This window comes from Apus apus, chromosome 3, assembly GCF_020740795.1.
Source record: "Apus apus isolate bApuApu2 chromosome 3, bApuApu2.pri.cur, whole genome shotgun sequence".
In the NCBI taxonomy this organism is placed as follows: Eukaryota; Metazoa; Chordata; class Aves; order Apodiformes; family Apodidae; genus Apus; species Apus apus.
In genome coordinates this window covers 67,703,820-67,809,101 of record NC_067284.1, presented here as the reverse complement: position 1 = coordinate 67,809,101, position 105,282 = coordinate 67,703,820, and the positions used below count along the sequence as shown (strand labels likewise).

Genomic DNA, 105,282 nt, shown 5'->3' with positions numbered 1-105,282 from the left:
TACAAAGCAAAAGCAACAGGGTTGTTTGTTTTAATATAGATGGTCAAAGTGGTTCATAATTCCCCTCCTCCCTATTCTTCCCACCCTGAGTTTACGTCCCATACCACACCACACCAGCACCTAAGGCTGAAGTAGCTCTTGAAAAGGTTGCTTCAGAAATGCAGTGCTTGGTCTCTGCTGCTCCCTTTGTGTGTAACCTCATTCATGCACTATGCCCTTACTCCCTACCACCTCACCTGAGGCAGGCACAATATTGGCCCTGCTGGACATGTTTTAAGAGCCATCAGTGTAAGATACTGAACATAAACTGTTGGCTGAACACCACCTGTTCTTGCATCCAAATTTATTCTTCTGCAGAAGAGTGTCAGTGAGCTAGCTGACTTGACCCTTCAGCTAATGAGGCCTTTGAGACATTGACACAGGACCTGGGGGAGCAGCAAGAAAGGTAACTGCAAGTGCCTGGCAGGCTTGTAACCTTATCCTGCCCTCACCTGCTTGGACAAAGGAGACCTGTACACTGCCTCCCTGCCTACAGCTAGTGCTGCTCTTTTGTTTTTCTTATTACAGTGAATTAGTGCTCCCTTGTTTATGGCAGTGTTTGGGCAAAGCACTGCCTTGAGTTGCTCTGAAAAATGAGCTGAGAGTAGTAAATTTTGTTCCAAAATGCTTCTTTAAGAGGCAAAGAAAAAAAGGGGTTGTTGTGTGGTAGTTTTTCTATGCTTGCTACCATATTAATACCCTGTTAGTAGAGGATGGAAGAAGCAAAATCTGACTTGGCATGCTCCTTCACTTGCAACAAAGCCTGCAGAGCAAACACACAGTGGTGCACTGCTGCCCTGTGGCCTCCACAAGTCTGAGTTAGGCATCTAGAGTAACAAGGGACTTATAAGGAAGAAAAAGAGGACACCACCACTGCACCATTAATTAGCACACATTCTCTAAGTAACAGAGAATCGCATTTAAATACCAGGCTGATGAAAGACTATTTTTCACTACTTCAGCACAGACTGGGGAGAAAAGGGATGAGCAACAGCCTGAGACTGACTTTGAAATCTATGCCCAGGTATTGGGTTGCTTGACTTTACCTGAAGTTGGACTGATGAGGAACAGATGTTTGGTTTTCATCTCACCTTGCTGTAGTACTCCTGCCTGCACCACCTCCTAGTAAAGCTCCAGCTGAACCCAAAAGCAGGTGGTTGCAAAGGATGTACACAATATGTTATTTGAAGTATTTTTTTTAATATTACAGTCACTATACTTTAAAAATTACACATAATAGAATTCCAGTGTATTTAGTTTTAACACATATTTGCAGAGGGGAGGCCAGACTGTTTTGTTGAGTGCTTTACCATCCACTAAACAGTCAAGGAAGTAGCTGCATTACAATAGCAGATGCAGGTCATGGCTCATGCAGATGTTAAATGGTCTCCTGTTCTGAGAAGCATTTAAAATCCATCCCTTTTTTTTAGAGCTGTTTAGAACAATTACAGTGTTGACTTTCTGAACATGACTGAATTCTCTCCTTCTCCCTTGGTCCCCTCATATTGAGGTAAGCTTGTTAAATTTGGAATAGAAAAGCATGAGTTTGTTAGACCTGTCCTAGTAGTTAGCTCCTTTCTGAAGTTCGAAGGCCACTTCACTAGGCTGGTCCTCCAGCCATAATTTTTCCAGAAGGAAACATACCTGGCTTGCATCTTTAACTGTTGATTGAAGTTTATTCCAGTTATTTTCTATTCCTTATGTTATGAACAGTTAAAAGGCAGTCTTAGTCTCAGTTTATGTGGTTCATTACTTGGCTCCTCCTCTTCAGATGTCTCTTTCGGATTTTGATCATCCACTTAACACTTAACTTAGCAAAGTCTGCTGCCTTAAACAAAGCCAAAAAGATACCACAAAGAAGAGCAATCATGTTCCAGGGATTTGCTGTGATAATCTGAAAGAGATTAAAAATATTATTCCCCTCCTCTGGCTCAGTGTATATTACACCTATTAAATAACAAACAATTCCATTTTTCAAACTCAAGTGTTTAGCAGCCTATTCCTTTACACTGCAGAGGTGGCCTGCAGTGCCTTCTCCACACATCTGCCTCACACCATGGTTTTCTGATTCCTGCTGTGAGGAAGAAGACACACCCTACTAGCTGCTCAACTCCTTTTAGACTATTTCACATTACTGGACTGTTTAAAACTTTACAGACAGATACACTTAAAATGCTAATTTTAATATTAGTGATGACAATTTACTATATTATTTGAAGGTTTACAAACATAAGCAATCACACTAAAGAAGACAGAAGAAGCAACTACTGCAAAGCTCTGACAAGACGGCCTTGTAATGCTATACACCAGCTTTTGATAGTGGCAATTGTTTCAGCAGACCTACAGCAGCTGCTTTGTGTTTCTATTTTTAACTAAATTTGTTTCAAGAGTAAAGTTTATTTATAGTTTGCAATTCTCCTCGCACCTTTAGGCACAAGGATGATTTCTAGGATCTCAGAGGAAGCAAGCAGAGCTCAACTTAGGCAGCAATAAAGCACACAGCTGTGGGACTCTCCACAGAGTCCAACTCCTGGCAGTCAGCATGAGCACAGCATCACTAGGTCATTACCTGCGTCCAAGGTCTCAAACAGGCTTTCTGTATTTGTTAATTCTTCTGAAAGCAGCAGTGCTGGCTGCCAGTGCTGGTGAACTATGACCTCTTCAGCAAGAGGAAACAAGCATCCCCCAGTCTACTGGACCAAGGGCACCTTTCAGCTCAAAGACAGCAGAGGTGTGAACCCCACCTAGCAGAGAGTAGCAAGAGGTGCCAGGAATAGGACTGGGCTCTTGAGGCCAAGGAGGTTCCTGCACTGAGGAGAGTGCCTGGCCCCAGCACAGACAAGACCAGGAGTGCACAAGACCAGCTACCAACTCGGCCCCACAGAGTCTTCATACACACCCTGGTTTTGGGCAAGAAAACAAGAATGCTGTGGATTTTGCGGGCGATGACCTTTGTTTATCAGGTAGGGCCACTTTAAATGCACAATTTTAAACAGACTGTCCTTGCACACTTGCCATTTTACACTCTTCTGGGGAAGGCTATCTTACTTTTTCCCCTCAAACACTAGGAAAACAAGACCTAGCTCACGTGCTCAAAGCACATGTACCCATGGCAAACATCTGCACACCTTCTAAGCACTCTGGTGACTGATCATGGTCTTGTCTGGCATATCATATGACTCTGGTTGCAGTATATTGAGATAAATTTTAAAAAGCTTTTTGTGCATTTGAACACAGTACCAAATTCTATTCTCATAACAGATAAAAAATATACCAAGTTACCATTATTCTAATTTAAGCTGAGGTTTATTGCTTGTCAATTAATAAAGTAATCAAATTGGTTTATCCAAGTATACTTATTTAAGCAAAAAATTCAGACCTGACCTGAAGCTACACTTTGCTAGAACAGAGGGGATGTGATTTTTCTTAGCTGTGTGGACCTTCAGCTGCAAACAGAATGCTTAGTGTCACCAACAGAAAGGTATCACATGGTCTTGACCTCTGAACATTCATTACTGGATCTAAGGAAGAACCTAGACTGAAATTTCAGAAGTAACCTCACTCTTCTGCTGAATTTCTGGTTGGAGTGAGGTAACAGAGGCACGAACACACACACAACATGCAAACCACAAGCATGTACAGTCAGACAATTAAAAAGGGACTAGTGTTACTCACATCTTGAACCGTCTGTATAAAAGGATCTTTCCATTCAAATACCACAAAAAACAGCTGGTCACCTCTTGGTTTAGTTCTCTGGTCAATATAGTTAACCACACTAGTCTGGAGAGAGGGGGAAAAAAAAGTGCAGGTTACTTTCTTCACTGGTGTAATGAGTCTCCTCTGAAACTGAAAAGGCTTCCAAGAAGGTGAAAACAGCAGATACTGCTTAAGGACTTCCACTTCAGCCTTCCTTTCCATGGAACAATAGGCTCCCAGAACACGGAAAGAGCCATTTCCTCCATCTGTCTCATGTTCATATTCTTAATAAAACACCACAATGCCATTTTTACACTAGTAGCCAGGGCCCTGATTTTATTATATAGTTTTTCCCAATCGGGGGCGGGGGGGGGGGGGAATTTCATTTGCGAAATTAATTTACTTGGGGTAATACAGCATTTGGAAGGTTCTCATGAATTAATGCAAAATTACTTTCATTTACCAAGACAACTACACGGTGGTGGCAGGAAGATGTTTTTTTAAAATATATAAACAGTTGTGGAATAAACTAGAGAATGCTGTCCATTTGAGATTGATGGTCAGTGCTAGAGAGGTTTAGCACAATTCCAGCAGGGAACAGTTTAGGATTCCAGATGGATATTACAGCCACATGAAATCAAAGCCTTAAGAACCACAATCAGGAAAGTACTAAGGCATCAGGCCTGCTCCCTTTTCCAGCCCCCAAAGGCTTATTTCCATCTTGGTGTGTGCACACAGGTGTACTGCTGCTCTTCCTATGGCAGTTTAGTACTGTACTGGAGGTAATGAATCCAGCAGTACTGTGACTTCATTTCTGGGTTGTGACAGGAACTATAGGTATAAAAAAATTGATTCAGGTAAGAGGGATAACCTAGTAGAAAAACCTCCTGTCTACCATGGCTTAGTTTCTCCACACACCCTGCCCTGGCCAGATTTTTAGGCGGTAAACATAGAGAAGGAGGAGCTAGAACAATGTGACTATCCAGAGCATATGAGAGCTTCAGCACCTCGTGTTTTCTGGTCACATTTGCTGCATGCTTACCCTATACTTCTATAGCTCCTTTAATTACTGCAGTGTACCAGCATCCCAACTACACTCACTCAAGAAAACTGCACACCAGGAAACAAACAGTACACAAAGCTAAATTAAGGCAATGGAAAAGGAAAAAAAGACAAAGTAATGACTACTGGGCTAGTTAGCATGCTGACTGTGCTATTTGGCTTAGTATTTGTATCCATCTTTCTGGTATGCTGTCTCCCAATTTTAGATCTGAAAGGCTAATGGACTTCCTTATGCAATTTAAGCAGATGATGTACTGTCAAACAAAACAAGTACAATTTATGTCTGAGCTATTTCAGCTTCTACTGTATTACTGACAGGGATGTGAAACCCAAAATTCACATTTTTACTATTTCCTAGGTTTTTGTTTTATTTTCAAAACATCCCCCTCAGAAAAAAAACACACCCAAAAAAACCCCAACACAGTGTTTACCTACCCAAATGATCAAGAGTCCATAACTGCTGGACAACATGAATGTTTTTTTTATAGTCACAAAAAGTTCTGCTTGATTCTGTTTGAATCAGCTTTTCTCTTCCACTTTGCAACAGGTTAGACTTGGGCACACAAAGGAGGACCCTCAAAAATCCTACACTTGTTAAGTACCAAATGGCAAGTGACACAGAGCTGCAGGTGATGAAGGACAGACAACTGCTGTTAGCGCTTATGTGGCAACAGCTGATGACTGATGCATCCTTTCATCTTCTCTGAACTAGGGCATTAGTTTAGGACTTGCAAGTCTCCAGTGGAGGAGGGTACCCATCTCAGTCCCAGCTCTGATCTTCTGTTAAGGCTTTGCCACATAAGGCCCCAACTGTGAGAATTAAATAGGAGAACTTAAGATTCTGCTTCATTCCAATCTCCACAAAGTACTCTTTCCAAGTGTACCACAGACGAACAGACAGTATTTTCTTTGCAACACATGCTGTCTGAAAAGGACTGCCCTTAAAATTCTCATTTCTCATCACTAATGAGACACTTTTTCCCCATCCAACACTAGAAGCAAAATAGCAAACTCAAAACACAATTAGTCTCCTGTCCATTAGTATGCACAGAACAGGAATGAAAGTCAGACTCCTTTAATGTCTAGTTAAGTTTGCATGTTCCACCTGCATATTTTCTCGTTTTAAATGATGCAACAGGTTAAGTTATTCAAGTGTTTCTAAGGATAAAAATCCCAAACCCAAACAAAGAGCAGACTGGAGAATGCTACAAAGGATACAAGGCCTCTTCATCCTAACATCAGCCCTTCAGGCAACCTAAACAATACCTCTTTCCAGTACTACCTATTATTTAGACAATTCCTTTGGCAATAGTTCCCCACCTTGAACAGGGATAGCTGGTGTTGATATTCCTGTGTCAGTCTATTCAGGGCCTGATCTTAGACCACTGCTGTCACTTCTGACACATTCCTTGAATGGCCTGGATTTTCTGGCCTCCCTGTCAAGGGATGTTTCTCTGAGATGTGTCACTAGCCATATCAACAGCCACACACAAAGACATTAGTCTTTCACAAACCCCCTCCATGTAACAAAAGAATAACTGTACGGACAAAACTGCTCAGTGGCAAGTAAATGGTATAATGGATGCAATCAAACAAAAAACAAGCTCCTGATGTTTCACTTCACCACCCAAGCCACCCATCCTTCTTCCAACTCATATTGCTATTTGTCCCAAGAACTGGTTCTGTTGGCCCGTTACCATTAAAACCATGGCTGTAACTAGTTCTTAATAAATTAAGAAGTCTCACAAAACTCTTCCTGAGGATTTATAAAAAGTATTATTATTATTTTTACCTCTTGTTTGAATTCAACAGTTTCGCTGCCATCTTCTTCTTTTGTTTTCACCAAAGACATCCTGACCCAAGTCCGAAAGCCTCCAGAAAACTTCCAGCTGGAGTATGAACTTTCACACTCCTTCATGAATTCTGCTTTTTCTGGACTAAAGGAAAAAGACCATTACTTTACTGACCAAACTCAAGAGTGGTATCTGAGCACTGTAGGCAGGAGAATGTCAACCCTTCAGGCACTTCAAAATGTGTTCTCAATTCCTTTTATATTTTAACTGCTAAAATTCAGCATACCTGAAACACTGTGAGTAGTGATATTTTGATTAATGGTAGCACTTGCACTCCTGTGTTCTTAACCATAGAAGACTTACCTGGTGCCCTACCACCCTGGAGTTCTGCCTGTCCCTAGGGATTGTTCTGCCTTATAGGGGAACTTCGTTCTGCTCATCTGTCACCTCTGCAACAGAAAGGAGCAGAGCCAGGACCCCAGGAGACCACTCACCATAATGCTAGGAAGCAAGATGTGAAAGGAACAGCCTAGAGACAGGGCAGGCTGCTTCGCCCATTTCTGGGATGCAAATAAATTGGTTGCAATGCAAACATACTTAAAATGCTTTGAAATGTACACTTAGCGTATTCCTATTGTTTTCCTATCCTTTGATGTAAGGCTCCCATCTACAATAACATGGCTGCTTTCCCGATATGCAATCACAGATATTTTAGCCCCAGAACGGCAGGACTGCTTTATGTCTTTTCTTTAATACTGTGACAGTAAGCAGTTTTAAGTCTTCCAGTGCCCCTCACACTGCAATTGGTAAAGAGGCAGCTTTAAGGCATATCTGGTCTTCATTCTGTCTCTATCAACTGCACAGGACTCAATGCATTAACCAGGCTATTTACTTGGAGCTTGCTTGTGCTGTGATTTTAGCTACTTTCATGTCATCTTTGAAATAAACCTGGCCCTGCAGCTGCTTTTCAATGTTTCATTTGAGATGAAGGGGTAAACCACTGTGATGAGTCATGAATCATTAAAGCACAGACTGCTATTTTCATTAGAGACAGATTTCAGGTTGCAGAGATACATCAGGGTATGCTGGTCCTCGAGACAAGGGAAAGGGTTTTGACTCAGACTGAGTCCACCTTCCTATGTGAAGGAAAAGAGTAGACTTTGCTTATATGGCAGAGAGGGCACGGCTAGATCTTTTGGGAGATTAAGATCTTTTAGTCTATCAAAGAAAGATGCAAAGAAGTGTGGAACAAAGATGCAAAGAAATGTGGGAGAAAAGCAGAGTTGAAGAAGTACGCTCTTCTCCCAAAGAACTGACCAGTCAGAAAGATTTGTCCTGTACTGGGTGGATTTGCACTTTTCCTGTCTTTTTCCTTAGTTTTCTAGAACTGGGGGTCTTTCCTGCAAACCAAGATGTCTTGTCTAGAAGACAGCAAGAACATCAACTGATAAAAAGATCATACTGATGGCTACTCTGTACTACACTTCCTGCTCAGGCTTAATAAATGAACATGCACACATTCATAGGAAGGCAAGAGCTAGCAAAGCCATTGCTCTCAAGCCAGGTCTCAGGGGATATGCTCAAACACAGAACTCCACTGTGCATACAAACAGAAACGAGAAGCATTTCTGGAAAGAAAAACTTTGCTATCCATCAAGACAGATGATATTCCAAGAGTGCTTTAGCAGGTTAAGAATATCTTTATGGATTTGTGACATGATCGGCTAGTTCAGTTAGGATGTTAGTTAGGATGGCAGTGCACCTCTCTAACCCTCACAAGGAAGACATGAGCAAAGCATCAGAACAAAGCCCGCTGCCTGACATTTCCTCACCATACATACCAATGACATAAGAAGACCTAATCTGACAATGATTTCTCCCCCTTTGGTGAGTCCAGCAGCAGCTGATGGGATAGTAAGAAAGAGCATGGTGCTTTGCCGCTCAGAGGAACATACATAATAGCCCTTTGCCAGCCACTCATATGCCTAATGCATGACTAAATACAGCATCCTAGAAAAGCTTTCCAAACCAACATGGAAAATTGAGGTAGGAAGTTATGACACAGAGCTGAATATTACAGCCACAACTTACATGGTAAGCACACAGCAGTAGTATACTTGGCCTTCAACAGTAATTCTAAGCTTGCAAAAGATTAATAATATCTTAGGAGAAACTGTGGAGAAGCGATCAGAGAAGGCATCTCCTTGTGTGTGCCCATAATCCAGACCCCTGCTGCAGTGTCAGGAAAAAAAAAAAGCAGGGCTGGGGCGGTGGGTTAGGGAGCAAAGAGGCACAAGATTTGCACAAATGACAGCAGAGAGCAAATAACACAGCTTGCAAAACACAACTAAGTGAACCGACAGGCAACTGATTTTATTCTGAAGAACAATTGTCCAGGCTGTTTCTTTTAATTCCCTCTTCACACCAGAAACAGACACCCTGCAAAGGCTGCACTTCATTTTTTTCTGTTCAGTACATTCTTCTATCTATTCCACTGGAATTCCTGGAACACTCTGCACCAGGGTCTCCCAAGGTATGAATGGTACCTCAAGATCATGCAAAAATTCCTAGATCACAGCAAAGAAATGCAAGAGGCCACTGTCTCAGGTAAACTACAAAAGCCCTGGTCTCCTCTCAGCCAATCCTCTCTGGTAACCACTGACAGTTCAAACAACTACCAGGGAGCCCACTGCCTAAGCACAAACTGATCAATGTCAGACCACAAGATTGTATTTTTACCAACTCTGGGAGTTTCTAACCTAGTTCTGGGCTGGGCTCTAGCTTTGCTGTGGATGCTTTCAACATGGATCTCTATGGATCAACCCACAAGAGTCAGCTTAGGACATGCCACCAGCAGATTCCAATGCAAAAGCAAGACCTAAAACCACAGATGGGTTAAACCCAGTTGTGTTTAATGCTTTTGCTTTGCCCTAGACTAAGAAACTCTCAGACAAACAGCTATGGGAGCTAATAAAGGGTCAGGTGGCATGGTACCAAAAGTCTAGGCCCTTCTATGTTATAATTTATTTCTCTGTATGCAGGAATCCAGACCAGAGATGTGAACATGGAGCTCTGTTTAGACCCTCAAATAATCTCTGACTTGTTCAGACTGGTATTCATGATCTCACATGACCGTAAATTATTTTACATACTATGCTAACAATGGTTTGTAAGCAATGTGTTCAGAGGATTTTCTTCTTAAACCCATGTATTATAGTAATGACAGTTCAAGAAAAGAACTTGTATTTTTAGCTATGCTTTGGTACTTTGCAAGGGTTTCATTATTTCTTTCCCTCCAATTAATATGGTACAGACAGCAGCTGCCACTGTCTTAAAAGAAAAAAAGAAAAAAGCCAGTGGCAGTATCCCTTCAACTCACAGGCCAACAATACCACACAATTCAGCAGTGTTTTGTGAAGACCAGAACAAAACGAGCAGGCACTGCCAGTTTCATGTAGTCTGTTGATCCAATTTTAACAGAAGAACTGCAGAGAATAAAACCCTTGACAGAAACAACTGGACCTTCCTTGAGTCCTCACCACTTGCTATGCCTCAAAAAGCTCTTAAAGACCAGTCTCTAGATGCCATTTTTATAATTGCCTATGGCTGATGCTTGCAGCAGATTTCACTAATATGATTACTGCTATATAATGCAAAAGTGAGCTGCACATACTGTCTACACAGAAACTGTGGTACAGATACAGAAGGACTCTTCTCACCAATTTCAAGGGGTTTTGGATTGTGATTTAAGATGATGGAATACCCTAGACATGTATTTTACAGAAGTCTGCCTGCCCAGTCCAGCCTAAGCTGTTTGCAGCCATGGCAAAACACTGTAAAGGTAATTATGGTATCTCATGAGTTTGAGCATATCTCTCAGCCTCTTGGTTAACATTTTACATTAATTTCTGGATGCAGTGCTAACAATATGCTCTCATAACTAGTAAGTGAGACTCTTTGTCAGGAAAGGTAATCAACAGCATTCAGTAACTGCAGTTTTTAGAGGCTGTGTGGAAGGACAAAATGTGCACTGTCAAAACACAACAGTTTCTATGGATATCTTCGTCCAGACTTCCCATCAACTAAATTTAGCACCTGCTGATGAACTGGAAATAATTTCTATTTTCTCTTCTGCTGCGAGTGGGACAGAACGAGTACATCCACATATGCATGTGGTTTCACAAGCCCATCATAGTCAGGAGAAAACATAAACTTTCAATCTACCCTGAGTTCATGCCCTGGGACACCAGGGAAGCAATACTCAATACTGGGCAAGCCGAACCATAAAATTTGTCCCAAGCTTTGGAGGATGCTATACAAGAGACACTACTGGCCTCTTGCACACAACTGGTTCTCTTACCTTATTTCATCTAGACACGCAGATCATTTACTACTAAGTTTAAAGGCCTACATAGCTTTGCCAATTTTACTGTTATCTGGGTTAGTTAAAAACCAGTTCTAACTCATACTCCTACCACCACAAACAGGCACAAAGGATGCTTCCCTAAAGAGACATGACCGCTTCCTACATTTTTACTTTGTTCCAAACATAACCCAGACTCAGCGTTCACTCTCCCAGGCTTTGGTTCTGGTGCCTTCCAACACCAATACAAGGCAGCTTCTCTAGGAGCAAAGGGACACTTCTCCATCTCTTCAGTAATCGATTCTGCCATCTAACCAGTTTGATCTAGCAAACCTGGAGGCAGGAGGTTGCAATCCAGGTTACTCCCAGGCGACTTACAGGTGACTCTTACTGATTCATCTACAGTGGCACAAACCAGCCCTGAAGCCAGGACCCTTGCAATACTGCTTACTGCTGTTTTGCACATCTAACCTGCCTTTGCACAACGTGTGGCACAAGTGTTGGGGACTGCAGCGTAGAGACGTGCAGCTCGCTTGCAGAAACACTACCAACTTCAGTAAGGACAGATGTATTTTAATTTGGAAAGAAACAGCTCTTTTAAATGGCTTATCTGAGCACAGCAATGTGGCTTACGAGACTTGAGTGTGCATAGACTGAGCTGTGTCTCAGTAAAGTTGGCTCATTCTGCAAATAGCCAAGAACCACATGCAACAGAACAATGCCTTCTGCTCTCTGTTGTTGTGTTTTCACAAGGGGTGGTCTCAGACAGTGCTTGTGTCTTGCAGTATAGAAAGAGATGTGCACCTTGCTGGAATCAGTCCCGCTGTACATACTGCTAACTGCAGCAAAAGCCACAAAAACTGAGAAAAAAAACCACAGAAGGACCTCCCACATCATTACTCATAACTAGTATTTTCTCACACAAGTATCAGTGTCTAAAATATGTGGAACATTAGCACTTTATGAGATGTTTCAGTACAGTTACAGAAAGTACTTAATGAACTTCAGATCTCTCCTTCACTGAAGTAGAAATGATCTGTAAAAAGCAAATTCAGAGAATTGGTCTTCGGCCACCCAGCGATACGGTGCCTGAATAATTCCAGTCTTTGCTCAGTCTGAAAAGGACCAGTAGTATTATGTCTAAGGCTCCAAGAATGCTTTGTTACAATAAAACGTTACTTCTCTTCCCCTCCCTCACCTAATTTCGTTCTGCATACGACCTTTATCCCCTGTCCCTTTGTCACTGAGCATCTGACTTTTATCAAATTAAGGCTTTCTATTAAGTCTCACTGTGACTAATCACTCTTGTCTAGTTTTTAATCTGGATCGGAGAGAACAGAACTTGAATTTAAATTAAAGCAAAAATTAAAGAGTTACGTGTGTAATTTATTCTCACAAAGTGGGAAAATGGTGAGGCTTTCAAGAAAGTTCAAGTCAGGATTAATTCCACTCCTATTAAAATTAGAAGGTTGATCAGTAACCCTAATGACACCAAGGTAAAATGATTATGAAGCAGTTTTGAAAATCCCACCTATAAAATTACATCATTCTGTAAAATCTTGCATAAAGGAAGTAATACAAAGAAGTATAGTTAATCTTTCCACGAAATCACAACAAATCAATCTAGGGAGCTGATCTAAATGCTTAAGAAAAACAAAAAAGAAGGTAGAGAAGCCTTAGTGTTCTCAGCGCACTTCCTGAGCACACTGCCCAGGACAGCACACTTCCTGATCACCCACAGTAGCAGACAGCTGTATCCAGCACACACTTCAAACTTTTAGATAGTGCAGCCACAAATGGCTGAAACATAGCTGAAGGGCAGTTTTTGTCACTGAAGAAGTCCTCAATTAATTTTCTAGAAGGTAAGATTAGTAACCTAAGACATAAAAGAGCATCAATATAACCCAAACCTTAAAAAAAAAAAAAAAATTACAATGAGAACAGAAAAAAGCCTGTCTGAATTTTACTAAAAGAGCTCTGCTTTCACTAGTAGTGTCATAGCAAGCTCAGGCTCATCCTTTTACATACCTGTTGATGAACTCTTGGAAAGAAGAAAACAGAAGGTAGTCAATGGCACTAAAATCTTGGTCTGTTCCATTTAAATGAAACTGCAAAAACACCAGTTCCTTTTTCTTCACATCACGAGGGCCTTGAACAACCAAAGCATATTTCTGTAAGCAAACAGAGATAGTGAGAGTAGCAGAGGAACCCTCATTCCCTGTTCATGAATTTGCCATATATCACAAAGACTCTATAAAAGTCTAATACACACAGAGATCTTCTAGACTGCTACTAAATATACGTCCATCGAAATATCTAACAAAAATGGCAACTGAATCCCTCCTTTTAGTTTAAAAATGAAGCTTTTACATCAAGATTCATTGTGCTTTCTAAGAAATCTGCTGTAATTCTATCACAGTCCTTTGCATTCATGTGGAATTACCAGTCAAGGCCCTGCAATCTGCCTTCGGCAGAAGGTCAGGCAAAACTGTTTTGAGCAAGTCCAAAAAAAATACTATCAGGCAGAATACAACCTAAAGTAACGCAGGTATTTTATCTAACAGCAAGCTGCTGCTTCCAAAAGGACTCAGCCAACTTGAACAGGGCTCTACATGGTTCAGAGATCTCTGCCTCAGTGCCTCTCCATTCAACTGCCAGGACTAGAGCCTACTGGCTCAGCAAGCTTCTACACAAATCTACCACACAGCATAAAAAGCAAGTTCTTACTTTGTTAAGGCATCCAAGAAGAGCACATTAGTGGCAGAAAGTAAACTAAACTTGCACCTAGAATATTACTCTCAAATATACTAAGGAATTGCTTCCTAGAAAGAAATTAATACTAAACAAAAGGCAAAAGATGAAGAGGAAAAAAGCTGACCAAACCAGTACGTAAAGAGTTTGTTCACATTTAGCTTCCTTAAAAACAATCTGAGCAATCACTCCAGATACAAATTACCATATTTAATACCTTATTTTTTGAACATTTATTTCTACAGAGGCTAGATTCCCTAATTTTTAAGGCTCATTTAAGAAGGAGTATCACTCAGTATTCCCATCTTATTGGCTGACAGCTTTTCAGTGTAACAAAACACTTGGTGCCCAGTTAAGATTTTTCCCAGTGTGGCAAAAATAGTATTTAATTCCCAGCAAATATACAACACAAGAAAAGCTATCCTACATTAATGGAATAAATGCTACTGTTTTCAATCAAAGCTACTTTTACTACATCAAGGAGTATGCTTGCCCTTTCATTTGGGAGAAGAATGAAGCAAGAGTTTCCTTCTGAAAAATGACTTATTTCGTCCCATTCAGATTTTCATGCTGCACACACCCACATGACAGCTCATCATCCATAACACATACACACACTGACTGGGGTCTCTTACATTTCTGAAAATAAAAGGACAGATGGCTTGAAAAAAAACAGAAGCAAGGATTTTTTGCAGCATTAAGTAAATATTTTTACTTTCAAATACCGTTATGAGCAAAGCCCCCACTGAATAAGCCTTGTTCTATTATATTATTACCATAGATTGATTAGTAAAAGGATCTGTGTAGTTGATTCTCTGAGTGATGCATTCAATGTCTCCTGGCTGACCTGGATTTATCAGAGGTGGAATGTGATCATAGTAATGATGCTTGCAGCTAAGCAGCTGAGCCTTGCCCGGGTAAAAGGCAATACCTGTTTTGGGAGAAAAAAACATTGAAGAGAGCTGATTTATTTTGCAAGTACACAGATTTTCTCTCTGTGATTTAACCCCACAGGATACTGAGCTATCCTCAAGACCCAGTAAAGCAATCAAATTAAACCACATGCTTCAGCATTTTTCTGGAGCAGGACAACAGTGCCAGCTGCATCAGGACAGAACCTCCATGATGTGTTGAAAAATAATCAGGGCTCATGTTCTGCTAGCACAATTCAAGGTTCACAAAGTCAGTGAGCTTCCTTAGTCTTTCCAGAAGCCAGCAGTGAATACATCAGTCCCTCTGGCCCCAAACTAAATGAATGTGTGAGTTAGGAAGACTACTGAATTTGAACAGGATGGTAGTGCTTCAGTATGTATATGTTTTCAGATATTATCATTTAATATGTCGAATTTTAATTTGAAATATTGTATGTACTACCCATGACAGATCAAAGATCACTGGCTGATCTAATGAAAGGAAAAGACACTCCTCAGAACATCCAACATCTTCTGTTCACTGAATGCAATGTCACAATAAAAATCAGAGCCATCTAACAAGTACTAACTATTACCATCCCTTATTACTTATATCACTAGGTAGGCAGGCTACTACTTCACCTGTATGGAAATTCATATATACCATAAATCTATGGTCTCAGACCAACAGCATGCGTTAAAAAAAACCCTCAGTCACCTCAGCTGTAGAGGTCTAGCAAATTAAAGGCCCAAAATCCCATTATGCCACACATGCCATGTAGTATTAGAAACAGGCTTGTCTGAAGATCATCTAGACCAACTACTAAAAAAAGCACAATTTCAGTTATTAGATATAAGTAACTCACACAACTGAAATGACCTGTCTGCCAAAACATGAGACATCAAAGGAGATAACATAGATCAGTCTAAAAATACTTTATCCCTCTATTCAGTGCTCCACACTTGCAACTTGCCATCTCATCACTTAGACCAAGCAATGAAGTAATTTAGGTTCCCTGATCTGGCAGGGATCCCTGTAAATACCCGTTTGGTTTTATATACATGTTGCTCTGCATCTTTAAATAACATTTTCTGCCTGTTACTGTACAAAAAGCTTACATGAAAAAAAAATAAAAATTAAAAAAAAGGAGTTGGGGAAAGCCTGCTCTTACAGTCAGATCCATTTGGTCCAAATGCAAGGACCTACTTTCAGAGCTGAGCCTAGCTGACCACACTGAAAAACAACTGCAGGAATATGGCAACAACTTGAAAAAGCTTTCAGTCACAATTACTGGAGTGGCTATTACCAAAATGTGGTAACACTTCAAACACAAGCACTATTTTTAAATTGGAAATTGACCTATGACTGTTCGAGATGCATTTGCTACCACAGCTCTATTTATGAACGGTTACTGGATAATTAAAAAAATAATAATGATAGAACTCACTAATAAAAAATTCTTCTGTGGTGTAATCCTTCCTGCAAACTGAAACACAGTCTTCTGATGCCACACTGCATTTTTATGACAACTTGTTCCCTGCAGTCATATCACATTTTCATTGCCTACTAATGTAATTCCAAGTTGTAAACAATGCAGAACAGAAACAGAAAGTGGCGTCATGGTTATTTTGTGGTTGGTTTGAGAAATTCACCTTCTTTACTGACAATAGCATCTCACTGTCCAGTGTACCATTGACATCCTGATACACATCTTATGTGCTACTCTGTTACATGATAGTTTTTGGAATATGTCCGTAAGGAATTTTCTTCTCTCCCTATAAGAGGACTCATTCTAGAGTATGAAAACACTCATCTACCAAATGCTGCACGATGCTTACTTAGCTGTCCTTCATGTTACTGGCATGAAAACCCCCAAAATATCCCCAAAATTTTTCCAACAATATTAACATTTCCATGGAAAGTTAACATTCATTAGAAAAGAGGAAGTGAAAGACTTAATAGCATTATAATCTCTCTGGGCCCTGGAAAATCAACACCAACAATGTAAAACAACTCAAGCTAAATGTGATCAGCAACTTAACCCATTTTGTTTGTTACTGGTCTTACCAGGTGCATCGTACAAGGACACTTCCTTGTAAGAGACAGACATGACTGGGTGCTTGAGCTTCTCCCTGAAGTCACTGATGGTTTGGTACACAAGGAACACAGCTACAGCCATGAGCAGCAGATAAATAAACAGGAGAATTACTGAAAAAACATTCTTTAGGCAGGTCTTGCTGAAACGCAAAGAAGGGGCAGTGGTACCCAGTTCACTATCTGGAACCAAACAGAATATGGATTAGGACTTTAAAATACAGATATTTGGGCTGAATTTATGTAGTTTTCATTCAAAAATCAATCACTTGAGAGGAAAGTAAGCATCAAACTCAGCTTGATTTAAAAAAAACAAAACACAACTATTGCTGGTTTTAGTGATCAGTCAGACAGCTGCTTCCTTCTCAAGCATGAAGCATAATCATCCAGAGATTGTGGCTCTTTTTCACGTGTTGAATTTGGCACTCTGCTTGAGGACACGGCTGGCAGGAAACGACATTTATTTTCAAGTACAACTCAGAAACAAAGTTTGAAGTTTGTAAGAAAAAAAAGTCTGTTGATGGTCAATCTTTCCTTCTGGAAAAAACAACTCCTTTCCCCCCCTCCCAGTCTGAAGTGATTCTTACAGACTCAGCATATGCACTGGCTGAGAGATGCAATATTCAAATGCTCTTACACAGCTATGACCATTGCATCTCCACCACAGAAGTTAGTAGCTATTGGGTACCCTCTCATTTTTGGATTCTAGTTCACAACTCCTTGTGCATAGTACATAAAGTTTCACAAAGGGATTCTTCCAATTACAGCTGTAAAAAGACTGACCCTATCTCTTACAGTCTGCTTGCCTTCAAAGCTTATTCTGTGAAGATCACATTTGCCTCACCTGTACACAGACACTGTCTTTCCCATATGCTTTGCATTCGCCATTTCTTTTGGCAATACTTGTAAGGGAAAACTTAATGTACTCGAGTTACACGACATGTTTTAATCATGAACAATATATAGCTGGAGATGCAAAAGGAGCATTAAAACTCAACACGTGAAAGGAGATAAGCTGGCACACTTGAAGCTGCCTTTTCTGTATGGTGTGACTTAATGAGTCAGGCCCTCCAGGCCTTGCCTTTCAATTATAAAAGCACAGTTTGGTGTTTGTTCCTTACCACAGCACACACTAGCCTTTTAGTAAATCCTACTGAACAGATAACCTCTTACAGAAGTCCGTGGCCACATACGTGTTCCCAAGTGCATTGCCAGAAGACAGCAGCCAAGGGAATTAGGGCATCAATATGAATAAACTTGCACTATTGAAACAAATACATCTTCAACAGCTGCAAAGCTTTCATAGAATCATAGAATATGCTGAGTTGGAAGGGACCCAGCAGGATCAACAAGTCCAACTCCTGTCCCTGTGTAGGGCACCCCTAGAATCACACCATGTGCCTGAGAGCATCATTCAAATGCTTCTTGAACTCAGGCAGGCTTGCTGCTGTGACCACTTCCCTGGGAAGCTTGTTCCAGTGCCACACACAGAAGCAGCTTACCAGGCACCTAAAATTGGGAATTTCTGGGTCAATAGTTCTCACCTGGTAAAATAACAGAGCTGTCATCTTCATGAACTTCCATCTCTCCTTCTCTCTCATCTGTTGGGTTTTCCAATACTCGCTCCACATCTTCACTCAGCTGTGTAGTTAAAACAGTGGTTCAATTTCCAAACATGCTCTCAACTTGCAATTGCTGGAATTTCTATGGTACAAATAAAAGAGGCTCCAACTAACCAAACACACAAAAGCATGCCCCCAGTGCAAGAGCACTCAACTTCTCTTCTACTTGTTCACCAAACAACAGTCATATCTATGTAGACTTACAACTAAAAATTAAGTGACTTGCATGCTGCACAAAGAAAAAGGCAGCACATTAAATTTAACCTACTTCTACCCTGCTGCTTCAACAATAACATCACCTTTTATTTCAAGATCAAAGTGATTGTTTCCCTGGCCGCTTCAGTTCACTTTAAACCCCCAATTAGGGCAATGGCCTCTGAAATACACAGGAACTTCATTCTGTCACTCAAGAATGTATTTTTAGGCATAAAGAAACCACAACACAGACCAGCAAAAAGAGCATTAGCCCTTCATAATAGAGAGGTGCATAAAGACTGATTTGCATTTTGGCAGGTATTAGGGCAAGTAACGCAAATGCAGTCTCAGGCACACAGGTAGGTGGGTCATCACACAACAACAGTCAAACATCCCTACAATTCTGGTACTTATTTGAGCTTACTGTACATATTATTATATACTAGTCATTATGCAACTAATTAATCTTTCAGTGTTTTTTTAAAACAGCAACAGAGACCAGATGTTCTCTTGTTTTGCTATTCAGAGCTCTGGGCCCAAACTGCCAAAACACTTCTGTCAGTCAGAAGCTTGTCACATCAGGTAGGCATCACAAGACATTGTGAAGCATTAGACTTTATGTATCTATAGAAATTTATGGATATGTATATATATATATAAGAATCTCCTGTATGCTTGCCAAATTTCTTCTATGGCCAGGAACAATATACAAATTACAGCTAGACAAAGCAGGGTATAAGCTTACAGCCTATCATGTTGCACAGTAACTGTCCAAACTAAACACTCAGCATCACCTACCTAACTAGGTAAGGGAGATTAGCTTTGTTCATATTTCAAGGAAAATGAGTGCAGAGTTAATGCAACAGCCATACCAAATGCTATTAAACTTTACACCCCCAACTTACTCAACAGTAATGTGCATGTATCCATAAGGAAGTGCTTTTCTTTCACCCAACTTTAATTCACTATTGAAATTATCATCATTATACCATTAACAGATCATCATTTGCACTTATTAGGAAAGAGTCCACTCATTTTACATCTTCAAAGTCTGACGTAAAGTCTCCATCACCTCCTGCCATATTTCTGTATTCATTTCCACCATACTAAGCAAGTTAAAAGCAGTTACCCACTTGTTTCTAAATGCTTGAACATAAACAAAGCATTATTTCCTATGGTGTGAGGCATGGAGTGAACAGGTAACTAATAGGCTAAATTCAGCTCATTTGCAGGAGACTTACAAGGGTCAAACCAAAGATACTTTTTTCAATTATCTTCATAAAATATGGGAAAAGTAACTCTCTGCCCTTCTTGTTCTATTTGTTTACCTGACCCAAAATAAGCTAACACAAGAAGAATATTCACTGAACCTCTCGTACTGCTTAAACCAAATCAGCTAAGATGCCAGTTCAAACTATACTCATACAAATTCCTTATACCAGAGTTGATCCTAAAGGTCTAGTAAGTTACCAAGCCATTGCAGTTTCTCAGCTCACTCCCACACCTCCCTGATTCAACCAAGGTTCCTCAAGTACAGGTACTTCATTGACTGAGGTTATGTAGGGTAAGCGAATTCTGTTCCTGACAGCAAGGACATCTCAACACAAGTTTAAACAAGAACACAACGTGCGCCATTTCTTATTCACTCAAGAGGCCCTACAGCAACTCTTCAATGTGAAGAGAAGAAAAACTCACAAAACGTAACCTTTCAGTATTTCTTAGATACAAAAAAAAAACCAAACAACAAACAACATGCAACTACATATTTTTATCTCTGCTCAAAAGGCAGACATAATTTCATAAGCTTTTCACACATAAAACCAGGGAAGGACAGCCAGTCAAAAGCAGTGCTGACATTGCCTCAGGTGCCATGGAGTAGGTTGAGCTGATGTGTAAGACCCCCTAAAACCAAATAATTTCACTGGAACTTCTGAACACCTGACTTCACAAGAGATTAAACCCAGAGGCCACCAAGAGCCTGGCACAGCTCACCATCTGCGTTCTGAGCATACAGCTGGCAGCACACTGACCCTACAAAGCACAGCAGTGCAAACCTGCAAACCCAACAACCCACAAAGGTACTGAGCTACAGCCTTCTAACGACTGGGAAGCAGCACCAGCACAGCTTTTCTGCATGACAGCTGATTCTAGTTCCTTCACACTTGACAGAACACCCAAATCAAGCCAAATTACAACAGTAAACCTGGCATACGCCAGCGGTGTTCACCCTCACAGGCCAGCTCTTCCTTCATCTTCTTTTTGATACAGCAGTGAAGCATGTTGTGAGTGCAGAAGTAACACAAACTTGCAGAGCCGTTAACATTGCAATAGGATGCAGAGATAGGATAGGGTGTCAAGAGCAGGAAGGGCATGAAACAGACCTTTGTTCAGCACTCCTCTGGGCTCTCTGCACGTGCAGCTGAGTGAGAAACAATTGCAGGAGCCTGCTCATGACCCGGCAGTCTTTCAGTCCTGCACACAGAAAGGCACCGGAAAAACAGAAGCTCAGAAAAGGCAATTCCATATATTTCAGCATCACTGTTAAGGCCAGGAGCATCACAGACTGTCCCAGGTGCCAGAGAAGGGATGGAAACGCAGCCGCTGCGCTTAAACACTATCTAGACTTGTGCCCCAGAGCCTGGGACAATCCCGAACTTGGAGTGGTGTCAGCAGCAGCTGACACACATGGCAGAAATGTAACATGCACTGTTCAGTCCATGCTTCAGGCATCACTGCAATTTCCTTAACTCTCTCAAGTACCTCCCTCTCAATGCAAGCTCTTACACGAGTTAATTTCATCCTGATAATAATCATGGGATAAAACCTTCCTACTGGATAAAACCCTCTTAAATAAAAGGAGAACTTGTCCATACAGGCCTTTAGCTGGTCCACTGATTCATCACCTTCCAATGCCTTCCAGCCTGACAGGAAAACCAGAAGCTGAAACTAAACAGACAGCACTAAACTAAATTAGAACGTATTGAAACAGTGCCCCAAACCACCCATCATCACACGCAGAGGAAAGCAAACATCTGCATTCCTTTCGCCTGCAAGATGCCAACAGAAGTGACCTGCTGCAAGTCTCCACCGCTGCTGAACTCGGCACAAACAGCTTGTGTCTCTCGCAGGAGAGATAAGAACGAGCAAGGAGCTCCTGTTGCTGGAGCTTGTACATTGATACGCAAACCAGGCGCTGCCTCGGGCTCTTGGCAGGGTGATAAGGCGGCTTTCAGCTTAGTTGTCAGAGCCCCGGTACCAAAGTCTCTTGCCACGCCCGACAGACCCTGTTAGGAAAGCCCCCGTGACAGCGCTCACCGGCCAGCCCTACCTCCCTCCTGCACTTCAAAGGACTGCTGCCCCTCATTTTAAACGCTTGCAAAGGAAAACCACGAAACTAATCGCACCCAGACCGCAACATCTTTCTGCGCGACCGGACGCCGCAGCCCCGGCAGCAGCCCCGGGAAGGCAGGCGAGCCTCGGGCCGGGCCCACCCGCCCGGCCGCGCTCCCGCAGGCGCAGACGGGCCAGCAGGGGCAGGTTCGGCAGCCGGAGGGCTCGGGGCAGCAGCCCGCCCGCTTGGCCAGGGCTCTCCGCCCGCGGCAGCCACTCGGCCGGCCCTGCCGAGCCGCGCAGCCGGGGCCCGGGGCTGAGCCGGGCTCACGGCACCAGCGCCCCGTGCAGCGGCTCTGCCCAGCGGCAAGCCCCGGCCCCTCCCGGCCCGCCAAGGCGCACGGGCCCTGTCCCGGCTCCCCCGTACCTCCTGGTAAGATGCGGACACCTCCGGTCTCGGCATGGCACCGGCGGCCCGCGGCTGCCGCCACCGCCCGGCCGCGCCGCACCAGACGCCGACACCGCGGCCGGGCCGAGCCGAGCCGGGCCGAGCCGAGCCGGGCCGGGCCGCCCTGCCCGGGCAGGCCACGCAGGCGCCGGGACCCCCGCTCCCCGCCCCGCACTCTGGCCGCGGCGGCGCGGGGGCTGCTGGGAGGCGTAGTCCGGCGCGAGCCGCCGTCCCGGCGGCGCGGGGCGGGGGGGGGGGTCGGTGCGGGGCCCTGCGGGACGGGGCCGCCCCCGGTGGGGCCGCCCGCCCGGCGCTGGCCGCCCGCCTCTCCCACGCCCTTGCTTCAGCCTCCAGAGCTCGCCCCGCCGTCCCTGCCGAGCTCTCTGGCTCCGGGCGGCCGTCCCGTCGTCCCCGCGCAGCGCTGGGGCTCGTCACACGCGTGACCGGGCTGTTCCGTGCGGGGTAGGAGAGCCCTTCTGCTGGAGAACACAAAGCGTCCCTCGTCGAGACGAGGGAAAGAACTCTTTTCTGCACCACACACAACACAAACTCTCCTACGCGAGACTCAACCAGACTGGAAAAGCAATTTAAAACGGTTTTGACCGGTCTCCCCACGATGCACACAACAGTACCTTTTTTTTAATTCTTTTTTTAAAATTATTTTTAATTGTTGCTGCCCAAGCTGATAGCAGAACACCAACAGGCTGGCTTGGAAACCAGACAGAAGAACTTCTTTCCAAGAAGAAGTTCCCATCCACGCTGTGCCCACAGCGGAGTGGCAGCAGTGGGGCTCTCCTGGAAGATAAAAAGCCAAAACAACGTAAGAGCTGACTCAGAGGCCGCCCATCCGCAAATACACCTACACAGCTATCTTCCTTCCCCAACGTGGAAGCAGTGGTTAACGTTTCATCACCAAGAAAAACCATCCACAACATTTCTTGTATTGAGATGCAAAACCGTAGTGGAGTCCCTGCACAGCAGATAATTTCCCTCTCTCTAAAACCCACACCTAGTAAATTAACCAAGGTTTGAAGCCCTTTGATAACAGCAATCCTAATATACAGCTTCTCCTTCCAGGAAGAAAATATCTGAGTTCTTGTTATTAATTTATTTATTGGATGTTTGCAGTTCAAAGACAGGCTCTAACTTATCCCCAAATCAGTAGTAACACTCCAGACAGATGTTGGCTAATATTCAGCACTTGCAGCCCTTCCTTGTGGAGACACTCATACATAATCGTTTCGGAATAAACGGTAAATCTGTAATATTACTTGAACCAACTGACAAACTTGCATCTTGCCCAGCAATATCCATCCCTGCAGCAAGCCGTGCGGGGTATTTGCAGGCAGAGCAACCAGAAAATTGCCGGAGCTCTCTCTCACGCAGTGTTCAAGAGCTGTTTTGCTCGAAGCCTTAGTAAAGGTCTCTCTTCTGCTTGACATGTCACGTCTGTCTTGTGGCGTGTGGAGTCAGCAAACAGGCAGAAAGGATGGGAATCCCATTCTGAAGCCTAGCTCTTCATACAGGCATGTCCCCCGCTGGTCATCATGCCGACACATGGTGACCCCTGTGCTCCTCATCTTGTGCCGCTTCTATCCTCCGGAGGAGGTTTATGGCAGCGTTGCTTTGGATCAGCTACTGCAGCTCTGCTTACACTAATGCATGGAACTGCCTTTGGACAGCCTGTGGAAACAGACAGGACCTCAGGCAACACGGAGCGGGTATTCTCCAAGATGGACTTAGGGAGTTTATAAAAGTGTTTATAAACAGTCCTCAAAGCAAAGATCAATCCCATTTTCATTGCCCGTTTACTGCCCAGATCCTTCTCCAAACTGTTCAGCTTTCACAAGGCGCTGCGCAAGGAGCGGAGACACCAAACAGGGATTTGAATTCCCAGATGGAGGACTGGGTGCCGCAGCATCAAACATCCAGGCTTTCAATCCTTCGAGTCCTCCCTTGCCAGCACTGCCGTGAAGGGTGGGATAGATGCATCTAAGTTGCAAAAAGGTTTCTAATTTTCTTAACTCTATATAGAATTACGAACATCAAGCTGCTGATTCTTCTGCCTAGCCCAGAATGTCTTCCTGTGCTGTATTAACAGCACGGGGAAGTCACGTCACTGGAAAATTTCCTACTTATTCCCTACTTCCTTAGGCTAAACGTGTCAGTTTGATGCGGGTTTTTTTGAGTCACAAGGACGAAGCCTGCCCTGCGTGTGCCGATTTTGTGAGCAAACAGCAAGGGGAGAAACTTGAGCGGGGAGGGGGGGCTGGAAGTGGAGGGAGGTCCGAGGGGCAGCGGCGGGTTTCGGCTGAGCTCCGGGGGCTCTGCCTGGCGGCGGGGGCGCCGGGCGCTGCCCACGTCGTCACTTCGCTTCCCCGCAGCACGAACGCCCCGGCTTCAGGCTCTCCCCAGGCAGCTCTGGCGAGGCAAAGCGCCGGGGCGGGACCGCGCTGCCCGGGCCGAGGGGCCGAGCGGGGCCGGGCCGGGAGGCGGGGCCGGGCCGGGTGCGGGGCGGCATGGCGGGCGCTGCGGGGCGGCTGCTGCGGCTGGTGCTGGTGCTGCGGCTGCTGGCGGCCCTGCCGGCCGGGGCCGAGCGGGAGCTGCGCTTCAGGCCGCCGGCCGAGGCCCCCGTCCGGCTCTTCACCGAGCCCGAGCTGGCCAGATACGCCGGGCAGCAGGTAGGGGCAGGCGGGGGACAGAGCCCCGGCAGGTCCGCGCTCCCGACCTTCCCCGGCCGGTTCTTTCCAGAGGCGGGGCCGGGGCTGGAGCGGGCCCGCTGCGGCGCGCAGCCCCCGCCCCGCGCAGCCCCCGCCCCGCGCAGCCCCCGCCCCGCGCAGCCCCCGCCCCGCGCAGCCCCCGCCCCGCGCAGCCCCCGCCCCGCGCAGCCCCCGCCTTGCTGCCTCCTCGGCCGCTCCGTGCCCTTAAACCGCGGGACACTCGGTTTTGGGGTGCTCTGCGGCCGCGCTGTTCTCTCCCCCCCAGCAGCTCCGGGCTAAGTTCCTTTTCAGGCGTGCGTGAGGAGTTCGGTGGCACTTGCGTGTTGCTAGCCCAGTGTTGCTCGTCTGTGCTGCTGGCAGCTGCTGGTCTGGGTCTCTTGAACTTGCCTACTATTTCACTCCTATTTTATTTGTTGCCTGCTTGATTATATACCAGTGAGTTTCAGATGACCTTAAATTCCAGCCAAAGTCATTTTCTTTCAGTAATCAAACCACGTATTTAGACCTTCCCCCCCCCGTATTATAGAAATAACAAAGCAATTTCAACTGAACAGTTTTTAGCTTTCTGTGATGCAGAAATCTTAGCAGAACTCCACATTCAAAAGCCCCATATTGATACACATCTGTCTTCTCATTTGGAACACTTGCTTCTCCAGGTCTTCCCTAGATATTTCCAAGAAACTAACCAGCATCTGACTAAAAATACATCTTACGCGTAACAGACAAAGCAGAAGCACTGGCTTATTAAGTAAAACAGATGTCAGCAGATCAGATTTGTGTGTGTTTATGTTTTCATCTGTTGTTTTCCTAATCAAATAAGGAAGGCTCTTGGCCATACACCCTTTTTATCTTGGGCAATGTCCATCTGCGTTAGGAATAGAAAGATGCAGTTGATCATCTTCAAGCACGGAAGTGTGCAGACAAGAGGTGACTTGCAAGAGGGACATGACTTACATGATTGTGATGTTTAGATTAAAAATATTCTTTTATTCTGTATGTTTAATTCCTCAAAAATTCTCTGAGACTGTTTAAGGGAGAAGCAAGACATTTCAAGAGGCAATGTGTGTGCTTGTATGCACACACAAGGAAGAGAAAACACAGCAGAGAATTATCTTCTTTTGTGTCCTGGGTTCTTACAGATTTCATAGCTAAAACTAATTGCCTTTTGCTTACACTTATGTGTTTATGATATTATTGATTACTTTCTTTCCAGGAAGGACAGCCCATTTACCTGGCAGTGAAGGGAGTAGTATTTGATGTCACTTCTGGAAAAGGTGAGTTTGCTTCTCCTCTGCTCTGCTTTGTTTTCATGCTGTTATTAAGTCATTTGTTTTTAAACATTCCCAATGTATGAAAAGGCAGTGATTCAATTGCAACAAAAATAATATAAATTTTCCTTTTCAAAAAAAACCACCTCAGTTTTCCTCCCCTGATACCAACGTTTTGTCTAGAACTTACACTGGTTTGAGATTACAGTGCATGCAGACAGACAAGCCAGAGTGGTCCAGTCAGGTTGGGTGTTGACAACAGGAACACTGAAGACACCTGCCCAGGCCCCTTAGTCCTTGCCAGATTTGGGGTCAGGCCACACAGAAGCTGAAGCTGCAGCATTTTACTGCACTGCATACATGAACTGACCAGATCAAAGCTAACTTGGATGTGCTTGTATTGCACTACACAGTATTGGCATGGCTGCAGCTTCATCTTTCCCTGTGGGCTGTCCAGTGGCCTGGTCAAAACTCTTGGAAGAATTGACTATGATTCTGAAAGGAGGGTGAGGGGCTAAGTAATTTTTTTATCCTTTTAAATTTTCTTATTTCATGAGGCTTCTTGTCTCATCACTTAGACCTAAATAATTTATTGATGTACTTGCTGTTTATGCCTTCCCTAAGAACTACAGATGTTTTAACTCCTGCTGCTTAATCCAGATATGCAGTAAAATAGTTGAAGGGACCAAGGGGGATCTGGACACTTGCCTTAATGCCATCATAAGCAAACTAATGCTTTGTTTGTACCAAGCTTGTTAATGCAGCTTGTCTGGGCATACATCTTCAAATCCTAAGTTAGACAAGGCTTGCCACTGCAAATTCTGGAGTCTACAAACCTCTCAAGAGAATGTAAAGCATAGCTCCCTAAATAATAGGTAAATGTTAAGACCACAATATAGGAGTTCAACATTTGTACTGTATAACCCCACCTCTGTTTTGTTTTGGTGTTTTTTTTTAAAGAATGGGATCCAACAAAAAGCAAATCAAAAGTCAGTTTTGGAAAGATGAGTCTTAGATTTGAGTTGTTGCTTTCAGTTCACAGACAAGTGTAACAGGCAGGTGAAAAGCAGAGCCTGAACATACTCTGCACGTTATCAGATCACGGGGTTTTGTTGTTTGTTTTTTTTTTTTAATCTGACAGAATTTTATGGAAAAGGAGCCCCATACAATGCTTTGGTTGGAAAAGACTCAACAAGGGGAGTTGCAAAGATGTCTCTGGATCCAGCAGATCTTACACATGACATAGTAAGAAAAATGAACTATTAGTTAAATTCTGTTTTGCCAAGTTTTATTATTTTGCAAGGCGGTGAATGGCACTATTAGAATATTTATGAATTAATTTAGGTTGATTCACATCTTTAAAAACAAAATGCATTACTATTCCTTACATACATAAAATGGGTATGTATTTACTGCTCATGGAAAGTGCAGTGCTAACAGCCTTTGAAAGGAAAGATTTTGATCTGTGGGATTAGGACAATTTATGTCAGCACGTAAAGTGGAAATTATCTGCTCATTAAAAAATGCTTCCAAAGAGAGTAAATAACTGTATTTATCAATTGATTTGGTGTATTCTGTGTCGCTGACATGGTGATGGATGCTAACTCTGGCAGGGGTGTTATTACTTGTTTGAGGTGTGAGACTTACTTATGCAGGGAAAATGAGGGGACATCTAACAGTTTCTTTGACCTGAATATATTAAATTTTTATCAAGGCTGAATTAGAATGAAAATAATAAAATTTCAGGTTATTCTACCAATTTTGCTTATCATGCTCTGCAAAGTAAACCCAGAAGGTGACCCTAAGGTTTACAGTAGTCAATAAAAATGAAAAATGTATGTAAATACCTGTATTTTTACTTCCTTGTGACAGGACTTGCATTTCTATATTTCATTTAGACAGGACTCACAGAAGAGGAACTGAAGTCCCTGGATGATATCTTCAATAATGTTTATAAGGCCAAATATCCAATTGTTGGCTATACTACTAGACGAATTCTGAATGAGGATGGCAGCCCCAATCTAGACTTTAAACCTGAAGATCAGCTGCATTTCAACATTAAAGATGAGTTTTAAGGAACATTTTTGCCCCTAGAGAATGCCTGGGGAGAAGCAAGATAGAGTATTAGATTGAATCCCGATTCTCTGGAGTTCATTACAACAATTAGCTATCACAAGTCCATCTTCTGTTTAAAAAATATGGATGCGTGTACACACATAGTTCACACAGTTTTCTTCCTTCAAGGAAAAAAACAGTTCTGTATTAGTGTCATACACTTGTACTGTTTGCTCCGAATTATTGTTTCACGTGAAAGTTCTTTCTGCCTGGATTTCTCCGTTTACAAGTGTGTCACACAGAATTTCATTTCTTATAAGAGATAAGGAAGTTTTTGATAGTCGGAACATGACTGGTCTTTTTGTCAGTCCCAAGTTGTTTCCCACTCCTTGGAAAAGTGTGAATGCATTATCTGGACGAGCTAACATCAGTTCTTTGTGCTTCAAGGGCGTGTAGGTATCACATGTATAAGCAGGTGTAATACAGGCTTACAGTTTAAAAAGCATTGTGAGATTTAATATTTGAGAGTACTGGATATAAACCCACTCACTCTCTTAAAATGCAGTTATGGTGGAATATTTATGCAAAGCCTACATCTGTAAACCAAGAAAAATAAATATTTTTCCCCCACGAGAACTACTGTGACATTTAAAGTAAGACTATTATGATGTCAGTTATTAATAAATGGCACGTTAATTTTATAAAAATAATTATCAGATATGTAATCTATATCTCTTATTATTTCCTTCCAGCTTCCTCCACTCTTTATCTGACAAAAAAAGTAAATTATAGCCCACTGTTTACCACATATTCTTACACCACAAGTTTGTTACAGCAGTTTAGTATCCCTTGGATATTGTTAGCGTCTTTATATTGACAATTTCAGTTCTTATTTTTAATTTCTGTTAGTTTTTCTTTGTTCTTACTCTGGCTTCATCGTTGCTGTTGCAAGGAAGTGTGCATTCACATCTTCCTCTTCCTTTTAACCTAATACAAGACTGCAGATCCTGTAGGGTGAAAGCAGACCCCCTCTATCAGGTTTCTCTGGCAGTCTGTCAGCAGATAGGAGGACTGTGAAAGCACATGCTATGTAAATTGCTGCTAACCACCAACTTTCACTAACTTAAATCCACATACATCACAATTTACATTCTGCTTATCTGCCACTTGTGACAGGCTGAATTCACGTGGAAAAACTGAGCAGCTGCTCCCAATTCTGTATTAGAAATACAGATATAATAAAATATAATTCACTTATTTTGTTCTTTAGCATTTTGGGTATTTTCTTTGAAGGAAAGATTTTATTAGATGATTCTCCACTTTTAGTTTTCAGGGGACAGCTGTCTGTCAGTTGAATAACTAGAAAAGCTGTGTCTATTTATTTGTCCCTTCACAATGTTACAGATTTTACTCTAAGCTTACTTTGTGTCTTACCATTAGATAAGTCAGTTTGCAGGAGGGACTTCATGACCTCCCCTGCTGTTAGCTGGTGCTCTGGGGTGGAATCAGTAATTTAGCATCTAAGAAAATACTGTTGCTTCAGATGATGATGATAATGATATTATTATTACTATTATTTGCTGACCTTTTTATTAGATACCAGCAGTTGCTGGGAGTTGGCCCCTTGGTGATGTCTCAAAGAACTAAGTGTTTGATAGGTGGGCATCACTGCTATAAGTACTCCAGTAGCATAGGCTTGATTCTCATCTTGGCATAACCAGAAAAAAAACCCTAACCCAGAAAGCAGAATAGGTGGGGAATGAGAAAGTGTCTTAATGTGTTGTTGGAACAATTTACACTGATGAGGTAGAATTGGCAGAGGAGTCCATGCTGTCTGTCTGATAACAGACAGTGCTTCCTGTTTTTGCTTCTGTTGAATATGGTAAATGATAACAAAGTGAACGGGTACCCTTACTCATCTGTTGGTCTTTACATAACTCCTCTTTTGGCTTTTTTCTTCATTGTTCAGTAGAAGGTGTGAGTCCTAATTTCCTTGTTTACAAAACTTACTCCTATCATCCTATTGGCTTGGGTTCTCTGTTGACAAGAAATCCAAAATAACAGATAGCAACTGAGATTAACGTTCTGTGAAGAATAGAGCTTGTGCACCTGGATGAACTGCAGAGCCACAGGAAGTATTCTTGAATAAACCATCCCTATTACTGTTTCCTGGAGGTTATTTGTAGCTGTTGCAATCAGAAATTCGGCTCTGTTAAGAATGTTCAGATTACCATGTTCTGCAGTACTTCTTGATCTGAGCCTTTATCCTTCTGAAATGAGACATTATCTTTCTGAAATGTAAAAAAGCTCAGAAGAATCTGGGTGGAAGCCAGCTTGGAGAGAAGCCATTCAAGAAAAATCAAAATACAACATAATTTTACCTCAACCTAAAGAAACCTCTCTAAAAAAGGAAAATAAATTGATGTCCCAGTGGCCGTATTTTACCTTTCAGATTTTGCTGAAAGGTTTTCTCACATATTGTGCAAAGACAGCAGATAAAGCAGAGACTTGGCTCAAACTCGCCTTGTGAAAACTGGAGCCAACTTCTTGGCACATCTGCTTGGGCTTTAGAGATTATGACAACACAGATAATGGAGTGGTGACAGAGTCAAACACATTACTTGAATCCAAGCAGGTCTAAACTTGTAGGAGTGATTTGAACTAAAGATGAAGTTAAAGCCTTGCACCCTTCTTTTGTAGACAACAGGATCTCTGAATGAAAAAACCTCACCTTACAGGTGGCATTTATTTCAGCCAGTAGAGGAAATGGAGTTTTCTTTGCTGCCACCTGGGCAAATAGAAGTAGATGTCAACTGAAGTGAAAATATCCCTGTGCCTAGTTCTGTGCTCCCTTGCAGAGAAATTAAAATCAGTTGTGTTGGATACACAGAGCTTAGTTACCAAGCAATTCACTGCCTGGAGGGTAACTTTATAAATTAAACTGATAACTGGTTCAAAATAGCTGTGGCAGATCAAGAGTATCCCAGGAGGCTGCTCTTCTTGTTGGAGGCTACAGCTACATACCCTGTATTTTACATTGCAGTGCCATTTTGGTAATGATAACTCAAACTTCATTAGTATGTTTAACCCTTTATTAATTTTTATGTTTGAGCAAAGCTCCTAAAAACATAGTCTCATTAAAAAGAATAAAAACCAAAGTGTTAATTCTGAACTGCAGAGCTATGCAGCCATGCATTAGACCTAAGTACACTTCTGGCAAAAGTGTTAACTGAAGGGATTACACTTTTGTATTAAGATTATATTCTTAGGTAACATGTCTGTGTCCTACATCATGCCTGGAAGCGTGTCAAGAATGTAACTGATTTTTTCTTTATTTATTATTTAACCATGCTCTGTACTTTAAAATAGTTATGCAATATATTTTAAGAATAGGACAGTAGGACTTTCAAGGTATTTGTGATGTATTTTTGTGTTACAGAAAGACATACATGTACAGACAGATCTCGCAATTTGGGCAAAGGCAACCATCTTACAGTCTTTCTAAAATGTGTTCCATTCCACGTATTTCTTAAACAGCACAGGTCAGAAATAACCTCCTGCAGTTTGGATCTCTGACACAACAAAAAATGGTTGAGAGAAATGAAATGATGATGGCAGCTTATAGGCATCTCTGAAAAGCTCTCCGTGCAAAAGAGAAACTTACCAATTTTAGTGAAGTTGAAAGGATTTTAAGAACACATGCTTAGGAGGGATGTTTGAGTATGTGCTGAACCTCTGTGATTCTACACATTAAATGTTACACATGTCCCTAAATCGCTGCTGCCAAAGGTAAACACCTCCTTCCCATTCCTCTGAATGATCTCCTTTGAGTTTAGCGTGTCTTGGAGCTGGAAGAAAGCAGGTTTATATGTGAAGCAGAAGCATATCAGTGGAATATAACAATTTGAGGCAGAAAGAAGGAAGGTGAGTGAAGTCCTACTTATGAGAAGGAGCAGGAGTTTATAAATAACTCACAGGAGAGTACAGTTTCAGAAGAGGTGAAACTTGCCAATGCACTTAGAGACAAGGTTGAACTTGAGAACGGAAAAGCGTGACATCCTCCTTGGATACAGTTCTGGGAAAATCAGCACAAATTAAACAGCTCGTGACTGCTGGCTCCTTGCTTGACATCCTCAGTCTCGTTTTCCAAAAATACTGATGCCTTTTGCTTTGACACCTTACAGGTGTCTGGATTCATAGAAAATCACACTGCTGCTATTCAGTCCGTATCTTATTAATTTTTCTCATGTTGTCTTTAAATGATGTCCATTCTAGTTTAAGAAAGAAGGCTGGAGTTTTGCTGCTGAAGAGGTGCAATCCTCAGCTTCACTACAACCCAGCAATCCTTAATGCTGGGTTTCCTGGCTATTCAATGAGCTGTTCCTTCCCTTGAGTTCCCTTTGTCTTTCACCCCTATTGGGACTTTCAGCCATCTGAAGAAGGTCATGTTGGCTGGACATTTGGGCTTGTGGGAGCCTAAGATGGTTCTAATACCAAGAATGCTACTTTCTGAAGCTCTAGCTTTAATTTCTCACTCCAAAGAGGTGTATCACTGTGGTGCTTCATCTTTCAGCTGGAGTGAGTATTTTTTACCTATGTTCCATCTGTATCTGTCATCACTTGGAATTTGCCTATATGTTCATTGGTCTTTTGTTTCTTGAAATACCGGTAGAAACCCTGATGACTCCAACAGCATTTCTGGCTAAGTCACTTAAAGACATTGTACAAAAGGTGTTTCACAACACTGACCTGGTGTGTGATTCTAGGGGTGCCCTACACAGGGACAGGAGTTGGACTCGATGATCCTGATGGCTCCCTTCTAACTCAGCATATTCTATGATTCTATGATTGTCAAGAGTTTTAATGATACATCCAAAATGTGAAAAATGAAGGTGCAGCTGGAAGACAGAGGTGAACATTTCATCCAATAGGCTGAGCTAGTTCATGGCAGTAGACCAGGTATTTCAAATAAGTAAGAAAGGAGCCTCCAATACCAAAATAACTCTTTGTAGCCTTTCCAGACTAAGATACATTAACCTGAACTTCCTAAATACCTAAAGGAGCATTTCAGCTTGAAAAAAAGTAAAATCTTAAGAAAGATTTTATCTGTATCTGCTTCACAAAGTAATATATATTTATGGGAATTTTCAATAGTTAAAAATTATTATTCCACAATACTGTAGCTCATCTTATTGGAAGTGCTGTCAGAGAGTATGTGTGTGAATGCCTTATGGTACTGTGAAAACACAAATACAAGCTAGTCTAACTAAATCTTTTAAATGTATCTGGTTTATGTTACCCTGAAAAAAATCACTCTCATACTACTAGGCCATTTGATTTAACTAAGAAATAAATCAGGGGTTGTCCTGATACTGCCTGAAAAACTACATCACTGAATCCATTTTCTTCACAGCTGGGAACTTGCTGGCCACTTCTGCTTCTGATTGCACACACTGTCCGTAGTAACGTATTCTCACTGGAATCACCAGATCAATAATTTACATAAATAATTTCAAAATTATATATATATATATATATATATATATATATATATGTACTGGTTTTAATGCAATTGAACTGAAAACAAAGACAGCTAGCACCATATGACTAGAGAGATCTCTGTGAGCCACAGGAAAGCACTTCTTGATTTGCAGACAGGGTTTGGAAAGCCAAATGAATTCTGAAGAATGTTTATATAAAAGCATTACTCTCCATAACTTCCTTTAACTGGACTGTCCTTTCATTTGTATCTTTTTCCATCAACTCATTTAGTCTGACTCATCACACCTAGAAATTAGTTTAGTTTTACTTTATCTTTTTATACTCTGAATCAAACATCACAAAATAGATCGTGTCTACAGGCAGCTATCTGAAAAAAACTACTGTTATTTCAGCTCATTCCTTTTGGTGTCTGAAAATTACTGAGCCACTTATTAAATTGGTATAAATTTACATAACCATAAAAGTCAAGAAAGTTATGTGCAAAAATCTGACCCCAAGCATAGTAAAGATTACTCTCTAGGCCACAGAGAATGTCTCACCTTTAGATATCTTTTTAAAAACAGAGCATGACTGCAGGGTGGTGTTAATGGAATCATCCCAGATCTGTGTTGGTGTTATGTCAAATAAATCCAAGCTTCTAGAATTTTAATGTTTTCCTTTTGCTGGAGCAATTTTTCTATGTAGCAGGAGTTCGCTTTATACCACTGGAGCTGAAGGAGGAACTCTGTGAATAGCAATCTCTTCTCCTGTCTGGGACAAATCACAAGAAAGAAACACAACCAACTGTAGTTTATTGTTCTGTGCCTTGCTGTTTGGTCTTTTTAGAGAGAAAAAAATATATATATAAAAAAAGAAGGAAGGGAGTAGAAGAACTTCAGAGGAAGAAGTGGGACTACAGCTGCACACCAGGGAGGTGGTATGAACTTCAACAGCAAGGTTTACCCCTTGTACACATTCTTAGCACGGATAAAGCTCAGAAATGCTCTGAAACACTGAATATAAGGAACAACAGCACAGACATAATTTACCTGTTATGCATCTACTTCAGAAAACAGATTTCTGCTTCAAGCTATAAATCATTAAGACCTCTAACTTTCAAACAGTGCATCACAAATTGGCTTTCCGGTTTATAAAAATCATCCTAATATGCCTCAGCACTGTTTTCTTTCAAGAAAGTCTACAGAGAGCCAGCTGTCTGAGCTGGTTGTGTTGCTATGTAAGATTTGTGCATAAGTGTCTCTCTGGGAGTTTTGTTTTGGCTCTATCATTTAATATTCATGACAATCATCATTAACTTGCCAACTGCCTCCAGACAAAGTCAAAAGTTTATTCCTAGCTGACAGAGATCCTGGAAGCTGACATTTCCACTTTACAGGCTATTTTGGCTTGGAATGCTTATGTTTAATCTAACAGGATGAATTTAAACCAAAACAAAACAAAAAATCCAAACCCAGAACTGCTATGGAAGAGACAAAGCAAGAACAAGAAGGGTGTTCGGGACTCCTAGTGAACGACATGGTTAAGCAATTAAATTCATCTGATCATTCCAGCCCGTACACCAATGCTTTAGGAAAACTGACAATTCAAATATGTCCCTCAATAATAAAATGTTATGGGGCTAAAGGGGAGAGGAAAAATCCTTGCTTTTAAGCTGCATGGAGCAAACAGTGCCACTTTAAAATTAGTCATAGCCCACTGCCTATCTGTCAAAATAATATATAAATATAGGGAGTAGTAAATAATTTCAGTGTCACTGAGAATAAATATATTAATGCTAAAAGCAAATCCTGTAACTACATTGTGATTTTAATGTACATATTTTTTCATCAAGAATGTCAGAATAATCAAATGATGATTAACAGTCTAGACAATTCAATTCCGCAACACCCGGGGGAATCCAAGGGATGCTACGTTTCAGCTCCCTCAATCAGACAGAACAAAATAGACAGTAGGTCCAGTCCTGCCAGTGTGGATCAAACTGAAAAGCTGTCAGAGAATGAAGAAAGAGTGGCATGAGGAGGAGGGAGTGATCAGTGGAAGAAGGAGAATAAGAGCAGAAAAAGACCTCTAAAATTAAGCAAGGGAAAGGTGATAGAAATGTTGATGCCGACAGCCACAGCAAAGTAAGAGAAGACCAGAACCAGCCTAACTGTGTGGTTAGTTCCTGCCTCATTATTTCAGACTAGCAGAGTGGGGGAAGAAAACACACACATTTTAAACTACTGGGGATTCAATTTTATTTTATATCCTACAAAGTGGTTAGAAGAAATATATGTTGAACAATTTCTTCCACTAAGTTTCTATGATGGTTTCTTCCACTAAGTTTCTATGATGGTTTTTGTTTAACTGCAGCTTAACAGAGAGAAAGAAGGAGAGGCTTACTCATTGCCTCAAGGAGAAAAATTTTTTCCTAATTGCACACTACACACTGCAATGGAGCATCAGGGATGGATTTGTCAAAAAACAGCAGTTGAGGTAATTAAAAACTCACTCTTAAGTCAATACTGTGACATCTCATGGTTTTTTCGAAGGAGATATACATTTTCCAGAGGTAACCAGTCTCCCAGGGATGTTACTATTAACAACGTACTTCTAGAATTACCTTTCAAAAAGAAATGTTTTGATAAAAGCCCCTACATAAAACTTTAGGTTAATGGATTTCTAAAGCTTTCTTGTGGATAAACAACTTCATTAATGTTTCTTCCCCACTGACAAAGAATTTAGGAGACTTGAGGAATGTGAAATAGAAATACCTAACATGATGAACAGCTGTCTACACATAAAAGGAAATTACCCAAACCAGGAACACTAAAGATGAGTAGGGCAAGGGCCTCTTACTTTCCAACTAATGAGCACCCCAAATGGGAATGCAGGTACCCAAAACTAAATCCCAGTTCATCTGCACTTCCTGGGTGGAACCAGCTCTTTCATGAGGGGAAGAGGTACCAACAGCTTTCACCAGGCTGTTCCCATGCCATAAACCAGCACCGCTCAGCCTTGTTTCAGTCTCTTGCTGCCTCCCGTCAAACCAGCTCAGCTGCACTTGGGGCGGGTTTAAGGCTCTAACAGAGGGAACTCCATGAGGACTCGAAGCCTGTTACTAAATCCCAAGAGGAAGACCCAATTTTCTAGCATGTCTTTTTGTACTCCCTATGTCCTTTCATAAGCCTGATCCTATGAGCTGTTTAATAATGATAAGGCCTCCCCAAGTATGACACAAATATTATACAGAAGAAGAGTAAAACATAATGTAAATTGATTTGCCAGCAGCTGGGTTTTCCAGCACCTCTAAGGGAAAGAAAAAACAACTGTTTTCTCTAAATATGACCATTATGAGGGTTATACAAATTACCAAGTCTATGCATAAAATAATGATTTATATATCTTTAGGAAAAGCTACTTATCAAGACTGTGAGGTGCCTTAAAACCATTAAAATTAGAATCAAGGGAAAAAAAGGCAGCAAAAACAAAGGAGATGTAGCTCCTACTGCATACCAAATAGCAACTCAATACGACACAAACGTTTTTCTCAGACTCCTTTCAGGAAGCAATTTTTTGAAAGATTTTATCTTTCCTTCAAAGCCAGCTATAAGTATGTCTTTGTGATGATCTGGCCTAGCTGTTGCATTTTCAAACAAAGTGTGTTCCCATTAGACTGTTTCTGATCTCCTTACAGTCCCAAGCTACACTTAGTATTGTTTATTTTCTATAATTTGTTAGATCATGTTTTACTCTCGAGTATATTTCATTAAGTATTGCTGTAGCCTCTGTTGATTCAAACAGCTGAAGAAAATAGGAAGAGGACACCACAGTATGCAGTAATGGGTAACAGGCCTAGAGAGAAAGTTTAAAGAAAGTTTCAGTTCAGAGAGTAGGTACTTCTGTGTAAGCAGAAATCACCTACAGGCAATTTTCCATGTTTTTAGGAGCCTATGAAATCATTAAGCTGTTCCTTTGGAAACATCCATGGCAAATGCTTCTTATGGTGGTTATGGAGCATGGGTATTTTTCTCCAGAAAGCTTCTTTAGAAGTAATGAAAAAAACCAGAATTAGTTCTTGTAAATATACCATCAAGGCAGCTAAAAGAACAATCAAAGTTTGCTTCACATTTCAGTCAACATTTTCCAGGAACTCCCCTCTTGGAAACCTTATTAAATTTAATAGTAAATTTAATTTAGAAAGAGTTCTGTTTCCCTGTATTTTTCTTCCCCCAGTGTTTTCCTAGATGGATGTTTTTGTAACAGTTTCTTTGGTTTGCTTTGTTTCTATGCAACTTGAAGTCATAAACCCATTTTCAATTAGTGTACATCAATAGAAATAAAGGGTTCCAACTGAGCTATGCTAATTTTCACCATTTTAGAATCCAGTCCCCCCTTCTTTCCCTGGACCACAATAACCTCCTACATGATCAGCTTTGATGTTTTTTGTGGTGCTTGGAAACCTACATATTTTATATTATTTGGATTAAACACTAAAAAAAGACGTCTCTTATTATGAACATAATTACAGATCCACTTTTCTTCCATAATTCTTGAATTAGAGAGACATTTGCTTTTGACTAAAAATACACTAGGACTTCAGAGCTCTCTATTGCAGTTATCTGCATTCGTTATTATCCCTTTCCCTTCATGTCTCCTTTTGCAGAGTTTTAATAGATCCATACTACAGGGAGTTCTGACAACAGCAGGACAAATATTGTTGCAAGATATAGTATAGGATAATTAATGACAAACTCTGAAGTAATCACTAAATCTAGCTGAAAGCTACAGAAAGAATCCATATATTACAATGATGCTTATTCTTGATTTTGCTGTGGATAAAAACAAGCCCTTCCCCCCTCCAAGCACTCAAAGCTGAACTCCTTTTCTAATTGCATGCTAATTTACAAAATTAAATAACTCTCCAGGGGTTTCACTGCCAGTCTAAGATAAGACCCATACAATCTGGCTCTTCCACTTAATAACCACTTCTGATTATTGTTTTTATACACAATCAGGATTAGGCAAAGATCCTTCCCAATACTAACCTTGAAAGCTAAAATCCAGGAGCAGAGGCCTTAAAATACTCAGTATAGCAAAATGCAGGTTTGCCTGCCCTAGACTTCAAGAACATGGCAATGACCATATGCCCTATGTACATGAGGTTTAGTTTAGACTGTTAGACAGCACTTCTGATGTTCCTAAAATTTTACCATCTGAAAAGAGAGAGCAAAACTTCTTGGACAACAAAAGCCACCTAGGTCCTTTAAAAAGAAGTGAAGCTCAAAACAACTGATAACAGCACATTTCAAAATGCAGTAATAGACTGGTTCATCAACCCACCTTTCACAAAGAAGTGGGAAGCATATTTTCCCTGCCTGGTTTCCTCAGTGGCTACAGAGAAACTGACAGGAGAAAGAGTAGAATGAAGCCAGCTTGTAGTACTAGAAAGGAAAATGGTTTTGAAATACAGTTGTGGGCAAACAGAAGATGTGGACAAACAAGCAGCAGCTCCAAAGCATCAGCCACAAGACAGGGAAATAAAAATAAATAAATCTGAGTGACCTGTATGCAAACACAAAGGTGCATGTATGGTTTTAGCAAAACAGTGTAAGTGACCCAGTCAGAAGTGTTATAAATGCCAGCAAACTTACCCCCGAAAAAAACCAAACAGTGAAACACTTTGTAGAATGATCTTGAATTCATAGAGAGAAAAAGGGGAAGCAAGAGTTTTACAGAGTGCAGCGCTGATTGAAAAGAGAGGCTTGGGTTACTGCCAAGGAGCTGTTTCCTATTGTCTTTTTCCCTGCTACATTCAGGGAAATGGGACCTCAGTTTAATCCCACTTTGATTACAATGAATGTACACAAAGATATATCATTTCATATCAACATTTTTGACATAAATAAACTAGAGGAGCTGAAACACTGGCCAACCATTAAAGTAAAAAGTTACACGATTTCTTTCATGTGTACTGAGAGATACAGAAAAAAAATCCAGCAAAATTCTGAAAGATATCAGACATTTAACATTCAGAATTTGTAATCTAAGTTGGTTTTAACTTAAAGAATTAAACAAATAATGTGTGTGTGTGTATATATATATATATATACACACATAAAACATATATATAATAAAACATACTATCTCACAATATACAAATGAAACTCTCTGAAAATAGTGTGGAGAAGTCAAGAATAGAAAAAAAATCACATTATCACATTACCTTGAGACCTAAAGATCTCTATTGCATTCCTCCTCCTCCTCAAATTCCTGTATTATCCTAGCTAAATAATGGAAACCCTATATTCTCAGCACTCATTGTAACATGTCTTTCCAAAATCATTGGGGCTTCACTCCACTCTTCCCTGTATTTCAAATCACTGAAAGCTATGTGCTATCAAGCAGTATGAAACCCTGATTCTACACAAGTCAGAGACCTTGACATTCTTAACCTCAAAAGGATTTATTAAGCATTTTCCTGCAATCATTTATTTTTTACTTATGGAACAAACAGGAGCCAATAATGTGCATGCAGAAGATTTCCATGGCTTAAGCAGGGAAGCTGAGCAAAACCAAGAGCTGGTCTTACACCCTTGACTCACAGAGGTAACCAAAAGTCTCTCCTAATGTTTATTTTTCCAGGACAGAACAGGATTTTATGGGAATATCTGAATGTGTCTCTCTCAATTCTGTTCCAGAAGAGAGAAATAAACAGAAAGTGCAAACTTTTGAAGGAAAAACAAATCTGATTCTTGTCTAGCTAAAGTTAATACTGACTGCAAGTCATCTGAGCCAGCAACCCCTGGCAGGAATAAGAAAAATGTACCTGGTGCATTTCCACTACATGGTAGTGACTGTTGTCGCAGCGTGTCAGTCGGCTGGGCAGCACTGGGCAGCTGGCTCTCTGTCCTGACCCAGTTAGCCTCCTGAGATGGAGGGTTTCACTCCGGAGAGCGAGTCCTCACTCCTGTGGGCAGGACGCGAGAGACATCCAGTGGCTGCAACACTTCATTGTATTTTTCGAGCCGACTAGAGACAAATTCAGTGACATTCTTAACCTGTTCCCTCTTCTTGCATGTGTAAGAAACCACCTACGTGCCAACTACCAGACAAACAGAGCCAGAGGAATAAGATACTCCAGACCCTGAAGCACTGCTGTCATCTCTGCTTTATACTTTCCCTGCAACCTACAGACTTCCTCACTATGTGCTCCAAGTCCCATCTGTAGGTCTCCCTTTTTCTCTTAAGCTTAACTTTACTTTTTTATTCTCAATTCCTGTGAATTGGTATAGGTCTGTTAACTTCCATGAAGCTATCCTGGTTTCTGTCAACCCAGAGTCTCATTCACATCTACTGTCTTCTCTCTGTTCAAGTATTTTCTCTAACCTTAACTCTATTTGTACTATTTATTTTTATCTGCATAGTAAGTAGACTTCCCAGTCATTACTGATACAACATTCCAGAGAATCAGTGGTAAAGCCTGGTATTAGCCAAGCTAACTAAGTGGTTTGATCTTCATGTAAGAGCAGGGAGAAAAAGATTATTAAATTTACTAATATAAATCAGTAGTATCTACAGTATGTTATTAAAAAAAATAATAATCCATGTCTTTGCTGTCACATCTAAACTATTGTATATAACAATACAGCTTATTTGAAAGCATAAATCAGCACAAACCTGAAGACAGGATGCATAAATGGATGGAAAACATAAGGATAAACTTTTTGACAAATATTAGCCATATTGATTTATAAGTCATGTTATTTGCAAAAATCAACTCTCTCACTGCTACATGTTAAATCATTCATTTTTTAAAGGGCTTGACCCTTAGAAACTCACAAGATGTGCACAAAAAGTAAGAGAGTAAGGAATAGCTTAATTGTTCCATATTTAGTGAAGACAGTTACAACAATGTAGGACGAGGTGCTAGGAATAGAATTAAGGGCCATGAGAGGGCTGTTTCTAAAGAGAAAACTGTATGTAGCCAAATGGGGTAAAACCAGATAACACAATGAGAAGACCCAAAATTAGCAGGATGTGCTACTTAAGAAAAAACTGACATACCCAGTATAAGAAATTTCGGCTCTTTTCTGGTCACATACGTGTATGGAAGATCCATCACATGTAAGCCAAACAACCTACCAATCTGCACTAGAGCTATTCCTAATACAAAAAAAAAATCCAACCCAGAAGGTGGCTCAAGTCTTGTACTGTGCCATTTACTAACATATTTCACACTACTGTGCACTTCCTTACAAGTTTGTTTGGTTTTTAACTGTACTTCTACAAAAATACTCACCACCACCAAACAAACAAACAAACACACACACACACACACAAAAAAGAGAGAAAGTAAAGAAAGATATGTCCACAAGGCACTTCTTACTGCTACTTAGTAAGAATTGTTTGATATGGCTTTCATATCAACATTAATTCCATGTTTGAATTAAACAACATATTTATTGACTACCAAACGTCCACTGGTGTTGATTTTAATTGCTGACGTCATTGGAATCTGCTTTGAGAAAGGCTGCAAATCAATATATTCACAGATTTCTGCATATATCCTACTGACTGAAAAATGAGAGCAAATAGGTTTCCCTTATGATTTCAGACCATATTTGATGTCATTGGAAAGCCAGAGAAGCTCTATTGAAGCAACAGAGCTGGATCAATAGAAACTTAAAGCAGGATCTCAGGTTCTGAAAATCAAGTGCAGCCTCTTTACCAATCACCTTCAGACAAAAAAAACTGCTCCTCTTCTTGTGAATTTAAGCAAGGCAGAGTGGATGACATTTAGGGAATTCTTAGACATGAGGTAGATCTGTTTTTCAGTTTGAGATCTTTTTTAAAAGGATATATCTTGAACTTGCTGCAAGGCAGAGTTGTTCATGCTGTCTAACCTTAGGGATCTATCTTGGTACTCATGTGGCACACCCCAGTTAGCAACACACCCCTCTCCTCCAGGCAACTGAGAATAATTAATGGGGGAGCCGATATTCTCCCTGTGTGTGAGGTTTGGTTTCAATACCATGTCTTCTGTTTCTAAGTGATCAAGCAGTAACAGCTGTGGTGAACATTCTCCACAATTCATTCATGCAGGTGGAGGTCCATGGCACTGATCTGCAGTATACAGCTTCATCTCAAGCCTCATTAGCAGCAGCAAGCCATTTGTCAGCAAGCCTTAATCCTCAAAACCAGTCTTGGGAAGGATTTTAAACTAACATTTTTAGCTAACTCCAGGGCCCTGTGTGGTGGTGAACCATGTACGTACTCAAGTCAAAGCAACACTTCAGTGTCTTAGAAACCCATCTCTTGGAAGGCCATTGCATACAAAGCAAGTCACCCAGGCAAACAGCAGTTAATACAAGGCTCAAGCACAGAAGACTGTGGTTTGTCTGACAAATCACAGAACTTTCATTACTCCTATTTCCTCCACAGGAACCACATAGAACCATAGAATGCTTTGAGTTGGAAGGAACTTTAAAAATCATCTAGTTCCAACTTCCCTGCCATGGGCAGGGACACCTCCCACTAGACCAGGTTGCTCAAAGCCCCATCCAACCTGGCCTTGAACACTTCCAGGGAGGGGCCATCCACAGCTTCCCTGGGCAACCTGTGCCAGTGTCTCACCACCCTCACACTAAAGAATTTCCTCCTCATATCTAACCTAAATCTCCACTGCTGTTATAGCAATACTTTGTAACACAGGGAGTACAGCCCATCTAGCATACATCTGCCACCCTTCATGTTAGCTTTGATCAGTGTGAAATTAACTGTCCAGTTGCCTCAGCTGAATGACCTAAATTGAGGATTTGTCCATCTGCCGAGTCCTGAACAGTGGCCTCAGAAAAGAGACAAAAACACTTTGGCTTCAGAGCACTTAAAGCAAATCCCAGGCTTTTTGCCTATTCACAAAAGAAAGCTACATAATCCACATAGGTATTAGGGGACAACAAATCTAGCAACATTTTAAGATCCAGTCTATTGTATGTCAAAATAACACTGTAGCAATGATTTGCATCTTGGTAGGTAGCACTTTGGTAGTGAAACACAAACTGATTGCACATTCCAACCCTGGCACTAGTACCTCATGGCAAGGTCATGCAGTCCAGCAAGATAGGCAGGAAAAGTATCCCATGAGGCAGCTTTGTCTACAGGTAGATTTTAGGTCAAGCGATAGGCAAATGGCAACTGAATTCCAAGTGACCTCTCCCAAAGGTCACAGGACAATTAGTGCTTGTGGTTCAACAAACAAATCTGGTCTGCTCTGAACGGCAATTACTAGTCAGCAGCAGCTCCTTGTGGAGTATATATAGAGAAAAACTTCCAAGAGTTAACAACAACCTGAATTATTATTTTTCTTTTGTACAATTGACACCTTTCCATCAGTCTGGACTCCTGAAATCATTAACTCTTACCTAATTGCTGTACTCTGGAGATCTAAAGTCCCTCAGGTTACTGCTTCATTGGCAGGAAAGAAAAAAAAAGTGACACTGGTGGACATGATGCTCAGTTTCTTGTTAGTGTCTTTCTTTCTATACTTCTTCCTGTGGAAAAATTCAGAAAACTGAATGTGACTTTGCTTCTATTAGAAGAGTTATTAATTATCAGCAGGGCAATTGGTGGATTTTTCACCTGTATATCATTAGTTCGATAGATACCAGACAGTAACTTGAAATTATTATTTTTTCAAATTATCTCAAATCAACTAATAGTATTTTTTATTTAAAGGTTAAATCAACAACTGATTAACACTAATTAATCAACAATTTAATAATTTAGGCCTAAACAATTTAGCAAAACATATTCTAATATACCTCTATGAAAAGTAAAGAGTGGAAAATAAACATTTGAAATCTGTTTGATTTGTGTTTTTTTTCTTAGCCTCCATCTTGCTTTGGAGTCTGTGATGCTAGGTAAGAATCCACTGAAAAAAAAAACCCACCTGAAAAACAGTGATCTACATTTGGCAAGAGCTCACCTTGAAGCTATACAGTTTGGTCCCATTGTCACAGGCAATGTATTACCTTTTTTTACACTGCATATTCTTTGCACTGAGGACCTTGCTTCCATCAACAGCCCTGGAACACTCTGGTGACACAGCTACTATTGTCACTCCACTCTCCATACAGAAAACGGCAGGGAAAAATGATATGCAAAGTTTCACCAATACTCTTAACAGTTGAAACAGAGCAATAACTTAAGTCCCTTGACTTGATGTTGTGCACTGCTCCAACAAATATTCTTCTAGATGTAAGTTCAATGAACAACAGAGAAGAATGGCTGAGGCTGCCAACCAAAACCTAAAACTAAACCTGAAACTGAATGACACCAGCAAAGCGTGGCTATCACAGTTCACATCAACTTTGTTACAAAGCTCCACTGTTAAGAACTTCTTCCTAAACGTTTCTGTTATTATTAGGCAACGTTTCCAAAGCAAGGCGGTTCTTCCAGAATGGTATGAACGTGTGAATTACGTGGAGAAGTCAGTGCCCGAGAGAACCTTGCTTCCGACAGAAGGTTGCCAGCAGAGTATTTTACCACTAGAGGACAGTGTAAGGTAACCTCCTGGACTTGGCAGAGAAGACTCCAGGCTTCAAGCCTCTGCAGAAATCTGACAACCTGAAGACAGAGGACTCTGTGGTAAAGTGAAAAAATCCCGGCACATGACGGGTTTACTGGGACATAGACAGGAGCGTCCACACACAGCCACGGCAGTGATAACCTGTGTAAGAACACCTGCAAGAGCCAGGCAGAGCCAGCGGGGTGGCTTTGCTTCTCTGTTGGGCTGTGTGTTAAAGAGAAGCCTTAGACTCTTAACACAGCTCCATGGCACAAGTCCTAAAATGCTCTCTCTTTTGGACCAGCCCTCTTACTCAGGGAAAATGGCATCAGCTTCGGTGGGAAAGTTGTCCAGCTGAGAACTGAGTGAAAACTGCGGAAAGGCTTCAAGCAGCTGTCCTGTTAACAGACTCTGCACAGAACTGAAAGGATCAGCGATTTTTTATAATAAAATTGATAATAAATATAATAAAGAAAATGTCAGAGGATAATTATTGTTCTTTGTTCTTTAATATCATCACCTTCTCATTGTGTCATATGCCCTAACCCTGACCCCATTTAGGTTTCAGAATCAAGTCACTGAGGTAAAGGTGCAGACTCCTCTTGATTTCTGACTCTGAGATGAGCTTCTTTCCTTAGGGCCTAGATGAAGTGAGCTTCACCATACTAAAGAGGTTTAGCAGGTAGGTATCTACATGGCACAAGGACAGCAATGTGTACTTTGGCAATACCAGCACCACAAAAACTTGGGACTGGAATAAGTAAGGCAGGTGTGCCTGGTCTCAGGTGTGTGATGAGAGATGCACTCAGACATACAGCAGAATTTGGTTGTCTCTCATTATCATTATGTAATGATGCAATTACCCCATATTAATGAAAAACACATACTAAGGAAACATAACATGCAACTATGAAAATGAGCAAATCAAGTTGCTAGAAGGAATGATCCCTTGTTAAGATGCAGATGGCTTGGGCAGTGGACTGAAGTGAGGGGAGCTATTTACCTATTCCATGTCCTGGCTGGAATAGCTAGAGACCAGGCTGTGATCTTGGCCAAGCTGCTACAATCACCTACGTCTATTTTTCTGTGTAAGATATGAAAATATGCTTACCTAGCTGTAAGGACTTTAAGTAGAATACACTGGATAAAGAGCAAAATCTTACTATATTACACTTGGAAAAACGAACACAAGGAACCTCAGCACCTGAGGGAACTACAGTTCAGGCAAAGTTGTGAGATACACAAGAAAGGAGTAAACAGGATGTCTGTGCAGCCACTGCAGTTCCAGAGGGCTGATTTACAGCACAAGGAATGGTAGATTTGAGTTGAATACCTGGAAGAGACAAGTACCTGTGCAGCATGATGGGGCATTTGCAGCATCTACAGAGAGCAGGACAATGAAATGACTGCACCAAAGAATAACAGCACCATACAGAAAATGTCAGGTTGGTTGGTTTTGTTGTTTGATTTTTCTTTCTTTTTTTCTATCAGTGAATAAATTTACATCCATTCCAGCTTAGTACAGCTCTTCCAGAGTTTAGAAGCAACAAGATTTCTGTTCAGCCTCCTACAGGAAGGGGGGATCTGAATGAGGGGCCACAGGCACTTAGACTAAGGTCTCTATTCTGAGCAAAATGGCAACATATAACTCAGCAACTCCCAGCAACTTTCTCCTGCTGCTCTGCACCAAAACAAGGTGTATTTTCACAAACAACTCTTTCCGCAACATTGTTGGCTTTAATAACTTGTTCCCTCCAGCTTACTCCTACCTTACACCACAACCTTGTTTGTTCCAGGACAACTGCTGGTATGGCACACATTGAACTGTACTGAGGAAATAACCCTCCCCTGCTGCCCCCAAAAAATTTTTTAGAAACTTCATTAGTTTCCTTATCTAATTCACCATGCAGGCACACAAACTGTTATAATGGCACAAGTGAATACGAGGGTAAAGGTGGGAAGCAAGCAAGAATGAACAGTGAGTAGATGGCAATACTGTGAGAAAGAAGCGTTTGCAAACCTCAGTGGAGACTGAATTTTATCATTACTCACCACTGCAGAACATTTAACTTTGGCACCAGCTGAACTATTCAGCTTTTAACATTTTTACCTGCCTATCTAGACATAACTCAGGATTCTGGAGGTCCTTCGAGTAAGAAGATACTAGGATAGAATTTATAGAATAGTAACTGGTTTAAATATTATCCAGTTCACAAATAGCAGTTAATTGTAACTGTTAGATTTAATAAATGGCATTAATGTATCATTTTGAGGCATTTCCCCATCATCTCATCCCTGTGACCCATTTTTATACCTTGCTCCCTAGACTTCCCATGCCAGCAGTCCCAGTACAGCTGTAGAGGTCACTTGGACCAGCCTTTGCCAGGGCCTTGGGACAGGAGGGGGTGACCAGGGAAGGAGTGGGACTCTTCTGTAGCACCTCTGTTTCTGAGAGAACAGAAACATTCATCACCAATGCCAGGTCGTTTTTAAGAGACTTCTGACACTGTTTGCAGGGTGTGCTCGTCACGGCAGTTCCAGGCTCTCAGTGGTGCCACATACAGGTACTCAACCTGTTGGAGTGCCTGTGCTCTAGCCGAGCAGGCAGCAACCTCCCACAGAGAGGGGGCAGAAACAAGAACTGACTTCATGCTTGCTTTGTTTTTCTTCCCCTCCCCCGCAATTTATTTATCAGCTATGCTTTCAAGATAAAGCTAACAAGCCCTGTAACAGGATCAGATCTTTTCCAGCTGCGCAAGAATCAATCAGATTAGACAACTAAAAGTGTCCCCAGCTGGTAAAGCAGGAGGATGCCACCCCAAGAGCCCTTGCTCAACTTTTCTTTCCTCTTGCCCAAGATATGCCGCCTACTCGCTCTGCTGTTTTTCTTCTAGTTCCCAAACTCAGCTCTTTTTCTCCTGCATATGTGCTTCCCCCCTCTCCAGACAACTTAGTATTGCCCATTAATCCAAATTGTTAACATCCAAGATGCCTGCACTTACCTTTTTTTCCCAGAGTTGCTGATGTGCTTGACTTTCTTTTAAAATACCATATAATTTCTATAACATAGCATTGCATAGAACCAAGGGCATCAGTAAAACCTGCTGATTTCAGGAAATAACCTGGCTAGTTAATAATGGAATATTCAAGCACCTATACAAACACATATCTTTAACCCAGCTGTATTTTCCTCTTGGATATAATTACACATGAAACAAACAGTTACATTGGTCATGGGAGAAGAGAATTTATACAACTAGTTGTAAACCACAAATTTAAGGGGAATCAGTAGTCCCAAGTTTTCCCAATAATATTGTCAATTTTGATCTCAAAAGGAGACAAGCTCTGTGTGTATGATGAGGGGATAAAATAACTTGTAAGATCCTGTATTGTATTATGCCTGCATACCTGAAAGTAAGTAATTACAGATGTTTTACAGACATTCTCTCTCTTCCCACTTCTATCAGTTCATATTCCAAATCAGGTTTTAAAACCCTTTATCTGCAGAAAGCACAGTGGCTGCTAGAATGAAGCGATAGTAAAAAAATATGTTGCAGGGTAACTCCAAAGACGTACACTGTGGAAATTACAAAATTTGTTCAATTCCATAAACATTAATCCTACATCACCACAAAAGGAAGGCTGAAAAATAGATAATTTTTTTAGATTTATTTCAATATAAAAAAATATATAAAACAAAACAACAACACAACAAAAAAACCCAAACAAAATCAATCAAAAAACCCAGCCTTCTGGATGACATGCTAAGAATGAAGTTATGGTGCCCAAGTTTATACTGAACCCTTCTGTCCAACAGTGCTTCTACTTGTTCTGCTCAATGTTTATTTTCATTTCTGAGTACATTGGACTGGCATTCAACTTGTAGATGTAGTAAGAGAAAACCAAACCCGACCTCCCTTTGTACAATGTACAACTTTCAAGCTTGGATGCCTACATTAAGCCAACTAAAGGTCAGAGCAGAGGAGCTGCAATTTTACTCTTAGTTAGAAGAAACCTGAGGCCTCAGTCCAGAAATGTATCAATGAAATTGCTTAGCTTTAAGTGGCTGAGTGTTGTACAGGAGTTCAGTGGTACTTTCCTAGATAGGATTCTAAATACAGACTGAGTTTCCAAGTGCTTTACAGTAGATTTACCAGTACTGCAACTAGGACTGTCTTCCTCTACACTTTATTCCACTTAGTAGTTCCTAGCCATGTGATGGCTTAATGCACATGTAGTCCCCTTCTTACATCACAGCTGGGCCTGGGGCTCTATTAGTTAGCTCTACACTTCTGGACTGTGTGATTTATGAGAAGAACATTGGTTGTCTTAAGTTAAAGTACCTCTAGCAGATGGGGCTTCATGTTTACATCAGTATCGATAACCTGGACCCTTGTCTGCTCTGGCTGAAGTTATAGGTGTTTCAGTGTCAAAGTTTTGCTAGGCTTAGCAAGAAGGCACAATGACAACGGGCTAAACACCTGAGTAGGCCTGAATGACTTTTTCAGCCCTAAAGGCTGGCTTTCCATGTGAGGATGAAGATGCTGTCACGCCAGCAAGAGGAGAGCCTGCAGGGTAACCATACATATTGTGTCTGCTTGGGGAATAAAGAGAAAGTGTTACTTCCCAGATCTGCTAGCACGGTATCTTGCCACAAGCATGAAATCGTCTGTTTGGGGGGGGGAAGAAAATCAAAATTCCCTAATTACCATACTGTGTTCCTTATGCTATCAAATGACCCATCACACTCTGGTGAAGCTTATGAGTTTGGCTAGATCCTTCCACTTCACATGATATGGTTCTAACAGAGAACTAGGCACATGAGGCAAATAACTAGGTGGATGTGGCATCTATAAATGTGTCAGCTTTGCCCTGGACAATCTCAAAGAAAAAACAAACAAAACTAACCTAGACTTTCCCATCATCCTGATTGCAATCTTCAGTAATTATTTTACTTCAAATTTTTGTCAGGGACACACGATTTCCCCTCTCTTTCCTCCCTAAACCCCAGCTGTGGGAGTTTTTCCATCTCCAGGGCCAATGATGGGGAAAGCAAGAGCAAAACCACTGCTCTGGGTCATACAAGCTGTCACAAAGATCCTGTCCCCAACCCCAACTTCACTGTATGCATCTCAAGATGAATCTGGGGAGGCAACACGTGCTTAAGCTATGACACTTCTATACAATCTCAAAAGTCAGTGAAGGGAACATATTCTCCATCTCATGGCCAAAGCAATGGGCACGCTCCCCAAATCCTACTTTTGTCAAACAAAACACCTTCTCATCTAAGTTACATCTCAAAGCTTTTGGGGATGTGGCCTAAATCCATACTGAGTGTGCTATTTAAATGAACTATGTGCTTTCCCATTCAAATCCATATATTGCAACACCATTTCTGTTTAACTGATTTGCAGCACAACCAGTCTATTTCAAGTTAGGTTCCCACAGTAGGACAGATGGGAAACTAATAAAGGAATGCACAGTCTAAATACACAGAGCATCCACTGCCTGTACATGGTGAATCAGTCTATGATTCACCCACTTTCATAAAGCAGTTGTGACCTTTCATCTGACTAGTTCCTCAAACATGATACAGAGAATATATGTAACATATGGAAATCAGGAACCAACAAATCAGGGGAATAATAATAGCTCATCCCATTATTTTTTTCTGTTGTGCTAAACCTTACTATATGTTCTATCAAACACTTGTGTCCTCTCTTGCTATCCTTTGACTAATTAAATGGATCTACTAAGGCATAGGTTGCTCTTTGTTATGAAAAGTGTGAAGGCAGAGAATACCTCAACTTTTGGAGTACCAGGCCTTGGAGGCCTGCAAAGGGATAATCTAAAAAAAAAAATATTACAAAAAGAAATTATGTTATATGAGAAAATAATAGACCAATCTGCAGATAGAGAATCTAGTTCTGTATTTTAAAAGTGACATTTATTTGTACAACTCGCTTTCCTTTCTGCCACTTACAATGTAAAGCTGATAACAAGCAACCCTGAGCACAAAAAAAACATGTCTACTAACACAGCTCACACTCAGAATTAGGGAAGGTAAGGTTAACATGCTACAGCATTTCACCACAGTGTGTGAAAAATTGCATGTATAAAATTAAACACTAGACCAAAATCCTCTCAAGTACCTACTAGCAATATCTCAAGTAGTAAGGCATTTTGAAACAATTAATTAAATAAAGAAAAATCCCTATTTGGTCTCTAGAAACGTAAGGTCATACACATCTAGAGGAAAATGTATTTTAAATGTATTACAAAGCTTTGGCAGGAAGAATGAAGAAGCAATTATAATCCAAACCCAAAGCCAGAAGTTTTGAGAGAAAGGAGGAAGAGGTACAATGGATTCTAACAGGACATAACACATGTAAAAGAAACATGATAAATCTGAGAAGCAAAGGCTGAATGTATTTTCCAGGGACACTATCCTGCAATTATCTTACAAACTGTAAAAACTGGTGCATTTTTCTCACAATACATAAAACTTCATAAACGGTGCTTCAGAGAATGTTATTTCTCTTTTCTAAATCAGGTCAATTACTTCTTAGTAGCTTACTCTGATCAGGGATCACAGTATTCTAGGGACCATATAACTGGTATCCTAAAACCCAGGAGAGGTGGTTTCTTGGAATATACTGGAGCTTGCTGCTCACTATTAGGTTACGCTGTGAATTCATATCTGGGAGAGACAGTGGAGCCCACAGTGTGCTAGAAAATCTCCAGGGAGTGGCAGAATTGTGAGAAATGTGACTGCTAACCAGGTGAAGTCATCACAGTGATGCTTAGCAATGGTTTATGATCTAAATTTCTAACCATGTAGCTAGAGGCCTGTTCTGTAGCTCTCTGAGGGGTCACTTTAAAGCCACAGAACAGCATCTTCCTTTTCCCACATGGAAGCAGTGGGTCAAAATGAGTCAGCCAGCAAACGATTAGTTGAAATCACAGGTTTCTAGTAAATAATAATAAAAAAAATCTTACAGCCCCCTAGGGAATTGGGTCCTATTAACCTTGGCACTTTACCAGTCAGCAATGAAGAGCTCCTATCCCAAACAACTCACTATCTTGATTGCTGACAAGATGCCACTGGAGGGGGAAATGTAGGAACGACATGGGGATGGATAGGCATAAAAATAACTTGAAGAAAAGCAGAAGCCCAAGCTTCCTTTTTCCTAACCATCTATTTATGTCCTTTGTCAGGATGGCACACATGCAGGTGACTTAAAGCTACCATATTCACCCTTAGAAAGAAACTTTCTTCTCCACTGCACTTGGTAGTCTGTTTCCTCATTGCTTTATCAGGAAAAGACTTGTCACAGCTCAAGCAGCTCGGATGTTCACATGCTGATGCAAAGTCTGACAGGCTGGGAACGTCTGGCAGTTACACAAACAGGCAGACATCCGCAGGTACAGATGCAACACAGTGAAATACTCAGGTCTGCAGTACAGCTTAATCACGCTATCAAACACAGCTGTACCAGTCACATGCTGGGGATTTCCCAGCTGCAGGCTCTTATCTCCCAAAGCACACATAGTTCGAAACAATTCAGTCACTATGCAATCAGCAACCATGTGACAATTTCCTTTTCTCTTTCAAAACATCCAAACAAGTCTGGATTCAGAAAGACTGTGGCTCAGCTACTGCGACTCTTTCTTAGTACTTTTTCTGCATTTATCATGTCAAATGTAACACTGCCACTACAGTAGGGCTGTACCAGCTTTAACAGAAAGTACTTCTGTGATCTTCGTTCAGGAAAAAAAAATAAAAATCAATGTTCTTATGTACTCATGAGATCTAAAGATTTTCTTAGCAACATGATCAAGACAAATCACATCAAGACCACAGGTTAGATGTGTGACACTCAGGCATTGTTAGGTTTTAAGTCTCTATCACTGAAAAATATCATATGAAATCCGTGGAAGTTGATGACCATTTGAAAAGAGTACAAAATAGCTGCACATTAGGAAAAGCTCACATTTGTAATTCTTTGTATGTCCTAATTCCACTTGCTTATTGTTCTTCTCCTTCCTCAGTTATAAACCAGACTGCAAGCCCATGGAGGAAGAGGTGTAGCTGAATTTTGTCAGCTGTTTTTTCCTCTCAGCTCATTATCTATCAATATTTCTGTTCTCAGATAAGAAAAATTATAGAAAGAAATAATTCTTTACTTTGTTTCCTCTCTAGTCTGTGCTAATGGGCAGGTTTAAGCAGGAATATTATTGGAATAACTTTAAAAAGGCTCAATTGCAACATACGTGTATTAAAGGAACAGTTCTTGCTGGGAGTACCTGCTGCAGACAGGAGGCCCTGCAGTGATGATTATTTTCTTTCAGGAAAGAACGAGGAAGTCAGAGAGGAGAATTGCACTAAGGGCCCTGCCCTTGGAAGGCATTTGATTTAAAATACTAAAGGAAGCAGCTATGTCCAAGTCACTTTTTTTTTTACACGTCCGAATGGCTGCTGCTTCTGAATGCTGACCAAATCTGAACACTGACTGCAAAATATGCAGTGTGCTTTACTCTTGGAGAGCAGCTGCTGATATCACTAACAAATCAGTTGGATGTAGTTTCCCCGACATCCTTTATATCATCCCATTGAATTTACTATGCACTATTCTAAAACAAGAAAAGAAATACACACACTAGTTTGGAATAAAAAGCTGACGCAACCTCCAACTATGCAGGAGTCTGAGTCACAGAGGCAAAATGCAAAAAGACTGCTGTACAAGATCATCCAAAAATGATACTTACTTTTGGGTTCTGCTGGCATAGCAGTGTGGAAGGCACACTACTGCAAATTTTGCATAGAGAACATAATGTTGTAATGAAATAGATCTGAAATCTCCTTTTGCAGTATCACATCTGGAACAGATGGCCTTATCCTCAGAGTAAGTATGGTCAGATGGACAAATGAGTGTATGACGTGTGTTAACAGGGCTTTTATGAAAATCCACTCACCGCGGTAATCTTACCTCCTATAAAAACTTTCAAAGAGAACCATGCAAGTGTTACCTCTTTCTGCTCTGGAGACAAGCTGGAGTAGGTAGGAGAATGTCAAAGCAACAACACCTGAGGGAAGCTGTTAATAAGGTAAATACAGTACACACTCAAACAGTGCCTGAAGAAATTTAATTAGAGTGGCAAAATAGTAAAATGTGACATTTTTCAGGCCTTTATGTATTGAGATTGAAAGAGGTAATAAGCCAGAGAACATGAAATTATCACCTATGCAAAAGAATGACACCATTATGATTAATGAACATTGTGCAGTGATTCACCTGATTTAAATGCTAAAGCCCCCCGTGTGTAAGAGGGCAGAATGAGTAGGAGAGATGAGGGAAACATGCTGTAAAAAGCCGTGAGTGTGGTACATCTGTTACAGTTGTCAGTAACCTCCAACTTCAGTAGCCTAGCAAAATAATTAAAATGATGATAGAAATTAATGAGGAAAAGTCAAAAGCGAGAAGTTTCTTTACGAAGAAATCTTAGAATGGTCAGGAATTTGTAATTCCATAGTCAAGGAGAAGATCATTTTGGCTTAAAATGCTTTTTTTCACTACTCAAGTGTGAGCAGTAGTTCATAATAAAAAGCACTATATAATAAATGAAGATAAAGAAAAACATTAATAATCCATATGAGTTAGGAGTTACAAAGGGAGAAAAATTAATAAGGCAAGATAGAAACATTAATGGAAAATCTACAGCTGACAGGACCAATGTGGTATGAAGAATTATTATTTTTTTAAAGTATCAAGACTGCAATAGTCCTAGGAGTTACATAAACCTTTTGCCAGATGGAAATTATAAAAATTTTAATAGCAATACAGGACAGACAGTATTTTTAAAAAATATTTCTATCCCGTATTTGGACAGATGTTCTTATGTCTCATGGTGATGTTGAACTATTTTCCAGTCCCTTAGTAACCAAGCAGGACGTTATACAACAGGTACGAGAAATAAACGTTTTAAAGTCAGCCAATCCATCTACCTCACACCTAAGAAGTAAGACTGAGAGGGCCTGAGAATTAATCATGTTTATTTTAAGAAATTAAGGTATTCCAGGGAAATTCCATATTACTGGAAAAGTGCTAATGTTGTGCCAATAATAACAAAGGCCAGCAGGATGACTCAGAGAGCTAATGGATAGTTAGTCTGATGTTACTTCCAGGTAATAAAGCTGTTATAAAATTAATAAAGCATTAAAGTACCAGAATATCATTAATATCAGTCAACACAGTTTTGTGGCAAATAGATCTTGTAAAATAAGGTTATTGCATTGTTTGATGAGACAGACATTTGGCTGATTAAAGTAACTGTATATCTGCAATATATTGTGAAAAGTAGATGATTTAATAGCATATGATATTCTCATTATGAAAATGAACACTACACAATATCAATGTGTTAAATGGACTGAAAACTGAAAGATCTAACAAAGTAACAATGAATGGAGACTTGTAACATACACTGTAGGGCTTTTGTGATTCAGAAATAAATATATACATCCAGGATAATAAGATTTGTGAATTTTATAAAATTGTGAGGATGAAAACTGAAGAAAGTAATGTAGAACAATTTGAATCACTTAATATACTAAGCCAGTTCTAATTAAACATGTCTTAATACAGTCAAATGCAAAGGAATTAGAACTAGAAGCTCCATCAGCAGGCAAGTCTCCTCCCCAGAAAACACATGGTCTGAAAGGTACCAAGGATTAAGGTCACAAACAGCTGACATTGCAGAAAAAGAACCTAATATGATCCTTGTATGTATAGATCCAATAGCAAAACAGCTTTATGCAACTGTGTGCAACACTGGTGAAACTGCAGTGAATAATCACACCAAGTTTCACATTTTAGAAAGAATGTCTTCAAAACAGAATACAAAAAAACAGACAAAATGAGTTGAAGAAGAAAATCTCTTACAGTGACATATTTGAAGGAAAGACTTAAAGTTCACTTGTTAACATTATTAACTAGGTTGACAATATATCACAGAAAATACTGGTTTCTTTACGGGATTCTTTAGCATAAATACAAAGTTTGAGTAGGAAACAAGACATATTAAACAAGTTATTTATAACCCTAATTATCATGGGAATTCTCAGTAGCATCTTTAGTTCTTGAGGTCTTCAAGTCTGGGTACCTTTTTGAGTGTTGCAGTTCAGCACGTGTTTGTATGCTTACTGCTGCAGCTGAACACAAAATACTTGATACAGAGGTAACTGGGTAATAATGACCTATGATACTGAGAGCAAATTAACTGACTTAGTAGTTCCTTATAGCTTTTCTTTCCCCCCCGCCTCTGGATACAGTAAATATATTTTACTCTCTCCTCTGAAGAAGTGAGCTGATGCCACTTGACTAATTTTGGAATACTCTATGTTGACATCTGCCAGAAATCACTTAAGATTGTCGGAACAGGCGTTTCCTGCAAAGGAGAAGGAAAAGGATTTTTTTCAAAAATAAAAAAAAAAAAAAGGTGGGGGAAGAGGGAAGCAAAAATCCTATGCTTGATCCCATGTACATTAATACGTGTTTTGCTACTGATTTGCAGAGGAAAGATCTGGAGCAAAGAGCACTACGGAAATAGTTCTATTTTTTAAATTCTGGGCTTCTAATACCACTCACAATTTCTTCAGGAGCAATTGCTTGGCACTGTGCATGGTGTAATAATAACAGTCAGACCTTCTGCTTTTCCAGAAATAACCATGTCATAAGCTGCTGCTTCCTTTTTTTTTTTTTTTTTTTTTAATATTTACAGACATCAACAAGCCTATATAAAGCCTCTCCATCATTTCTTCATATAGTTTCCCTTTTGACATATTTTTAGGTCAACCACACTTGAACAGTACTTCCTCAACCTACTGACCTTTGCTCTGGGACAGGTGATCAAGAGAAAGGCAAATACTGTGCTGTTTAAAGGATGACAGCCAAAATTTTCCACAGTATTTGTTGAAAGAGTAGGGTACGACGAGGTATAAAAAGCTGAGCATAACTCCAACGTGGGGCCGCTCTCATGCTTACAAACTCTGCATCTGCCCTTTGAGTTGCCTCCAAAGCAAGACAGATGGAAATTTATCAATATGCAAGAAGCAGAAGCTAAACTCGTGATCTTTCAGTTTTCTAACTAACCATGTCACTTTGAAGAAAACAGCTTTAAGCCTCTTTGCAATTAATTTTATCAAAGAAAGGACTGTAAGGAATAAAATTACTCATCAAGGAGAAGCTGTATCCATGTGCTCCTTTCCTTCTCTGGCACAAGGTACAAAAAAGCTGTAAACATTTGGAGATGGTATTTTCCTAAGGCTAGGTTGTTGTGTGCCTTCAAACATGTTACCTTAAAATCTCAGGAATGACAAACCTGCCATTTTCTGAATTTTTCCAGTGTAGAGAACATAAACAGGCCCAACTTCGGGTGACTGGCTCTAGTACAGGAAACCTTTCTATCAGATTTTGCTATTCCCTACATAGAAAGAGGTGTGTCTAAGTACAGCCACGTCTTCAAGATTTTTCATGGTCTACAGAGCTTGACTGCTAAAGCAGCAGAGTGGACAGAAGTCACAAAAGACTGTGGAGACATCAGGTCATTTTTTTGTACATGGTTAAAGTACAAGCTAAATCAATCCCAATCACAGTAGTGGGCACTGTTGCATGAATGTATTTCCCCTCACAGGGTGTAAAGTACACCAAGAAAAATTCACAGTGGTTTGAAAAACAAATTTTAGCTACCTTGTGTGCTACAAAAAACTCTGGTTTTGACTCAGTTTTGATCCCAGGTAGCTAATGCATATCCTACTGTGCAGAGCATTAGTGCAGGGAGAGAACCTGTTAGCATGTCCCCATTGGATGAAGACTCTTTATGTGCACATTTTGCTTTAAAATGCTGATTAGCCGTATAGTTAACTATCAGAATATTGAGGAGAAAAGCACTTGGAACATCTGTAGTTTGCAATGATTATACCTGAGTTGAGAATCCACTGAGCATTAAAATACACACACAAGTATCTTGCTACATCTTAATGAGGAAGCAACACAGCAATTTCATCAGACGATAACTCAGCAGGCAAACAAAAACCTTACTGTGTTGAAAAAACATTGCGATGATGATTTTCTAACTGGAAATTGTAGATAAATTGTATTTAACAACTATTTCATTTGTTTTTCAACATAGTTTTAAATTACTAAGCCACTCTGATTTTTAAAAGACGTTCACAAACTAAACACAGCTATAGAAGGACATCCCCTGGACAGCAGATCCCTAAAGAATCAAGATACTGCATTAATGGTGCAAATGGATGCCCCTTTTCTCTATGACTCAGTACTCGGTTAATTTACCCCATACTGCACCACAGTCCATAGGAGGTCACACATCTGGCATTTTCAAGAGGAAAGAGAGGGCTAGAGGCCATGATAAATATCACTTTGGGCACGTATTCTACCAATTTCCATTTGCCTCTGAAGATCGGGTAGGGACATTTTAGAAGCACATGTAGTGACAGGACAAGGGGCAATGGTTTCAGACTGGAAGAGGGTAGATTTAGGTTAGATATTAGGAAGAAATTATTTACTGTCACGGTGGTAAGACACTGAAACAGGTTGCTCAGGGAAGCTGTGGATGCTCCCTCCCTGGAAGTGTTCAAGGGCAGGTTAGATGAGGCTTGAAGCAACCAGGTCTACTGGGAGGTGTCCATGTGCATGCAAGGGGGTTGGAGCTAGATGATCCCTAAGGTCCGTTCCAACCCAAGCCATTCTATGATTCTACCGTTCAACTAAAGGTGCTGTTCCTCACTCACAGATACACAGTGTTTCTAAATGCTGACTACAGGCAGAGACATCTCATGGCAGCTGAATACCATCCCCTCCGTATGACTACCCGTGCAGATTCAGGACACTTGCGTGCTCAACAGAGAAAGCCAAGGTGTGTACATCAGGGCAATGCAGAATCAGTTACATCTGCTTTGCAGGAACAAGACATTCTTGTAGAACTGACTATATTGCAACTCCTGATCTGCTGGCAGGACCAGAGATGCATGCAGGTGGCATGTTCTGAAGTGGGCAATCCAGACTGCTGAAAAAGAATTGGGCACTGAAGTACGACACTGAGAATGAAGAGAGACACAAATGGACTTTGGAGTGGTACATGACATGAAATTAGATGGAAAACGACGGACACAAGGACGGGCACATAAACAATACAAGAAAAAGCATGGAAGCCTGGGAAAGGTGGGGGCATATGGTTGTTATCATGTGCAGCTAAAGTTGGTGAGAGCTGACTCAGACTGGCAAAAAGCACAGCATATACGTAACGGTAAAAGAACGGTGATGTGTAAGGTGTGTGTTGGTGCTGATTTTGCAGGAATCTGAACCTAAGTAGTCAAGGCTTGGAGCCTGAATTTGATGGAAGAGGAAAAGCTGGGACAGGCAAACTTTCTTTTTTTTTTTTTTTTTTTTTAGTTGTTAAGCTTGTATTAGGTGAAATTCACTCCATCACAGCAAATGCATCCAACTGAAATGTATGCCTACTGCAAATGCCTCAAGCCACAAACTGTCTTTCAGGATTCTACAGAGCTCTGTCAGACATATAGTCTGGATCTTCACACATTTTAAGAGGGTCTTGTTCTGTAACACTCCAGCAACTAACTCAGTAACAAATGTCCTGAAGTTTGAGCAAGAAAAATGCCCCTTTGCCAGTTTTTATCTATTCTGGCTGTCCCTTCAGGACCTTTGCAAATAAATGGAGGAGTTTTGCCAAACATACACACAACACAACAGCCCCCATCCCGTGGCAGCACGCTGCAACCCAGTGACATGACTTGCACGAGTTAGGATTGCAGAACCAAACCTATGGAAACTAACAGTTAAGCTGTTCCTATGCAGGAAATTATTTGCTGGCTTCCAGACTCAGTTCTTTTGTTCTCTCCTGTGTCATGCCATCTTTCAGCCCTGGACCATAGTGGATCTGACTGAATCCACCCTTCTGTGCTGTTGATCACTACCAAGTCTTCCCTACCTCTATTGTTACAGTGCCATGCTTTAAGAAAAGTGAAGAATGCAGCCTTGGTGGCAGCACTAAGTGAACACTACTTTTAAGGAGAATGTCCCAAATCTCATTAAAAAGAGATAAAGCCATCTGGATCCTAAGATGGTTCGTTTTAAAAAAACCCCACAAAACTATTTTAAAACCAATTTACTACGAAAAATAGAAAAGAAAACAAGTTTGCTGCCAACAAACATTGTAGCCCTTGTCATATATTACCACATGAACAAAGCCCTCAGCGACTGACTCCAATACCATTGCCAATTATTATGACAACATACAGTATAACTGCATTATGTTTACAACATAATACATGTGAGTATTCAATAGAGCCTGGCAGGACTTCAGTCACTGCCTCTTTTATGCTTTAAAAATCAATTTTTCAAACTGAGTTTGCTGCATAACAGATTCCCTAATTGCATACTTTACTTTATAGAGAACAGGAAAGGATACTGAAAGAGATTTCAGGCAAAACCCTTAACGTTTAGCGAGATAAACCAGTTTTATTCACACACATTGCCCCATGACCAGCCCACATAATACCTTTATTTTACAAATATGCCCCACCTCCTTCCCATTGACATTACTGGAAAGTTTTTCAGAAGTTTCAACCAAAGCAAAATCAAGACCAAAATGTTGAGGGCCCAGTTTTTAAGGGGTTCTTGCCTCACCCTTACCTCTACAATTGCAAGTAACTATAAAGGTAAACAGGGTTATTTAAACATCTGCTTGATTTGTAAATTACAACAGATAGGAAGCTTAGAAAAAACTCCCTTTTTCTTTGCCAAATCATGTGCAAAATACAAGCAGGAGGCTGCATTGGAAAAGATCAACCAAAGACATGCTCAGACTCAACCATCTAGTTACCCCATTGTCAGCCCATAGCCAATAACTCAGTCAAATCTCTGGGTGGGCTACCTACTTTGCAGATAGATGAGGACACGAGTGCAGAGATACTTAAAATGGTCATGTGTATGCTAACTTAAGTCTACCATGCCCTAGCAACACCATACAAATATGCCTGTAGTGATTTTCAGGCAAGCCTGAGTTCAGAAGTGACATGGTTCACACAGCTCATCATCTGAATTAATGAACTTCACCGGATTCGAGACCTTGTAATGAAGTATTATAACGCACCAGCCTGGGTGCCTCTACACTGTGCTCCACTGAGCAGCCACTCTCAGAGACTTCTTAGCTCAGGATCAGCTAAGAATAAATGAAATCACTTTAGGTTTAAAAGCTTAGATTTAAAAGCAGTAGTATTATTATCCACAGCTTTCTTGTCTCCAGACTAACCCTGTCCCTCAGTGTCATGGCTGAAATGAAATTCTATGATAAAATGTTACTTAATGTAATACCTGAATTACACACACACACACACAAAAAAAGTGATTGATTAATTGATGTAATGGGTAAAAAACTGGTTGGGTAGGTTTCAAAAGCTAATGGGTTTTCCTCAGCCTGGAGGCTTGTAACAAGTGGAGTACTGCACAGGTATGTACTGGGACTTGTTCTGTTTTACATCTGAGGCACCTGAAGGAGGCAATGAAGTGTGCTCTCACCAAGTTTCCCAGTGACACCAAGCTGGGCAGACCAGTCAAATATGCTCAAGAGCAGGGCACCAGTCAAAGGGACCTAGGTAGGCTAGAGGGTTGGGCTGATATGAAATGATGAAATTACACAAGGACAAATGAAAGTCTTGCACTTGAGAAGGAAAAACCCCATGCAGCAGTACAGGCTGGAGGCCAGCTGGCTGGGCAGCTGGGGACACTGGTATGAGCCAGCAGTGTGCCCTGGCAGCAAAGAAGGGCAAAAACATCCTGGGCTGTACCACTGGGCACAGAGCCAGTAGATCATTAGCCAGTAGATCATTAGCAGTGATTATCCCCCTTCACTCAGCACGCTTTCGACTGCATTGAGAATACTGCATCAAGAACACTGCACCCATTTTTGGGCCTCCCAGTATGAGAAAGATGTTGATAAACCAGGGTGAGGGGGCTAGAGCCCCTGGGTGAGAAGACACTGAAGGAAGTGGGCTTGTTCACCCTGAAGAAGAGGTGGCTTTGGGAGGACCTAATAGCAGGTTTTCAATACTTGTGAGTAGGTTACCAAGAAGATGGAGCCAGGATCTTCTCAGCACTGCATGGCAGAAGGATGAGACTTGAAAGGACAAACTGAAACAAGAAAGACTTCAATTTCACATAAAGATAAACTTTTTCACCAGCCAAGTATTGCAGCAGATTGTCCAAAGAGGTTGTGTACCCTCCGTTCTTGGCAGTGTTCAAGACCTGAATGGATAAAGCCCCGAGCACATGCATATGGATGCCACAACTTGAAATCCAGTTGCTGACAAACGCTGGCTTGTTCTGCTATTGAAAGGTGCTGCAACCACCTGCAGACCCAAAGCACAGCCTTGGTTACATGGAGGCAGGGTCAGAAAAATAAAAAATTCCAAGGATGCCCTCTTAAATGTGATGTTCAGCTTGGAAATTTTACTGCTTGCACAGTGGTTTGAGTAGAACTGCTTTGCAAATACCTGCGGAACCTCTTAGAGACTTTTCTGATCACTGTTGGGGGATCCATTTTCACACTTCAGTATGATTTATACAATCTAAGATCCACATATAGGCTTAACAGGAAAACTTGGAATATATGTCTTTGTATTTCTATAGCCCTGGCTAAAGAGAAAACAACAGAAAGCATCAGGCTGGTGAGAAACTGTTAGGGTAATTCCTCAAGCATCTGTCTTGGGACATACTTAATATTTTCCCTTGTGACCTTGGCACAGAAATTAGGTCTGTGATAAGCTGTTAGTACAAAGGAAGACTTTATTCCACACCAACAGAGAATGGGTAACTGCAGTAACAGAAGCAGAATGAAATAAAGCGCATGATCATACACACAGGAGTAAGAACTCCTGTGACAAATTGCAAAGAACAAATGAGGAGAAAGAAGAGGGTGTATTAGTCCATCAGAGGATGACTATGAGCAATCACTGTAATGTGGCACAGATAACACTAAGATATCCTGGGTGAGATGTTACTAGGAAAGACAGAGAAATTTAGTGTCAGGATACAGGGTACTAATAAAAGTGAAATACATTACATGTATTACATTGTCACTCATATTCAAGAACACTTAAATCAAACTGGAGCAATTACAGCAAAATCTGACTTAAGTTCCCAGGCAACACAGTAATACAAATAAGATGAATACTAAAGATGTAGATAAAATGTCTGTTATGAAAGACAAGTCTGATCAAATTATTAACTAGCTGACAAAGATGAATACTTTGAATATTTCCTTTACTATATCCTTCATGTGTAAATAATTACAATTTCAAATGACAAGAATTATACACTACTGTGTTTCTCTAGATACCAGCTTTAGCATATTTTTCTTCTGGATATGTCTTTTTTCATATTCTGTTCCAGGACTATGGATAGCAACAACTCTGAAATTTATTTCAACATGGATCCTTGCAAATACAAACTCCAGTTACTCTCTTAAGAGTTACAGGAAATTTTTAGCAGAAACATCAGTTACCAAGTAGAAACAGAAACTCCAGAGTTTGATTTCATCATGAAAAGGAAGTCTGTGCAGTTTGCAATTCGTATTGCTGGAATCAGGAATCATATTGTCATTCTTCAGGCAATGAAAAGACACCACCTTCCCCACTATCATCACAGACTTTGTTTTCAAGGCTGGCAGTAAATGTACAGTATTCCTAATCCAGACATAATGTTAAGCATTACATGGCACTTTGCCAGTTCAATTAAGTCTCATGGCTCTCCTGGCAGGTAGTTTAGAGACCTGCCTAAAGCCACCAAAGTAAATCAACTAAGACTAGAACACAACAGTGTCCATCTCCCAGGCGTTTCCCATTAAAACATGCTCCTCTTCTAGGAAGGGATCCTGGCAAATTCCAGGCTTTATGGGAAAGAGACTCTGTTTAAACATTTAAAACTTTAAAGCACTTACTGGAATAAAGAAAAGGAAATGGAAATAGAAAATATGAGAAATCCAAGTTAATCCAAGAAACATTATAGCAATTGATCACAATGCAGCCTGGAAGGAAAATGCAATCGATACAGAGGGGAGGAAATCAAGTAAAAAAGATGCTGCAAAGATCCTCAAATTGCAGGCAAGGGGTGATTAATTTATTCTCACCCTTTCTGCATGATGAAAACTAGAAAGCTAGACATTAAGAAATGTCATCTAATGACAATAGATGACATATTTCTTACCACTGTGCAAAAATGGCAAAATAAGAGTCTGGAACTGCTATTAGAATTGCTATCCAGTGCTTTAGAAGTGGCTTACTCACCAAATAGATTGCTTAGTCACTGCAGGGGAGTGTTTTGGTGCACCTGTGCTCCTGGAAAATGATGTCAGCATTAAAATTCTCCTGGCTTTTAATGTTTTTTCTATACCTGGTGTTGATATTTTGATGACAAACTTGTATTTTGGTGACAATTTCAATTTGTTCCAGGTATTAGGAACATAACATTGTTAATGAAAATAATGCTAACATTTACAAAGCTTATGATGTTATTGATCTAGACAGAAAGTTATCACATAAGCAAATATCCTAAATATTAAGCAAATACAATTTTCATTTTGGAAATAAATTGTCATGATTTTTTAAAATATTACTTTTTACCTAGGAAGTAAGTGGAGCTGGGTCAGTATGGTCCCATATGTACCTAGAGGACAGCAATGCCATTTTGCTATGAAAATCAAAATATTTCATTAGAGAACGTGATTTTATCTTTTTTAATGAGAAAGTAGGGAGTTCCCACTCTGCAGCTTGGAAAACTAAAGTCTTATAATCAAGAGCTCTGAAGTCAAGCTTAATTATTTATATTTTACAGTATCTAATCCCATGTGTAACTACAGTAACCTACTTTCACAGCACAGTATTACTTAGATAGAAGCAAGAATGAAAAATCCAGCTCAAAGATTTTTAGTGAGAATTTCATAAGGAAATCTTGGCCTTGTGTTTCCTCATTCTGCCCTTCTATTCTCACATTGTTTAGTCTCTCACAGGATCATCTCTGAGATAAATACTCAAATACATGCCCTCCTCTGTGTCCTGTACTTGCTTTCTGGAATTACTATAGTTGGTATAATTAAAAAAAAAACAACCAAACAAATCCAAAAATACCACAAGACTCACCTAAGCTACATCATAAACTTATCTGGCCTCTGTTAGTATAAGAACAGGAGAGACTGACAGTCCAGTTTCTTTCCCTTTGTTATCAGGTGGGTTAATATGACTTAAGATGAGCCTTTCATAGTCAAGTGAGTCACTCCTAGGATTAAGAACACAGACATTAATGTATGTCTGATTCTTAAGCCCCAAGGTCAAACCAAACTCTCTTTTCTCTTTCAGATACTATCAAGTCAGAGAATATGACACTGTTTTGTTTGTTTGTTTTTCCCCTTATGTTTCACTGAGTTTTAATTAACATTTATTTTTAATTTGAGGATTCAGTTTTCTTTAATTTCATTTTTTAAAAATGTTTTTGTAACATTTCCCCTCAGATTTTAAACTGTTCTTTCTGTCCAAGGTTTAACTGACATTACAAAATGAATTCTGTTTCTTTAAAGCTGACACAGTAAGAACGAGCAGGCTGTCTTAGATTGCAGGCCACTTCATTTCTCATAAGCATGCTATCATTAGCTACCTTTAGGAGAATGAATTCTATTGATTGGTGCAAATCAAAATTGTGACCTGGTGGCAGTATTAGATGTTTGTTACAAAGCATCATCTCCTCATTAATCTTTCATTAGACAGCGTGATCCGAGAAGCCAGCTGCAGTCACACCACGCTTACTCTCTCGAGTGATGCCACCAGAGAGGGCTCCCTTATTGGATCACAGCAATTACTGGCCTTACAATGCGGATCCTGAAAGCCTGATCAAATTTCCTCCTAGATATGGCAAGCTTACAAATAATCATGTGCTGTTTTTTGGGTGAGGACATCATGGAATTACACCAAAATGCAGTCAGCTCGAGTAATTTGCAATTAAACATGTGACTCTGGATTCTGGGATGATACATCTTCATTTACAGCATATGAAGTATTTTACAGAAAGCTGAAATACATAAAATTAAGGTATCTTATGTTCCAGTCAAACAACAGAAAACTGACAAATCAGTTTTCCTTATGGGAGAAATGAAACAGAATCTCTCTGGACTGTTGGCATCACAGTGCCATGATTTAAAGGAACTGAGTAACAACTGCAGGTAAACAGTAGACAGTCTGAAAAAGCATCATCTGTTCCTGAGTACCTAAGCACTGCTGGAATAGAGCTCAGGAGGGTGACAGAGGTTCTTATTTTCAGCTTCATAGCACAGCATAGCAAGGCGCAGGGGGGAAAGTTGGGAATTGTGCAACTCTAACAATACAGGATTATCTGCCTGCAAACATAAAAAAGGTTAAAATTGTAGTGGCTTTAAGTGAAGAGGAGCCATAATATACTGCAACTGACCTCTACTTCCAGGGATTCTCTGGCTTATACAAGTATAAGGGTTGTATCACTAAGCTATTTTCTGCAGACATATAAAGATTGCGTTAAAATCTGAACACAAGACATTCCATTAGCCTCTGCAGCCATTAAGAGAAAAAGGCCTAGCAAAGGACAAAATAACTCTCCATTAGAAGAGAACTTAAAAATGTACACTGCAGAAGTGTTCTTACTTGTACAGCTCAAAAGTTATTCTGGTTACATTACCAAGTTTTGATCAGGGATAAGAAAGGGTGACACAGACAGTGCACAACTGACATAAAATAACTGCCTCACTATTGCTTCAGGCAAGGTGCTGAACCCTTCCAGACCCACAGATACTACACCTTCTAGAAACATGTTACAAACCCACACTACCCATGGCAAACCCCACAGAGTTGTTCACTATCAATATGACTGTGAAAGGACAGGCAACCTACCCAGAGTATAAAAGTTAGGACTGACTTTCCTCCCCCTGTGAAAAAAGACCCACAAAAACACACTCCCAGGACAGGTAGATGTAGCTAGTTCTGTAAATTGTGGGTTCCACTCATTATGGGCAGTACAAAATGTCAGTGTGTCACTTACTACACAAACTCCAGTGGTTCAGAGTTTGGAATTTGCTCGTAAAAATGTAATTTGAGCTTTAGAAAACTGAAGTACCTCCTTTCCTATTCTGCTGTTGGGTTGGGCAATTCGTTAAGTACTTCTCTCCTCGTGGGTTCAACAGGAAATTTCTATCATTGTTCATTCAAGTCCCTCTGCCAAAGCACATATATATTTAGAGAAGAAAAATGATACTACCCTAATTCATATTATTAACTCCATCATATCTTGCATGATAAAAATCAGTCCCTAGTCTCCTCCACCTGGGTTGTGATAACAGCAAAAAGAAAGACACCATGAGCTGATCCAGATTCCTGTGAGAGGCGAATCTGGTGTACAAATCTGGACCTAGTATTTGTCAGAAAAATCAGCCTTCAAGTTTCACCCTAACTTCAAAACCGTCATCACATGGTTGGCTCTTCAGTGAGGAACCTGGACCTTGAAAAGATTTAAACTGTACTATGCTGTCTTAGCTCACGTGCTAGGGTTCTCTGGAGCTACTAGACAAGTTTCAGGCAAGACACAAATATTCTTAAAAAAGATGCAAGTATCTGATGAAAACCTTTTCAAATGTGAACATGCCATTCTGATACAGAGGCTGAGACTGGTAAGAGAGAAAAAGATATAAGAGCACTGTCAAAAGAAAATTAAATGAAAGAAGGTTTTATCATCTCTATCTTCATTTGCACATTATGCCTCCATTTAAAAAAGAAAAAAAAGACCAAAATTTAAATATTTGTAATAGAAAACTATGCATTTATCACAGCATTCCATTGCATTTACATTACAGAATTAAACATTTTAGCTACAATAGGTGAATACAACAAATACACTTCCAGTTTTAACAAAACAGTTGTCAAGATACTATGCCTTAGGCAAGACTGTAAATCAAAACTTTCTGGATGACAGTCCTGTGCCTTGACAAAACTAATAATCACGTTACTAAGTCTAACAACCAAATTAATATTCAAACTCATGCACACGCAAAATTTTAACCAGTACAACTGTCTTAGAAGTTACATGGAGATTTCTTCAACCATAACTGAAAGGCATCTATGGAGCCAAAGTTAACAACTATGTTACACAACTGATTTGGTTGGGGAACACATTCCAACTGAAACTGCAGAAATAATTTAGGCAACTATATAAATATAATTTAAGGATACAGAGGTTAACAAGCATCTTTATTGACCACAAATGGCTTCTTTCCTAAAGGCACCTCTGTATCACAGCATTCCTCCCTAGAAGCATGAATCCCAAATACTGAATATTTAATACCAATTGCTAGAATGCAGACATGGTAATTGGATGTTTCTAATCCAAGCTTTTCTTGAAGTTAATGGACTCTGACACACAAAATGTGGCAATAATCAAAGCACTGTAATAAAAACTGTGTGAGCCGTGTAAGTTAATAATATGCACCTATTTTAAGGATAAGGCTCTTATTTGTTCTTTTTAATTCTTGAAAACATATACATTAAGGAATAGTTGCTCTGTTAACTCACTGTAAGTTTTCCCTCAATCATTTGTATATTACTACCATACTGTGAAATGTTGAAACAGGCAAGAGTTACATAATGCTCTGACTTTTAAACTCTATGTAATTAATAATGGTGGAATGGTTTGGGTTGGAATGGATCTTGAAGATCATCTAGTTCCAGCCCCCTTGGCATGGGCAGGGACACCTCCCACTAGACGAGGTTTCTCAAAGTCCCATCCAACCTGCCCTTGAACACTTACAGGGAAGGGGCATCCAGAACTTCCCTGGGCAACCTGTTCCAGTGTCTCACCACCTTCACACTAAAGAATTTCTTCCTAATGTCCAAACTTAATCTATCCTCTTCCAGTTTAAAACCATTCCCCCTTGTTCTATTGCTACATGCCCTTACACAAAGCCCCCCCCCAGCTTTCTTGTAGGACCCTTCAGGTACTGGAAGGCTGCTATAAGGTCTCCCCATCCTTAAGAAGTAACAGATGTGTGAAAGAAAATGATAATATCTACAGCGACCAAGACAGGCGTAATTTAGGTTTCCAATTTACCAAGCCTCAGAATTTCTTGCTCAAATTGCTGAAGATTTATGTGAAACTGTAGGTGTCATCATGATCGTGTCTATTAGAATTGTATCTATAGATACAAATCTATTAGAATGAAGCCAGACACAGTTTACATTTTTCAACAATGCTATTAATTTCACCCAAGAAGTCAGAAGTGGATGATTTGGAATAGTAAACAATAATGTGACATATGGAACATGCCTGATGTAACTGACTCTTATTGGTAAACTAGTCCACATAAAGGTATTTGTGTTAGGGGAAATAAAAAAAGGGAAAAATTTTTAAAAAGAGTGAAATAGCAGAATGCTGATTGACAAAGTATAGAGCTCCACAATTGTTGACTAAACTGCAAGCAGCTAGACATACTTTGATGAGCCTTCCCTGCATTTGGAGCAATGTGTAAATTGGTTCCAAGTGTCTTACTGCAAGAAGTTACAAGAACATCATGTGTGGAGTATTTTTCAGTTTGGGATATGTGAAGCAATGAATATTGATCTTCAGATCTGGAAGCTTCCTCCTGCACAAGGGGGCCTTGAAAATAAATAAATAAATAAATAAAAGCTGCATTTTAGTAAATGAAGTAACTGTGTATCTCCATGCTTCCCTCAAGCTCTTATTTACTTGGTTGAAACACAGAGATAAAATGGAGCAGCTCATCTGCTTCTCATTAGGATGACAAAAGTTCTTGCCATTCCAAGAAAACATTTTGCATTTGAAAACTCGTATTTTCTGAAAACAAACATTCCTATCAGAGTCCTCATTTTATCAATCTTAATTCCATCCATTTCACCAACTAGAACTTTCCTTGCCTTTCACTATTCCATCCCCCCAGCCACAAGCCCCTATTTGTCTTTTCTAAGTGTTGTAACTTTCTTTGCTTGACCACCTGGGGACACTCCAGAGGGATAAGATACATGAAGTAAAATCAAATAAGCTTAACAGAAACTAGATCTTTCACACATCATCACAATCAGCTGGAAATTTCAAAACAATACTGAGGACATTCCTTGAAGTTTCTGAACGGCTTCATTAAAAATTAAGGCACTGAATCTTCAGTGCTAGACTTCACTTTGCTCACCCAGTATCACTGATACTGTTATATTGGATGAATGAATATGGCTGAATACATTTCCTGAATTTTGTCAGAGGCCTGGCAACAAGCTCATTGCAACATGGAAATCTTTGTGAAAGCCTATGTAACAATAGCCTTCCTGACACATATACCAAAAGTGTGCTAAAAACCTCTGGATATGGACTCAGAGGAATCTACGTGTAGGATAGATCCTTGCATGAAGGAGACTGTAATTTATTTCTTATTTGATACAGTGAATTTAATCTCACTACTGTAATACAAACCTCTAACCAATATTCTAATGAAATTATTGTATTTTATTCTATGCAGATCTTTTTATTTACAGAATTTGATCCTGCCTTCCTCATTACTTCAGAAAACAACCCTGGTTTTTACCTCCTTTCAGAAAAATCCAAACTCTCACAGGCTCAAACCACAAATGAAACAGGGAGGGGAAATTAACTTGTCTGAGAGGGCTAACATTAACTCAGAGTTCTCACCAGATTAATATAGAAATTGGGTTCCTTGCATTATCCAGTATGGTCGCTGGCTTTTTAAATCCTGTATATGTGATGCAATACTTCAGTGTAGTAAGAGATTAAATCCTTAAACCCTGATAGAGCTGAGCATTTAAGCAAGTAAGTCCAAGGAAGTAACTAAATGAGATACGACTTCCACGAAGAAAGTCACGCTACGAGAAGTTTAGCAAAGGTTTCAACATCTAACTTACATAGGATCATAGGAAGAGAAACGATAACCCAGATAGGTCAAAAACATACCAAAGAATTAAAAAAAAATGTTAAATCAGGTAAGGTAGGTTATAAGAACCTGATTAATACATTCACCTATGAAAATCCTAAAATATTTCAACTTCAAACACTATTAACAGAGCAAGGCCTGTTTAAATTTCTTAAGGTGAAGACTGGTGCTGAAGTCAGAGTAACTGGGAATAATGGGACTTGATTCATAGCAGAATAAATTTTCCACAGACAACTGAAGAGTTGAACAGAGGAAATAACTCACCAGTACTTAAGGATGATAAAACAGATGTTTGTAGTGTAGACATCAACATTCATCTGGAATCTGGATTGTTTAGTTTAGAACATATGGTATAAGAATGATTGATAGCGAGAGGAAATACTGTGAACAAGTTCACGAAATCTAACCTATATCTAATTCTGAAAACAGACTTTCTGCTTCCCAAAATAAAATTAACTTCCCCCCATTTTATGCCCCTAATTACTTATTTGTTGGTCTTGCTGCAAAATCATGCAATTTCATTAACTCTGTACTATTTCAACATCAGAAGTAAGTACTCTGTATGTTTGTGTCATTAGTTAGCACACATTTTCTAGACATCCACATCAGTAATAATAGTAATATCTTTTTAAAAGATTTGCAAGCACAGATGAGCCTTTTTCCCCATCCAGAGACAAAACATGAAACTAGATGTATTTTGTGGTGGTTTTGGATTTTACCAAGAGTTTCTGGCACAGCGTTAACTCCTTCCTATGCTGTCATTCCAGATCACAGATTTGAAAAAAACAAAACAAGTTCTCATTTGCTTTTAAGCCTGTGGTGTATTGTATCTAGCATGGAATTTCTCTGTAAGCAAAATTAATTTAAATAAAGCATTATTTACTAATCAAGTGTTTGGCAATAGGTTAAGCAACTCAGATACCTCCTATCCTAGCTACAGTGTGCTTTCCAAGGACTGTAGAATGCATATTCTTCAAAGATTAAGAATTCCCTACCACAATGAGTCACACAAAATCCCAATACTTGGTTCTTTTCCAGTCTCACTAGAACACAAGACCAAAAATGAAAGATTTATTGTAAATTACTGTTCTTTTTGTCATATGCTCTGTGATTCTAATAATCAATCACTTGTAAAAAGGTTTAATTTCCTTGCGACAATATGGGGCAACATCACCTACAAGGAAATCTGAATATATTATCTGTGCCAGGTACATTTTAATAACTTTCCTTGATTTCTTTTTTTGCATGATAGAACCCTTGATTAGAAAGTCACACAGAAAATATTAAAGTGGAGAAATTAATGTAATTTACAATGAATAAAAAAAGTAAAAAAACCCCACACCAAATCCTTTGGAATAGCAGTAAGTTATAGTTAGATGCAAATAGTATTTTTATATGTATTCACACATATTCATAAAATAAATTGCTTGCTACCAAACTGCATGATTGGTGCTCACCTAAAACACCAACTTGGTAAGGAGTATCGATGAATACAGTGCCTTGTATACTAAAGCACAGTAATACATATGTACAGTGAAATGTAGAGATGAGAATCTGGAACTTGTACCCAGCCTATCTTAAATACAGGTATTGCATCTACCATAGAGAACAGAGCATCTGATCCTATTCTAACAACAGGACTCCCACAGATATATCCCCCTGTTGTACGGAGAGTCACATCCATGTATACATTAAAACATTGCTAGCCACATTTCATGCATTAGAAAACCCAAACAACTTGTTATGCAGAATATAGTTGGCATTACTTTGTGAAAAACCTGCCAGTAGAGATAAAGTTATAGATTAGTAAAGGCACACATGATGTCTTACTGGATGGTTATCCTGAACAGTTCTGTAGGTATTTTGAAATGTGCTTGATTAAGTAACTATAATTATCAGTAATTTATTTGTAATTGCATTAAGAAAAAGATTAAGGTTCTAAACTGATAACACCAAACGGAACTGCCTGGTTTCATGTGAAAAATGCACTTTATCGGATAAAAGAGATGGCCATTTCAATAGTAACTCAAAATGGAAATGCAGAACTATGTACCAAGCCCTTCCAGTCCTGCTGACCTAGGAGGAAGAGTTATCTATGCAGGATTACTATTTGAGTGTAATGTCTGCTGAGCATTCAGAGGAATGGAGGAACAGGCACTGCACATCCAGCACAGGGAACAAAAAATAATCCAGAAATCCTGTTTTTCCAGGACATATGCCAAGGGGACCTCCCAGTGCATGCAGCCAATAGGTAAACTAAGATTCAGGAAGGTGGCGGTGGATATAGATGTGCATCTAGGAAGGGAAGAGAAATATCACTTCAGTCTGGGAAACTAAAGGAACTTTAGTAACCTTTAGTTCTCAAATGAGCATTCTTATAAAGCAGAACTGCTGTCCTCATTAAACAATTGTTTTCGTGGTTGTTCATACTGGTGTTAAATTGGCTAGTCACTAAACACATCGATCTCAGTCAAGTGATCTTTGACTGTGCATGTTTATTTAACATAAAATTGGTTTTGAGCCACTGATAAGTATATTTAGATTATATTACATTTAGACTTTAAAACTTCAGGTCATGTAGTATTGTAGCAACCCTTTTTTTTGCTACTATAACTAGCAATGTTCTAATTCTTACCCGTTGAGAATGAGTGAATTTAAGGATTTAACCAAATCCCTTATTAACATTAGTCAAACACTGAAGATTAATACAATATGGCCCATTTCAGTTTTATATTCTATACTATTTTCTATGTCACTTCTCTACCACAAAACATCTACACAGCTACCTCTAGCTGATCTACACATGACTAAATCTGCATGTGTGAAAATAGTTCTGTAACAGTATTTGCTTTTAAAAAGTCCAGAACTACCCAAGATGTATGTATCGTAAGAGCCTGTTTAAAGTTACTTGAAAACCTCTTATGTACATTATTGTTTAGAATTTTAGAAGTGTAAAGTGCAACTCACACACTATTTTTTGTGCAAGATGTGTTCACACTGGCATATACTGTTTTTCTTTCAGAATAAGAATTTCTGTACACCTTTAGTCTGAGTGGCTTTTATCTTAGACCAAGAGAAACAATAAAATCAAAGAAAAAGAGAAATGTCTCCAAGAGTTGTCCTCATAAAGGAAAAAATTATCTTAGCTCACAGTAATTAAAAATGCAGTCATAACATTGACTGCAGTATAATCTAGACATGCCTGCTCTAGCTTTAGAGTAATTTTCTGGGATACTTGCAGCGATCTAGGTGGGGCAGCACAGAGCTCAGCAACGGCCAGCAAAATGGTCTGCTTCAGGCAGTCAAGGGAATAATATAGCAAAACAGTTTGTAATTCTCACACAAGTTTTGCTAATCAAATTTATAATTATACCTCCTTGTAGTCTTGAATTCAGTATACGAGCTTGGATGAATAGTGCCCTCACTTCCCTGGGTTTTCCTTTATGTTTATAGAACTTAATATTTTCATTCTTCCAAAGGCCCATACATGAATGAGACTGGCAAGACAGATCAACTATGACCTTTTGATCTAAGAGCCACTCCTGCAGGCTTCTTTGAAATTTGATGTTAGATTTGGTTTTGCTGTAATCTTAGCTCAAGTTACAAGTTAAATATTGACCTTCAATTTAAAAAAAAAACCCTAGCTTGACATGGCACTGGAAAATTAAAGGACAGGTAGAGATGAATTTATACAACTCAACAGTTGCTCACACCATCACTTCATAGTGCAGATACTTGCTTACTACGCTCATAAGCTACTAGCATTTCACAGATGTTCACAATTACTTCCATGTCTCCAGAGCAAACAATCCACTAATAATTCAGAGAGTAGCAAAATCCACTGTAATAAGTGAAACCAGGTAGTATCCATCCGAATTCACCCTAGCACACAAAACAGGAGTGCATTTCTTGTACACATTATCTCATGCATCACTTTGCACTATGTCCCTGTTTAGGCTAACTTGAGGACATGAGTTACACAGCAGAAAGAAAAAAAAAAAAGCCCATTGTCTGCAGAGAACAGATTCCCAGTGGCTGTCCTCACCATGTAGTTTCTCACCATACCTACAGATTGTCCACATCAAATCAGATTTATCACTGCACTTACAAGGATGTAAGTGAGGTCGCTTGCAGCTCCCTCAGGGAGGATAAGGGTCATGTACAACCATCAGCCCAATGTAGGGCAGTTCTCCAGATGCCTCAATTGGGGCTTCTGATGAAGTCCTTATAAATTATTACAAGAAAGCTGGCTACCTATACACAAAAGAATTCTGACTGCTCCATCCCCTCAAATTACTTCTGTGCTCAGACTGTGATCAGGGGACAGGAGAGCAGAGGCAGGATGCTGTAATTGCTATGAAGAGAAGAGATGGAGAACCAGCATACAGAGAGGAAGACAGATCGTTTTTGCTCTCTTGTCCCCTGACATCTGCCTATAAGGTAAAGCAAGACCAAAAAATGGCTCCTCAATGTAGAACCTGTACACAATCATGCTGACATATTAGTAAAAAAAGAAATAAAAATTCTGGTTACTTATTACCATTACATTTTTCTGAGGTGGGAAGCGAGGCTTCAATCAAGAAAAACACTCATACCTAACAAGATTAAAGAAGTTCCATCAGAAAACATTCCTTCTGAAAACTTAACCTGTGAGTAGAGATGTCACTACAATACTCTAAGGCATGCTTTGTTCTCTAATTCTCTCTTACAAAGAAATAAAGTGACACTACTACACAGAACAAAAATAGCCACTACAATGTGCTTCAATACATTTTTCCTAGACTCAAAGACAATAACAACATTAAACAAAACGATAATCAGTATTGCTTCTACACCAAAAATAGCCTATCCCCCCAAACATATGTACATTTATATTTAAAAAGCAATGTAATGGATTCTTATACTGACTTTTATACAATTCTCAAAGACAGCAATAATCATTTTGATTGTGAGAAACATTATATGGCCAGGGATGTGTGCTATATAGAAGGGAGAATCTGTTACTAACCTTTTCATATCTTGTTCTTAGAGTAGATGCATCTCTTCCACTCTTAGTTGAGACATCTCCTGCTGACCAGAGCCAGATTTTTCTTGGCACTGAGCAGGATGAGCACTTTTTTGTGCTTTTGACCAGAGCAGATACCACTCTGATCCATTTTCCATTCCATCATGTGAAATTACTGACGGATACGTATGGTGAAATGGAAGAAAAGACAGAACACAACTCACAGAACAGGCAATTCTAAAAAAGGAAAACCGATACTTTGCTTGTGTTTATAATTTTGCTTTATTCTTTCAAAACATTCTTTGCAGATCTTGAGAATATCAGCCTATTTAGAAGACACAAATAAGGTTATCAAGTCTGCATCAGCCCTCAGAGTGACAAAGAACTTTGCAAAGATTCAAATGGGTGACCAAGTAATTAGTCTGCAGAATTACAAAAAAATACTACTACTACTACTAAAAATTCACTTCCCTAGTATATTGTGTGCACTATTTAGAAATTTAGGTAATGTAACAAACAATAAGGTCTTCTAAAAAACTTACCACAAGCTGACACTTTAGGTTCTCAGTAAGAGAATACTATCCAGCAAATACCTGTTAGAAATTATCTATGGAGAGGCAAGCAGATGGATCTTTTAATCACTTTTTTTTTTAATGGATGTGGAGAAAAAAAAAAAAAAAAGGACAATGCCAAGGCTTCAATCTAGAGTAACACAGAGGATTAGTCAGTCAGTTAACTCTGAAGGCTCTAAATCTTCCCTCTTCCCTACACCTATAAAGCTCAGGAATGAAAACAGAAGATAAATAATAACAATGATGTAAAAGTCAACACTTCTTTCTGACAGAAATTTTGATAAAACTTTGAAGGTCTTTGCCCTTGTAGAAAGGGATGAAAAGGCCCTGGTACTAGTGAGAAGTACATTTGTTTGGATTTATGCAGTGGTAATGAGGTATTCCATAGCTATCAGACCGCTGCCAAATAGACTTGAACCTACCTAGTACCAGGGACTGAAGACTAGCCATTGAGCCATCCTGAAGCACTGAAATATTTGCAACCCTTTAGCAGCTACTAACATCATCTAAAGAAGGAAAAGGCTACTTCAGGATTTCATCCTGTGACTATGAGAAAATACCATGAGCAGTGTACATGATGGTAAATTTTCTAAACTCTACCTTGGAGACACCTGCTCACATATGGAAGATAATGCTGCACAAAAGAAGAGACAGAGCTGACTGCAGTCCTTGGAGATGATGGAAAAGGTGATCCATTTTTCAAAAAACTAGTAGAGCAGGACAACCTATAGAAAGGAATAGGTACAACTCAGACCATGTCATGGCAAAGAGAACCACTGCTACAAGTTCCAGGAACTCATCTCTGGCTCTGTGGCCTATTTATTCTCTGCTATGGAAATAAATTTCTTTAACATAATCTGGAGCAGCAGCCTAGATCATCAGTTCACAACTGGGAGTTGTACACTTAGGAGAAAAAAAAGGGGTAACAAGCATCCACCTCCAGCAGAAGCTTCTCAAATCAGCCGCTCTTCTGCTTTTTTAATTTTCTTAGGGCTCAGCTCAGCAAAGTGATTGCAACACTGAGCTTCTGTGAAGCATTTAATAGCTACTGGAGAGAGCTGCTGAAAGTACATGTTCCTGAGGTGAGAAGAGCGTGAAGCTTCCCTATGAAAGAGCAGTGAAGGATGTGATCTTTCTCACTGACACAGAGTAAGGAATAACTCCCAAAGCCACCACTCTGACTTCTCCATTTCCCTAGAGATATGGTGTGAACACAACATGCATTACTGGGCTGGAGTGGCAGAACTGCAGCCCTCAGCAGCCACTCTTATCCTGTAGAAGTGAGAGGTACCTGTAATGGCAGTTCTTCAGAGCACAGTATGGAATAATCTCCAACCTATTATCTTACCCTGTTCTGTTCCAGCTACCTCACGAAAACATGTATTCAGCTGAAAGGGAATGGCAGAGAGAACAGGCAAGAACTATTCCTGTATCTACCTCATGCAATGTTTCCAGCAGGTCTGGAATTTAGCTGTGGACATAAGCAGCTTATTAGCATGGGTGAGGCTGTATCAACAGGAGCAAAAATAGGATGGTGTTGCCTGTCTGATGTTGCTGCTAACATCAGTGGAATGTGCAACACCTGTGAGGGCATCTGCCTCAAAAGAAAAATTACACTAGAGGTTTCCAGTCTACATTTAAATCTGTAGTGGCATAGGAATCAAAGCCAAAGGAAAAGCCAGGTAAAAACTGCTCTTAGTAGTGGGATGAATACTTTGATACATAACAAGGGAGACAATGGAAGTAAGTAAAAAAAAAAACAAAAACAAAAAAACAAAAACAAAAAAAACCTGTGACATATCTAGCAGGGGTGGCAACAGAAAGGTCCTAGAGATTAACAGAACAGGAGGTGGATGGGTGACTGTGTAGAGCTTCAAGCAATTTTGTTATGTCATTGTGTCTGGCTGGAGTGACAGACCAGTGTTGTCTGTGGAAGCATGAAGCCTTAATTCTTCTTATTCCCCATTGTAAAGGTCAGACACTTATCTGAGATATCCCACTTTATTTTCCTGTCTTGAGGCTTTTTTGTGATCCTCCAGCCTCTGCTCTGGCAATCTTACAAAACTGCCTTGAAGACAAGAACAAGCCTCTTGTCCAAAGATAAGACTTGTACCTTCAACCTTACAGAGGAGAGTTAAATAGTGCTAAAGCAGCAAGCTCACTTGAGAAAAACAGGCTTGCACAGCTTTAAGAAAAGGTCAGGAGGAGTCCTATTGCTGTCTTCTGTGATCTAATAAAAGGGTGTAGAGAAGACAAAGTCAAACTCTTCTCAGAAACACACAGTGAAAGGACTGCATTAGATGAGGCAATGGACACAAGTTGCAACAAGGGAAAATTTCATTAGATATTAAGAAACTATTCGCTGTGAAGACAGCTAAACCTTGGAAAAAGTTACTGAGAGAAGATGAAGAATTTCCGTCCTTGGAAACCCTCAAAACCTGACTGGACAAGGCCTTGAGCTTGTCTAAGTATGCCATGCTTCAGTGGTGGTCTCAACTAGACAATTTCCAGAGATCCCTTCCAATCTATATAATCCTGTGATTCTTCACCAGGCATTCTTCTTGTCAGAAACAGAAGGTGGGACAAAGATTCAAGAAAAGAATCCTGTTAGTGTATCTCTGGATAATTCTGAAGCCCTTTCTTAAACAAACATGAGCTATGCTTGTCTTCACTTTGTTGTCTTGCAGCAAACCTGGAAGAGAGATGTAGGGGATCCTGCCCTAGAAGCTTTGGGATTCTTGTGGTACGAGGGGCAGAGTAGAAACTATGGTCTGCAGTAACAAAGAAATCAGAGCAAACTTAATGAAGAAAAGCACCTCCACAAACCTACCTAATAAACACTATACTATTTATGTTACTGAGAGTTGTTCAAGAAATATAAATGCACCAGTTCTCTTTCACATCAAAGAAAGGTCAGAAAGCTCTGCAGGAGACGAGTGCCCATCCTGTCCTGATACTACTGATTTTTCCACCTTTGATGTCTGAGATACACACATACCAAGCATAGAAAACACATTTGCTAGCAGTGGAAGAACTTATCTTAGGTCTTCCCAAAACACTTGCGCTACTATTAAAGTCCAGTATCTTTATATCAAAGCTGAACTATATCAGGGGATATCTAAACAGAAAGTTTTCAACTTTTTTCTATGTTTTATGACATTTAAGTACAAGAAGTGATAGACATTTGCTCCTAAAACTAGAAACAGCACTGTAGCATGAGTACTTCCAACAGTTTCACAGCTAAGAAAGGAACACTGCTAGTTACTGCTTTACTTTTCTGCAGTTCACTATTTCTAGTAAGTTTTGAAAGTATTATTTAAATGAGCAGTGTTCTTTTACTCCAGGGCTGTAGGGCATTTCTTGATAATCAGGAGGAAGACGGAGAAATGAAATGAGCACCACTTTCAGCAAAACCTGAGTCACAGTTACATTTCACTATGCAACACCCTGCCCTTTGTGCCCTTCTTGCAGGCTGCAGCAACCTTCAGCTGTCTACAGCTTTAAAGTCATGTCACACGGACCTATGAGCATGATTTTGGGAAAGTTTCAAGTTTAGGAAATGTTGCTCCTACTATTCCAGTTATGTGGCAAGAGCTTTTTGTTTACATGGTTTATGTGCAATACTGTGTAGGACTGGTGGTTTCACCCTGAAAATAATAAAAAAAATGAGATATTACTGGAAACTGACTAACAGTGACAATGGCCATTAATGGTCCTCCATTATGTGTGGGTGCATCTTAGGAACTGCAGAGAATTAATCAACACATATTTACTATGTCATATGGTGATGAACTAATTGAAGTCAATGGTGAGTCTTGTCCTGCTTTCAATAGCATATGGACCAAACAAGCCATGATGCAAAAATAACCCAGCCCCAAAACAGTTGGTATCAAACCCTTGCGCACAAGCTAAATAAGGATGACTGATGTTCCCAAATTGACATATTGCCTCTGAACAGTCATATTCCCAGAGTTCTGCACACTCACAAATAAAGTCAACTGCCAGTAAATCTGGCAGTTTTTTCAGCTTCATGATTGCAAACAATGCTAAAAACCCTTGTCAGTGCTGGAGACCTATATATGTTAGTGCCTCTATTACTGCCTATCGCTTATTCACCAACAAACTGATGTTAATTAAGATGCTCTTGCCCTTCTGCAAGGGATAATCATCACCAAGCAGAAGAAAAAAATGTATCAGCAAATCTAAATGAAAAGCAGTCTCAAACTTCTACAGAACAGGCATAACCTTTGTGTAGCTGAACTACATTGACAAATCTATAGAAGCCCATAAACACCTAACTGCATTTTTATATTACATTTTACATATCTATAGTTCAGTGTATGGGGTTAAGTTATTATTACACTTCTACTGCCAGTTTAAGTTCTTACCAAATTTATCTTAATGCAGTGTAAGCATATTGTACAACATGGGGTTTGCCTCTATCCTCTTTTAAACCAGAACTTCCCAGTTTCAGAAACATTAAATATAAGTTTATAATATACAGTATGAGCTTGTATATTGTCTCAGCTGTAGCTCCAACATGAACTCCACATGCAGCACTGTGCCACTTCAAGGACCCAAACTAGAAACTGTGCCCTGACATATGGCTACCATGAGCTTCTTCAGAACGTGGGTATCTCTGCAGGTACATGACTAAATAGTATAGACATCCATAGTGTATTTCAGAAAATTATAATCTGATCTCTGTAAAGTCGGTTCCAATCTGCACCCATCTGTACACAGTGAAACATTCTGTGCAATTCAAAACCTGTATTATCAGAACAGCAATTATTGGCAAGTGAACTAATACATTCAACATTCTAAAATGGAAGTTCTCAGAAAGCGGAGAGAGGCAGGAAGGACACACTGTCATATTTCAATGCTATGCAATACTTGACTAACACAATTGTCAGCATAACTCACAAAACCTCAGGTCATCTCCAGTGTCAGATGTAAGATTTCTTCGTAAACTTGAGTTTTGGAGAAAAGTATCTGAATATACCAAAAAATGGACACAGTGGCTTTCAGCACGGTCTCTACATATTGTATCGTACAATGAAAACAAAAGGAGACTGAAGAAAGGGTAGAAAATATTTCTTACCCTATAAGACTTCTCTCCTTTAATTTACTGCATTCTGTAAATTGGGGGGAAGTAAACCCCACTCCAAGTAACTTCCCTTATTCCTGTTACTAGAAATAATATAAATAACACCCTTGGCACTGACACATTCCAATACCAAGATGATCCTTCTCCAGATCTCTGTCCATTGGTGCAGCTAACCCAGTCCTGTAGGGAAGGGATTAGCTTCAAAACAGCCCTGTCCCACCTCTTCCTTGGCCTCATGAAGCAGATTCAAAAGGGTTCAAATGTACAGTAAAAATGTTCCCAATAAGCATCTGGTTTGTATTCATACCAGCTTGGTTTAAATACACATGTCAACAGATAATCCACGTATTCCAAGCCTGAGTGAAAACAGACCTTTTCAGCAAATTCAGTCTCACTCCAATTCCTTATGACATAGGTGATAATTTCTACTTTATTTGGTGCAGAATATTACCCACTCGTGGTAAAACTCTATGAACTTTATAATCTTACATTTCATAATCTATTCTTACCTTGTTCCATTATCACTGATCTCAGTAACACTCAGGAATCATTAAATAAACAAGCATATGCCTTTTTAGATTTGAAATTATATTTTTCAAAAGAACTGACAACAAGCATAAAAATGAATCATAATAACCTTCATTACAGATGCATTCTTATTTTCAGCAGCTGAAGACTTTCTTTTCAGTGCAAAATACCTTTGCATTTAAGCAGAACAGCTACTACAAAACCCCCAAAACTCTACAGCAGTTATGAAGAAGAAAAAGAAAAAAACCTGGATTTCTTTATCTGCATTTTCAAGCCCTTACAAAAACTGCACTAAAGATGGTGTAACTGCCCAGGGGGCAGGCAGAATACTACACTGTAACCACAGTTATTAAAAGCAATCTAAATTACAGAAGTTACAGCAAAACTTATTTTTAAGTACGGTGTTTACTATAGCACAAACCCATTATGTTTCTGGATTACAAAGGGCTTTTAGCATATAAACTACCATGATGAATTATTGCAATTCATTTTCTAAAATACGAGTAAAACAATGATAGATTATGTAAAAAATGAAATAAAAGTTTTCAGTAGGGTCTTGAATAACATTCAAGCAGTATGCAACTCGACCCCTATGAAACTTTTCATTATTTAGAATATAAATAAAATTTTAAAAAATCAACTTATAATTAGGCATGTTGTATCACTGAAATGCATTTTCAAAAGTCAGTTTGTGTCTTGACTGAGAGGAGAGAGGAACGAGTCTTTTGTGGGAAATGTCTCAGTTCCAGAACGTATGCAAAAATAGAGAAAAGATAATTAGAAAACCTTGGGAGACCCTGCTTACAACAACATAGATGTAACAAGTTATCCAAGTTCAAAGAAAAATCAGTGACAAGAAATACAATTTACAGATCTGGTACTAGGGGAAAAGGCAGTAGACTACAAACAAAATCAGTACATTGAAATGACCTTAAATGCAGTTACTGAAAGGGAATCAAATTTAAAATTATCTTAACCTCTAACATCGCGTAGGTTGTGTGTTTTAGCAGCCAATCCTGCGGCTTTTGGTCACACATCAATCCATATGAACAAAAGAAACCAAGAACGAGCAAACTCTCCCACCCAAGAACCTACACACCCAGTCCTGCATCACTTCAGTTAGCAAGAACTGTCACTGAGCTCAACAGGTACAGGATCATGCTCCACCCAAAGAACAGCTTTATCTTATTTGTTTTACTTCCAAATTTAGGGCAGAAAGAACATACCGTCTCGGAGTCATCAATTAAAAAAATATTTTGAGATTTAAACATGCAAAAAAAGTCTAAGAAATTAAAGATTAAATTCTCACAAAGCAACACTTCTCTCCTCCAGTGTAAGTTGCATGGTGCATTTCTGCTGACAATGTCTAAAAATATTGCCTTGACACACATTCACGCATGGTTTTGCTTCTGCTGTGCATTCAGCTGAATAAGTAATATTTGAAGGATTTCTTCTATGCATTGTGCTCACTGAAGATAAATGTTCCACAGTGCTCTGTTGTTTATGGAAGTTTCAAAATGGTAGTCATGATCTATGAGTCATGATCAGTGAGTCCCTTTTCAACTTTGCACTCCAAAGCAAAAGACAAGTTCCAGATTTGTACATTTGTACAAATCTACACAGTTATAAAAACAGAAGCCCTTGGAGAAAATTTTTTTTTAACTTGTTTTGAACTTCTTTACACAACTGTTCCTGCTTTGTAAAATATATTTCCCATTGTGATTTAAAGTATATGACAGTAGTTTCTTTGTAAGCTTAATAAAGTCATACATTTTATTTTTTTTAATAACACTTGAAACACCAGAGTTCCAGACCACTGGCAGTCCTAGATAAAGGCAAATATCATGTCAGAGCAAACAAAAAAAGAACCAGTGGATATGGAGGAAGGGACAGGAAGTTTGGGAAGAAACAAACAGCAGAACAAAAGTTTCAAAGAGCCTGCCTGAGCTGCATCAAGAAGATTTATGTGAAGCATTTTGATTTTACATTCTGGGAGACTTTGATTTGAGGGTGGGGAGGGAGGTGAGGGCAGGAAGGATTAGAATGGAGAACACAGCAATAGGGCTTAATCTGTTTCTGAGCATTGTGAGTCCCATTTAATGTAAACTTTTGAAGTTACACTTGGTAAACAGCAGTAGCAACAACAAAAAGTTAATAAATTCTGTAATTCTTGTTGCATGATAAACACTACCAGGTAGCAATGCTGCACTGACCCTGTGAATGGACTAGTTGATAAAATGTCAATGAGAAATTAATAGATTTATGAATAATGTAATGTTAAATTAAAAAACTTTGATAACCTTGTGATATGAATTAAAAGTTTATTATTAATCTGCAGGGAACTATCACAAAATTTGCTAGAGCTGAATGCTGTGAAATCTTACCAGAATCCGAGGACCTAAATAAAAGAGGGACTTCTTAAATATGTTATTCACATTTTCAGTAATTTAACAAATGTCACAAATGCAATTAATTTGTGACTATATGACTATTAGACTACAGTAGATTCTATGAATAGCTGTATTGTTTCAGTTCATACAGATGCTGTAGTATCTGTTCTGCAGAAAATAGTAAAAGGTCAAAAGAAACAAACAAAGCCTTTAATTTGCAATTTCTATTTATCTAAGGTAGTTACATGACACACAGTCTTAATGTAACACTCCCCACACTGCTATGAGGTAGAAATCATATTATCTCTATTTGTCAGAAAACATTACATGACTTACCTAAAGCACCCTGTGGTAGACTGTACCTAAGTCTCTTGCTCATATCCTACCTACTCTTTCCTACCTGAAAAGAAAAATACTCAGAATCACTGATAATTCGGCTTATATTTGCTCAGAGGAAGGAAGTTATCACCTGAGCAATAAAATAAAATAATTTCATTTCTCAAAAAGCCATGAATACTTGACTTTGGTGCTGCCAGAAAAATGGAGAAAAAAACTAGAGGATACCAGCTTAGTGCATACCCTTGATCAAGGGTTGTTCATAAGTCATGTCCCTTCTTGAATCCCATCTTCCCTCATTAGATTCACAACCACAGTGTAATAAATAGCTTTAAGGGTAACTGCCATCCTCCACCTTGCATAACCTAACGATCTAATGAGAAAATGATATTTCAAACGCATTTCAAATGTATCATGTTTTCTCTAGAACGAAAAAGCCAGACTGCAAGAACTGACTTGACATTCAGCTCTAGTTCATACCAAAAGGAAATTCTTATGGTTGTGAAGCACAGAAAGCAGCATGTTTAAGTCAGATATAACTCCCATGTAATTTTTTTCAGAGAGCTCCCACAGAAAAGGAAGACAACCACAAATCAGAAGTGTAACATAGCCAAATCTCCTCTATCACCATAAGAAAGGTGCAATTAGAATTTAGCAACAAAACAGCAACTCCTCCAGGCAGAAATACATCACAAACATTGCATTGAGAAACAAAAATAACTCCTCTTTTCCTTCTACCCTCAGGCTTCTAATTAAAGGAAACTCAGATCCTCTTTATTTCTATTGCTGGAAAACAAAGAGCCCTGTTGAGTCAGGGAATACATGTGTCTTCCTTAACTTCCACCAGAAACTCCTTCTAGTCTGCCCTGAAAATGGATGGCAGACATAGAAGGCAATGGAATTATTTTATTTTTTTATATATTTTTAAAAATCAGATCAGTAGATCTACGTTGTTAAAAGTATGTGGACCTTCATAAGTCTGATAAGAATTAAAACACTCTGATTACATTGAAATGCTAGATGTTTTTAAAGAAAGGGGTAATTAGCACTTAGAAGTGAGGAGGGGGCTTAATTATCATGGAACTTAAAAACTGTTAATTATTGACTGTGGAAAAGCAAAGGGCTGGCAGAAAGAATAAGGACAAAATTAAGTCCCAAATTTACGTTTCTTTTGAAACCACAATTTTTAACAACTGTCCATGCAAGATAATGAAGTTAAGCTCTGGGCTGATGTTTCAGAGGCACTCTATTGGACCACTTGGGTTGCTTTGAGAAAATATTATTTTCCAGCTGCTGAACGAATTTCTGCCACTTCCGTCCTTCAGCTTGTAAGATCTGCTCCAATGCCTAGTAGCTGTTTGGGTTCATCCCAGGAACTTCCGTGAGCACATTCAGTATATTGAGCAAGTACATCACATTCTGGGATAGGAATGAGCAGGCTCCATAGATCGTGGTAGCTCTGCTGTAGAGGGCATTTATTATGCAAAGCACACATAGTCTGATTCTGCTCAGTACTCACCAACTTACAGGAAGGTTGTTTCTGATGGGGAAACCACCTGAGAGCTAGGAAAAGCAAATGGAAAATTCTGGGAAAGCTTTATTTCAAAGCATGGGATTTTTTCCAGGATAAGGGGATGTCCTGGTTCTGTTGGGATACAATTCTAAAATCACTTGTCTGTTTGTAGAAACTATAGATTTGAGAGACTGCGGAGTCCGATCTGTGAGAGCAAAAGGCATAAGATGCTCTGGTGTGCAGGTTTCTATAGTGGCAAGGTCGAGGGTAGTTTTGAGCCATGCAGGTGAAGTGGGCTAGGAGGGGCAAAGCCCACGACAGCTGACCCTAGCCAGCCAAGTGAAGTATTCCACACCATAAATGTCACCCTCTCTATAAACTGGGAACTTTTTTGAGGTCTTTGGGGCCTTTACTATGGCTGTCTTCCCAAAGGGATCTTGTCTGTCACCCCACACCAGAGGCCTGCTCCTTCACTTGCTGTGCCCACCGCCTTCTTGCTGAGGCTGTTGTGGTTGCAGTGTTGGGCATCCAGCCTCCCCTGCTAGAAGCACACAGCTCGTGTCTCTGACCTGGAGCTGAGTATAACTTTGCATCCTATTAGCAATGGGTTATTATATCTGTTTTCACTTCAACCCATGGGTCTCTTTTCCTGATTCCCACTCCTGGGTGGGCCCAGGTGATACAGCAACTGTCCAAACTGTGACAGGGGATTATTGAATGATTTTTCAGAGAGGCTCTAGTACAGGATAGCTCATCACAGATGTACAAGCAGTACAGATGTGCTATCAGAGTTACAGTAAGCTTTGCAATGGTATCCTGGTAGCTTACTCAAAAGGCTGTTTCTTTGTCAGCACACACTCATCCTTCTAATGATGAGGTAAGCATCGTAAATGCCCCCTTCAGAGGAGACTGGGAGTTATCTCCAAACTGAAAATATACCCTGGGGCTCTTTTGGTGCACTTAGAGCAATTAGTCGTGCAACTACGTGCATATCTGTCCAAACACCATTCTGTGTCACAGGTGTGTTCACAGTAGCATGTAAACAGAAACAGCTTCTATTAAATTTATAGAAGCTAATGAAGTAATCCATATTTTTGATAGAGAACAGCTTTATCATCCTGATCTTAGTAACAGCACAAGTTTGTTGATACAGGTTTCCAGAATTTCTTTTTTAAAGCAGCTGGAGGAGAAAGGCTTGTATTCCTGAAAGCTTGTTCACTTATCTCTTCCTCTGTATGATTAAATCTAATAATCCTATTCAACTACCTTTTCTAGTGCACTGCCACATGATGGGCCGAATCTCTGCTTTCAGTTTTTTCAGTTTCCCAATCAAGACTTTGGCTAAGCCTATCCAAAACCACTTAGAAACAACCTTAAGTTAACTACTGTGGAATGAAAATATATGCATTTTAGATGTGTTTAATGTTAGTCCAGATTAATTCAGACAAGTTTAGATAAGTCTAGATTTAGTTCAACAGCTTTATCTTTCAAATACAAAAAAGAGGAGTTTAAGAACTTTGCATCCTGATGTGGACACATCAGTCATGGAGAAAAGCTGGCATACTCAATTTTACCTTCAGGCAATTTTAACCTACTTTTAAGACTTTCATAGACGCCTTTATTGGTGCTTACTGCATAACAGTGAATTTTCCTAGGTGTTTTACCTGTGCAGTCACCAGCAGACCAGAAGCTACTTGCTGATGATGTAGTTCAAGTTCCTTGTTTCATGTGGCCCAGCACATTTTCCTTGAGCTCAAACAACCTGAGAAGATGTCATCCCAAGCTAAAGACGTATTTGCTGTCTGGTCTGTCTACAGACAGCAACAGCTCTGGGAGACACTTACATAGTTACTGACTTTCATGAACAATTTCTCAAAAATGCCACGTGCAGAAGAGATCCAAAGGTCTGAGCAGCTTTACAATAGCCTAATTTGAAATACAGTTACAATCCTAAGTTGGTAAGCCTTATTTACCAAATACTACTATTAAAAGCTTACACATGCTTGTCCAGTATCTTTTCAAACATACAACCATTATAACACTTTTTTTTTTTTTTTTTTTTAATGTAGGATGATTGGATTGTTAGGAAAAGAGGTAGAAGAGCCAAGGCCAGCTCCTGCAGGGGAGCAGAAACACTCCTGGGTTTTGGTCTTTCACAGAAGGAGCACAGAGCCCCAAAGGCTACAGAATATCCTCAGGCTGTTCTTGACAGAGATGGACTCGGCAACTGGAGGAGAAATGGAACAGCATCCTCATAAGATTCTAGATATAAGCTACTGCTGTCATTGCTGTAGTTAAAAGAAAGACCGTAACATAAATGGCATGCCTGACGTGATATTTATGTAACAATTGTGGGGAATGCCATGTTCCCGTGGGCGTAGCAACTATTCCCCCGGGTAATACGTTGCTTGTCTTTATTGGGAGAGCAGAGCGCCGGAACAAGAGCACCGCGGTTGGCTGTTTGCTCTTGCTCTCGGCGTGAGAGTTATTCACTCACGCAGCACCGGGAGGTTAAGCAGCGTCGCAGGCTCCCTGCCTGATGCCAAATAAAGGAAAACCACTGGCATCGCACAAAGCACCCTCTGTCTGTTTCAAGAGCTATAAATCCAACCGCAGCCGTTGACACCCACGCCTCAGAGGCATGACGACCCGCAGAAACCAGCGGCCCAGCCGCGGCTGCGCGCCCCGCCGGGCGGGCAGAGCCGCCCCGGGCCCGGGCTCTCCGCTCCCCCTCCCTCCCTCCCTCCCTCCCTGTCCTCAGGAGGGGCGGGGAAGGCCCCGGCTCTCACCCAGCCGGCCCGGAGGCTGTTCCCAGGGCAGGGCGGCTCGGCTCACCTCCCCGGCCCCGCCGGCGATCCCCGCGGGGCGCGGTGCGGGGCGGTGCGGGGCGGGCGCGGCCTGCCCTCCGCCGGAGGGGCCCGGCCGGGTTGCCAGGCAACGGCGGGCGGCTGCGGCAAACACCGCCGCGCGCGTGACGTGACGTCGCGCGGCACGCACCGCCCCGGCGGCCGCCGCATGACGTCACCGCCCGCCGGCCTATAAAGCCGGCGCGGGGGGGGGGGAGGTCCCGCCCGGTCCCGCCCCGCCCGCGCTCACCTGCTATTTTTACCCCTTTGTCCCCAGCGCCCGCCCCGCCGCCGGCAGCAGCAGCAGCAGCGGCGGGCGGGGGGACGCGGTGACGCCACCCGCTTCCCGGAACGATGACGCGCTGCGGCGGGGAGCGGGGCGCGCGCGGGGCTCGGCTGCCTTAAAGGGGCAGCGTCCCCCGGCCCCGCCCCGGCCCGGCCGAGGCGGCCCTGACGGGCGGGAGCAGCTGCCGGGGCGGGGCGGGGTTGGGGCGCGGAGCCTCCGCGCTCTGCCCCCGGTGCGGCGGAGGGGCCGGGCGGCGGGAGCGGAGCGGGCCCCGTCCGCGGGGGAGGCCCGGCCCGGGTGCCCTGCCCTGCCCCGCAGGTGGCGGTGACCGCGCCCGCAGGATGCCCTGGTCACAGCCGGGATGGCCTTGGGGTTGTCCGGGGGCTTCCTCGGGTGTTGTATTGTAGCGGCTCTCGGACTCGCTGCCCGCGCAGCCTGGCCCTGCCGCCCCGCGCCGCCGCCGGGGCAGGAAAACGCCGGGTCTTGCCCCAAAGCGGCGGCGGCGGCGCGTGGGCAGCATCTGGGTGCCCCTCCAGGGCCAGCCAGCAAGGCACGTCATGAACGAAACGGCGCTGACGTGCCGAGGAAGAAGTCCTTGGTGCCTTTCCTGTGCATTTCTTGTCTGAAGCCCAGAGGCACCGACTCCTGCAATAGAGGGTTTCCAGCGGTACATTAAACACAAAAGTGCTTAACGTAACCAAACGCGAGCGACTTTTAACTGGGCCGAGAGCTGAGGGCTTCAGGCTGTAAGGTGGTGTCCGTAGTAGGTCATCTCTGGATCGGGGATGTGCTCTGAAATAAAGCCCCTCACTCAGTCTAAGGTCGAGATGATGCTGTGGCATCATATTTAGATGATGGCTCGTAGGGAAATGGAGGGTGCTCTTAGTCACCTATGGCATGACCTTATATTCCCACTTAATTTAGTAACAACAGTTGGTTTCTTATGGGACATGTGAGATTTAATTTATTAACCGAGTTTCTAGGATAAGTGGGGAGAAAGAAAAGGCATGAGATGAGAAGTCAGCAGATGGAAGGAGAAATGCTCAGAGAGATGTAGCTCCAAGAGAAATGTAAGTCTTGTCTCCTAAGTTTCTCAAATTAATGTAAATACAGTTACTTATCAACAAATACTTTGGATATGGTGACCTGAGGGATTCTTTTTTTCTGACCTTTAAACTATCTGGTTATGATTTTCATTTCAGCTTTTTACCTTTCTACTGAGTAGCACAGTGAGATTTGTCAGAATCTTCTGTTCTGAAAATGAGGTTTCAACCATCTGAAAAAAAAAAAAAGCCTCTGTTTACATTCAGATGTTATATCTTATTCATCAGGCTGGCACATGGGGATATTCATATATGTTTGAGCATGTACAATTCTGGTAGGCAAATACCAGAGTTAACTCATCTCTGTATATTGCAGGAAAAATAAAGTGCTGCAGCTTAGCCCTGAGATAGCCAGTGTGTCACAGATGTATATCCTTGTATCTTTTAACTCTGGAATGAATTCTGCTCTTACCGTTCCTTTGGCTGCTCTAAGTCAGGGCAAGGTGTGTTACAGGAACTTTTAGCTTGCTGAAGAGCTTCCAGCTTTTTGCATTAAGGTCCAAAAGTGAGCTAAAAGGTGTTGTTTGTTTGTTTTCTTCTAAATGATCTCTTAAATTAACTAAACCAAGAAAGAGGTAGAATTAATAAAACACTGGAAATTACTGACTCTGAAATATCCTCTAATTAAGATGTCAATTTAAATAAATCACTTTCTGCTATTGGAACTAAATCATGTCAAAAGCTGTTTCTGTGCAAAGGAGATCTGTGAAGTTTTCCTGAGAAAGTACTTCTTTAAAAATTCAGTATTTTTCATTCTCTCTCTTACAAATAATGAGGCAGGCTATTCTCTTACCAATTTTATGTTTTGGTGAATCTGAATTTGATTGTCACATAAGCTTCCTTGTGAGTCATTATCATAATTTCACATCACTCATTTAATGAAAGTTGTTTTTCCCCCTAGATTCCCTAACCTGCTTCTGTTGTGCCAGCAGGAGCATTCAGAAACTGGCACTAAGGTGCAGCTCTGATACAAGTTTTCTGTTTCCCCGTGACTCATTTGACATTAACATAATTATGTTACAGGAGTCAAAGTGATTTTCCAACTATGAGTAATGCACAATACTAGAGCGAATGTTTACAAGACACCGAGGCATATCAGCTAGCTGAAGTAACCAGCTGCTGATAACAGCTGAAGTAAGTTGGGGGAATTAAAAAGTCTTATAATACAATTACCCTTCTTTGGCACTCGGTGTCACGTACGGCTGTGAGGTAGGTCGTGTGCTCTGCGAGGAAGGATCTAGAAGCAGCACGGTGCCATAGCTGGGAAAAGGCTGAGCCCGTGGGTAGTTCGCACAAGAAGTCTTCATAGTTTTCTTCCCACTTGCATATTTATGGCAAAGTCGTGCTGAAATGAGAGCAGTGATCTTTTCAAGGAGCGGCTGTATTTACCAGAGTTTGTTCCAAAACACCAGTGACACACATCCTCTCAGCCAGGAAAACGAGATCAAAATGAAATGACAACACAAATACCGGGTCATCTTGCAAATATTTTGAAATGTGGGTATGTGATAACACAAAAGAAGAAAACTGATAAGGCCAAATTGAGTGCTGTTACCACAGTGAGGTTTCTTTTCTTTATAATGAAAGTATCTATCTGCAAGCTAGTGATAATGGCACAGAGAAGAATTAAGAGTTAATGTGTTCTGAATAAATAGCAGAAAAGGTAACTACAAAATGTATAAGACATTAAAAAAAATTAAAATCTTAGTGATGATGACTTGCCAAAATTTTTAGAAATTACTGACTTCTCAGGATTTTTCAAAGTAGTTTTAAGAAACCGGTTGATTTTTTTCTGGCTTTTGTCTTTACAAGCAGCTTTTGAATGAAACTGGGGCACTTTCTGTTTACAAGTTTGTCAACTTTGACTTTGGCTTGATATCCATCCAATGAGGCTGTTTTCAGTGGTGTGCTGAGCACCCAGAACATCACTGCTTTCATAAGAGCTGAGGACACAGTTTCTCCTAGAATTAGCCTGTGAATGTAGAAATCTAATTTTGAAATACCAACACAAAGCAACTACGATTTGCTAGACTGCTGGAACTGAAAATAACGACTTAATTTTCCTATAAATACCACAGTAAGACAAGTAGGAAAGAAGGTCAAATGCAGAAAATATGTGCTGATAGCAGAACTGTTAGCAGAAAGCATGTTTTCCAGGAGACATATTCAGAGAATGCAGGGGAAAAAAAAAAAAAAATGGCACGTCACACCCCGTTCTTCATTTCACGAGAAAATCTGCTGAGGCCAGACACTTGGCATGCTCAAATTATCGTCACTGGCTCTCAGAGCTGGATGAGGACCAGAACTGGTAAAAAAAAGTTGCTTGTGGCTGAGGAAGGCTGGAGGAGGAAAGGCATGGTACCTCACGTTCACAACACTCCCCGATTGCCAGGAAAGCCAGGGCTTGGAGGTTTTCTGTTTTCTCTGCTATGGTTTTCATGCCACACGACCACGGGCGAACTCCAGATCTGTTTCCCATGGTTTTCCCGCCTCTTACTAGGAGATGTAATATACCTGCAGTGCAGAGGTGGCTTTGGATGGCAACTGCTACTACAGTGACCAGCATGAATGTATTTAACATGGTGAAATCACCCAGCAGAACCCAAACCCAACATAAAGAGAACAATCCAAGCCCCATCAACAGAAGCAAATTCCCATAGCAGAATTTAACGGTCTTAAACTTAATCTGATTTGCTATGAGCTCATCCAGGACTGTAGTTTTAGAACTACAAATATCCCCAGCTCCATAGCATGCTGTGCCACGGGGTTTACATCCATTTTCACTGCTTTTAATTACCAATATCTCTAACTATCAAAGCTCAATCCTCAGCTCATGTTGCTTAAATGTACTCTAGCATTACCAGAGCAGGTTCCTGTACTACAGGTGTATATTGTGTTACTCCTGATAGTAGTAACACAAAGGAGATGATGTTTGTAAAATAGTTCTGCTCATCTCCAAACCTACCTGGAGTCCTCTAGTGAGGTGATCTTGAAAGCAGCACTTCTGCAATGCTCTGCATTTCCACCTCCTGCTTTCGCACTTGGCTCCAAAGGAATTTTCTTCTTATGATAATTTTCAAGGCAGCTGCAGCCAGTGTCCTCACCCCCTGCCTTTTTCCTTCTTGGAGGAGCTACCATTTATTTGTAACATTTATTTAGTGTTCTGCTGTTACATACAACCTGTGTAAATTCCAAGTATTTAACCTTTGTTCCTTGCTGAAGCTTTGCAAATTAACTTAAAATAGCAGAGTGAAATAGGCACCGAGGGGCTTTGCTGAAAGTAACTGATAAAATCTTGTGAGTACTGCTTGCCCTTACTGGTTGGTTGGGTTTTGTTGTTGTTAACTTGTTTTTCAAGCTGAGCTCCCAAAACAAAATGTTCACAGACAATTAAGCAATTTTAGAAAGCAAATAATCAGATCCACCAAGATTCAGCTTATTTTCCAAATGAGAGGAAAAATTAATTGCTACTAACTTTTGGAGTATTTAGATCTTGTAACAAGGCCCAGTATTTTCTATAATAAAAATAGCTCTCTTGGTGGTAGTCAATAATGTGTTACTCTGACGTAGCGATAGAAAACAGAATTAGGAGTTCATACCCATGGTGACAATGATGAAAATAATTTCGTCCCATTTCTTACCTGGATGGGGCCCCCATGGCATTGTCTTCCCTCAGTCTGGACAGGATGGCATGGGCTGCTGCCATATCCCACCGCAGGGCAGCCAGGAGACCACAAGCAACCTTCTCCACAGCTACCAAGGGATTCGGGAGCCAGGATGTTAGTGTCAGGCCACCATCATGGTGAAGGAGTGCAGACCTGCCAGGAACAGCAGATCTATTAGGAAATACTCAGGGAAACCTTCAGATGAAGAGCAAATACTGTTGTTTGGGCTGCCGATGGCTCCCCAGCCCATGATTAGGGGCTGTGACAGGCAGACATGCAGCTTCAGCCCGGGGTGACCAGCCTTTTTGTGTCTGTGGGCTGGAAAGAGAAGAGCTGGTCAGGAAGACTCCTGGCTTTTCCCCACTTGGCAGTGCTGGAGGTTAAATGCCTCCACAGGGAGATTTGCTGTGCAGGCAACTCACCTCAGTTAACAAATACTGAAGCTGAGACTTTGTTCAGCTGTGTGAAGGGAAGCTCCTGCACCAGGGGAGATGTTGCCAGAAAACAAGAGTTTTCAAAATGTTTCCTCCCTCAGTAGCCCTCTCTCTAAGAGTTTCTTCCACAAGGTTGTGTCTCAGTTCCTCTCTATGACTCTGGGTACTTTTTAGACATATAATATATATTTTAATATATGTATTTAGAAACATTATTGTAACATATAAGTTAAAACATTTTTTAGATACAGATTTTTTTTTTTGGTAATATGATGACTTCTCTTAGAAGTCATTTAAATGAATTTAACACAGTATTAATTCTTAACACTGAAAAACTAGACATTAGATTTTGTGCTATATTAAGTCCCAGTCTTGCTAACACCTATGTATTTGCTTAAATTTAAACCTAGGAGTACTACTGGTCTCTCTGGGATTACATGCATAATTAAAATTAAACAGCGTTCGAGGTCAGGATTTCTAAATTCTTTCACTTGTTTAGAGTAACAAAACCCAACCAAACTTGTAACTGTTCATTCACACAATAAAATTGCAGTGGTTTTTATGTTAAGGGACTTATTGTCGTTTGATAGGCAAAGTATCTTATAAAACCAGTTTATATCAAATTTTAAAAAAATTAAGCACTCCAGTGTTGTGATTACCTGCCCGAGGGGCTGTACTTTCTAGTAGAAATGAGAAAATCTCACTTAAGCATCTTAAGGCTCAGGTAGGATGAATATGGTTATTTTAAAATAAGGTGGTATGTTTCAAAGAAGAGATGAACTTTAAATGTACACATTTTGCTTTTCTATCAAAAAGTTTGATTTTTTTCAGAAAAATTAAAATCTAAACAGTATTTTACTTTGGGATGGAAATACGCTTTTTGTGTACAAGATGCACTGAACTTAGATAAATCACTCATAAAAGTGTTCAGGAGATAGTTCTGTCAAATTACAAGTTCAAATTAGATGTTTATGGAGGAGCTGAGACTTTCTCCAGTCTAAATATTTCCCACTGCTTTCTAAAAGGCAGTTGTCCCTGGTGGTGGTGCACTTGAATCATCACAGGAGAAAATAAAGTGGTTTCTCTGCCTTGTTAATAATTGCTGTCTTTACTGTAAGATGTGAGCTTATTGAAGAGGCTCATCAGTCAACAGAGTTCCCATAAAACCTCAGCTGTCCAAAATACGCAATACCTGACTTCTAGGTCTTCTGTCTTACATGTCTTAATCCTCAGCTGGAAGACTTCAGCCCCTTGAAGTGGCTGCCACAACAGCCACCAAGGTGTGCAGGGAGCAGCTCAGCCTTCCCACTGGGAGACAGGAGCTGTAGGGAGGCACCTCTGTCCTTCTGAGAGGCACGCACCTGGGATGCCTGCCTGTGCTTTGGCCTCATTTTCAGTTCAGCAAGGCATCACTCCTTTCTTAGAAATGCTGGTGGAAGGATGAGGTAGTGCTTCTTCCTTTAAGCATTCAATAAGGATATGTAATAGCCAGGTTCAAATTCCACTTGTTTTCTAGCAGGGTTTAATCTCCTCTTTCTCTTGATCTGGGATATAACCTAAGCTATCAGATGAGGAGAGCAGCACCCTCCATGCTCCTTGCTGAGGCCATGCATACAATAGAGAAAACAGCTGGCTCTGGAGGAGACTTCATTTCTGGTCCTTCCTCCCAAACTCGCTTGAAGATTTGACACAAGCATTTTTTTAGAGCACAAATCGAGAGCCCCATTCTTAATTATTTGAAGCAAGTGCCCTAAAAGGCATCCAGTTCTTGAAAGAAAGGCATGACTACCTTGTGCAGTGCTCACTCCCACTGCACAGTAGAGGCATGATCAGAAAACACAGAGCTTGGAGGATCTAGGGTAAGATTTAGTATCAGGAACCCACTGGACATAGTCCTGAGTAAGGGCCCGGGCTGGGTAGCAGATGTGTTTAAGCACCTATGCAGAAATTAAACTTTGAGGTGTACAGGAACAAGAAGGTTGCTGGCTGTAGCACATAGAGGGTCTGGGTGCCAGGATGTCTATAGCTCTGGGTGAGGATTTTCTGTAAAGGAGGTTTGCTTGCTTTAGGTTACTACAGCTTGTCCACTTAAAAGTTGCCATCCTAATCCATCACAGGCGAGTTAGAAAAGGAGAAAGATCCAGATGCTTCTGTGGCTGCTGGCCGCATTTGAGGTTCTGCACACTGTCCCAAACATCTTTCAGGGGAAACTCACGGAAAGGATATTTCCAGTTTAAAACAAACAAACTATAAATATTCCAGTAAAAGGAAAGGATGCGTACTGGGTGAACTTTGAGATGTGCACCAAAAATATGTTGCTGACCTCCCACTTGACATAGTCTGTTTCCCTATTAAACTGTAATATAATTAGGGCCTGCTCTAACTCTACCACTGGTTTAATGCTTACATCAATGGAAATGTGGCCCCACAGACAGCAGTGAGAATAAGGTACACATGTAAAATCTAAAATAATCCATGCTGTAGTAGAAGGAAGGATACTCAAGAGACAACACCCTACCCCTCCTACCTTGCAAGATATTTAGGTGGCTTATCACATAAGTTTAAATGGATGTTAGGCCAAAGGTCTTTGGAAACTTGGACTCAAAGCTCAACTCTCTTTTCATTAGTGCCAATGAAGTACTGCTGAACTGGAGTCTGTGAAGTCAGACAGGGAAGTGAAAGGAGAATTGAGACCAAAATTAACTGAGATCAAGAATTGAGGGCAAAGACTTGTTCCAGCCAAGAGGGGTACTTGGGGTACTTGGAAGGGGGGTTCTTGGAAAATAGGTGATGACTATGCTGGTAGGCAATCATGGTGCTAACAGTCACCGTGATGTTAATAGTTGATGACTGCTAGCTCATTTAATCTCATCTTCTGTGGCCACTAAGTTTCACTCAATAACCCTACTGGTGAGCTCTGGTAGACATGCAGCAGATGCTGTGGGGGACAAGGACAGGGCTTAGACTAGGGTACTAGAAGAAGGATTATTATAACCCTCCCAGGTTTTGTAAGCAGTCCATTTGGGGCAGGCACATTCACAAATAATTAAGATTCAATTAATAAACTGTGTTAGGAAGCCAAAGGATGCTGAAGTTTATGGGAACAAGTCTGGAGAGGAGGCCCATAGCACTGTCCTACCAATATCCTGTGATAGGAACACCCATGATGGGTGAGAAGCAGCCTGAGTATGCTGGAGACCTCTCAAGGAGCCAGGCTGTCACCAGGAATGCTGCTTTTACAACACCTTTCATAAAAATCTGTACAAAATATGGGCATTTTAAAACCGGAAAAATATGCAAACATATATTCAGGTTGGTGATGAAACCTACAAATGCTTAGACAACTGCATGGATATTTTAAGGATACAAAGCATTCATGGAAAAATGAATTAATTTAAAATAAAATTTATAGTGCTCTGTAATAACTGTAAATTGAAACCAAACAACTCGAGTACCTGTTTAACCACCATGCACTGAAGAAGAAAACACTGTGAGCATCGCATTTGCCGTGAGAACCTTTTTTCCACTGCAAGCACTCTCAGCCCAACATGTGGCTGATTTACAGCCTGAGTTCAAGAGACCGGTCAGGAAATTGTTGAGAAAGCTTTGGAGCCTAAACCTCCACTTTTGCATGAAGCACAAATCACCTTTAAAAAATTTTAAGTGACTAAGCCAAATTTAAGTGTGGTTAGATAAGTTTTTTAAGTTAGGTTAGATACTCTCGCTGTTTCATACAGATGCTTTGGACACCATTAATTCATCAACAAAAATGTATCAAGCTAAACCACCCTAAGCCAAATCCCTGGGTGATGAAATGAAAATACTTACGGCAATTTATATCTGGGGAGAGTTTGTGGCTTGTTTGGGGTACTTTGTCAGATCGGTGGTTTCTGCTCCGGCCATGCAGCTAATGATTTATCTGACTGATTAAAGTGCAGTCGTGTATAAATGGTACTAACAGAAGCAGCCTCACTAAAGCCAGGAAGCATAATGTTGAGACTAATTCATGGTTTCCAAACAAGTTGTAGGACTGATTCTGCAATCCCAACTCGAGCTAAACTCCTTTCTGAAATGCTGGGCACAGCTGTAATTTCATAATGAAGTGCCAGGCTGGGCTGGGGGGTGCCTGATACCTGTGCCACAACACGGGTGTGATTTGGAAGTACAGTTAACAAAACATGTCACATTTTTTCCTCATGCAGTGTGGAACATCTTGGCTCATGCAAGGGCAAGGAATACTGCATTAACCAGTAAATTACCTTCCCCTCCAGAACATGACAGGCATCTATCTCTTTAAAATGGGATAGCACATTTTACTTTGATCAGCTTTCAATTCTGGGAAAAAAAATGATAAATTTAAATAGACTTGAACTATATTTTCTCTTTATGGGAAACTGAGCCCTTAAAAATGGTAAATCCCTCCCTTAATATGGAGCAATACAGTATTGAATTCCTGTACAGAACAGCATGAAGTCACAGTGAAATCTGCTGAATACTGCTAACCACTCTTTACAGGAGTATTTTATTTTTATATCTTTCTCTCTCACATTGACTGATGGCTGATTGCCTGTCACAGTCTCTTTTCTGTATATAAGGGGAGAATAGTATCTTCAGTTAACTAGGTTCTTACAGTTTTAAAGTTGTGTGTGTGTTCATTTGAGAAGTATCCCTAAAAATCCTTCAATATTTATCTGCAAAAAGCAAGCAGACTCTTTAAATGCTAATCAGCAATTCTGGAGAATCAGTCCTCTCTCATTCTGGGTACAGCCCTGCAAAATTAATTGGGGCTGACCTTGCACTGAACTTGGCAGAAGTAGTATCTGAAGAGAAACTCCCACATTGGTTCTTAAACGTCTTGATAAGTCCTGACAGTAAGAAAATGCCTACTCTAACTAGCTCCATCTGTACCTGTTAAGAGATTGCTTTCACAGGACAGCTTTCTGTCTCCAGAAACAACCACCAAAATGCCCTCATATGCCCTAACCAATATTCTGCTTCACCTCCCTGGTCCCCTCTGGTCATCAGGATTTTCTGTGATTTTCCTGATCCTTGAAGCCATAGCATAAGCAAGATCTTTCACATGCTCGTGCAAATTATGACTTGAATAGTCCCAGGAAACAGTGACAAAAATATAGGGACATTATACAGCATAGACTGCCTAGATTAAAAGACTAATAAATTAGAAAATAATCCATTTAATCTTGTTTCTTTAGGTTAGTTTAACAACTCCATCATATTTCTAAGCGTGCCTCATTCTTACATTTGCTTCTATGCTGTAAAGAGCCTGAGAAGGTTCTGTAGAATCTGGGACAATTTTATCTGTTTTATCCACTAATAACAAATAACAATTAATGCAAAACTCATCAAAACCAGTTTCTTTTTTTTGTCCTGCAGCTGCCCTGAAGTTTCTTGTTTCTCCCCTCTTTTTCTTTACTCTGCAAAATCTCTTCATATGTAATAGCTCTCCTACCTCCCAGTTCTGGTCTCTGCAGTCCCCAAGGCCTTGGGTCTAGATCTATTTCTGCTTTTGCTACTATTTCTTATTTGTTGCATTTGGAGTATAATTTTTACTAGTAAAGCAGAGTTGACCCTTTTTTCTTCTTTATATTTCACATTTTCATGAAGTATAATGGCACGATGCCTGATGGGAAGGGCTTTTCCTGTCAGTAAAGGACAAGCTGAGCACAAACACAGGGACGAAAACTCTTCCAACTGATCATCAAACTCCCAGAAAATGCTTTTCTTGCCAGTCATCACTGCTTATACACAACACACATTAGCTTTTCCTGCTGCTGCAGGGAGGCTCATTTCAGAGTGGAAGGCTTCCAACAATGCCTCAGCTGGCAAAGCCTCTGGCCTCAAATGTAGGGGAGTTCATCTGGGCATTTGGTGCATGCAAACAGCCAGGTATTATTCCTGTGCATTCCTAGATCACTGCAGGAAATGTTTACTTTTAAATAACTTCCTGGAAAAGTAGGCTTAAATGATTTGATAAATCCCAAACAGAATGAGAGTGAAAAAGGCTAATCAAAAGAAAATTTACTTTAGAGATAGTTATAAACTGCAGTGTAACTTCTTTTTTACTGCTTAGGCACTCCTCTAAAGTCTACTAATAATGCAGGCTTTATTGTAACAGGTGGATAAAACACTCTCCTCTTGTTCTTTATGTCAAACTTCACTTTTGTGCTCCATGTCTCATTAAAGTCCTTAGTTGTGTTTTGTTTTTTTTTTAATAATTCAGCATCTACTCAAATTCTAAACCTTTGTTGTTTTAGAAAAACAACAGTAATTACTGCACTTCAAAGGCCTATAATAAATTAATTGATCAGCTCAAACATATAAGAAAACTGCCAAATTAAGTGCCTTGACAAAAGACCACAGTATTATACCTTGTAGGAGCTCTCATCTCAAATGTGTTAGAAGAAATACAATCCCACAGGAATAATCTATCATATTTACAGAGGCTATTCATTAAATAGCAAGTCCTAAGTTAAGCAGTGTTTTTGGGCAGGACCTATTCAGCCACATATTTAATTGCTGTGCTGAATCTGGACTTCTATTTGACAGCTGAAAGATTGTAGTTCTTTCTAGAGCTGAGGATAAAACTCTGGCATATAAGAAAACCACACTCAGAATCTTTACTGGAGCTGCTAAATACTACTGTGACACACACATAGAATAGTGAGAATAGACAATAATGCATCTAGGGAGCATCCAGTAATAAAAGGCCCAGATCTGATGGCCCATTATGGTGCTAATTAAAATTAGACATAAAATACAGCAGCCTAATCCATTATATCCATTTGGGATTCTCAGCTATTTCACTCATTTCAACAGGCTGGGAAACAGAACCAAAAGAAGACCATCAAGTCTCCAGGCCTGGAGAGGAGAATAGAGCAGCCTTCCAGTACCTGAAGGGGCTACAGGAAAGCTGGGGAGGGACTTTTCACCAGACAGGGTAGTGACAGGACAAGGGGTAATGGTTTTAAACTGAAAGAGAGTAGATTTAGGTTAGACATCAGGAAGAAATTCTTCACCACAAGGGTAGTAAGGCACTGGAATAGGTTACCCAGGAAGCCCCCTCCCTGGAGGTGTTCAAGGCCAGGCTGGATGAGGCTTTGTGCAGCCTGGTCTAGTGTGAGGTGTCCCTGCTCATAGCAGGGGGGTTGGAACCTGATGATCTTCAAGGTGCCTTCCAACCTTAACCATTCTATGATTATCTGATATGACAAAGAAAATAGGTAAGGAGCCCTCTCTTTTCCTGACTCCTAGTCCAGTGAGCAGCACTGTCCTCATCTGCCTCGTTAGTAATTATTTCCAGTAGAGAAGGACTAAAGTCCAGTTCCACAGAAGGAACCTGGGCATAGTGACAATTAATATCTGATCCCTCCCACTTACCATCCAACTTGCAGCTCAGAGTTAAGCATCACTGTGATTGGGGCATTCATGACCCCAAACTTCCCTTCTAAACTCAGACTATGCAAAATGTCTCTCAGGAATTGAGTTGGTCTTTTAATAACACTACATCAGTGTCTGGATGGAAAGACTTGAACTGGTTTCTCACCTCTGGCTGAGAGGGATGAAACTCATTTCCCCTTTTTCTGAGGAGAAATGATCTAACCACCATCTGATCAGGTATGCTTTTTGGGGACTCTTACTCTTGACATCTCCCACTCAAGGTGTCCTATCATGAAGTTATGAGCCAGTAAGCCAGATGGTGCCTGATTTTAGAGCCTCATGGTGAGGACATGCCCCTGGACAAGGGGCATCCTGCAGTCTGGTTTTCTCTCTGTGTAACCATTTTGCTTCAAAGAGTCACTGGACAGAAGATGGACCCTACCCCACAGTGGGTACTAATGTCACTTGGGGACCCCAGGTGGGTGCAGTGACACCCTGCATCTTCCCCCCTTGCTGAGGTGGTGTTGTCAGCAGTCTTTTGTGCCCACAGATTAGTGGGTTTTGGGTTAAGAGAATGCCTCTGTGGCTGCAACTAAGGCAGTCTAATTTTAAAGCTGCACGCAGCCCTATTGGTTTCATTTTACTTACACTTTGTTCTTATTATCTGGGCAAGTTACTGTACAGTTAAAGCCAAAAAAATAGACTGGGAACGATAAGAGGCTGCAAGTTAAGATCATTCATGCATTTCTTTCATGACAAGGCACATATGAAGTAGGTGAGAGGACAAACGATAAGCAGAGTCACAGCTGCAGTGGCAGGCTTGGTTTTCAGTCTTTTGTAGATTGCAAATGTGTCATACACTGTTGTTCTTTGAAATGGTATTTATGTAGAAATCAATGCTTAATAATTGGAAATGTGCATCTGTAATTATTATAGCAAATTATAATTTACAAGTTTACCAGGCAGATGAGAAGAGCTGTTAAAAGTATCACTAATGATATCAAGTTCCAGATCATTCTTTATACATGCACAGTTCCAAGGGCAATCAGTGGGAACAGGTAATTTTTACAGGGGGGTATATGTGTGTGTAAGTGTGCATACTTGTGTGTAGCAGCATGATGATTCCATAATGTATCCAAAATACTTGTAACTTAGCACAGTAAAAATGTACATATTTTCTCACTCTCTTCCTCTCACCCTCAGTGTTTACCTGGACTACAAACCATAACTACATTAGTCCATCTAAGGCAAACATACACCTTCAGCAAATAATTTCTAAGCATGTCTTTCCAGTCATTTAAAGAGGAGAGTCTTGTGTGACTAAATGCTGATTTTTCCTGGTCCCTGGGGCTAAATTTATCTCCTGTTGAAGTCAATGGGAATCTTCCCGTTGTCTTCAATAGCAATTGGATCAGGTCATAGTACTTACTTTAATTGGTGATCATTTCTTTACACATAAAGCCATTGATGAAGTTTGGTATTAATCTCTTGCTGCACTCAGACAAAATCTGGCATGCTTGGACGAGGTGGAAAGGGTGAAGAGGAAGAGATGAAGGGGAGGATCTGTGAAGACAGAGCTTTTCTTGCTATTAAGTGGATGGGACTATAAAGGCACCATAAAGGTGATATAATTTACACCTGCCTGGAGAACAATTAATATATCTGTCCTATAATTTTTCTTGTTCATTGGAACCAGTGAGTTTGCTTTATTCAGTCTAGTTTAGGATGTGGTTCTTTTATATGTGCCATCTCTTTTCCTTGTTGGTCACAATCTGGAGAGATTAGAAGCTGTAATTATTGTGCTTAGCCAGCTCCTATGCCGGTGCACAAAGTCCATCTGATAAAATAAAAAAAAAAACAACTTGAAAGGCTTTAGCAAGAGGGAACTAAAGATTTACTCCACTGGGCCAGTGTCACAGCTGCCTCTCAGCTAGATAGAAGGGATGTTTGTATAACTTGTCCCCCCTTTCTCTGCACTCCCATAGTATTGCAGACAATAGTGACTGACAATCTTGTGGAATATTTCATTTCATAAAGTTCCATTAAAGTTCATGGTAATTTTGGGCACCAGAGTCTGGTCCTGAAACGTATGTCTTGATGCACCCCTTGGTAATTTTGTTACCAGTGTCTCCACATTATTAGCAGAGAAACAAAAAGTAAAATGACAGAAAGTGAAAGAGAAAATTAAAATTACTCATTTAAACTTAGGAAGCTGTCAGGGCAGAAGCAGAAGAACCTGTGGAAGAAAAATTGCTGGAAAAAGGGAACAGAAAGAAGGTTGACAGATTTCAGGGATACAAGTAGGGAAAAAAAGAGAAGTGAGAGGAGGAGAAACAGGGAAGTGGCAGAAGAAAAGGAGAAGCTGCTGTTTTAAGGAGATGGGAAAGGGGGCTGCTACTGAAACAAAGCAAAAGAGAGTAGGAAATGGGAGCATCCAAAAAGGAGATAACAAAAAGAGAATAAATGGATTTGGAGGGATTACCAGATAGTGATGACAACAAGCAGTAAGAAAAGAAAGGCAAGCTGAGGAGAGAAAAGCAAGGAGCAAGTTAATTTTGTCTTCAGTGTTAAAGAGTAAAAGAAGTTTAAATAGTGCACTTATTCTCCTGCACAAGGAAATACCACTTGAGTGGTATGGAA

The 105,282-nt window shown here is 40.5% G+C and overlaps 2 protein-coding genes and 1 long non-coding RNA gene across 8 annotated transcripts; 1 reads left to right on the top strand and 2 right to left on the bottom strand.

The window, feature by feature from the left end:
- Nucleotides 1-1,219: 1,219 nt before the first annotated feature.
- On the bottom strand, nucleotides 1,220-22,461 carry PACC1 (proton activated chloride channel 1). 5 transcript variants are annotated; one of them, XM_051616335.1, is made up of 9 exons: nucleotides 22,285-22,461; nucleotides 20,909-20,999; nucleotides 18,255-18,414; nucleotides 16,684-16,893; nucleotides 14,481-14,635; nucleotides 12,982-13,124; nucleotides 6,590-6,734; nucleotides 3,715-3,819; nucleotides 1,220-1,933 (listed from the first exon to the last, which is right to left on the bottom strand). In XM_051616335.1, exons 3-9 carry the CDS (start codon nucleotides 18,292-18,294, stop codon nucleotides 1,772-1,774), a joined length of 960 nt encoding a protein of 319 aa, XP_051472295.1. In that variant the 5' UTR covers nucleotides 18,295-18,414; nucleotides 20,909-20,999; nucleotides 22,285-22,461; the 3' UTR covers nucleotides 1,220-1,771. The 5 variants fall into 5 exon arrangements, with proteins under 5 accessions (XP_051472295.1, XP_051472296.1, XP_051472297.1 ...); XM_051616336.1 differs by having other exon boundaries at nucleotides 18,255-18,351; XM_051616337.1 differs by lacking the exon at nucleotides 22,285-22,461 and adding an exon at nucleotides 21,401-21,455.
- Nucleotides 22,462-24,811: 2,350 nt separating this feature from the next.
- On the top strand, nucleotides 24,812-28,984 carry NENF (neudesin neurotrophic factor). Its single transcript, XM_051616345.1, has 4 exons — nucleotides 24,812-24,986; nucleotides 26,239-26,299; nucleotides 27,435-27,538; nucleotides 28,192-28,984. Exons 1-4 carry the CDS (start codon nucleotides 24,825-24,827, stop codon nucleotides 28,366-28,368), a joined length of 504 nt encoding a protein of 167 aa, XP_051472305.1. The 5' UTR covers nucleotides 24,812-24,824; the 3' UTR covers nucleotides 28,369-28,984.
- A 2,442-nt stretch (nucleotides 28,985-31,426) lies between these two features.
- On the bottom strand, nucleotides 31,427-89,867 carry LOC127383424 (uncharacterized). 2 transcript variants are annotated; one of them, XR_007889192.1, is made up of 4 exons: nucleotides 89,700-89,867; nucleotides 44,254-44,382; nucleotides 34,390-34,600; nucleotides 31,427-33,824 (listed from the first exon to the last, which is right to left on the bottom strand). It is a non-coding gene; the product is annotated as an uncharacterized LOC127383424 (long non-coding RNA). The 2 variants fall into 2 exon arrangements; XR_007889191.1 differs by having other exon boundaries at nucleotides 31,427-34,600.
- Between the last annotated feature and the right edge of the window lie 15,415 nt (nucleotides 89,868-105,282).

Excerpts from the sequence above, each read along its gene's own strand:
- PACC1 (XM_051616334.1), bottom strand. The coding sequence starts at position 22,320 with ATGCCGAGACCGGAGGTGTCCGCATCTTACCAGGAG. Across the intron at positions 16,894-18,254 it reads CAGCTCTGTTATTTTACCAG|ATAGTGAACTGGGTACCACT; the intron begins GTGAGAACTATT and ends GTTTGGTTCCAG. Across the intron at positions 13,125-14,480 it reads CTTTTACTAATCAATCTATG|AAATATGCTTTGGTTGTTCA; the intron begins GTAATAATATAA and ends GTTTGCTTACAG.
- NENF (XM_051616345.1), top strand. The coding sequence starts at position 24,825 with ATGGCGGGCGCTGCGGGGCGGCTGCTGCGGCTGGTGCTGGTGCTGCGG. Across the intron at positions 26,300-27,434 it reads TGATGTCACTTCTGGAAAAG|AATTTTATGGAAAAGGAGCC; the intron begins GTGAGTTTGCTT and ends TTAATCTGACAG. Across the intron at positions 27,539-28,191 it reads CAGATCTTACACATGACATA|ACAGGACTCACAGAAGAGGA; the intron begins GTAAGAAAAATG and ends TATTTCATTTAG.